Source organism: Anomaloglossus baeobatrachus, chromosome 4, assembly GCF_048569485.1.
Source record: "Anomaloglossus baeobatrachus isolate aAnoBae1 chromosome 4, aAnoBae1.hap1, whole genome shotgun sequence".
NCBI lineage: Eukaryota > Metazoa > Chordata > Amphibia > Anura > Aromobatidae > Anomaloglossus > Anomaloglossus baeobatrachus.
Genome location: NC_134356.1, coordinates 282,449,343 through 282,593,521, shown reverse-complemented (window position 1 = coordinate 282,593,521; position 144,179 = coordinate 282,449,343). Strand labels below are relative to the sequence as shown.

The window sequence follows — 144,179 nt, the reverse complement described above, 5'->3', positions numbered from 1 at the left end:
CACAGCTAGATTTGCATCAAGCACATTCAAAAATACGCCATAATTTACCGTCCCCAGGATGACACCGGGGTAGGTAGCAAAGTCTTTCCTGATCCCAGCTCTGTTCATCTTGGCTCCTTTTAAAAAACACAGCAAGCAAGGGTTACTCCAAGCGGAGTCTCCCTTTTTTCCAAAAATTGGGCCCCACACACACCAACCCCTTCAGTGGCAGCAGTTGTGCCCCAGTTGTACACTTCACAGCTAGATTTGCATCAAGCACATTCAAAAATACGCCATAATTAACCGTCCCCAGGATGACACCAGGGTAGGTAGCAAAGTCTTTCCTGATCCCAGCTCTGTTCATCTTGGCTCCTTTTAAAAAACACAGCAAGCAAGGGTTACTCCAAGCGGAGTCTCCCTTTTTTCCAAAAATTGGGCCCCACACACACCCACCCCTTCAGTGGCAGCAGTTGTGCCCCAGTTGTACACTTCACAGCTAGATTTGCATCAAGCACATTCAAAAATACGCCATAATTAACCGTCCCCAGGATGACACCGGGGTAGGTAGCAAAGTCTTTCCTGATCCCAGCTCTGTTCATCTTGGCTCCTTTTAAAAAACACAGCAAGCAAGGGTTACTCCAAGTGGAGTCTCCCTTTTTTCCAAAAATTGGGCCCCACACACACCCACCCCTTCAGTGGCAGCAGTTGTGCCCCAGTTGTACACTTCACAGCTAGATTTGCATCAAGCACATTCAAAAATACGCCATAATTAACCGTCCCCAGGATGACACCGGGGTAGGTAGCAAAGTCTTTCCTGATCCCAGCTCTGTTCATCTTGGCTCCTTTTAAAAAACACAGCAAGCAAGGGTTACTCCAAGCGGAGTCTCCCTTTTTTCCAAAAATTGGGCCCCACACACACCCACCCCTTCAGTGGCAGCAGTTGTGCCCCAGTTGTACACTTCACAGCTAGATTTGCATCAAGCACATTCAAAAATACGCCATAATTAACCGTCTCCAGGATGACACCAGGGTAGGTAGCAAAGTCTTTCCTGATCCCAGCTCTGTTCATCTTGGCTCCTTTTAAAAAACACAGCAAGCAAGGGTTACTCCAAGCGGAGTCTCCCTTTTTTCCAAAAATTGGGCCCCACACACACCCACCCCTTCAGTGGCAGCAGTTGTGCCCCAGTTGTACACTTCACAGCTAGATTTGCATCAAGCACATTCAAAAATACGCCATAATTAACCGTCCCCAGGATGACACCGGGGTAGGTAGCAAAGTCTTTCCTGATCCCAGCTCTGTTCATCTTGGCTCCTTTTAAAAAACACAGCAAGCAAGGGTTACTCCAAGTGGAGTCTCCCTTTTTTCCAAAAATTGGGCCCCACACACACCCACCCCTTCAGTGGCAGCAGTTGTGCCCCAGTTGTACACTTCACAGCTAGATTTGCATCAAGCACATTCAAAAATACGCCATAATTAACCGTCCCCAGGATGACACCGGGGTAGGTAGCAAAGTCTTTCCTGATCCCAGCTCTGTTCATCTTGGCTCCTTTTAAAAAACACAGCAAGCAAGGGTTACTCCAAGCGGAGTCTCCCTTTTTTCCAAAAATTGGGCCCCACACACACCCACCCCTTCAGTGGCAGCAGTTGTGCCCCAGTTGTACACTTCACAGCTAGATTTGCATCAAGCACATTCAAAAATATGCCATAATTAACCGTCCCCAGGATGACACCAGGGTAGGTAGCAAAGTCTTTCCTGATCCCAGCTCTGTTCATCTTGGCTCCTTTTAAAAAACACAGCAAGCAAGGGTTACTCCAAGCGGAGTCTCCCTTTTTTCCAAAAATTGGGCCCCACACACACCCACCCCTTCAGTGGCAGCAGTTGTGCCCCAGTTGTACACTTCACAGCTAGATTTGCATCAAGCACATTCAAAAATACGCCATAATTAACCGTCCCCAGGATGACACCAGGGTAGGTAGCAAAGTCTTTCCTGATCCCAGCTCTGTTCATCTTGGCTCCTTTTAAAAAACACAGCAAGCAAGGGTTACTCCAAGCGGAGTCTCCCTTTTTTCCAAAAATTGGGCCCCACACACACCCACCCCTTCAGTGGCAGCAGTTGTGCCGTAGTTGCAAACAGGATGTTTTGATTTGCATCAAGCACATTCCAAATCCACAAGCATTTACTCTCCCCAGGATGACACAGGGGTAGTAAATTCCTTCTGGATCCATGACTTGTTCATTTTGATGAACGTCAGTCTGTCCACATTGCCACTGGACAGACGCGTGCGCTTATCTGTCAGCACACACCCAGCAGCACTGAAGACACGTTCAGAGACAACGCTGGCAGCTGGACACGACAAAATCTCCAAGGCGTAACTGGAGAGCTCTGGCCATTTTTCTAGATTTGAAGCCCAAAAGGAGCAAGGCTCCTATTGCAAAGTCATGGCATCGATGTTCATTTGGAGATACTCCTGTATCATCCTCTCCAGCCGTTGACTATGTGTCAGACTTGTTGTCTCTGGTGGACTTGCAAAAAAGGGTCTAAAAAAATTATGAAAAGATTCCATAAAATTGCTGTTACCAGCACCAGATACGGTCCTACTGGTACGGTTAGACTGATGAAGATGACGAGACCGTCCCATGTTTGGCAAGTAACAACTGGGAGAATCACTCCCTGCACCTGCACAGTTGTTTGGTGGAAAAGCCGAGCTAAGATCGAGGAACAGCTTCTGCTGATACTCCTGCATACGTGCGTCCCTTTCTATGGCTGGAATTATGTCACAAAATTTGGACTTGTACCGGGGATCTAATAGTGTGGCAAGCCAGTAGTCATCATCACTTCTAATTTTGACAATACGAGGGTCATGTTGGAGGTAGTGCAACAAGAAGGCACTCATGTGTCTTGCGCAGCTATGCGGACCAAGTCCACGCTGTGTTTGTGGCATAGAGGTGCTAACCGTTCTTTCTTCCTCTGACATCTCCCCCCAACCTCTTTCAACTGAAATTTGACCAAGGTCTCCCTCATCTGCTGAGTCTTCCATGTCCATGGACAGTTCGTCCTCCATTTCTTCATGTTCTCCTGCACCTTCCTCAACATTTAGCCTGCTACTATGCGCCCTTGTTGATCCCTGTCCCCCATGGTCCCATGCCTGGCTCCTTGTTGATGATGAACGTCTGGACCTTGGTGATGTTGTTGTGTCTTGCGCATATGAATCCTCCTGTAGTTCATCCCCTTCCTGTTGTCCCACCCCCTGACTCCGAATAGTGTTTAGCGTGTGCTCCAGCATGTAAATGACTGGAATCGTCATGCTGATAATGGCATTGTCAGCGCTAAACATATTCGTCGCCATGTCGAAACTGTGCAGAAGGGTGCATAGGTCCTTGATCTGAGACCACTCCATCAGGGTGATCTGACCCACCTCTGCATCTCGTTGGCACAGGCTATACGTCATGACGTATTGCACCAGGGCTCGGCGGTGCTGCCACAGTCGCTGTAACATGTGGAGAGTTGAATTCCAGCGTGTCGCCACATCGCATTTCAGGCGATGAACCGGCAGGCCGAAAGACTTCTGGAGCGATGCAAGTTGCTCAGCTGTGGCGCTTGAACGGCGGAAGTGAGCAGACAGTTTTCGTGCCCTGTTCAGAAGGCCATCTAGGCCGGGATAGTGTGTTAAAAATTGCTGGACGACAAGGTTCAACACGTGAGCCATACAAGGTACATGTGTCACCTTGCCCAGGCGAAGGGCCGCACCCAGGTTTGCAGCATTGTTGCACACGGCCTTACCAGGCTGCAGGTTGAGTGGAGTGGTTGAGTGGAGTGGAGTGCATTTATTAAACTCGGACCGCAGAGCTGACCACAACTCCTCAGCTGTGTGACTCTTATTCCCAAGACATGTCAAGCTATAGACCGCCTGATGCCGTTGCGCTCTGCTGCCAGCATAGTAATGAGGGGTGCGTGATTCCTTCTGTGCAGTGAGAATGCTGGTGGCCTCACCAGGCAGGCTTGGGGCGGAGGTGGAGGACCCAGATGAGGTGGAGGATGCAGAAGCAGTGGCGGAACTTGGACAGACAGAGTATTGACACACAAGTCGTGGGGACGGCAAGACTTGTGCAGCAGACCCTTCACCATCTATCACCATAGTTACCCAGTGCCCAGTCAGCGACATGTAACGTCCCTGTCCATGCTTACTGGTCCAAGTATCGGTGGTGAAATGCACCCGTTCACACACAGAGTTTCTCAAGGAAGCGGTGATGTTGTGTGTGACATGCTGGTGTAGCGCGGGCACACCTTTCTTAGAGAAGTAGTGGCGACTAGGCATCTGGTACTGGGGCACAGCGACAGACATAAGTTCTCTAAAATCCTGTGTGTCCACTAGGAGGAAAGGCAGCATTTCGGTAGCCAACAGCTTACAGAGGGATGGAGTCAACCTCTTAGCTTTGTCATGGGTCGCAGGAAGTGGCCTTTTATTTGACCACATCTGAGGGACAGAGATCTGGCTGCTGTGTGTAGACAGTGCTGAGTAGGGTGTCCCTGGAAAAATGCAGGTTTGTGAGGAAAGTGCAGGCGGAGACATGATGTTGCCTTCATCCAACGTTGGTGCTATCGATGTCTGAGAGAGCTGTACACACTCACTTGTTTCCCCTTCCGAACCAACTGACGACCTACCAAGCAAACTGCCTGTTGCGGTTACAGTGGTGGAAGTTGTGGGTGGAAAAACAGGTGTGACAGCTGTCCCCACAGTCCTAGAAGATGACGAGCACGCGGATGCACTGGAAGGGGCAGGCGGTGGATGGTTCGCTCCGCTAGGCCGCATTGCAGCACGGTGAGCTTCCCACCGGGCCATATGATATTTATTCATGTGACGATTCATGGAAGAAGTTGTCAAACTGCTGAGGTTTTGACCTCTACTAAGAGAACCATGACAAATTTTACAGATCACATAATTGGGGCGATCTTTTTCTATGTCAAAAAAGGACCAGGCTAGGCAAGGCTTAGAGGCCATGCGACCTGTTGATCCACCCCGAATAATGCTCAGAGGCACAGTGGTGGCTGAGGATGCAGTTGTAGACGTGCTACCAGTACTCCGACTGTGTCCAGGAAGGCGCAAGGTAACTTCGTCATCAGTTGCATCCTCCTCCACCACCTCTGTTGACCTCCTCGAGTGCCTGACTGTGGGTTGACAGTAGGTGGAATCTAGAACTTCATCATCAATTGTTGTGTTTGCACTCCCCTCCCCCTCAGACCGAGCCTCTTCTTGCCCTGACCGAATATTTAAGTTGTCATCCCAATCGGGTATCTGCGTCTCATCTTCGTCAGTATGTTCCTCATTGTCTATAACCACAGGTGTTACAGTTTGTGACAAAGGGTCAACATTATGCTCAGAAACTTGGTCCTCACGGCCTGAATCAGAGTCACAAAGGTTCTGGGCATCACTGCAGACCATTTCCTGTTCTGTACTCACTGTAGCTTGGGAGCAGACCTCTGATTCCCAGGCTATAGTGTGACTGAACAGCTCTGCAGACTCAGCCATCTCAGTTCCACCATACTGTGCAGGGCTGATGGAGACTTCAGAGCTGGGAGAAAGCAAGTTTGATTGGGATGACAACTCAGAGGACTGGTGTTTTTTGGATGCAGTACTTGAAGTGGCTGAGAGGGCACTTGTTGGACCACTTGAGATCCATTCAAGCATTTTCCTTTTTTGGCCATCATCTACCTTTGTTCCTGTTGTTCGTGTCCGTAAAAAAGGGAGCACATCGGATTGTCCACGGTAAGTAGTAGACATCTTACTTTTGCTGGTAGATGGTATATCTTCAGCAGATGATAATGGAGCTTTGCCACCTTCCCCACGGACAAACCTTTTTTTTCCTTTTCCACCACGCCTCTTCCCCTTTCCACCAGCATCTGTCATTTTGCCACTCATGTTGATTGCGACAAGATTGTGCACTGAAAATGTGGTAGTAAAAATTGAGAGGTGGTGTAGCTTGCAGCGGTGGTCTAGCTTTATTAACAGCAGAATAATAAAGAATAAATATCCCTGTCAATGCAACTACGGCCCTTAAACTGGCAGCATCAATTGCTAGTATAATGGCTTAGTTATAATGAGTTGGAGTGTGCAATGCAGGTAGAGGTGCTGCAAATGTCTTTGCACTAGTGTGACTAGACAAAAGTCCAATAGCCACGTTTAGGTTGCCACTAGGTACACTGAGTGTTTGCTAGTATAATGGCTTAGTTATAATGAGTTGGAGTGTGCAATGCAGGCAGAGGTGCTGCAAATATCTTTGCACTAGTGGGACTATAGCAAAGTCCAATAGCCACGTTTAGGATGCCACTAGGTACACTGAGTGTTTGCTAGTATAATGGCTTAGTTATAATGAGTTGGAGTGTGCAATGCAGGTAGAGGTGCTGCAAATGTCTTTGCACTAGTGTGACTAGACAAAAGTCCAATAGCCACGTTTAAAATGCCACTAGGTACACTGAGTGTTTGCTAGCATAATGGCTTAGTTATAATGAGTTGGAGTGTGCAATTCAGGCAGAGGTGCTGCAAATATCTTTGCACTAGTGGAACTATAGCAAAGTCCAATAGCCACGTTTAGGATGCCACTAGGTACACTGAGTGTTTGCTAGTATAATGGCTTAGTTATAATGAGTTGGAGTGTGCAATGCAGGCAGAGGTGCTGCAAATATCTTTGCACTAGTGGGACTATAGCAAAGTCCAATAGCCACGTTTAGGATGCCACTAGGTACACTGAGTGTTTGCTAGTATAATGGCTTAAGCCTGCTTTACACGGTACGACCGATTGTGCGATTTCACAATCGATCGTACCCGCCCCCGTCCTTTTTGCGTCACGGGCAAATCGCTGCCCGTGTCGCACAAAGTTACTAAACCCCGTCACACATACTTACCTCTCGTGCGACCTCGCTGTGGGCGGCGAACGTCCACTTCCTGGAGTGGGAGGGACGTTCGGCGTCACAGCGACGTCACACGGGCGCCGGCCAATAGAAGCGGAGGGGCGGAGATGAGCGGGACGTAAACATCCCGCCCACCTCCTTCCTTCCACATAGAGACGGCGGCGGCCGCGGGAGGCAGGTGAGCTGCTCATCGTTCCCGTGGTGTCACACGGAGCGACGTGTGCTACCACGGAAACGATGGGCGACTAAAGTAAACGATATTATGGAACCTAACGAGCAGTACCCGACTCACGATTTGTGAGCGATACTGCGTCGCTAGGAGGTGTCACACAGGCCGGCATCGCCAGCGATGCCGGATGTGCGTCACAAAAACCGTGACCCCGACGATCTATCGCACGATAGATTGCCTGGTGTAAAGCAGGCTTTAGTTATAATGAGTTGGAGTGTGCAATGCAGGTAGAGGTGCTGCAAATGTCTTTGCACTAGTGTGACTAGACAAAAGTCCAATAGCCACGTTTAGGATGCCACTAGGTACACTGAGTGTTTGCTAGTATAATGGCTTAGTTATAATGAGTTGGAGTGTGCAATGCAGGCAGAGGTGCTGCAAATATCTTTGCACTAGTGGGACTATAGCAAAGTCCAATAGCCACGTTTAGGATGCCACTAGGTACACTGAGTGTTTGCTAGTATAATGGCTTAGTTATAATGAGTTGGAGTGTGCAATGCAGGTAGAGGTGCTGCAAATGTCTTTGCACTAGTGTGACTAGACAAAAGTCCAATAGCCACGTTTAGGATGCCACTAGGTACACTGAGTGTTTGCTAGTATAATGGCTTAGTTATAATGAGTTGGAGTGTGCAATGCAGGCAGAGGTGCTGCAAATATCTTTGCACTAGTGGGACTATAGCAAAGTCCAATAGCCACGTTTAGGATGCCACTAGGTACACTGAGTGTTTGCTAGTATAATGGCTTAGTTATAATGAGTTGGAGTGTGCAATGCAGGTAGAGGTGCTGCAAATGTCTTTGCACTAGTGTGACTAGACAAAAGTCCAATAGCCACGTTTAGGATGCCACTAGGTACACTGAGTGTTTGCTAGTATAATGGCTTAGTTATAATGAGTTGGAGTGTGCAATGCAGGCAGAGGTGCTGCAAATATCTTTGCACTAGTGTGACTAGATAAAAGTCCAATAGCCACGTTTAGGATGCCACTAGGTACACTGAGTGTTTGCTAGTATAATGGCTTAGTTATAATGAGTTGGAGTGTGCAATGCAGGTAGAGGTGCTGCAAATGTCTTTGCACTAGTGTGACTAGACAACAGTCCAATAGCCACGTTTAGGATGCCACTAGGTACACTGAATGTTTGCTAGTATAATGGCTTAGTTATAATGAGTTGGAGTGTGCAATGCAGGTAGAGGTGCTGCAAATGTCTTTGCACTAGTGTGACTAGACAAAAGTCCAATGGCCACGTTTAGGATGCACTAGGTACACTGAGTGTTTGCTAGTCTAATGGCTTAGTTATAATGAGTTGGAGTGTGCAATGCAGGTAGAGGTGCTGCAAATGTCTTTGCACTAGTGGGACTAGACAAAAGTCCAATAGCCACGTTTAGGATGCCACTAGGTACACTGAGTGTTTGCTAGTATAATGGCTTAGTTATAATGAGTTGGAGTGTGCAATGCAGGTAGAGGTGCTGCAAATGTCTTTGCACTAGTGTGACTAGACAAAAGTCCAATAGCCACGTTTAGGATGCCACTAGGTACACTGAGTGTTTGCTAGTATAATGGCTTAGTTATAATGAGTTGGAGTGTGCAATGCAGGTAGAGGTGCTGCAAATGTCTTTGCACTAGTGTGACTAGACAAAAGTCCAATAGCCACGTTTAGGATGCCACTAGGTACACTGAGTGTTTGCTAGTATAATGGCTTAGTTATAATGAGTTGGAGTGTGCAATGCAGGCAGAGGTGCTGCAAATATCTTTGCACTAGTGGGACTATAGCAAAGTCCAATAGCCACGTTTAGGATGCCACTAGGTACACTGAGTGTTTGCTAGTATAATGGCTTAGTTATAATGAGTTGGAGTGTGCAATGCAGGCAGAGGTGCTGCAAATATCTTTGCACTAGTGGGACTATAGCAAAGTCCAATAGCCACGTTTAGGATGCCACTAGGTACACTGAGTGTTTGCTAGTATAATGGCTTAGTTATAATGTGTTGGAGTGTGCAATGCAGGCAGAGGTGCTGCAAATATCTTTGCACTAGTGGGACTATAGCAAAGTCCAATAGCCACGTTTATGATGCCACTAGGTACACTGAGTGTTTGCTAGTATAATGGCTTAGTTATAATGAGTTGGAGTGTGCAATGCAGGTAGAGGTGCTGCAAATGTCTTTGCACTAGTGTGACTAGACAAAAGTCCAATAGCCACGTTTAGGATGCCACTAGGTACACTGAGTGTTTGCTAGTATAATGGCTTAGTTATAATGAGTTGGAGTGTGCAATGCAGGCAGAGGTGCTGCAAATATCTTTGCACTAGTGTGACTAGATAAAAGTCCAATAGCCACGTTTAGGATGCCACTAGGTACACTGAGTGTTTGCTAGTATAATGGCTTAGTTATAATGAGTTGGAGTGTGCAATGCAGGTAGAGGTGCTGCAAATGTCTTTGCACTAGTGTGACTAGACAACAGTCCAATAGCCACGTTTAGGATGCCACTAGGTACACTGAATGTTTGCTAGTATAATGGCTTAGTTATAATGAGTTGGAGTGTGCAATGCAGGTAGAGGTGCTGCAAATGTCTTTGCACTAGTGTGACTAGACAAAAGTCCAATAGCCACGTTTAGGATGCACTAGGTACACTGAGTGTTTGCTAGTATAATGGCTTAGTTATAATGAGTTGGAGTGTGCAATGCAGGTAGAGGTGCTGCAAATGTCTTTGCACTAGTGTGACTAGACAAAAGTCCAATAGCCACGTTTAGGATGCCACTAGGTACACTGAGTGTTTGCTAGTATAATGGCTTAGTTATAATGAGTTGGAGTGTGCAATGCAGGTAGAGGTGCTGCAAATGTCTTTGCACTATTGTGACTAGACAAAAGTCCAATAGCCACGTTTAGGATGCCACTAGGTACACTGAGTGTTTGCTAGTATAATGGCTTAGTTATAATGAGTTGGAGTGTGCAATGCAGGCAGACGTGCTGCAAATGTCTTTGCACTAGTGTGACTAGACAAAAGTCCAATAGCCACGTTTAGGATGCCACTAGGTAAACTGAGTGTTTGCTAGTATAATGGCTTAGTTATAATGAGTTGGAGTGTGCAATGCAGGTAGAGGTGCTGCAAATGTCTTTGCACTAGTGTGACTAGACAAAAGTCCAATAGCCACGTTTAGGATGCCACTAGGTACACTGAGTGTTTGCTAGTATAATGGCTTAGTTATAATGAGTTGGGGTGTGCAATGCAGGTAGAGGTGCTGCAAATGTCTTTGCACTAGTGTGACTAGACAAAAGTCCAATAGCCACGTTTAGGATGCCACTAGGTACACTGAGTGTTTGCTAGTATAATGGCTTAGTTATAATGAGTTGGAGTGTGCAATGCAGGTAGAGGTGCTGCAAATGTCTTTGCACTAGTGTGACTAGACAAAAGTACAATAGCCACGTTTAGGATGCCACTAGGTACACTGAGTGTTTGCTAGTATAATGGCTTAGTTATAATGAGTTGGAGTGTGCAATGCAGGCAGAGTGCCAGGATTGTGGGGCTCTGGGTAGAGGAATGGAAGCCTGCCTTTCTATTCCCTCCTAATGGGTAAATGCAGCGACGAAATCCCTGACCTTAGCTACACAGACGCTGTCTCTGTTTTCAGGACCTGTCACCTATGGCTCTGACCCTGCCGGTACGAGCCCTTAAAAGGACTGATGGAAAGTGCTATCCCTAAGCTTTCCAGCGCTGTGTATGGAGCGCATACAGCTGTATCGGCGATAGGACAAAGGACGGAGCTGCGCCAGTGATGTCTGACACCAAGGACGCCGAAGGCAGATAATGGCGTCCTGGAGGAAAATGTCCGGTTTTATAATGCAGGGACATGTGACATGGACATCCTATCACACATGCCGTTGCTTCTCTGGCTAAAAGTCCACTTAGCTGTGTGTGTGTCTGGGATTGGCTGACATGCTGGCCCGCCCCACTACACGCGCGCGCTTAGGGAAGGAAGACAAGGAAAAAAAAAAAATGGCGATCGCCATTATACAAACAGGAGTGATCTGAAGGCGCTGTTCCCGCACACTATACACTGAAATTTCATAATAGTGTGAGTCACAGAGTGACTTACACTATTACAGCGGAAAGCCAGCTAGGAATTAGCTGTTTTTTTGCTGCTAGAACCGTTCTCGAACGTTTCTAGAACTATCGAGCTTTTGCAAAAAGCTCGAGTTCTAGTTCGATCTAGAACAGGCCCCAAAATCACTCGAGCCTAGAACTGGAGAACCTCGAACCGCGAATCGCGCTCAACTCTAGTCTTTAACAGAGTGAGCATTGGGAGGGACTGGAAAAATCATGGCAGAGCTGCTGCTGAAAGAGGAGGAGCTGGCTTGGGACAAGCCATCTGGTTGTGAAGACCCTGATCTGAAAGCCCAGGTACAATGGCTGCTGAGTGACTTAGCAGGCTGAAGCCTTGCAGAGGCGGAATACCAGTGAGCCCAGCAAGAGTGGGACTCAGGACAGTGGCAGTCACCCACAGCAAAGTATAAACAGCTGGCACCCATGGAAGAGGTGGCCTCCTACAATCAATGGCGAGGCAATGGATTCATCGTGGAGGCCAGGACGTAGGACTAGGTCTTTGCAGATAGGGCCGCAGTGGAGTGTAGCCATCTATTCTGGGCTGATAGTCCATTTGCAGAAGCGCTTTCGGGGGCATTCCTTAAAATACAAACCCCAGGGTGCATACACGGCCGACGTCCTATGAACTGAGTTTACGTTTAACGTCTAGGGTTACTGCTTTCAGCGTCCAAGAGATGGAGCTGAGTAGAAGGGCGGCCATAGAGTAACAGCTGCAAGTTCTGTGGCGTAAACAGAATGCTAGATCCCGATACCTCAATTGTGCTCAGTGTAAGACGAGACTATTTGGCATTCCGTGGGGACCGGTAGGGAGATACAGCCCCTGAAGTTGGCCCAGAGTAGCCAAAGGTATTGTTCTTGTTTATCCCCCCTCTCTAAGTTGTTTTGCACTCGTTGTGCTTCCCTTCCCCTCTGCTGGAAATGTCGAACTGTGGGCAGATGACAAACCCACACATGTCCTGCACCATGTACACTGGCATAGTCCAACATTGCACCGTGCTCTATGGACTTTACCCGTGAATCAAGGACATTGCTCTATTGTCCCAAGGACTTTGCCCTCGCCCCCAAAGACTTTGCCCAATGGGATTCTACCCATACTCTGTGCTTTAGGACAGTGCTTTTCATCAGGGACTTGTATATGCAGGGAGGGAAAGAGAAAGTAAGAACCTGTGGACCCAGTGGAGTGGGTTGAGGACTGTCATGCGCTCTGTTAAAAAAAAATGGGCAGGTGCATGGATGATACTGCCGACAACAGGAGGACTGTCGCCTAGGGGCGTTTTTTTGTTTTTTTTTAATTTTTTGTTTATTATGGTGATTCTAAATCTGGACGAGTGGACTCTAAAGTGAATTTTGTATATCTATGCTGCCTAGTAAAGTATGGTCGGGGACGACCATAAACAAGTGGGGAAGCACGTATGAGGTAGTCACATTAACCCCCACTCCTACTGAGTTTTATGCTATTCCATGTTTTATAAGCTGAATGTATTGTACTTGTGTTGAATCCTATATATAATGTGATAAGAAGAAGTGCTGCTGCTGCTAGATACAGTTCCTTGATGTAGCAGAGCCAAAACTTTGCAGTGGCCAGTGCCACCTAGCAGCTGAGAACCCATTGTAAAGTGTTTTGGCAATGTAATGTGTACTGTATTGTAAATGTATTAATTATATCTTAGCCAGATAAGCTAAAGGTATACGTTTTACAGATGTAGTAGTGTTAAACACCTTCCGGTTGTAAAGGAGTTTAGATTAAGATGTGAGGAGTGACAGATGGCCAGTGAGTTGGTTGGAATGATGGGCCTGGTGAGGGCAGTTCTGCTGGAGGCTTCCTGGAGAGAGGACATGGCCTTGTAACTTGGGCCAGTCGGGGAACCCGGAGGTATCCTCCAAGGGTACGTACGGCTCACCTCGGGACGGGCTTAGACGATTCCAGGGACAAGATGGCCATCGAGGCAGAGAACCTTGGACGGGGCAGAGAACCTTGGACAGGCCAAAGGAAGTTGAGTGACTAGTAGCCGTCATGGACAGAGGAGAGGACCACAGTTAGCTGAAGAGTAAAGAAGGGGGAAGAGAAGGCATAGGTCCAGTAGCTGATTGACTAGGTCCCATATAGTGAGCTAGGCTGGGATGTATTTCCCCAGGAGAAAGAGGCAGCAAGAGCGTAGAAGTGACTCGTATTGACCTGGGGAATCATATTACCTTGTCAGTTTTACCATATAGTGAACATAGTAAATAAAAAAACAAAACAACTATTGTGGAATCGCACTTTTTTGCATTTTCATTGTACTTAGAATTTTTTTTTTCTTTTTTTAATACAATATGTGGCAGAATTAATGGTGTAGTTCAAATGTACAACTGGACCTGCAAAAAACAAGCCCTCATATGGCTGTATTCACCACAGAAAACTAAAAAAGTTGAATCTTGAAAAAAGGGGAGAAAAAGATCAAAAAGGAAAAATCACCAGGTGGTCAAGGGGTTAAAACATAACATGCCGCAAAGAGACAAAATCTGCAGGGTCAAAAATGCAACATAAACCTGTAAAAAAGTGCAGTGGAAAAAATGCAAGTAACCTAAGGCTGCTTTCACACCTCCGGTTTTTGCTATGCGGCACAATCCGGCACTCTGCAGGAAAATCGCAACCGTTTTTTTTTGCTGCCGGTTGCGATTTTCCTGCATAGACTTTAATTAGTGCCGCATTGTGCCGCATGGCCTTGCGTTCCGTCCGGTTTTTGCCGCATGCGGCAGATTTAGCCGATGCGGCGGCCGGATGGAACGTTGCCTGGCACGTTTTTTCGTGCGGCAAAAAAAAACCGCATCGCGCCGCATTCGGCCGATGCGGCGCATTTTTCAATGCATGCCTATGGCGGCCGGATGCGGCGCGATGCGGCAATAACCGCATCCGGCCGCCGCATGCGATTTTTGCCACTGCGCATGCTCAGTAGCATGCCGCAAGCGGCAAAAACTGGACTGGCCGCAAAGGAAAAACTTATGCAAAGGATGCGGTGTTTTCACCGCATCCGTTGCATAGCTTGCACAGCCGGATTGAGCCGCAGAGCTCAAGCCGGATGTGTGAAAGTAGCCTAACTTAGCTAATAGGAGTATAATTAGATCCTGTGCATTTTTGGTGCACTTTATTATGCAGTTTGTTGCCAAATCTGGATGTCATCCTTATCCTAGTAAAGTCTATGAGAAATCAGAAATGTTTTTTGCTTCTTTATTCCTTGTAGTTTTTGCTGCATTTTTTAGCCCTTCCAGACATTGAATTTACTAAATAAATGCACGTAAAGTTTGTGAAATGCACTGTTAGCAGATGAGAGGTGCAACAGATTATCTAATAGGTGGGTCGGGTTTTAAAAGTTATTCCCACCCATGTCTGCCTGCCTGTCCTTCCTCCCCTCTGTCTTTTATTACAGGGGGAGGAAGAACAGGCGGAGGAAGGACAGGGAGGAAGGAAAGTCAGGCAGACAGAGGTGGGAATAACTAGCAAAATTCGACACCCCCCCTATTAGATAATCCGTTGCACCTATCATCAAATAACAGTGCATTTCACAAACTTTACTTGCCTATATTTCACAAAGTATACATCTGATCTCACAACTAAAGGTAGGTTTAGAATCAGTATGATAGTGTCAGTATAGCACTGGCTTTATTTTATATAGGAAAATCTTGGTGGTTGGTTCTCTTTAAGAATTACAGAGATTATGTCAAAATAGCATGTGTCTCTTAAGGAAAACTTAATCAAGAAGAATGATCGGGTGTGAGGAAGTGAGTAATAGTTAGTCATTTCATATTAGTAATCCAATTACACTCAGCACCATGGTCATGTAGTCATAGCTTCTGAGGAGCATTAGTAAGCAATGGTAAATAAAAAAAACCAATAATTCAATATGCAGGTACATAATTCTGAGGGGTCTATTTTATTAGGCAATTAAAAACTGTTGTAGTGGTGAGAACTAGTTGATCTAATATACAGTAACCTAGTATAATAAATTTACGCATATAGGAGATCTCAAGAATATTTGTCCCATGGCTGACTATCATGGGGCACAGTATAGAATTGTCCTGGGTGAAGACCTCTTTGTTGAGGGTGATGCAGCATTGCTATCAGAACTGGTCGCTCATCTGTACATGGAATCTTAGCAACTCTCAGGATCACAATAACGTTTGCTTGTAAAACTGCCCATCCTTGAATGTAATGGGTGAGCACAAAGTGTTTAGAGAATGCCCATTATTCGAGATGAGCGAATACATTTGAGTGGAATTGAATTCTAGTTGAATTCTACAGAAATATGCATTCACAAAAATTGAGATTTGTATAGTTTGCTTCTGCATGGATTCATCCTCTGGATGCCATTTTTCTGAGCCATAAAGGGTCATCTTAGGCTATGTGTCCACGTTGCTTTTTACCTGCTTTTTTGCTGCTTTTTCAATTGCAGCGTTTAATGCCAAAATGGATGTGTTTTGCTTTTCAAGCAAAGTCTATGGGAATTTGGGTTTCTGATCCGCACTATGCTGTTCAAAAAGGTGCCTTTTTGTACCAGAAATTTGGGCAAAAACTCTGCTTTTCAAAAAAGCAACATGTCAATTGTTTTTGCCATTTGCGTTTTGAACTGCAAAGCAGAGTTTTTGCCCAAAATTCTGCCACAAAAAGGCACCTTTTTGAACAGCATAGAGCGGATAAGAAACCCAAATTCCCATAGACTTTGCTTGAAAAGCAAAACACATCCATTTTGGCATTAAATGCTGCAGTTGAAAAAGCAGTTAAAAAGCAGGTAAAAAGCAACGTGCGGACATAGCCTAAAGGTTAAAAACAAATGTTAAAATCCTTATACTCGCCTTACCGCACATCTCTCTGTCCCCTACACTTCCTGCTGTCACCTTTCCAGTCCTCGTTGCATTTACTGATCCCTGCCGCTTGGGCTGAATTCCCAGTTCTGCGCATGACGTTGGGACTTTTAGGCCCTGTGCCCACGTTGCGTTTTTTCATGCGTTTCTGCAGCGTTTTGAACTGCACCGTTTTAGTGCCAAAATGCATGCATTTTGATTTCCCAGCAAAGTCAATGAGAAATAGTGAATTCCTGTGCCCACCATGCAGTTTAAAACGCTGCAGAAAATTTGCATATTTTGTGGCAAAAACCATGCGTTTATAAAAGCAGCATGTCAATTGTTTTTGCTATTTGAGGTGCGTTTCGATAACATAGAAGTCAATGAGAAACAGGGAGTGCCCAGTCTTTTAAGAATTTCTGCGTTTTGCTTGCATTTCATGTGCGTTCAAAACGCGTTTTGAAACGCAAAACGCAGTAATTTAAACATGGAAGTGACATCAATAGACATTACCAATGACATCACATCCTTTTAAAAAAACAAGGAAAGCATGTGTTTTGGATTTCTTGTGATTTTCAGACAGAAGATCCTTTCCCCAAATTTGCAATTTCCCAGGAATGTACACAATGGCTTGGTACAAAAGACTGAAACTGGATGTTACAAAACTGATACATCTGGTATGTATAATCATGTTTGTATTTTGCACCTCCATAAAAAAAAACTTTAATTAACGGTAGCCTTTCTGATCAAAATTTAAAAATGCTTGCCATGTATATATATATTACAGCAACCTCGCTAAAATAATCTATTGCTATATCTGACATCCAAAAAAACATATTAAGTTATTTGCCTAAAGAAGATATTATTAGAACTTAAACATTAGTTATGGAGTTGTCACTGCCGAAAATGTTTGAAAAAAGTAAAAATACATTATTTATATGATATAATAAAGTTAACGATCACATACAAAAATCATAAAATATTTGAAATGCCATGGATCTTTAAAATTGGCATTGTGATAATTTCACATCTATATAGGTGGAATAAATGCCCTGTATTTGGGACCCCACATGCCCCGAATATAAGGAGAAAATTCGTCGGTCAGATAATTGGGTAACTATTTGTAGAGAGCTATATCCTCAGTGGGACGAGGCAGATAAAGCTCTACAGAATCAGATTGGTAATGTATTTTTTTTGGTTATTATAAATTAGTTTAAATGTTACGTTTAATTTATCTATAAAGTACAAATTGAAACAAATTAAATTAAACATTTTTTTTTTTTTTTTTAAACTTTGAATTTTTATTGAGATTTTCAATTTACGTTTTTCATACATAAAATAAAACATAAAATTCACAATTCTTATCGAACCTAGACAAACAATGACAGGACAGGTGAGGAGGGTTAGGAGGGGAGAGGAGAAATAGGAGGGAAGAGGGAAGGGTTTCAAGAGTCCATGCTCCTTCCATAGGACCCATAGGCCTCAGTCTCACAGATCCTCCTGTCCCGCAAAGTAGTCCCATGGTGCCCACACGGCCTGGAAGCGGTCAACTGTGTCATGCAATAGTGCCGTGAGATGTTCCATGCGTCTAACGTCCAGTAATCTATACTTGAGGCTCTGGAGTGAGGGTGTCCCTGGCTGCCTCCAATTCTTTGCAATTAAGCATCTGGCCGCCGTAAGGATGTGGGACAAAAGCTTAGAGGCCGTTTTTCCCAATCCCCCATTCCCAAGACCCAGAACATAGATCAGGGGATCAAGATCAACCTCTATATATAGTACTTTATGGATCAACCCTCTAACCCGCTCCCAGAAGGGGACTATCCCTGGACAGGACCAGAATATGTGCAGAATGGTGCCCCTGCCTCCCCCGCATCTCCAGCAACAAGCCGGTATGGAGGGGTCTATGCCATGAAGGAAATCTGGAGTGTGGTACCAAAATAGCAAAATTTTATAGATATTTTCCTTATATAGTGTGCATATTGACGTCTTGGCGGCGTTTCCCCAGATTGCTGCCCATTCCTGAGGAAGTATCCGCCTTCCCAATAGAGACTCCCATTTCCGCATGTATGGAAAAGACCCCTCGGGCCCCTCCCGTGAATCAGAAAGCAAAATGTAAATTTCCGAAATCAGCCCCTTAGTATCAGTGCCCCTTCTGCAAATTTTCTCAAAATCTGTGGGAATCGAGGCCCCTGCCCTGCCAAACAAGGAGCCAGCCAAGTCTCTGATCTGCAGATATTGGAAAAACTCTCGATTAGAGAGAGAGAATTTATCTCTAAGGTACTCAAAGGAATGGATCTGCATTGTACTTCCATCTATAATGTCTGCAAATCTGAATAGACCTGCCTTGAGCCAGGGGTGCACCATGTCCGACTCCAGACTGCTTGGGAGCAAGGGTTGGTATATGAAGGACACCAGAAAGGAGCAGGGGGATGCCAAAGGAAATCTTCTAATGCAAAATGCCCAGAGGTCCCTAGTGAACTGCATCGGTCCAAGAAGAGGGGGGGGCGAATCACACTGGGCCGGGGGCCACAGGAGCGCGTTTGGATGTATAGGCGCCAGCCAAAGTTTTTCAATCTCAGTCCACCTGTTGTATGCCCAAAGGGACACCCAACAGGGGATCCTCCTAAGATGGGCCGCCCAATAGTATTTTAGGATGTCCGGGACAGAAAGCCCCCCCCTGTTTCTCCGAGCCATCAACACCTCCCTGGCCACCCTATGACGTTTGTTACACCAAATAAATCTAAGGATAGCCGCCTGAAGGGACTTCAGCTCCTTTATTGGTACCTTAACTGGGAGGGTTTCAAAGAAATATAATAATTTTGGGAGCAAGCTCATTTTAACCGCCGCAATGCGCCCCATCCACGAAAGAGGGAGGGGCAACCACTTGCTCAAAAGAGTTCTCAGCTCTCGGAAAAGGGGGGGGAAGTTAAGGTTATAGAGGGAATCATAAGTAGATGTGAGGTTAACCCCCAGGTACTTGACCGCATCTGTCTTCCAACGAAATTTAAAATTCAAACGCAGGTAATCCAGGGCCACCGGGTCGAGATTCAAGGGCATTGCCTCCGTTTTGCTAGAGTTGATCTTATACCCCGAAAGGCTCCCGTACCTACCCAAGGTGCACATTAAAATTGGAAGGGACACATGGATGTTAGTAAGTGTAATGAGCACATCGTCGGCAAAAAGTGAGATTTTAAACGGTTTATTCCTGACCAGGACCCCCGAGATGTCTGGGTTGCTCCTGACCGAGGCCGCGAGGGGCTCTATGCATAGTGCAAAAAGGAGGGGGGACAGGGGGCACCCCTGCCTGGTGCCATTGGAGATGAGAAAAGGCTTAGAGATGTGGAGGGGGAGTTTGATAGAGGCCGTAGGAGCGCTATACATGGACTTCAAGGCCCGCATAAAGCCACCCGAGATCCCAAAGACCTCCATTGTCTTGAAGAGAAAAGGCCACGCAAGGCGGTCAAAAGCCTTCTCTGCATCTAGACTCAACACCAACGCCTGTTGCTTCGTCCGATTTGCCACATCCACCAGGTCTATGACCTTCCTGGTGTTGTCCCCCCCCTGACGGCAAGGGACAAAACCCACCTGGTCTTTATACACGAGTTGGGGCAACCATCGATTAAGCCTGGCCGCCAAGAGCTTGGTGAACATCTTCAAATCGGAGTTCAAAAGGGCTATTGGTCTATAATTAGCACAGTCCAATGGGTCCCTGGGTGGCTTGGGCAGGAGGATTAAATGGGAGTGTAGCATGGATGGAGGGATAGGGTCACCCTGAAGGAAAGAGTTAAACAAGGCGGCCATGTGTGGGAGGAGCTCCGCCGCAAACACCTTGTAATAAAAATAAGTAAAGCCGTCCGGGCCCGGTGACTTCCCGCCAGGCAGGGCTTCCAGAACTTGCTCCAGTTCCTCTGTAGTAATCTCTTCATTCAAAGCCGCGGCTGCTCCGCAAGGCAGTGAAGGGAGCTCAAGGGCCGAAAAATAGTCCCCAAGTGCCCCAGCCCCGCGCGAAGCCATGCCCGGGGGAACCGGAAGGTTATAAAGCTTGTTGTAGTAATTGAAAAAAATGTCAGCTATTAAAGCGGGGTGATAGTGGATAGTGCCCTTTTCGTCGCGCAGAGCCTGAGGGCATGAGGATGTAGCGCGCTCCTTAAGCTGCCTGGCGAGTAAGGTATGAGCCTTATTACTCCTTTCATAGTATCTTTGTTTGGAAAAGGTTAGCAATTTTTCTGCTCTGCCAATTGCCAAGTCTCTCAACTTTTCCCTAAGGCTGATGACTCTCCTAAGAATAGTCAGTGATGGGGCAGCCGCCAGTCTCCCCTCCTGTAGCTTAAGATGGGCCGTTATAGAGTCCCGCTGGCTTGTGGCATTCTTTTTAGCCCTGGCGCCCTCTCTAATGCATAGTCCCCTCATCACTGCCTTGTGAGCTTCCCAGAGTGTTGCCGGCGACGTGACCGTGCCCGTGTTCAACTGAAAGAATTCGACCAGTTGCTTATTTAAAAAGGCCCTAGTGTCGGGATTTTTGATCAGAGATTCATTAAGGCGCCAATGCTGAGGCCTAGGTCGAGGACCATCTTTCTTGAAGTCCATTATGAGTGGGGAATGGTCTGACCACGTAATGGATCCCATTTCCACCCTCTCAAGACACCCCAGCAGCTGTGAGTCAATGAAAAAATAGTCTATTCTGGTGTGCGTCTGATGCGGATGCGAGTAGAAGGAAAAGGCCTTCTCTCCCGGGTGGTCCACCCTCCAAGCGTCGTATAAAGCCCCTGATCTAAAGAGCCTACGAAAGTCCCGGGACAAATTTTTCAAAGCACCCGATGGAGGGTGTCCACCAGCAGAGAGTCTGTCGGCCACCTCCGAAAAAGGGATGTTAAAGTCTCCCCCCAACACCGTAGAGGCCGGTGCCAGTCCGCCTATCAGATCGAGTATTTTCTTAAGAAAGCGTATCTGCCCTTCATTAGGTGCATAAATGTTGGCCATTATGTGCGGGGATCCCCCCAGTTGGCCCTCCAGAATCACATATCTACCCTCTGGATCGCAGTGAGAACCCGTAATTTGTAGAGGACAACTGGAGGATATTAAAATAGCAACTCCCCCCCTCTTGGAGCCCGAGTAAGCCGAGTAATGGATGGGAAAGCGGTGGGACGCAAATTTGAAAGTGTTTGATTCCACAAAATGTGTTTCTTGGATAAAGGCTATGTCTGCACCTGATGTTTTCAGTTCCTGTAGCAGCAATTTCCTCTTACGGGGTGAATTCAGACCTTTTACGTTAAGAGAGATAATGCGGGTCATATCTAAAACTTAGAAGTAAGAAAAAGCTAATGGCACACCTATACCGTCGGGGGCATGACTTCCCCTGTGAAGCCGGCCAGAGGAGATGGTCCATACGACAAAGGGCCGCAGCTCCCAGGGACTCTAGAAGGGGTGGTACCTGAAAGGACACATAAGGAAAAAACATCGGGGAGGGGGGAAGACAAGGACAAACATAGAAATGAACATGAATTAAGAACATTAACCAAAATGCATAAACCTTAGGCATAGATTCCCGGGGGGTCAACCCGGAAGGGAGAGACCTAGAGGGAGGTTCCCCAACCCGTCTGAGCTAAGAGAGCCACCCACCTCACTCCCCAGTAGCCCTCCCACGGGGGTCAGTCCAGTGGGCACGGGCCCGTGCCAAAAGGAAACAAGGGAAAAAAAAACAAAACAAAAAACCTCAACCACTAACTCCAAGTAAGGGGACCGGGCTCCCGCCAACCCCCCTACCACCCACGGCATCATTGTGGCTACAGCCCCCCCCCCCTTATGCAGCTCAACAGACCCAGAGGGCCGCAGATGACACAATGGACAGTCAGAGGCTTGCTGTAGAGAGAGTCACAGTATCACAAAGCATGCTCAGCCACTGGAACTCAGAGGGTATAAGAAATAGGCACCAACCAGGTTAAGAAGTGTCCTCAACGGTGAGCCGGGGAGGGGGGCGACCCGCGGCCCCTACCTCCTCTCCCCCCCAAAGCCCCACGCCCTCCACCCCTCACCTTGGACCACACGGGAGGGGGCGGCCCTTCCAACCTTTGCAAGTCCCAATCTGGGATACAGACTGCTGGAATGTCCAGTGCTTCACAGAACAGAGTGGTATCTGCTGGAGTGCGAAGGGTCGCCGATTTACCCCCTCTGCGCGCTGTTAGTGCAAACGGGTAACCCCAGCGGTATGGAACCTGGTGCTCCTTCAGGCTCGTGAGGAGGGGTTTGAGGTGCCGCCTTTTCTGGAGTGTGATGCGAGAAAGATCCGGGAAAAGCTGGATTTCCTTGCCATTGAACACAGGTGCCGTGCGCCTCATTCTAGCCTTAGCCATGATCAGTTCTTTGGTGGAGAAGTCGTGAATGCAACAAATGATGTCCCGGGGTTGGGTGGATAAATTCTTCGGCTGTAAAGCCCTGTGTGCCCTGTCCAGCTTGATGATGTTAGAAGGGGGAGCGTCCAACACTTCATTAAAGATGGATTGTAGTATGGAGTTTGTGTCCTCGGGCCCATCTGACTCTGGGACCCCCCTCACACGGACATTGCAACGGCGTCCTCTGTTGTCGAGATCCTCTATGTGAGACTGCATATCCTCCATTATTTTTTGTTGCGATGTTGCCAGTTTGTGTAATTCTGATACATGGGATCTGGTGATGTCATGCTCTTCCTCCAGGGATTCAATTCTGCTAGACAATTGCTGCAAATCTCTCCTCACTTCAGCTATTTCTGACCTGCAAGTTGCTTTAACCTCACGTATGAGGCATTGAAAGTCCTCTTTAGAAGGAAGTTTACTTATGAAATCATGCATGTCCTTATAGAAGGTGTCTGGCCCTTTAAGGTGAGCACCTGCAGTAATAGACACTGGAGTTTTAGTCTGGTGCTGGGGAAGCTGGGAAGGTTGATCTCCACACCGAGGCCCAGAGGGGGGAAGCAGGCTGCTCTGTTCCCTGATATTACCAGCTGTGGCTGCAGTCCCTTCTCCCGGCAGAGGGGAGGGCTGCCCCCCGACCTCCACCTTATCTCCCACAGCCACTATGTGCTCCTGGGCCTGCTGCTGCTGTGCCTGAGGATCCGATGCAGTGCAGGGCTGCTGAGCCAAGGCATTCCCTGTTGGAACTGCTGCAGAGATTCCTCCACTTTCCCCTGTGTCCCCGCTCACCCACTCCTCCTTCTCTTGCTGCTTAGCAGGCCGGGCCAGTGCCTCCATTTCCCCTCCATGCTCCTGGAAAGATGGCGTCCGGGCCTCCCCTGGACCCTGTTCCAGGCCCAAGAAAGTATCCAGCGCCGTGGTGTGCAGCGGGGGGGCCACCGATGCCTGCTGCGATGGTTTAATCCACCGTGGTCCCATCCTGAGAGCCGGTGAGTAGGTTTGTGCTTATGATAAGTGCTGATTTAGCTGAGGGTCAACAGGAGCTCCTCTTCCCCACGTCCACTCAGCTCAGCATCCTGGACACGCCCCCTAAATTAAACATTTTTATAGACCAAGATGTCCGTAAAAGGTGGCGGTCGCTAAAAGACCGATATAATAAAATTTGCATAAAGGCCACCAAAAGCGGCATGTCTCCGGAACGCCCCAACTTCGTGTATTATGACGATTTGAAATTTCTGACCACTGGACGTTATTTGAGACCGTAAGTTCTTTAATATTTGTAAAGGTAGAAATTTTTGTAACAGCCATCAACGCATAATATTTTAAATAATCTAAAAATATACTAAAAGATAAATAACCATGTAATTTCAGATAAGCAAAATGACTTTGATTGTGTAAATAAATTAACTAAAATATATTTATAATAACGCGGCATACACATAAACATTACATTAAATGATTCTAGGACACAGGGGAATCTCTCAGGTGAAACTGAACAAAATCAAGACCAACCAGGTGAAACTTCAGAACCAACTGCGATCGAAAATGAAGATTCTTCTCTGCAAACACAACTGTATGATGAACACAACGATGTAGAAATTTAAAACACCAGTGAGGCTACAGCAGCACCAAGTATCAATGATTTGCCAAAAAAAACAACCTATCAAAAGCCAAAAAAAAAAAAAATCCAAGTAATAAAAATAATTATGATTCTGATGAATTAACCTCCCAAACATTAAAATGAATACAAACATCATCAACCGCTGATGAATATGATAGTTTTGGAACGAGCATAGCATTAAGGATCAGAAGACTGAAGGATGGAAAAGCAAAATCAACATGCATGACTGGAATGTGTGCGTTGCTAGGATGCTTTGAAAATCAGGATACCGGTCCATCCTCTGGTGATTTAGTGAAACTTATAGAAACATCTTTTAATACAGTTAACAAACACAATGAGCAAATAACCCAGCCACCATCCATATCACAAAATAATAACAGAGAACAAACCCAATCACAAAATCCAACATCATATGCACCACCAGCAATGAAACATGTATATATGCCCCAAATTAGACAACATTATGTAATGTGCACATCCAACCTCATGGTAATATTCCTACACGCACAAATGAACAAATTAGGGGATACTACACAGAAGAATTGTATTCTCAGCCATGTTGTGATGGATTGTATTATCATTACTGAAGGATTTCTTATTTTTTTCTGATTTTTGGGTTTTTTTTGTGAGATATTTATGTTTTATGTTTTGGTTCTTTGGATATGCATGGTTTCTTTGTAGACGCAACTGTATTTGATAATTAAATATTGTTGTGTTTGTTATCAGCGTTTATTTAATAAGTTCTTTTTACAAATACAAAATTTACAAATATTGTATGCAGAATATAGTATGACTAGAATCAGAATTTATGATCTTGTCATGTGCCTTTTTTCGGTAATATTAAATAAATGTTAATTTAAAAATATACTATGGAGTTTATGATAAAAATGCATATTTGATAGTAAGAAATTGTGACATTCGAACAAATTTCTTTGTAACGTTCTGAATAAATTTCATTTAAAATATTATCAAAATAAAATATGACTCAAAATGGAAGAGGGTGGATTATAATGTTTATTGTGTAAAATGTCAGAAAAAATTATTTGTGCTGTGTGCTAAACATGTTTCGTTAAAAAAGACAAGTCTTTACATGAAAAGGATATGACATCAGCAGAAACCATCACTTTTTTATTTAAATAACCACGGACATTGAATATCTTTATTTACCACACACAAGCTGTGGAAACATACAACCAAATGATGCCAACAAAACGCAACGTTTCGACATAGATTCCGCTATTGAAACGCTATGGAAACGCAGCTAATACGCACATAAAATTTATGCGTTTCGAAGATTTAAGAAAGAAAGCGCACATTCTTGGCTACAACCAATTATGCAAATGGGTGCGTTTTGAACTGCAAGAGGCTCGACGCTACGTGGACACATAGTCTTAGTGCAGAACCCTCCTGGGCCTCGTCAGAGCTAGGAGAACTAATTCAGCATGAGCGGCTTTGGGATTTAATTACAAGTGGTGGGGATCAGAAGAAGCAACGAGGACCTGACAGGTGACGATGAGGAGAGCAGGGACTGGAGAAGTGATCATATAGTGAATATAAGACTATGCGCGCACAGAGCATTTTTCACGGTGTTTTTGCGCGCTTTTCAGCTGCATTTTTGGGCTCAAAACTGCATGACATTGCTTTCCCAGCAAAGTCTATGACTTTTCATTTTTGCTGTCCGCACACAACTTTTTTTTTTAGCTGCGTTTTTAAGCTTAAAAAAATGGACATGTCAATTCTTTCCTGCGTTTTTCTGCGTTTTCCCCCCATTTAATGCATTGGAAAAACGTAGCAAAACGCAGAGATAAAAAACGCTGCAAAACGCAGCCAAAAACGCACCAAACCGCGGTAAAAACGCATGCATTTTTACTGGTGAGTTTTTTGCCGCAGGTGCGTTTTTTTGCTTTTTTTGCAGCAAAAAAACGCAGTGTGTGCACATAGCCTAAGGATTTTATTTATTTCTATGTAATGTGTTAATTCAGAACATAATAAATGTAATAGTTACAAAAAATGGACCCAGCACTGAAAATCCGTATATAGAAAAATCAAACATTTTTATTGGACATCTTAAAATCTTTAAAGGGATCCATAAAGTGAGAGGACACACATAAGAGCACTTACGCGTTTCGGACGAAAAATAAAAACAAGTCCTCAATCATACAGAAGGTCACCTATGATTAAGGACTTGTTTTTATTTTTCGTCCGAAACGCGTAAGGTGCTTTTATGCATGTCTTCTCACCTTATGGATCCATTTGAAGATTTTAAGATGTCCAATAAAGTTTTTTGATTTTTATATATATGGATTTTCAGTGCTAGGTCCATTTCCCTCAATCCTTTTCAGCCTTGTACCAGTTTAGCCTGTCTGGAGGACTGCAAGCACTTCCAAAGTCCTGGAGCACAGTTGCCTAAGGTAAGCTAGAGCCTTCTTATTTTTATACCTTTCTCTGGTAGTCCCATCAACGATAAACAAAGTGGTGCACAGTCATAACTTCATCAAATGAGCCATGTTCTCAGGATCGGTGGGGGGAGACCCCCAGCCGTAAATCAGTTATGACCACTCCTAAAGCCAGGTGATATCCTGCTAAGTTGTGAATAACCTTTTAGTACAACCATTTTAGATATCAACAGCTCATATTTTAAATATCAAGATGCTTCTTGGTATTTAGATGAGTTTTGGGCTTTCACATCTATTAGTTCATTGATATCATCCACAGAAATGAAAGGGTTGTTCTAAGCTTTTATCTTCATGAGCGCACCACTCCTTTGCCTATTTTCTGAAGATTGAGATTGAACTATCAGCATGATTGCACTGCGCGTCTGAACCGTGCACGTTATGATACCGCAATAACATTGGAGGAATGCAGGAACACCAAAGCTGTCCAGATCATTCGCTCCAACAATCCGGTCAGCTTTTGATCAGTGCTTACAAGCTTTAACAAAAAGATAATGTAAGCACTGCACATGCTCAGCCATGCTGCTATGCTACAGCAGTGGCCAGTAACCTAGAAGATGAGCTTAAACAATAATATTAAAAAATCCCTACAGGATCATCACTGTCCTCAATGGGGCTCACAATCTAAATCGCTTATTAGTATGGCATTGAAGTGTGTGAGGAAACCCACACAACATGGAGAAAACATACAAACTCCTTGTAGATGTTGTTCTTGGTGGGATTTGAACCCAGGACCCCAGAGCTACAGGACTGCAATGCTAACCACTGAGCCACCATGCTGCCCATAAGAAAAAAATATATTAAAGCAAAGCAATAATTTGAAAACTTAAGACATACATAAATTATTATAGGTTTACACTTTCATTATAACAAAATATGATAAAAAATTATCCAAGTAATTCCATACAACGTTTTCTCTACATAGGACCAGAATTAATTTAGGTGCCTGGTGTATGATAAATGTAAGTTCTGTGGTTTGAATTCATGTAAATCTGGTCAGGGAACTAAATAAATATAGGAGTTTGATCTTGGGTCTGAATAATTTAGGAGACTGAGGCCTCATTAAATTAGGGGGTCTGGTGTGGGGACCGAATTAATTAGGGTGGGTGGTGGTCTCTGTTCTGGAGGTTAAATAATTTAGGGTTCTGGGGTCTAGGGTATGAATAGACAATTATATATACTAGAAGGTGGCCCGATTCTACGCATCGGGTATTCTAGAATTTACGTATTATGTAGTTAATGTATGATTTTTGTTATATATATAGATGTTGTTGTGTGTAGTTACCAAGTGTTTGTGTAGGGCGCTGTACATGTTCTGGGTGTTGTCTGGGTGTGGCGGGGGGTGAGAGCAGTCTTGTTTGTGTGTTGCGTTGTGTGTGTTGCGTTGTTTGTGGAGTGCTGTGTGTGTGTTGCGCGGTTTGTGTGGGTGTCGGGTGTGTGTGTGTGTTTTGGGGGGAGGTATGTTTTGTGCAATGTGTGTGTTGTGCGGTATGTGCGTATATTTGTGTGTGCCGCGCTGTTTGTGTGTTGGGTGTTGTGTGTGTGCGTCGTTGTCTGTGTGTGTGGGTGTCTGTGTAGGGCGGTGTTTGTGGTTCCCAGTGTGTGTGTGTGGTGTGTTGTGTGTGTGTGTTGGGGGGAGGTGTGCACCTCCCATCGTGCTCCATCCCCCATGCTGCGCACCCCCCATCGTGCCCCATCCCCCATGCTGCGCAACCCCATCGTGCTCCATCCCCCATGCTGCGCACCCCCCATCGTGCTCCATCCCCCATGCTGCGCACTCCCAAACGTGCTCCATCCCCCATGCTGCGCACTCCCCATCGTGCTCCATCCCCCATGCTGCGCACTCACCATCGTGCTCCATCCCCCATGCAGCGCACCCCCCATCGTGCTCCATCCCCCATGCTGCGCACCCCCCATCGTGCTCCATCCCCCATGCTGCGCACCCCCCATCGTGCTCCATCCCCCATGCTGTGCACCCCCCAACGTGCTCCCTCCCCCATGCTGCGCATCCCCTATCGTGCTCCATCCCCCATGCTGCGCACCCCCATCATGCTCCATCCCCCATGCTGCGCACCCCCATCGTGCTCCATCCCCCATGCTGCACAATCCCCATCGTGTTCCATCCCCCATGCTGCGCACCCCCATCGTGCTCCATCCCCCATGCTGCGCTATCCCCATCGTGCTCCATCCCCCATGCAGTGCACCCCCCATCGTGCTCCATTCCCCATGCTGCGCACCCCCCATCGTGCTCCATCCCCCATGCTGCACACTCCCCATCGTGCTCCATCCCCCATGCTGCGCACCCCCCATCGTGCTCCATCTCCCATGCTGCACATTCCCCATCATGCTCCATCCACCATGCTGCGCACTCCCAAATATGCTCCATCGCCCATGCTGCGCACTCCCCATCGTGCTCCATCCCCAATGCTGCGCACTCCCAAACGTGCTCCATCCCACATGCTGCACACTCCCCATCGTGCTCCATCCCCCGTGCTGCGCACTCCCCATCGTGCTCCATCCCCCATGCAGCGCACCCCCCATCGTGCTCCATCCCCCATGCTGCACACCCCCATCGTGCTCCATCCCCCATGCTGCACACTCCCCATCGTGCTCCATCCCCCATGCTGCGCACTCCCCATCATGCTCCATCCCCCATGCTGCGCACCCCCCATCGTGCTCCACAGTCACACATCAGACAGTATACACGCACACATGTGATCGCATACACTCACACCCCATTTCTGCCTGTGCCCTCCGGTGGGCGGTCCCAGCAGCTGTGCTGCACGCAGTGCTCCTTTGCCTTCTGCCGACACACACACGATCGCATACACGCACACACCCGATCGCATACACACACGCACCCGATCGCATACACGCACACACACAATCGCATACACGCACACACACAATCGCATACACGCACACACACATTGACGATATCGCACATACGTGCTCACCTCACAACATCCGGAGATACCACATGCTTCTGGCCATGTGATCTTCTGGCAGGTCCTGGAAGGTCACTGCACGCACAGTATCGCCGCCGAGAAGCAAGCGATATCACGGGATGTTGTGAGTGTGTGGATGCGATCTGATGTGTGTGTGAGAGTGAGTGTGATCTGATGTGTGTGTGTCTGTTCTTATGTGTGTGCGTATGTGTGTGTGTTCCGCCGCTGCAGGACCTTGATGCGCTCACCTCGGGGCGAGAGGCCATTCCGTGGGGGGGCGGAGCCTGGGCGAGTGGCCAATCCGTGCGGGGGGGCGGAGCCGAGGCGAGGCGAGCGGCCAATCCGTGAGGCCAAGCGGCCAATTCGTGCGGGGGGCGCGGCCATGGCGAGCCCAGCGGCCAATCCGCTGTTTGTCACCGTAAGGACATGGCCAATCCGTGCGGGGGGGGTGGAGCCAAGGCGAGGCGAGCGGCCAATCCGTGCGGGAGTCAGGGCCATGGCGAGCCCAGCGGCCAATCCGCCGTTTGGACACCGTAAGGACATGTCACCGTAAGGACACAATTTTGGAGCAGGACAGACAGACAGACAGACAGACAGAATAAGGCAATTATATATATACTAGAAGGTGGCCCGATTCTACGCATCGGGTATTCTAGAATTTACGTATTGTGTAGTTCATGTATGATTTTTGTTATATATATATATATAGATGTTGTTGTGTGTAGTTACCAAGTGTTTGTGTAGGGCGCTGTACATGTTCTGAGTGTCGCGGGGGGTGAGAGCGGTGTTGTATGTGTGTTGCGTGTGTTGCGTTGTTTGTGGAGCGCTGTGTGTCTGTAGCGTTGTGTGTGTGTGTGTGTGTTGTGCGGTTTGTGTGGGTGTGGTGTGTTTTGGGGGGAGGTATGTTTTGAGCAATGTGTGTGTTGTGCAGTATGAGCGTATATTTGTGTGTGCAGCGTTGTCTGTGTGTGTGGGTGTCTGTGTAGGGCGTTGTTTGTGATTCCTAGTGTGTGTGTGTTGTGCAGTGCGCGTGTGTGTGTGTGTTGGGGGGAGGTGTGCACCTCCCATCGTGCTCCATCCCCCATGCTGCGCACCCCCCATCGTGCTGCATCCCCCATGCTGCGCACTCCCAAATGTGCTCCATCCGCCATGCTGCGCACTCCCAAACGTGGTCCATCCGCCATGCTGCGCACTCCCAAACGTGCTCCATCCGCCATACTGCGCACTCCCCATCGTGCTGCATCCCCCATGCTGCGCACTCCCAAACGTGCTCCATCCGCCATGCTGCGCACTCCCCATCGTGCTCTATCCGCCATGCTGCACACTCCCAAACGTGCTCCATCCGCCATGCTGCGCACTCCCAAACGTGCTCCATCCGCCATGCTGCGCACCCCCTATCATGCTCCATCCGCCATGCTGCGCACTCCCAAACGTGCTCCACCCGCCATGCTGCGCACTCCCAAACGTGCTCCATCCGCCATGCTGCGCACTCCCAAACGTGCTCCATCCGCCATGCTGCGCACTCCCAAACGTGCTCCATCCGCCATACTGCGCACTCCCCATCGTGCACCATCCGGCATGCTGCGCACTCCCAAACGTGCTCCATCCGCCATGCTGCGCACTCCCAAACGTGCTCCATCCGCCATGCTGCGCACTCCCAAACGTGCTCCATCCGCCATGCTGCGCACTCCCAAACGTGCTCCATCCGCCATGCTGCGCACTCCCAAACGTGGTCCATCCGCCATGCTGCGCACTCCCAAACGTGCTCCATCCGCCATGCTGCGCACTCCCAAACGTGCTCCATCCGCCATACTGCGCACTCCCAAACGTGCTCCATCCGCCATACTGCGCACTCCCCATCGTGCACCATCCGGCATGCTGCGCACTCCCAAACGTGCTCCATCCGTCATGCTGCGCACTCCCAAACGTGCTCCATCCGTCATGCTGCGCACTCCCAAACGTGCTCCATCCGCCATGCTGCGCACTCCCAAACGTGCTCCATCCGCCATGCTGCGCACCCCCCATCATGCTCCATCCGCTTGGGAGTGCGCAGCATGCCGGATGGTGCACGATGGGGAGTGCGCAGTATGGCGGATGGAGCACGTTTGGGAGTGCGCAGTATGGCGGATGGAGCACGTTTGGGAGTGCGCAGCATGGCGGATGCTCCACGTTTGGGAGTGCGCAGCATGGCGGATGGACCACGTTTGGGAGTGCGCAGCATGGCGGATGGACCACGTTTGGGAGTGCGCAGCATGGGGGATGCAGCACGATGGGGAGTGCGCAGTATGGCGGATGGAGCACGTTTGCTCAGCCTCTCTCCTTCCAGCCTCCCTCAGCATCAGCCTCCCCCTCCCAGCCTTCCCCAAGATCAGCCTCTCTGCTCCCAGCCTCCTCCAGCACGCCGTGCTCCTCTGCCGACACTCACCCACACCCGATCGCATCCACTCACCCACACAACCGATCGCATCCACTCACCCACACAACCGATCGCATCCACTCACCCACACAACCGATCGCATCCACTCACACACACAACCGATCGCATCCACTCACACACACAACCGATCGCATCCACTCACACACACCCGATCGCATACACTCACACACACAGACACTGACGATATTGCACATACGCGCTGATACTCACAACGTCCGGGGATATCACATGCTTCTGGCCATGTGATCCTCCGTCAGGTCCTGGAAGCTCACAGCACAATATCGCCGCCGAGAAGCAAGCGATATCCCAGGATGTTGTGAGTATGTGGATGCGATGTGATGTGTGTGTGTGAGTGAGTGTGATCTGATTTGTGTGTGTGTGTGTGCTGTTATGTTATGTATGTTCCGCAGCTGCAGGACCTTGATGTGTGGATGCGATGTGATGTGTGTGTGAGGTGTGTGTGAGAGTGAGTGTGAGCCGGTGTACACTGGTAACTATGATACACATCGGGTAACTAAGGGACCTTAGTTACCCGATGTGTATAATGGTTACCAGCTTTCACGGCCTCCGTTAAGATCCCAGCATCGCAAGGTTATGTCTGGCGCTGCCGGGATCCTGACGGAGCCGGTGTAGAAGCAAGCGATATCCCAGGATGTTGTGATGTGTGGATGTGATGTGTGAGGTGTGTGTGAGAGTGAGTGTGATCTGATGTGTGTGTGTACTCACCTGGGAATCGGAGCCCCGTGTCAGTTGGGCCACAGCGAGCGTGCATTGCGTGAGGGGGGCGGGGCCTGCAGAGAGCCGGGGCGAGAGGCCAATCCGTGTGGGGGGGCGGGGCCATGGCGAGCCCAGCGGCCAATCAGCTTTGTGTCACCGTAAGGACACAATTTCGGAGCATGACAGACAGACAGACAGACAGACAGACAGACAGACAGAATAAGGCAATTATATATATAGATATATATATATATATATAATTATCTATATATTTTTTATATATATATATATATATATTATGTATATATATATATATATATATATATATATATATATATATGTATAGATAAAAATAAATATATATATATATATATATATATATATATATATATATTTGTAGCTCTCTTTTCTCCTATATCAACTTGTAAAACTAGTTAATTCATATGAAACCGGATAGATTGTGTCTGTGCTCTCAGTTTACCATTGATAAGATCTAAGATTTTCACATGTATATAGTGTGCAATGTGTCAGCAAAGGAGATAGGCGTCACATAATATTTTATTAGTGAGTAAGTTAGCTAAGGCAGGCAGAGACGGCACAGAGTGGTATGCTTTAAATAACGTGGTTAATATTTAGCTCGGTGCTATATCTGCATATCCACCTTATTATAGAGCACTAACACCGTCTCCCTGATCTCACTGTAAGGCACAGCTTCATAACAGACACTGAAAATGGCAGGAGTGAACAAATGTCTGAAGTACTCTATGTTCGTATTTAACTTTTTATTCTGGGTAAGTTACTATTTACCAAAGTACATGATTCTTTCTTTGCAGAAATGTCTACACAATATGGAGTTGTAGATCGGTGTCAGTCAATGTAGCTAATGTGGTGGTATTACTAAATGATGTGCGTGACACAGCTACCTCTTTACTATGCCCAAAGGAAACATTGAAATAATAACTGAGCTTTCTATATTTGTATTTTACTATTTACTTTGTAAATACATTGTGGCTATTATTGTTTTGTATTGTTCTATTTTGAATTATAACTGTTAGGTTAACTTTATACACCCGTAAATGTTAAATTGGTTTAATACACATAGATAAGACCATTTTAGACTATTGATGGAATTCTCCCACAGTAGACATATAAAGTTATTTGCCAGGGGTGTAATGATTGCAGTCACAGAGATCGCAACCACGACCGGGCCCGGCGAGGTTTGGGGCCCGGCACCCGCCCTGCAGAGAAGCAGCCGGCTCCTCTCAGTGAGAGAGGAGCTGAGCTGTGCTATATAGTCATCAGACTACCGTAAGTGGGAGTTCAAATTGATGAACCATGCTATTATTATGTGCACAGTTAAGCCAGCTTTACACGTTGCAATTTCGCCTACGATATCGTATGCGATTTGCAACGCCCCCATCGAATGTGTGGCACGTTCAATTTGTTGAACGTGCCACACAAATGATTAACCCCCGTCACACATACTTACCTTCCATACGACCTTGATGTGGGCGGCGAACGTCCACTTCCTGGAGTGGGAGGGACGTTCGGCATCACATCGACGTCACGCGGCAGCCAATAGAAGCGGAGGGGCGGAGCTGAGCGGGAAGTAAACATCCCGCCCACCTCCTTCCTTCCGCATTACCGGCTGGGAGCCGCAGGAGGCAGGTGAGATCTGTTCATCGTTCCCGGGGTGTCACACACTGCGATATGTGCTACCCCGGGTACGATGAACAATCTGACGTTCAATTCGTCAGGAATGAACGACGTGCGTGCGATGAACAGTTTTTCATTCAATCGCAATTGCACGTCGCTGTCACACGCTACAACATACCTTACGATGCCGGATGTGCTTCACTTACTACGTGACCCCGCCGACACATCATAAGATATCTTGTAGCGTGTAAAGCAGGCTTTAGTAGTATCTTGTAGCAAACAAGGGCATATATATTTAATACAGGGTATGTAATGTTTATGTGCCCCCTAGAGAGAGGGCAGAACCTATGTTAGCTCCTCCTTTCAACCTGTGCAATATCTCCATATTCTGTGCAGTATTAACATGCAAGGGTCCAGGGAATGACGCATTATGGAGAGGAGATGGAGATGGACTCAAGCACTAAGCTCTCCAGTTGTTGGGTTTTTTAGCAGTCATGATGTTAATCAGCACCAGAAGAATATTTTTGATTGTTTGTCCTCACTTCTTTGTATGTATCTGATTGTAGAGTGTTATTCTATTATATGGTTTGATATCTCCAGTTTTGGATTATGTTTTTAAGATCACTATATACTGTATATTTTCTTTTCTGGATACACATGAAACCTAGTTTTATACAATTCCCCAAGTTTATTGTCAATTGTGGCACGTAACTGAATATTGTAGGGTCAGGATCAGTAGCAATAAACTTGGCTTTCCCCCCAAAACCTTTTATTGCTGACAGCAAATTTAATGAAATTTTCAGATTTAGGAAATTTCCCAATTCGTAACAGAATCTCGAGTCTTTTGGGGAGGGGCTGTACAGGAACAATAGATTAATTCACAAAAGCTGTTTTAACTAATATTTAACAGACTAAAGAACTACACCCTGTATAAATCACGCAGTTACAACAGATAATTTCTTCATACTAGTAAAAAGAAGATAAGGGTGTCAGATATTCCTGGCAAACAAACTTTATCACAATCTCACCTGTCTACGCCATACTTCTAAAGATGGTCAATAAAAACATGGCCATTGTGTCATTTAATAGTCATGGTGCTGATTAAATTTCTACTTGTAATAAAATACTTTATTCTTTTTCCTTCACACATAGTAACATTAAGCGTATGGACTTCCAAGTCCACCCTAACAATGTTTCTCCATTACAAATTCATTTTCCATTATTGTATTTGACATAATACTCATGTACAAAGGATTTCCTATGGTTTCAATTTTCCAGATAAACTGTGATGCCACATGGGGTCCATTTGAGGGACCATATTCTTCTCTAGTAGGAATTCTATAATAATGTTGTATTGCCAGGCCTGAACATAAGTCATTGCATGTACAGTCCAATTATTTCAATGGACACTATGTAATTGTTGTGGTTGGGGTAACCATTCTCTCAGGGTCTGCCTGGCCCACCAGTGTGCCCACGTGCTGGCAGTGCCAACAGCTACAGGGAGAACCAACTGATCGGAATAGCTTTCCATTCAGTACACAACCTAAGCTGCAGTCTGCAGCAGAAGAGATTCAGAGACACGTGCACTACTCTCACATGTTCTTCAACACATGGAGCAGCAGTGAGGATGCAGCAGGATGGACCAGCGATCTATTCAGCTGAGGAGAGAGTCATTGAAGTGTGCCCTGCTCTCCCAACTTACTAATGCTAGGAGAAATGGTGAGCGGTAATCAGTGGCACTATCACATGAGCTACAGGCACAGCAGCTCACATGTACAAGCCAGAAGAGCGGGTTACGCTTCACTGACTCTCTCTATTCTGCTGAATAAATCACTTTTCCATCCTGCTGGTTCATTATGACTTCTTTTTCATATGTGGTGCATGCTTCACTGACTCTCTCTTCTTCTAAAAAAGATTGCTGATCCATCCTGCTGGATCCTTACTGCTGTTCTGTGTGTTGAACAGCTCACGAAAGCGATGACCACTTCACTGACTCTCTCTTCTCCTGAATAGAGTGCTGTTCTATCCTGCTGGATCCTTGCAACTGCTGTTCCGCGTGTTAAATAGCCCGGGAGAGCGGTGCACACTTCACTGAATCTCTTTTGCTGAATATTAGTGATGAGCGAGCATGCTTGTAACTACTCGGTACTCGCACGAGTATCGCTGTACTCGGGCTGCTCGGCGGGGACCGAGTAATCTCGCGATACTCGTGCTGTACTCGTGGTCTTCATTTCTGCATGTTGGCGCTCTTTTGAGAGCCAGCCCTCATGCAGGGATTGGCTGGCAGACCACTGCAATGCCACAGCCCTGTTAGTTGTGGAATTGCAGTGATTGGCCGGCCTGCACAGCGTGACCGAGCCTTTATACCGGCCGGCGCGCTGTGCTCTGCTCACAGCTATCCAGACAGTCAGTGCAGGGAGAGTGTCGCTGATTCAGGGAAAGCTTTGCGGCCCTTTATAGCTTTTTCAGTTGCAGGGCTGCAAACAGTGTGACCAAAAGTCCTTCTCAGGACTATTCTAGTTGTATACAGGCAGGCAGGGTATAGCCAGGTCGGAGTACAGTAGCAGAGTCCTTCTCAGGACTATTGTTGCTATATACAGGCAGGGTATAGCCAGGTCTGAATACAGGCTAGTGACCAGAAGAGTCCTTGTCAGGACTATTGTACCAGTATACAGGCAGGCAGGCAGGCAGGGTAGTGGTGACCGTATACCAGCCTTCATCATATCTGGGGCTGGTGTACACAGTGTAAAACAGTCCAGATAGTGTCTGACTTGTCTGTAATTGTCGCTCCCCAAAAAAACCTGTTAGGTTCTTATTGCGTCCGTACTTGGTTTTTAAAACCGCACGTGTGTGCCTGTTTGTGGCAGCGTACAGGTGCACTTGTGTGCAATTTCCACAAACTTTGATATAACGCACAAGTAGTGAATATACACGTCAGCAGTGCACAGCATTGCAAAATGCGCAAGGGCATTGGCAAGGAACAAGGAAGTGGATGTGATGGTGGTGCAGGCAGAGGCCGAGGTCGTGGGCAAGCTCTAATTTCGCCACAACAAAGGGCCACATCTAGTCGCTCGCACGTCCTGTCCCAAATTCTTGGGGACCGCAGCAGTACACCGCTCTTGAACCAAGACCAGTGTCAACAGGTTGTTAGTTGGATAGCAGATAATGCTTCCAGTCAGATTGGCACCACCACAAACACTCTGTCTTCCACACGGTCAAGTGTCAGTAGCCGTGATACTGCACCGCACATTTCTGAACCTGATCCTCCTTCCTACCACCAGGCTGAGTACACGTCCTCCTCGGACATTAATGATCCCACACTTGGACACTCGGAAGAGCTGTTCACGTTTCCATTCACACATTCTGGCCTCTCGCCAGCTCATATTGAAGTGGGTCATGAGGAGATCGTCTGTACAGATGGCCAAATATTTGAGCAGCCACGTTCTCACGAAGTTGGCAACGTGTCTCAACAAGTGGTGGACGATGATGAGACACAATTGTCAGGAAGTCAGGAGGAGGAGCAGGGTGCGGAAGAGGAAGACGACGTGGTGGATGATCCAGTAACTGACCCAACCTGGCAGGAGGATATGCAGAGCGAGGACAGCAGTGCACAGGGGGAGGGAGGCGTAGCATCACAACAGGCAGTAAGAAGCAGGGTGGTGGCCCCAGGCAGAAGTCAGGCAACCGTTCCCCGGAACAACACGACGACACAAGGTGCCTGTACAAATGTTAGGTCTTCCCGAGTCTGGCAGTTTTTTAAGTTGGATCCAGATGATTCAAAAAAGGCCATTTGCAACACCTGCCGTGCCAGCATCAGCAGGGGTACCAAAACTAGCAGCCTGACCACCACCAGCATGATCAGGCACATGTCAGCCAAGCACCCGACTTTGTGGGAAGTACAACAGAGTCGAGGAGCAGTGCTTGCTGATGTCACTGCTACGTCTTCGCTGGTTGTGCATGCGAGCCAATCCCCTGTCCATGCTGCCTGCGAACAAGCCTCCTCCACTCCTGCACCTGCAGTTGCCTACGCAGAAAGAACACCATCATCAAGCACGTCCTTGTCCCAGCGCAGCGTTCAGTTATCCATTCAGCAAACCTTTGAACGCAGGCGCAAATACACTGCCAACACCCCACATGCCACAGTTCTAAATGCTAACATTTCGCGACTGCTTGCGCTGGAAATGTTGCCTTTTAGGCTGGTGGAGACAGAAGCATTCCGTGACCTGATGGCGGCAGCTGTCCCACGTTACTCGGTCCCCAGCCGCCACTATTTCTCCCGGTGTGCCATCCCCGCGTTGCATAACCACGTGTCACAAAACATCACACGTGCCCTGAACAACGCTGTTTCACCCAAGGTCCACCTAACCACAGACACGTGGACAAGTGCTTGTGGGCAAGGCCGCTACATCTCGTTGACGGCACACTGGGTTAATATTGTGGAAGCTGGGACCCAGTCTGAGCAAGGGACGGAACACGTCCTTCCCACACCAAGGTTTGCAGGCCCTACCTCAGTCAGTGTTTCACCCACACTCTACAGCTCCGGAATGTCATGCTCTTCAGCCTCCTCCTCCTCCTGCGCATCCTCATCCACTGTACCCTCCACACCAGTCACAAGCTGGAAGCACTGCAGCACTGCCTCGGCGAAGCGGCAACAGGCTGTGCTGAAGCTAATCTGCATAGGTGACAAACCCCACAATGCAGAAGAGCTGTGGACAGCTCTGAAACAGCAGGCAGATCACTGGCTCACACCTCTGAACCTAAAGCCAGGAAAGGTCGTGTGTGACAATGGCCGGAACCTGGTGGCGGCTTTGAGGCGAGGCCAGCTGACACATGTTCCATGCGTGGCCCATGTGCTCAACCTCGTGGTTCAGCGGTTTCTAAAGTCATACCCAGAGCTGTCTGATCTGCTGGTAAAAGTTCGCCGCCTGTCTGCACATTTTCGAAAGTCACCTACTGCTTCAGCCGGCCTTGCCGGCTTTCAGCGCAGTTTGCATCTTCCGGCTCACAGACTGGTGTGTGATGTCCCCATGCGTTGGAATTCAACTCTGCACATGTTGGTCAGGATATGTGAGCAGAAGAGGGCAGTTGTTGAGTACCTGCATCACCTAAGCCGTCGGGAAATGGGTCAAACTCCACACATAACACCTGAGGAGTGGAGATGGATGTCAGACCTATGTACCATCCTCCAAAACTTTGAGGACTCCACCAAGATGGTGAGTGGTGATGACGCCATTATTAGCGTCACCATACCGCTACTCTGCCTTCTAAAACGGTCTCTGCTGAAAAACAAACATGATGCATTGCAGGCGGAGCGCGATGAGTTGCAGCAAGAAATAGTAGTGGGTGTGGGTGATGATAACACACAGCCCAGCCTCGTCTCATCACAACGTGCAGTGGAGGACTATGACGAGGAGGAGGATGAAGACATGGAGCAACTCTCCGGCCAAATTGAGGATATGACATGCACACCAGTCATATCCTCGGTTCAGCGTGGCTGGCCAGAGGACAGGGTAGATGAGGAGGAGGAGGAGGAGGAGGAGGACAGCATGTTCAGTCATCTTGTTGGTCAGGCTACTGAAGTCCTGGCTGTTAAGAGTCTGGCGCACATGGCTGACTTTATGGTAAGCTGCCTGTCTCGTGACCCTCGCGTTAAGAACATCTTGGCCGACAATCATTACTGGTTGGTAACACTGTTAGACCCACGCTACAAGGAGAACTTTTTGTCTCTTATTCCCGTGGAGGAGAGGTCAACCAAAATGCAGCAGTTCCGGAAGGCCATAGTCACGGAAGTAGGCAAAGCATTCCCCTCACAAAACGCTAGCGGCATAGGTCATGAATCAGTGGACAACCGAGGCGTACAGCCGAGAGAGGCACAACTCCAATCCGCCAGAGGTAGGGGAACAGTCTTTAAGATATGGGACAGTTTTCTCAGCCCCTCACGTACCACAGCCCCTGAGGTGCGGGGTAGTGCCACAAGAAATCCTAAGTTTGCCCAGATGCTCAAGGAGTACCTTGCAGATCGAACAACTGTACTCCGACATTCCTCTGTGCCTTACAATTATTGGGTATCCAAGCTGGACACGTGGCATGAATTGGCTCTCTACGCCTTGGAAGTCCTGGCCTGCCCTGCTGCTAGCGTTTTGTCAGAGCGTGTTTTTAGTGCCGCAGGTGGAATCATTACAGATAAACGCACCCGCCTGTCAACTGAAAATGCTGACAGGCTGACTCTGATCAAGATGAACAAGGGTTGGATTGGGCCAGACTTCACCACACCACCAGCAAATGAGAGCGGAATTTAAAGTTTGCCATGTACCTCCACTCGCCCATGGGTACACACTTCTGGACTTTGGATAATCGCTGGACTGCTCCTCCTTCTCCTCATGCGCCACCATGATGATGACCGTTACAAATTGCAATACTTAGGCCTTTGTTTCAGGTATACCCCCAGTGGTAAATTTTTTCGCCCATTCTTTGCAGAATGGACATTACAACGACAGGAGACCCGCTCCTTTGCAATGGGAACAATGTTTTGAGGCCCTCATGCACGTCTCTACCCAGGGACAACGTGGAGCCTCCCAATTTTTGGCTGCCCTGCCTAAGGGCTATACTATAATACACCCACTTCCTGACAATGGACACTTAATGTTTTGAGGCCCTCATGCACGTCTCTACCCAGGGACAACGTGGAGCCTCCCAATTTTTGGCTGCCCTGCCTAAGGGCTATACTACAATAGACCCACTTCCTTCCAATGGGCACTTCAGGTTTACAGGCCCTCATGCACGTCTCTATCCAGGGACAACGTGGAGCCTCCCAATTTTTGGATGCCCTGCCTAAGGGCTATACTACAATAGACCCACTTCCTTACAATGGGCACTTCAGGTTTACAGGCCATCATGCACGTCTCTATCCAGGGACAATGTGGAGCCTCCCAATTTTTGGCTGCCCTGCCTAAGGGCTATACTATAATACACCCACTTCCTGACAATGGACACTTAATGTTTTGAGGCCCTCATGCACGTCTCTACCCAGGGACAACGTGGAGCCTCCCAATTTTTGGCTGCCCTGCCTAAGGGCTATACTATAATACACCCACTTCCTGACAATGGACACTTAATGTTTTGAGGCCCTCATGCACGTCTCTACCCAGGGACAACGTGGAGCCTCCCAATTTTTGGCTGCCCTGCCTAAGGGCTATACTACAATAGACCCACTTCCTTCCAATGGGCACTTCAGGTTTACAGGCCCTCATGCACGTCTCTATCCAGGGACAACGTGGAGCCTCCCAATTTTTGGCTGCCCTGCCTAAGGGCTATACTACAATAGACCCACTTCCTTACAATGGGCACTTCAAGTTTACAGGCCATCATGCACGTCTCTATCCAGGGACAATGTGGAGCCTCCCAATTTTTGGCTGCCCTGCCTAAGGGCTATACTACAATAGACCCACTTCCTTACAATGGGCACTTCAGGTTTACAGGCCCTCATGCACGTCTGTATGCAGGGGCATTAGTGAACCTCACAATTTTGGACTGCCCTGGCAAAGGAAAATACTACAAAGACTCACTTCCTCAAAATGGGCACATTAGACTCAAGAGGCCTTCATGTACGTCTCTTCTCAGGGACATCGGAGTGCCACACAATGTTTTCACGTAAAATCTTTCATGTATTAATCTCAAAAAATAACATACACCAGCTCTATCTCACTATTGGGTATGTGCCCTTAACATTTCCGCCATGAAAAATCATTTTGGGGTCATTTTGGAAGGTTTTCTGGTGAGTCCGTAAAAATGGCGTAAAACGCGGACAAAATTGTTCACAGCTGTGACTTTTCAGTGATAAATGCTTCAAGGGGTCTTCCCCATGCTGTTGCCATGTCATTTGAGCACTCTTCTGAGACTTTTGTGACATTTTTAGGGTTTCTCCATGCTGCCGGGGGGTCATTTCACAAAAATACTCGGGTCTCCCATAGGATAACATTGGGCTCGTTGCTCGGGCCGAGTACACGAGTATCTTGGGAGGCTCGGCCCGAGCTTCGAGCACCCGAGCTTTTTAGTACTCGCTCATCACTACTGAATATATCACTGTTCCATACTGCTGGATCCTTCTCATTGCTGTTTCATGTGTTCAACAACCTGGGAGAGTGGCACATGCTTCACTGACTCTCCTTTCTGCTGATTTGATGGCTGTTCCATCTCGCTGAATCTATGTGTTGAACAGCTCGAAAGAGTGGTGCACACTTCACTGTGTCCTCTGCTGAATAAATTGCTGGTCCAGCCTGGATCTTTACTGCTATTCAATGTGTTGAACAGCTCAGGAGAGAGGTGCATGCTTCACTGACTCTTCTGCTGAATATATCACTGGTCAATTCTTCTGGATCCTTACTGCTGTTCCATGTGTTAATCAACTTGGGAGAGCAGTGCTGCTTCACTGGCTCTTATGCTGAATTGATCACTGTACTATCCGGCTGGATCTTTATCACTGCTGTTCCATGAGTTGAACAGCTCGGAAGAGCGGTGCATGCTTCACTGACTCTCTCTTTTGCTGGATAGATCACTGGTCCATCCTCCTGGTTCCTTACTGCTTTTCCATGTGTTGAACAGCTCATGAGAGCGGTGCCCACTTCACTGACTCTCTCTTCTGCTGAATAGATTGTTGGTCCATCCTGCTGGATCCTTAAGGGGGCTTTACACGGTAGCGATATCGCTAGCAATTTCTAGCGATATCGAGCGTGTAAGTACCCGCCCCCATCGCGCATGCGATTGTTTGTGATCGCTGCCGTAGCGAACATTATCGCTACGGCAGCGTCACACGTACTTACCTGGTCGGCGTCGGCGCTGTGACTGCCGAACAATCCCTCCTTCAAGGGGGAGGGACGTTCGGCATCACAGCGACATCACCGCAACGTCACTAAGCGGCCAGCCAATCAAAGCGGAGGGGTGGAGATGAGCAGGACGTAACATCCCGCCCACCTCCTTCCTTCCGCATTGGGGCCGGCGGCAGGTAAGGAGATGGTCCTCGCTCCTGCGGTGTCACACATAGCGATATGTGCTGCCGCATGAGCGATGAACAACATGGATAAACAACCCTTACCGATTTTTCAGTTTGGGACGACCTCTCCATGGTGAACGATTTTCACCATTTTTGAGGTCGCTAAAGGTCGCTGGTCAGTGTCACACGCTGCGATATCGTTAATGACGCCGGATGTGCGTCACTAACAACGTGACCCCGACGATAAAACATTAACGATATCGTAGCATGTAAAGCCCCCTTTACTGTTGTTTCGTGTGTAGAACAGCTAGGGAGAGTGGTTCCCCCTTTACCTACTCTCTGTTCTGCTGAATAGATCACTGCTCTATCCTGTTGGATCCTTCCCTATCACTGCTGTTCCATGAGTTGAACAACGTGAGAGAGCAGTGCACACTTCAATTACTCTCTCTTCTGCTGAATAGATCACTGTTCCATCCTGCTGAATCCTTACTGCAGTTCCATGTGTTGAACAGCCGGGGAGAGTGATGCATGCTTCACTGACTCTCTTCTATTGAATAGATCGCTATACTATCCTGCTGAATCATTATCACTGCTGTTCCATGGATTGAACAGCCCAGGAGAGTGGTGCACACTTCACTCAGTCTCTCTTTTGTTGTAATCTACACTAAAAAATTAACTCTTTGAAGAAATGGTGGCCAATTCATGCTATGCCTGTACTTGATAGGGTGAAGTTAGGATCAGTGTGCCACATGATCAGAGTGTGATCCAATTTTCTCAGCTGTGGAGAAAATTGAAACAATTTTTTTCTCCATCTTCTCTTTTCTGTCAGTCTGTGAAAATCAGACTGCACTCAGTTGTCATCCGAGTGCGGTCCAATGATTTTCACAGACCTATATGTGATGACATAGTATTTGGCCACGTGTGTGGGAGTAAACTGTTCCTAATTAGACTAGACATATGGGTCCTATTGTTACTTAAATCAAGAGAAGATAACCATTGTCTTTTCTGAGGCTGATTGGCACTTTATGGTCTGTAAATGTGTATTGCCTCAGCCCCTCTGACTGCAAGGCTCAGAGGAAAATTATGCTGTTGGATTGAACCTGCGACCAATGAGAGGGCAGCTAACCCTGCAAGACATATTACCTTGACTAAAGAACTGGGTGGTATAAAAGGGCTTTACTTCTGTCAAAAGTGTTTTATTCTACATGCCCCAGCCAAGGAACTTTAGCTCCAGCTGAAGAATCACAGAACTTCATCAACAGAATGACTCTAAATGCCCGCGGCCGAGGATCTTTGGCTTAAGCTGGGGAATCAAAGGATTGCTTCCTAAACTTGCTGTAATCTCTTCTCAGTGGGTGCTCGCTAAAAGCGGGATGCTGCTGGACTGAGTTAGTTGGCCTTGGAAGCCCCAAAGTCATGAAGACTCTATCCCTGGTGGGCCAACGGAAGGGTGAGACTCTGTGGCTTATACCATCTTATGTCTTGTTGGGAATGTACAATATGTTTTTGCCTGTTAGTGAACCAATAAAGTTTTACCAATATGTGGTTCACTCACCCTGTGTTGTCTGAGTAGTGTTTTGCACACGGGGAAGGAGAGCAAGCATTCAATGGGATGAGCCCTGGACCGTGCAGCCTTTATACCATGTTCCAAATTATTATGCAAATGATATTTTTCTCTGATTTTCCTAAATGGTCGGTGCAAATGAGTCAGTCTAATAAAAGTCATCACCCGTTACAGTATACATCAAATGTTAGTGAAGAACCCTCCCAATGATAATAGTACAATCTTCAAAATTAAAAAAACCCTCAAAATACACTGTTCCATATTATTAGGCACAATAGAGTTTCTAAACATTTCATATCTTTTAAAGAACTGAAAATGCTTATCTGTAGAATTTGCAGCATTAGGAGGTCACATTCACTGAAATAAAAAACTATTTGAATCCAAAACATCCTAACAGGCCAAGTTACATGTTAACATAGGAACCCTTCTTTGATATCACCTTCACAATTCTTGCATCCATTTAAGTTGTGACTTTTTGGAGAGTTTCTGCTTGAATTTCTTTGCATAATGTCAGAATAGCCTCCCAGAGCTGCTGTTTTGATGTGAACTGCCTCCCACCCTCATAGATCTTTTGCTTGATGATACTCCAAAGGTTCTCTATAGGGTTGAGGTCAGGGAAAGATGGTAGCCACACCTTGAGTTTATCTCCTTTTATGCCCATAGCAGCCAATAACACAGAGGTATTATTTGCAGCATGAGATGGTGCATTGTCATGTATGAAGATTATTTTGCTTCTGAAGGCACGCGTCTCCTTTTTGTACCATGGAAGAAAGTTATCAGTCAGAAACTCTATATACTTAGCAGAGGTCATTTTCACACCTTCAGGAACCATAAAGGGGCTTACCAGATGTCTCCCCATGATTCCGGCCCAAAACATGACTCCTCCACCTGTTTGCTGGACATTGCAGCCTTGTTGGGACATGGTGGCCATCCACCAATCATCCACTACTCCATCCTTTTGGACCATCCAGGCTTGCTTGACACTCATCAGTAAACAAGACTGTTTGAAAATTAGTCTTCATGTATGTCTGGGCCCACTGCAACCGTTTCTGCTTGTGAGCAATGGTTAGGGGTGGCCGCATAGTAGGTTTATGAACCACAGAAAGCCTTTGAAGGATCCTACACCTTGAAGTTCGAGGGACCCCAGAGGCACCAGCAGCTTCAAATATCTGTTTGCTGGTTTGTAATAGCTTTTTAGCAGCTGCTCTCTTAATCCGATGAACTTGCCTGGCAGAAACCTTCCTCATTCTTCCTTTATCAGCACGAACATGTATGTGCTCTGAATCAGTCACAAATCTCTTCACAGTAATAATAATAATAATAATTGTATTCATTTATTCAGTACGATGATCATGCTTATGTTTTCATGTTTTCGTGAAATATCTAATGTTTTCATCCCTTGTGCATGGCATTGCAGTATTTGATGCTTTTAGGCAGCAGAGATCCTTTTTCTTTCCCATGTTACTTGAAAACTATGGCCTGCTTAATATTTTGGAACATCCAGTTTTTCTTTTATTGGGCTCACCTGGTAAACTAATTATCACATGTATCTGAGATTTCAGTGATCCAAAGAACCCTGAGACACAATACTATCAATGAGTTTAATTGAAAAAAAAAAAATCACTATGACACTTAAATCCAATTTGCATAATAATTTGGAACATGGTGTATAAAGACAGGTGGACCAGTGGAGCATCCACTAACCCTCGTGTCTTCACAACTGGTGGCAGCAGTAAGATAGTACTCAGCCCTGCTTATCTGGGGGAGCTGCAGGGGACAGGTGTTCATAGACACCATCCAAGGGCTCCACAACCAGGGAGGCATATAGGCATACCCAGCAGGCCATAGGTGAGGCATACATGTTTCGAACACCACCATGTCCACCCCCCCCAGCTCGGCTTTGGGAAGAGGACCAGAGTGGTCATACAGCCTCAGCAGTAAATGGCCAGTACAGGAGCTGTGTCAGTGTCAACAGATTGAATACAGGGCCACGGACACCCTGTCACATTTAATCCTGCAATTGGTCTGTTGGGATGCCCATAATGTCGTGGAGGTTGACAAAGACCCTGACGAGGATGACATAGAGTAGGTAAACTACATGCCAAGACAAGGATCCCATGATAGTCTGCAATCAACAACTCAGTCTCGAGCAACCCAAATCTGGGAGTTGTTGGCCGCATGAACAGTCTCCCCACACCTGTTATTATGAGATAACCAAGAGAAGGACTCTACATGCCCCCAGCCGAGGAGCTTTGGCTTAAGCTGTGGAATCACAGAACTACTTCCAAAGCTTACTGCTATTTCTTCTCAGTGGGTGCCTGCAAAAAGTGTGGTGCTGTAGAACTGGGCTAGTTGGCTCTGGAAGCCCCAAAGTCATGAAGACTCTAATCCCTGGCTGTCCAGCAGAAGATTGAGACTCTGTTGCTTGTACCATGTTGAGTTTTGTAAGAAACTAAAGCATATCTAGTCCATAATAGATATATTCCCGAACATCAAAAGGAGTAGCCAGACAGTATAATAAGCCTCCTGATGTGTCCCCCTTATATTGGTGTGACGAAAAGCGTAGAGGCAAGCTGGTTGTAATATCAAATGCAGCTTAAAAACTGAGGCTGATAGTGCCACAATATAATAAGTGGCAAGGGTAATATAGTGGATATGCAGTGACTGTATCCTAGGCAATAAATCTAGCGGCACTGACAACATGTATGTATGTAACAGGCTGCAAATGCTAACATTCCTCTGTGAGACTCCTTGTGTGTGGAGAGAACTATGGTGGCTACAGGACCTGGGAAACTCCTCCCTGCTAAAGGTGGGGGCCTGCTTGTGAGGGAGGACAGTGGCTGTGCGGTGAGGAGAGAAGCACAGGAAACAGAGCAGAAGGATTTCCGGCAAGTGTGTTAAGAGCTGAGAGTTTTATGGAGGTCGGTGATTGAGGCTGCAGAGAGTGGACGCTCATTGGGCCAAGCTGCCGGGGCCTGATCACCCCCCAAGTGAATCGTTGCCTGGGAAGAAGGAGCTCGGAGCAGAGCATTTGTGACACCCTGAGCAGTGCGTTGAATCCTGCAGAGCTGTGAGTTGATAGTGATCGGGAATTTGCAGGGCCATGCTGCAGGCAAAGACATGGACTTTTTTGTGCGACTAATGGTTCTACCTCGCAGATTTTGGCGCTGAAGACCTCCCGGAGCGGCTGCAGCCGGGACATACCACAAGTCTGTGTTGGACTCCATCAGTAACATGGTACCAATAACGATATCCGAGTGTCAAAGCAGAAAAGCTTACGTAGGTTGCGCTTGCAGTTGTGACGTTTAGCTTTGATAAGTTCTAAGCCGGTGCGTTAATTCCAGAGATCTTCATTAAGTTACACCCATTGAATTTACACCCTGTTTGTTACAGCGTTAGGGATTCACTGTTTGTTTCACATAGGATCCTTAGGTAAATTTGTTCCAGCAGTTCATGATACACATTGGAAAAATCTCTGGAGCTAACATCCTGACCACGGCATATAGCCTGTCTATGTAAAGGAGAATAGTATTTACTAAGGAGAGATTGTAAACCCATTTCATTTTGAGCCTCTCCTCTATCCCTTCCAGTAGATACAGTGTTGAGGCATTTCTGCCTGGGCCTCAGTTTGTGACTTGCTGGATCTCATTCGGACCTCTTTTTACATGTAAATAGTAACAATATATATTAATACAATATATCCTTGTGCGAATTAATATGTTGACCAGTTAATATATGGTGTAAAATTGGGCATTAGCATTGTGTATATATATTCTAGTACTAGAAATCAAGAAGTAAATAACCACTCATAAAGATCTAAGAAGAGTCCATTACATTTGATGCTGCAGACAGAAATTGGGTCTGGACTTCAATGTAGTATTTGTGTATTGGACAAAACAATCACTCTGAAAGAAAGGAAGAAAAGCTCCAACAATATATAATACATTCCAAACAAGGACATGAGATGGTGCAAGTGACTGAGGCTCACCCTTCCACTATTAGAACCTCCGTGACTTCCGGGCATCCAGGGCCACTACCCCAGCCATCAGCACCCTGCTTTTAGTGGGCACTAACTGAAAAGAGATAGCGGCAAGGTTAGCAAGCCGATCGAGCACAGCAAGGTATGTGGCCAGTTGACTGGATAGTTCCAATCTGGGTTCTAAAAAAAAAATAAATTGTGGACTAAAGGGTACTTTACACGCTGCGATATCGGTACCGATATCGCTAGCGAGCGTACCCACCCCCGCCGGTTGTGCGTTACGGGCAAATCACTGCCCGTGGCGCACAACATTGCTAACACCCGTCACATTACTTACCTTCCCTGCGACGTTGCTCTGGCCAGCGAACCGCCTCCTTTCTAAGGGTGCGGTTCATGCGGCGTCACAGCGACGTCACACAGCCGCCATCCAATAGCAGAGGAGGGGTGGAGATGAGCGACCGGAACATGCCGCCCACCTCTTTCCTTCCTTCTTTGGTGGACGGAGATAAGGAGATGTTCGTCACTCCTGCGGTGTCACACATAGCGATGTGTGATGTGTGATGCGCAGGAACGAGGAACAACATCGCTACTCACCAGACACTGATATTTGGTGTTTGGACGAACTTTCCAACACCAACGATTTTAACCACTTATGCGATCGTTGAAGGCCGCTCGTATGTGTCACACGCTGCGATGTCGCTAACGACGCCGGATGTGCGTCACAAACACCGTGACCCCGACGATAAATCGTTAGCGATGTTGCAGCGTGTAAAGCACCCATTAGTGTTTGGTACTGGAGCATTTCTGTAATCCACCAGATGGAACCATGGTCCCTAAGCTGAAGTCTCATTGAATCACCAGTGATAGGAGTAGGCCCTGTTTTATATCCCTCCGCTCCCATTTCAGGGCATTGTTTCCCACAGGATTGGACAGAAGATATTCTTAGCTGTTTCCTCATTTTTCATTAGTTCAATTGTCCTCCAGACAATGCAGACTGTACACCACTGGGGGTTGATGCAATTCACAATCAGCAAGCATTCCACAAGTTAGCATATATGAAAAGGACACCCAATAATCCCACTTGAAACAACAGCCCATGTCCCTTGACTTACCAAACAAAGGAACAATAAGTCTGGCATATTTAAGAATAGTTCCCTCCCACACAAGTGGCCAGATATTGCTTCTTGACACAGAGTCATCACAGCTAGAGATGAGAAAATCCAAGGTTCAGTGTTTGGTTTTTGACCAATCACCGACTTTTTTTAAAAAAAAAAAAACAACAAAACAAAACAGAGTTCTTTACATATGAACTTCACTTGTGTGAGCATAGCTTTTGGCTCAGCCCTGTGTGAGCTTCTTGAAGTGCTTGAACGGCTTGCACTGGGGGTAACAACAGCATTATCAGATGTACTATGCAACCCCCAAAAAATGGAAAAACCTCGCTCAGCTGCCCTGGAAGTGATCTATTTATGGTGGGCTGCAATCAGTGACTTCTATTCTGGTTCAGGCCAAGTCTGAACCCATGGAGGTACGGTTTGGCTGCAAGCACCAAACTGAACTTCTATGGGTTCACTCATCTCTAGTCACAACTTATCCTATACTTTCAATGTTAAACATGTATAGATCATGGAAGGTACATGGATGCTTTCTGTTTGCTGTACGTGTTTACAGAGACTCAAATACTTGTATTTGACCTTGTCATCCGTGCTGCCGGAAAGAAATGGACATGTCTCCATGTGGTTCACGTGGACACATGGTTCATGTGAAAACATGGATATGTGAGCAGCACCTTAAGTTATAATGGGTACATGTGGCATCTGTGAAAAACAGTCAAACATACGGATGCACATGTACCAGAAACATGGATGTGTGATAGGGGGCCTTAGCCAAATTTTCTCCAGCAGAAATATGGGTAAGAAGGATCTCATTTATGAACAGATGTTGGTGTAAGATACCAGTAACATAATTTTGAGGGCAGTTTCCCAAATACCAGATTTCTTTATAGGGGTTATCCGGGAGTATTTATTTGTTTTACCATAGGCATAAAAACTAACAGGCAGGTAGTTGCTAACTACCTGAGTTTTCTACTCGGTGTTGCTTCAGAGCAGTCACCGATCACTCCTGCTGGCAATTCAGCTGCTCCACATCAAGAGAGCAGCTCTAAAGGGCAATTTACATGCTGCGATCTTGCTAACGAGCGTACCTGCCCCCGTCGGTTGTGCCTCACGGGCAAATCGCTGCCCGTGGCGCACAACATTGCTTACACCCGTCACACAGACTTACCTTCCATGCGATGTCGCTGTGGCCGGCAAACTGCCTCCTTTCTAAGGGGGCGGTTTGTGCGGCGTCACAGAGACGTCACATGGCAGCCGTCCAATAGAAGCGGAGGGGCGGAGATGAGCGGGTGGAATATCCCGCCCAGCTCCTTCCTTCCTCATTCCTCATTGCTGGTGGACCCAGGTAAGGAGATGTTCGTCGTTCCTGCGGTTTCACACATAGCGATGTGTGATGCCGCAGGAACGACGAACAACCAGCGGCATGCACCACCAACGATATTATGAAAAGGAGCGACGTGTCAACAATCAACGATTTTTGTCATTTTTGCGATTGTTAATTGTCGCTCCTAGATGTCACACGCTGCGATGTCGCCAAGAACGCCGGATGTGCATCACTAACGACGTGACCCTGACGATATATCGTTAGCGATGTCGCAGTGTGTAAAGCACCCTTTACTCTTCTGGGTTGTTCTTTCAATGGGGCATGACTGCCGACATCATGCTGATTGTCAGCTATCTCCCTACAGTTAGGCAGCCGATAGCCTACTGTCAATCACCATGACATCAGCAGTCCCACTCCGTCAACAGAGCAGAGCAGAAGAGATGCAGCTGCTCTATTAATGTAATGTCAGAGGAAGCCACTGAATTGCTAGAAGGAGCGGTCTGTGACCGCTCGATGCCGACAGAGATTGGCAGCGGGCACAACAGACAGGTAGTTAGCAACTACATGAGTATTAGTTCTTTGGACAATATGAGAAAAATTAATAGTCCCATATAACCCTTTTAAACCAGGAAATATTGTGTAAATGAAGGGAGATTAGCCACCTGTCATACACCAATAGAAATCAATAAAGCTAGCACACCGTGATCGGCCTCTGTCTATAGAAGCTTACAAATTCCTTGCTATTAATAAAACTATAGACATAGTAAAAGCTGAATTATATATTAAGTGAATGTAAGTTTATATATTAAAAGTAATCCATAGATGGAGATAGTGTCAAGTGTTACCATAATTCGAAGGCAATTAAATTGATACAATCAGAAATCTTTATTATAGTTATTAAAAAAAAACAACATAAAAAGATAAGATGTTCAAATAAAGTTCAAGATGGTTCTTGTCAACCACTGTCTGAGACTTCATAGCTTTACTATAGAGCCTTGTGTCTTAACTCTAGAATTGTTAAAAGGATTTTCCACTTGAGGAAAACTCCTGTCCCTTTTCTTTAATTTATTTAAAAAAAAAAAATCAGACTCCCTGGGTTCAGCGCTGAGTCTCCTCAAAGGTACCCTGTGGCTTCTACTGTCTTCAGCACTGCCATCCCTTTAACAGCACTGCAGCCAATCCGTGAGCTTGGCGGCTCTGTGCATCACTTGCTATCTAGTTGGATAAAAGTGCTGAGCCCAACTATTGGATACTGCTCTGTCACATGACATCAACAAAATAGACAATTACAGACAACAGGAGTAGCGACATTGACTCCACAATGGATAATGGGACGGTAAGAAAAGCACAGTTGTTTATTTCAAATCTGAAAATTTCTTTAACACTCATCAGAGCAGGATATACAATCCAGGGTTCATAATGCAAGGGTTAGGAAGGAAACAGAAAAGACAACTAATTAAGGTACACTATAACATAATGAACCAGAAAGTTCTGAACTGAAGATCATTACTCAATTCAAAAATCTCAAAATATTTCATGGAATATTCCAATCTTTCTAATAATGATTAGAACAAATCATCATTAATAAGTCATTGCACACATGACTTCTTACTCCACAATATATGGAGCAGACACAAGGAATGTCATTTCTGTTTGCATGTGAACCCTTATTGCAGTTAGTGTATCCCTTTGTGGTATTTTTAAATATTTCATTATCCTCCCCTATGTCAGAAGAATGATGCAAAGGAAAGGGACATACACCTTTGTTTTCTTAAAAGAGGTTGATCACTACTTTAACATTGATGGCCTATCATTAGGATAAGTCATAAATGTCTATACAGCCGGGGTCCAACATCCACCTCTCCCGCCAACCAGTTTTTGGCGGCGGCAGCAAGCGACCGTAAATGTTCAGTTCTGGAGATACCCCATCAATTGATAGAGGCTGTAGCAAGGTACTACACATCTACCTCCTATTGATTTAAATGGGAGTGTGACACTAGGTACAGGGAAGTACTAGGATATGGTGAAAGGGAAGGAAAGGGAACCCCTGTGTCTAGGGAAGGGGGAAATGGTGACCCCTGACCAAAGCTACCACTGGGCCTTGGGTTACCTCACCACCCTAGATAGGTTCCACAACTATGTATCAAGCAGGATACCTGACCCTAGGCTAACCCTGATCTGGGAAGGGAGTGGTTAGGATGAGCTCTTTATCAACCCCACTGAGTACTAAGAGACATACAGTGATTACAAAGAAGGGAAGGAAATAACAACTTATCTGCAGATGCAGATTAGGAAGAGGAACTGCAAACAACAACCAGGTTACACCAGAAGAATGCAAGCCAACTTCTTGCACTGAAGACTTATTAAGGGTACCTTCACACTTAGCGATGCAGCAGCGATCCGACCAGCGATCTGACCTGGTCAGGATCGCTGCTGCATCGCTACATGGTCGCTGGTGAGCTGTCAAACAGGCAGATCTCACCAGCGACCAGTGAACAGCCCCCAGCCAGCAGCGACGTGCAAGCGACGCTGCGCTTGCACGGAGCTGCCGTCTGGAAGCTGCGGAGACTGGTAACTAAGGTAAACATCGGGTATGGTTACCCGATGTTTACATTAGTTACCAGCGCACAGCTGTGTGTGCAGGGAGCAGGGAGCCGCGCACACTGAGCGCTGGCTCCTTGCTCTCCTACCATAGCTACAGTACACATCGGGTTAATTAACCCGATGTGTAATGCAGCTACATGTGCAGAGAGCAGGGAGCCGCGCACACTGCTTAGCGCTGGCTCCTTGCTCTCCTAGCTGCTGTACACATCGGGTTAATTAACCCGATGTGTACAGCAGCTACATGTGCAGAGAGCCGGAGCCGGCAGCACAGGCAGCGTGAGAGCTGCAGAGGCTGGTAACTAAGGTAAATATCGGGTAACCACCTTGGTTACCCGATGTTTATCTTGGATACAGCTTACCTCAGCTGTCAGACGCCGGCTCCTGCTCCCTGCTCGCTTCATTTGTCGCTCTCTCGCTGTCACACACAGCGATCTGTGTGTCACAGCAGGAGAGCGGCTTTGAAGAAAACGAACCAGGGCTGTGTGTAACGAGCAGCGATCTCGCAGCAGGGGCCAGATCGCTGCTCAGTGTCACACACAGCGAGATCGCTAATGAGGTCACTGCTGCGTCACAAAAAGCGTGACTCAGCAGCGATCTCGGCAGCGAGCTCGCTGTGTGTGAAGCACCCCTAAGGGTAGAGGACTTATCACCAACACTGAGTATAGGGAAATGAGGGTATATATAGACACCAAGGAAGTGCTGATGAAAAGCAGCTGAAAGGGTGAGGAACTCTGCAGGGTCCTAGAAGGAAAGGGATGAAAGCAGAAGAGATACACAGGATACCAAATATATCAAGCAGTAATTATAGAATGTCAGGGAGCAGTTTGTGAAGGCAAATGCTGGGACCTTCTATTGCCAAACAGCACATGACTGTCTGTCACTCGTGATACACCAGTGACAAGAAGGCAGATGTGCAGGACCCTGGCCACGGCTGCTATCAGAAGAGCCTTGCTCCAGAATTGAGCATTTCCGACTGCTGGCTGCCACCGCTGGAACAGAGAACAATTGATTGGCTGGAGGGCTAGGTGTCAGACCCTGGCCAATCAGACATTGATGACTTATCCTAAGGATAGCCCATCCATGTTAAAGTAGTGGACAACTTATTTAAGGACTCCGCAGAAAATAAAAAGACATGATTTTATAGAAGCACACAGACTTTCAACACAGGGTTATGAGGTCATTTGGGCTCTGTATGAAGAATCCATTAAATATAGATGCCATATAAAATTATGTATGTAAACCCGTAATCATGATGGTCATAAGTTGTCAAATTTTTTATTCTAGATATTATCATTGCAAGAAATTGTGCTAGATGACTTCAAAATGTCAGATGTACGAAGGGCTGCTGATAAGTTTTTGATCTTTTTTTGTTTCTATGGTAACAAATGCTACACCATATGAAAGCCTTATGTGTCTAATATATGTTTTAAAAATGTTGTGTTTGTTGCTCATGGCAACAGTTTTCTACGCACCCGGGAAAACAAAATGGCAGTGTCTAATGCGATATTCACAGCAACTAAGAGCAGAGGAGGGATAAAATTCTTGTTTCTGCAAGGAAAGTCCCTGAAGGATATTCATGGTGATATATCGCAGACATTGGGGAATCAATGCCCTTCATATTGTACAGTTAGGAACTGGGTTGTCAAATTTAAAACGGACGCCCTTCAGCACCAATGATGAGGAACATCCTGGACGACCGAGTTGTTGTTCTAGAGATTGTTGATGCTGTGCACAACCTCATACTGCAGAATCGACGAATTTCAGCTAAAGCCATAGCAGACATCATGAGGATTTCCCGTGAACGTGTTTGTGTCACTGTTTGTGTTCCATGCACATTTGGACATGAAGCTATCTGCAAAGTGGGTCCCCAAATGTTTGACAACAGATTAGAGAAGCATGCCAGTGAAAACTTCCCCGTCCCTTTTTTTCAGCGTTTCCGGACTGATAAGAACTTTCTGCATCGACTGGTCACTATGGATGAGACCTGGATTTATTTGTATGGCCCTGAAAACAAGGAGCAGTCAGAAGAGTGGAGGCGCAGTGATTCTTCTCCTCCAAAGATGTTCAGGGTACAAAAATCAGCCACTAAGGTGATGGCATCTGCATTCTGGGATAAGGAGGCCGTGCTGCTAGTGAACTACCTTTCCACCATCATGCAAGTTATTACATTAAACTTTTGGACCAATTGAAGGCAGCTCTGAAGGCCAAAAGGTGCGGCAAGCTGGCCAAAGGAATCTTGTTCCTGCAAGACAACACCTCCACTTACACTGCACAAGCGACCACGGCAAAACTGGCAGAGCTGGGCATCTGGTTGACCACCTACCTTATTCACCAGATCTAGCTCCCTTCGACTATCATCTGTTTCTAGTTTCTAAACCTGAAGAAACACCTCAAGGGAACCAAATTTCACACCATTTCTGATGCCATGGCTGCTACAGATGACTGGTTTGAGACACAACCAAAATCCTTCTTTTTGCTAGGCTTACAGAACTTGGAATACCGATGTAAGAAGTGTGTTAACATCAGTACAGAGCATGTGGAATAAATGTAAAGTTTCATCATCATATCTCATTTCTTTCTGGATCAAGCCAAAGACTTATCAGCAACCCCTCGTACAAGTGCATATTGTAAGTTGAACTTTGTGAAAGATATTGTCAACTTTGACATGCTATCTAATAGGAATGCCTGCCCTTATGTCCAGTAAACTGTTGGCCTTACAATAAAGGCTTCTGACAACCTCATAATCTAAGACAGTTACACTGAAAACAAGCTTACTCAACTTTTCCATCGTAAACTGTAGACATTTATGCCACAGCACTCACTTTGGTTTTGGCATGCTTTAGTATCATTTTTATTGGCAACAATTAAACAAGAAGCTTTGGTTACAGAAAAAAAACTAAAGTTTAACTTATTCTCCCTACATGATGTACTTTCCCAAAAATGTCATAATTTTTTTTTCCATTTCTTAAATAAGGATAATAAAAAAAGCCCTTAGAAGTTTGGTATCACTGTAGTCGGACTGAGCTGAAGAATCATATTAACAGTTTATTTTTACTCAACATTGACTGCCATAAAAATCCAAAAAGTTGTGGCCGAATGGTATTTTTTATTCACCATTTTTCTGCATTCAGATCTTTCTTCCTCATTGTGCATTACATTGTATGATAAAATTAATAATGTCAGTTTGAAACGATTACTCACCCAACAAAAAAACAAGCTATCATTCATTGATGTTGGTGGAAAAATACAAACTTTATGGGTCTTAGAAAAAGTAAAGGAAAGAACAAAAGTGTGGAAATGAAAATTGGCCTTGGTGGAAGGGGTTTAAGAAACTAGAAGATCAGACTTTGCAGAAACTTGCACACACCAATGTAATTAATAGAGTTGAGCCATGTTTGAGTCGAACAGTTCGCCAATTTCATGTTCGAGTGATTTTTGGGGGTGTTCGAGTCGTTCGACGAACTGGAACGATTTGCTTCAAGTTCGGCAGTTCGCGTTATGTTCGAGAATGGTTCGATCACCAAAAGCGTGGCTTTTCACAGTAAGTATGTGCGCACGTTGCGTATCTGCATGCATCCTGCGTCCCCAGCACAATCCCTCTCTCTTTCCTACTCACCGATCATGGGAACCTCGCTGCACGGCTGTCACAAATCTCTGGCGGCTTTTCCTCTTTTGAAAATGGCTGCCGCTTCAATATTCAATCAGGTATTCCGTGCCTTCCCCGTCCACCGGCGCCCATGATTGGTTGCAGTCAGACACGCCCCCACGATGAGTGACAGCTGTTTCACTGCAACCAATCACAGGCGCTGGTGGGCGTGTCTATATCGTGCAGTAAAATAAATAAATAAATAATTAAAAAAAGAAAAATGCGGTTCCCCCAATTTTGATATCAGCCAGGATAAAGCCACAAGGCTGGAGGCCGGTATTGTCAGGATGAAGAGCGCCACGTTATGGGGAGCCCACCACCCTAACAATATCATCCACCAGCCGCCCGGAATTGCCGCATCCATTGGATGCGGCAGTCCCGGGACTCTACCCAGCTCATCCCGAATTGCCCTGGTGCGGTGGCAATCGAGGTAATAACGGGGTTAATCATGACAAGCGTCTCCCTGAGACACCTTCCATGATTAACCTGTAAGTGAAAGTAAAGAAACACACACAGTGAAAAATCCTTTATTTGGAATAAAAGTAAAAAAAACCCTCATTTACCTCTTTATTAATCCCAATCAACAATCAAGGTCCGAAGTAATCCACACGACACTGTCAGCTCTGCTACATGAAGATGACAGGGAGCGCTCTGTGTTCTCTCCACGCAGCACCTGAAGTGAGCCGCGCTGTCACTGGAGACTTCACTCTGCAATGCAGAGGTCAAGATAAACAAGTCTTCCTATGTTTCTCATTAGAGCCAGTGGCTCAATGGTTAGAGCTCCTGCCGAAGGAGCATTACTTCACGAGTTCAAGTAACGACCGCCCCGGTAAAGAATTTAATTTATTTTAAATTATAATTATTATTTATTTATAATTACAATTTAATTCAATTTAATTATGCACTGAGGCGAGGAGCCGGATATCAGCTGTGAGCCGCAGGCCACACCTCTAAAATCAGAGCAGTTCACGGAATGAGGCTGCATTGCTCTCTCCTCTCTCTCTTCTCTCTCTTCTCTCTTTTGTTCTCTCTCTCTCTTGTTCTCTCTCTCTTGCTCTCTTTCTCTCTTACTACCTCTCTCTCCTCTCTCTTCTCTCTTCTCTCTCTCTTCTCTCTCTTATCTCTCAATCTCTTATCTCCGCTTCTCTCTCTCTCCTCTCTCTTCTCTCTCTTATCTCCTCTTCTCTCTCTCTTCTCTCCTCTTCTCTCTCTCTTCTCTCTCTCTTCTCTCTCTCCTCTCTCTCTCCTCTCTCTCTTCTCTCTCTTTTCTCTCTCTCCTCTCTCTCTCCTCTCTCCTCTCTCTTCTCTATCTCCTCTCTCTCTTCTCTCTCTCTTCTTTCTCTCTTCTCTCTCTTCTCTCTTATCTCTCAATCTCTTATCTCCGCTTCTCTCTCTCTTCTCTCTCTTCTCTCCTCTTCTCTCTCTCTTCTCTCTCTCTCCTCTCTCTTCTCTCTCTCCTCTCTCTCCTCTCTCCTCTCTCTTCCTCTCTTCTCTCTCTCTTCTCTCTCTCTCCTCTTTCTCTCTCCCTCTCTCTTCTCTTTTCTCTCTCTTTTCTCTCTCCTCTCTCTCTTCTCTTTTCTCTCTCTCAGACCTGGTAATGATCAGCTGATGTGGTCACCTGACGGAATCAGCTGACACTAAAAGTCAAGCGGTGAAGCCGGCTTTTTACCGAACGGCCGGCTAAACAATCAGCTGCTGTTGTCGGACAGGAGTCTGTACAGAAGTGTGTAGTTTTTAGTTGTTTTTTTTTGCACTGATGCATCAGCTGATTGTATAAAAGCCGTTTATACAATCAGCTGCTGTGTCATGTGATTCAGGCCCTTGAACCTGACACATCATCTGATCGCTTTGCCTTCCAGCAAACCAATCAGATGATATTGGATCCAAATTGGACGGCGTGGGACCCTTGACCCAGGATTACTGCGGAGGGGGGTTCTTTATTTAAATAAAGATGGAGTCACTAATTGTGTTGTGTTTTATTTCTAATAAAAATATTTTTCTGTGTTGTGTTTTTTTTTAATCTGTACTAGAAATTCATGGTGGCCATGTCTAATATTGTCGTGACACCATGAATTTCAGGCTTAGGGCCAGATGATAATATACAGCTATCCCTAACCCCATTATTACCCAGCGAGCCACTCGTCACCAGGGCAGCTGGAAGAGTTGGATACAGCGCCAGAAGATGGTGCTTCTATGAAAGCACTATTTTCTGGGGCGGCAGTGGACTGCAATTCACAGCACAGGGGCCCAGAAAGCTCCGGTTAACCTGTGCTGCGGATTACAATCCCCAGCTGCCTAGTTGTACCTGGCTGGACACAAAAATTGGGCTAAGCCCACGTCATTTTTTTTTAATTATTTCATGAAATAATGAAAAAAAAGGGCTTCCCTATATTTTTGGTTCCCAGCCGGATACAAATAGGCAGCTGGGGGTTGGGGGCAGCCCGTAGCTGCCTGCTGTACCTGGCTAGCATACAAAACATGGCGAAGCCCACATAATTTTTTGGGGGGGCAAAAAACTCCTGCAAACAGTCCTGGATGGAGTATGCTGAGCCTTGTAGTTCTGCAGCTGCTGTCTGCTGTCCGTCTGTATGGAGGAGAGCAGACAGCAGCTGCAGAACTACAAGGCTCTGCATGCTCAATTCACTAGTGTATGTAGGAGAGCAGACAGTAGCTGCAGAACTACAAGGCTCAGCATGCTCCATTCACTAGTGTATGCAGGAGAGCAGACAGCAGCTGCAAAACTACAAGGCTCAGCATACTCCATCCAGGACTGTATGCAGGAGTTTTTAGCCCCCCAAAAATGACGTGGGCTTCGCCATGTTTTTGTATGCTAGCCAGGTACAGCAGAGAGGTACGGCTGCCCCCAACCCCCAGATGACTATTTGTACCTGTCTGGGAACTAAAAAAATAGGGAAGCCCTTTTTTAATTATTTCATGAATTTCATGAAATAATTAAAAAAAAAATCGACATGGGCTTCGCCCCATTTTTGTGTCCAGCCAGGTACAAGTAGGCAGCTGGGGATTGGAATTTTCAGCACAGGTTGGCCCGAGCTTTCTGGGCCCCTCTGCTGCAAATTGCAGTCCGCAGCCGCCCCAGAAAATGGCGCTTTCATAGAAGCGCCATCATCTGGTGCTGTATCGAACTCTTCCAGCAGCCCTGAAGCCGGGTGGCTTGCTGAGTAATAATGGGTTAATACTAGCTTTGTTTTACTAGCTAGTATTAAGCCAGAGATTCTTAATGTCAGGCAAGTTTGACTCAGCCATTAAGAATCTCCAATAAAGGGTTAAAAAAAAGACACCACACAGAGAAAAAATACTTTAATAGAAATAAATACACAGACACACTTAGAGACTTCACGTTTATTACTCCCTCTCATCCCTCCATGATCCTGGTCTTCTGTCTTTTTTCTCCTTCAACCCATGCAGCTCTGCTACATCAGACAGCACTGCATGGGAGGAAGATGCTGCTGCTCCCCGTGCAATCTCATCACTCAGTGAGAGTGAGCAGAGGCTGTGGGCTGTAAGCGGTGACGTCACTGCTACGATCGTTGTTAAAGTAATCTGACAGGTGGTTACTATAGCAACGGTGCTCCGATCACGTGATTCCCAGTGATGCAATTCACCGGCTGTGGCATTTAGTCCTTGCATGTGGGCTGACTCTGTAAAGAGCGCCGACATGCAGGAACGGGGAAGCCGACCATGTGCCAGAGCATCTCGCCAGTACACGGAGATGCACAAACGAGCCAAGCGTACCGGAGAGATGCACTGTCAGGACCTAGCATGACGTCTAGCCATGTGACCAGTCTGTAGCCAATGATATAATACACACGTGACTGCTCACATGCTATTTTGACATCACGGAAGGTTCTATCATCAGTGCTGGTTACCAGGAGGACGCAGCGATTATCGGAAGGAAAAGCAGCGGGAGACAGAGTGCAGGACGCGTTTTGGGGACCTGTAAGTGTAATGGCAATGTTTATTAACTGTATGTGTACATATATAATGTGTTTTTATGTGTTTGTGTTTGCATGCCATTGTTTTCAATGGGGTTCGAAGGGGTTCGTTGAACGTTCGACAAACGTTCGCCAAACGGAGCCTCCGTTCGACGAACCGAACTGAACTCGAACTCTAGGGGGGTGACTCATCTCTAGTAATTAACATAGCTCCCTTGCAGGGTATATGAAAAGGAAATGATAGGTACTTTCCTACTCCCTATTTGTTTTCCCAGTGATCTGGCTGTAATTTCTGACCTATGCTCCCCACACCCACACCCACTCATTCCTACGTATCCTCTACAGTCAACATTTACAATACAATATCAGTGGCATGCTAGAACACACAGATCAGTTGAGTTTTTATGACTTAGGTATTTTTATGAGTGAAGGTAGCCATGCAACAAGTACACATAAGCAAACACAATAATATCACAATTGGTATTCTACAGAAGTACACAGCAGTCAGTACAGTCAATGGCGATTCCAAAAATGTACAGATAGGATAAGTCTTCTGTTTGGCTTATGGAGTGGAGGAAAAATGTACAATGATTGTCCAAGGGGTAAAGTTCATTTGAAGGGTGGAATTAGTGATGGGCAAGCAGTACAATGCTTGGTTCTCAAAATTAAGAGTGAACACTATGATGCTTGAGTGCTCTTTACTTGAGTCAAGCAGGTCAGATGCTCAGACGGCTCCAGTAACAAGTATTAGAGAAGCCAATAATTGGGCCGTTCGGCTGTCCACCTACATACAGCCAGCCATAAACAGAGCATTTCCAGTGGAAGGGTTTTTTTGGGATACACTAAATTGGAAAACATTGTTTTTATCCCCAGTGAGAGCCATTCAGAAACTCCACGTGGCTCCCACTGGGGTGCCTGCTCGCATCATTCACTGAAGCAAGCCTGTTCTTTGTGATCCATTTTTCACTAACGACACATCTGAGCACCCACGATACTTGGCCGAGCATCCTGATGAGTATTGAGTAGTGGCGATCACTCTCAAACATCATTAGGGGGGAGATATAAACAATAGTGTATAATTGTGCCATGCTTATTTATTTAAAGTGTGTTCAAAAACATAAGAATGATCTATGCTTAACTTTGCAGGTATGTGGTTGTGTGATTCTGGGAATCTCTATATGGCTTCGTGTCAGTTCAGATGCTCAGCAAGTAAGTAGAACGTAATTAGATTGAATATGTGATGTAATAATTCTATTAAAAGCATTTGACACAAGAATGAAACCTAATAAACTTCTAAAATGACTGTTGTTTCCTCTGCTAAACACACCTAAAGTAGCAGCATAGTTTCTACAGGTGTAAATGGTGTCCTTTTTCTGCTGTAATGTCTGCCCGGGACCACAGTCTTAGGATGGCTTTTACGGACAGACTAGAGGCTAGCTGCCCACTAAGTAGGATCCTGAGAACCCCGAAACCCTTTAACCCCTGTACAGGGATATGTAATTACTACAGGACCAGGGACGTCGCTGCCTATTGAAGGAGTAGTAGGCAGGAGAGTCATCAGAGAGCATTAAGAGGTCAAAACACAGGGATCAAATATACAGAGCAGGGTGTGAACCAGAGACAAGCAGTTATAGCTAGACTATATCTGGCAAGGAGCAGCAGACCACTGAAGGTGTAAGAAGGGTGTGGTGCCTTCCAATAGGCTGGAGCAGGAAGGCACACACCACTACAGTCAGCCAGTGGTACTGCAAGTCCCAGGTCTACTAAGCTTGGTGGATGGGCAGAGACTGCTCTCACCAGAGCTACTGGCAATGACTCCGCCTCCATCATCGCCACCGCTCACCGTGGGAATGCGGTGGCGCCTGGTGGCTGGAGCAGAAATTACAGCCGCAGACTCTGGTGGAGACGTGACAGCAGATTCTCTGGCATTGCTGATTGCAGTGGCTTGTGCTCTAGCTCATGTATGTTCCAAGGGCCTTTCACTATGATGTTCATATGCCATAATGAAACAATCATTATTAGCGTGTATATTACATTTCATTTCATTCTTAATAACGGTTCTTCTAATATTTTTTTTTTCTAGAAATTCAATATACAAGGAAGTGGTGTGCTTACGGCAGTTGACGTCATGATAGCCGTGGGATCCATAATTATGGTGCTTGGGTTTTTTGGATGCTGCGGTGCTATAAAGGAAAGTCGTTGTCTCCTTCTTCTGGTATGCATTTCTGGTTAGCAGTTTACATATGTATCATCAGTAAGGAATACAAAATACAATTTAATCTATCGATCAGAACTAATATAATATCTGGTATCACTAAAACACAATAGGTTACACTTTTGGCATCTATTTATTCGACAGAAACCAAGAGAATTGTTCCATATATTTCTTTGGAAAACATATGTATAGAACCATTGTTTTAGCTGATTTTTTTCATATGAAACAATTAATTCCCATTCATTATTTGGAATTGCATAACTCAACACAGCAAATCAGAAATTTGGAGCTTGACCAACCAAGTTCTTTATTTTTGTCCCATGTCTAATGCCAAAACTTGTATTCATTTAGTGTTCAGTGAATTTTGGATCCTTTAACTGATTTTCCTGTGCTTTCAACGGCTTAGGTTTACCAGCTAAACATATGGAAAAATATTCAAAAGAGCATAAATACGTGCGTATTAAAATATTCTAGTATGACTCATGTAATATTGCTCCAACACTAGCTTAGCTAAATTAATATACATATAAATAAATCTGGAAAATGTCATATCGCAGGTTAATAAGACATAAAATATGTTGTAAAGTGCTGTTCTTAAAATGTTTATAGACTGGACATGAAAGTAATGTTTTTACTACGTCTACCTTGAACATTTCCAGCTGAAACCACATTCTAAGAAAAGCTCAGAGAAAAATAACAAAAGGGCCTTTCCAAAAGCCACAATGCACACATAAATGTATGTATGTATGTGCTAAGAAAATGAGTGTTTCTGCCAAAGTATGGTATCTAATCTAACTGCATCAGTCCAGGTCCAAAGAGATACACGCAAAAAATGTTCCCTTTTTAGCACCTATTTCAAGGAATAGTGCAGTCATCGGGTATGTTCACACGTAACGTTTTTTCAAGGGTTTTTGCAAAAAAATCAGTATTTTCCTTTCCCAGCCAAGTGAATGGGATTTCTGAAATCTCATGTACATGTTGCTTTTTCCTTGTAGATTTGTAGCAATTTCGATTCCTTCAGTGTTTTTGCAGTATTTTTCCCCAATTCTAATGAACAGGAAAAACATAAAAAAAATGAATAAAATGCACTTTTTTATGCATAAATATCTGCAGCAAATACTTAATATGTGCACATAGACATAATCTTATACTTATAGTTGGATGTATTCTTGAGAGAACCACAGTATTTAAAAAAAATTTGCCAGCTCGCCTCTACTGCTCCATCAACCAGTATGCACAGAACCGCGTCCTGACCAACCGCAGAATTCTTTCAAAAATAGAGAAGTTCCAGCTCCAAGATGATAAAGCCAAAATACTTTATTTCATTCTAATTGTTTAAAAAATCATAGAGACAAACAAAGGCTGAGAAAGAACATGGTCAGCGCTCGAAACGCTTTACCGATTTCCCCTATCCCCCACATTTGCCTCTATGATTTTTTAAACAATTGGAATGGAATATAGCATTTTGCCTTTTTATATCTTGGAGCTGGAACTTATTGTCACAGTCTTCTCTTTTGAGAATTTGTGATAGGCTCAGGTTTGGTTTCCCTCTCATTCCATCCTAGACCATACACTCATTAAATGGGTTTCATTTCTTTAGTCACAAGAGGGGTTACTGTTGCAGCAGCAGACTCTGCAAGGCAGATCAGCTGTTCCTGCTGATATCCACTTCCGGCCTAGATAAAAACTCTTTGCTTCCAGCAGGCGGTTATTCAGGATAATTTTGGAGCTTGGCCCGGAGGTCGACAGACGCATTCCTTGCTGCTGCAGTTGTCTGGTGTTTGGTTGTGTGGAAGTTATCCCTTGTGTTTGAACCTTCCCCTTACCTTTCTCGGTTCTGGTTCCAGGACAAGAGATAGGGAGAGGCTGGGGGATCAGACATCGCTACTTTGAAGCGTAATTCTGGATTGTAGGCCAGTCTAGGGTACCTCCCTAGCTTGAGGGTAAGCAAAGGGGCCCCCCAGTCACTCTCCACTTGTCTTTTCTTGATAGAATTCTTGAGGAAGCCTCTTCCACCCCGTGCTTGCCTAAGGTGTCTCCATTAGATCATTCCTCCTTGGTTCCCTGCCTGGGAGAGCTCACAGACTCCATTTACACATGTAGGACAATCTGAATACATACTAATAGGTTTCCCACTTAACCATGAAATTGGACCTAAGTGCAAGTGTTATCCCTCCCTGGGGCTGATTTCAATGACTGCAGTTTGGAAAATGCTTCTGTAATGTCTAAAATACATGAATAGGTCACAATACAAGTAAAAATAATGAGGTTATATTGTGAGCCAATTGGGCATGCATCCAGTCATTATTTATTTCGCTATTGCTGTTTTTTTCATCAGCACATTTTCCTTTTTGTTTTTCCATTTAGTTCTTCATCGGGCTGTTTTTGATCCTGGCACTTCAGTTAACAGCAGGGATTTTGGGGGTTGTTTATAAACCACAGGTAGGATGAACACAGAGATATAATTGTCTGCTGCCAGTCTTAAAGTAAAGCAACATTATTTTCATGGAATAATTTCTTTGTTTTCCTTGCTAGTTGGAACAAAAAGTGAATCAGACGTTGCATGATCTTCTACCATTAAATCAACAAAGCGAAGAGTTGAAGAAAGCATTGCACACCATCCAAGAAGAGGTAAGGCTTTCTTTGTATGCACAGGTACTGACTATTGGTAAAGGTATAATAGAATGATACCAGAATCATATTGTTATATGATGGTGGCTATAATGAAGAAGCAGCACTACAAAGGATAAAGCAAAGTCAATGTATTTACTCATGATCATGAATATGAATGATACAGAACTTCAAATTACAATGTTGCTCCATTTTGTTACAATGTTAGAATCTAAAGCCTGCTTTACACCTTACAATTAGGTGTGCGATCTCGTATGCGATGTGACACGCCCAGGTCGCATATACGATTTACTGAGATTGCACGTAGGTCGTTCATTTGCTGTCACACGTGCGTTAGTAGTCTATGTTAAATTGATCAATTTTGTGTGCGATCCTTTAGATCATGTGTTCTGTGACGTATGCATTGGGCACCTTTTTTTTTTATTTATTTATTGACTTGACAAGCGTGTGTAGGGATGCGTTTTTACTATGTCATCTGCCATTCAGCTCTGCTACATGGCCGCTGACAGCAGCCACAGACAGCCATGTAGCAGCGGTGAATGGTAGTTGACAGCAGACACAGACAGAGAGAGCCGCACTGTCAGAATGAACTCGGGTGAACTTCACCCGACTTCATTGTCATGCTGCGGCTCTGTCTGTGTCGCGCCCTGATTAGCGGTCACCTGTGAAGGATTCACCGGTGACCGCTAAACTCCTGAGTAACTGAATTGAGCAGCCCTCTCTCATACTCACCGATCCCCGGCGCTGCAGAGCTTGCACGCTGTCACTGGATGCAGCGGTGGATGCAGCAGCGGTGGCCGCGGGTAACCTCAGTGACAGCTCAGCTGATCGCGTGGCTGTCTTCAGTTGCTGTGTGGAGGTGACCGGAGCGGCTGTGTCTGCTGCAGCTCCGGTCACCTCCATGCAGCAGCGCTGGATGCGACGCTGGAGCATCCTGGATTCCGCCGGACATGGAGGGCTTTTTGGGGCTGATTAAAGTGGTTAACCAGGGTATATGTTTGTGTTTTTTATTTCTAATAAATGATTTAGTCGACGCTTTTGCGCTCGTTAATCGTATCATCTAGGCTTTACACACTACGATGTCGAGAGCGACGCAGGAAGTGCGTCACTTTCGACATGACCCCACCGACATTGCACCTGCGATGTCGTAGTGTGCAAAGTACCCCTAAGTGTGACAGTTGTCCAGCTGAAAATGGCCTTGGTATTAGTACGCCTCACTCCTCCACAGGTTATGTGGCAGTTGCACCCTCCACTACTGCAATCGCTCTGTTACATGTGAGGCAGTGAGTTTGGAAGAGATAAGCCCTGTATTTCTCATTTTGGACAAGTCATTTCAATAAATTGTTAGAATTCTGTATTTTCTCATTTTTTGGCCCAGATCTGTTTAGAAATTCAGAGATTTATTGATATGTGTCGGTGAAATATTTCCATGTTTTTATTTCTTAGAACAAGTGCTGTGGTGTTATTAATGGTCGTAATGACTGGGGAAATACCGTTCCACCATCATGTATTTGTAATCCAGTAACTGATACAGACAAATGTAAGGCGGGTTTCTATAAGCAGGTAAGATTGTTTCTTTTGATCTCAATGATTGATATTGCTTGTCATACAAATGCCTCATGAACTGTGGCCTAGCTGCATAAGAGTTTAGAGAGTTGCACCTCAATATATATATACGTAGATAAACCTCAATTAGCTATTCTCCCAGCTCCACCCACATCAGCTTTATTTGTGGATTAAGTTGTAGAGTTTAGGCTAAACGATTTTTAGGACCCTGGTCCTGGGCTCTTTGTCGGTGCTCTATAGCAGCTGGACCAAAGCTGGTAATATTCCCATCTCCTTTGATCTGCAATAGGAGCGGACATATCGTTGGTGCAACCTGTGCAGGGCCCCAAGGGTTAAGGGGAGCCTACTAATGAGAAGTAGTGCAGGGAATGCCGCAGATAGCAGAAGGTTTTACTGATGTGAAATATTGCTCAACCCAAATAATCGGGTAAATTGTTGGTATAAATCTGAAACAGGACTGCTGTTGGGAAAAGGATATTATGATTTCTGTATGCCATCAAAATAAAAACAAATTGAAACTGAAGTTCTGCAAATTAAAAACTTGAAAAAGGCTAATATACTCTATATATACCAACAATGACACCCATGTAAACTGCAACTATGTTTCTTTCATTACTTTTAATATAAATGTACATTGGTTCCCACCTTAGTAATTGTTGCCATGGTTATTTATATATCTCAAATCTTCTGGACAACTCCTTTTAGTGGCAATATGTGTTAGGGAAAAAATGGTTAATGGTAGCTACAAAATAATATATACAAAATAGCAACTACAGGCATCTTAAAGAGATTATTAGTACTACCAGTACAGTAAGTCAGCAACACTGGGTGACTAGATGGTGTATGGTGACTATGTGTGTATAGTGACTATATGGTGTATGGTGGCTATATGGTGTACAGTTAGGTCCAGAAATATTTGGACAGTGACACAATTTTCGCGAGTTGGGCTCTGCATGCCACCACATTGGATTTGAAATGAAACCTCTACAACAGAATTCAAGTGCAGATTGTAACGTTTAATTTGAAGGTTTGAACAAAAATATCTGATAGAAATTGTAGGAATTGTACACATTTCTTTACAAACACTCCACATTTTAGGAGGTCAAAAGTAATTGGACAAATAAACCAAACCCAAACAAAATATTTTTATTTTCAATATTTTGTTGCGAATCCTTTGGAGGCAATCACTGCCTTAAGTCTGGAACCCATGGACATCACCAAACGCTGGGTTTCCTCCTTCTTAATGCTTTGCCAGGCCTTTACAGCCGCAGCCTTCAGGTCTTGCTTGTTTGTGGGTCTTTCAGTCTTAAGTCTGGATTTGAGCAAGTGAAATGCATGCTCAATTGGGTTAAGATCTGGTGATTCACTTGGCCATTGCAGAATGTTCCACTTTTTTGCACTCATGAACTCCTGGGTAGCTTTGGCTGTATGCTTGGGGTCATTGTCCATCTGTACTATGAAGCGCCGTCCGATCAACTTTGCGGCATTTGGCTGAATCTGGGCCGAAAGTATATCCCGGTACACTTCAGAATTCATCCGGCTACTCTTGTCTGCTGTTATGTCATCAATAAACACAAGTGACCCAGTGCCATTGAAAGCCATGCATGCCCATGCCATCACGTTGCCTCCACCATGTTTTACAGAGGATGTGGTGTGCCTTGGATCATGTGCCGTTCCCTTTCTTCTCCAAACTTTTTTCTTCCCATCATTCTGGTACAGGTTGATCTTTGTCTCATCTGTCCATAGAATACTTTTCCAGAACTGAGCTGGCTTCATGAGGTGTTTTTCAGCAAATTTAACTCTGGCCTGTCTATTTTTGGAATTTATGAATGGTTTGCATCTAGATGTGAACCCTTTGTATTTACTTTCATGGAGTCTTCTCTTTCCTGTTGACTTAGAGACAGATACACCTTCTTCACTGAGAGTGTTCTGGACTTCAGTTGATGTTGTGAACGGGTTCTTCTTCACCAAAGAAAGTATGCGGCAATCATCCACCACTGTTGTCATCCGTGGACGCCCAGGCCTTTTTGAGTTCCCAAGCTCACCAATCAATTCCTTTTTTCTCAGAATGTACCCGACTGTTGATTTTGCTACTCCAAGCATGTCTGCTATCTCTCTGATGGATTTTTTCTTTTTTTTCAGCCTCAGGAGGTTCTGCTTCACCTCAATTGAGAGTTCCTTAGACCGCATGTTGTCTGGTCACAGTAACAACTTCCAAATGCAAAACCACACACCTGTAATCAACCCCAGACCTTTTAACTACTTCATTGATTACAGGTTAACAAGGGAGACGCCTTCAGAGTTAATTGCAGCCCTTAGAGTCCCTTGTCCAATTACTTTTGGTCCCTTGAAAAAGAGGTGGCTATGCATTACAGAGCTATGATTCCTAAACCCTTTCTTCGATTTGGATGTGAAAACTCTCATATTGCAGCTGGCAGTGTGCACTTTCAGCCCATATTATATATATAATTGTATTTCTGAACATGTTTTTGTAAACAGCTAAAATAACAAAACTTGTGTCACTGTCCAAATATTTCTGGACCTAACTGTATGTCTCCTATTTGTATTTTCCATAGAATCGTATTATTGCTTGCCTTTAATGGACAGTTACTATTCATTTGTTCTACTGCTTTTCTCACACAGACATGTGCTTCAGTATTTGTTGACTACTACAAGAGCCATCTGATCATCATAATTGGAATTGCGTTTGGACTGGCAGCTGTAGAGGTATTGTATGAGGATCGGAAAATCTTACAAATCATCGCTATATTAAAGCCTATAAAGGAAAAACTGAAACACATATTGTAAAGCAATAATTTTTATTATTGTAGAAAATAGTTTTTTAAAAGAAAAACATGAAAATAGGAAGGCTAGAGAGAATGCACAGTAAATGAATAACCCTGAATTGGTCACCTGTCAGAAATAAGGCAAGTAAGCATGGAATGTGCCAATAATCAATACTTAAGATACAGTCAAAAAATGTAAATAATGGAGAAATCAAGTGGAGTAGGTCAGGTTCATGTGGTATAAACTATCTATTCCTAACAAATCAGTCTTGAAGACATGCATAAAGTGCCAAGTGCTTAAGAGGAATGAATAAATAAAGAATTAATTAATAATTATGTACAAAATGGAACCTGGACTTGTCCACATTGATCCTCTCCATGCACAAAAGAATACACTATATGGTGATAGGAAAATATAATAATACGCTCAGTATAGTAAATTCATCAAGAAGAGCATATATGGCATACATTAACATATCAGATGAAAGGCTAAAATAGTAATAGATAAATATAAGGTGCACAGTGCACTGTATACTATATAGAGCTAAATTCAATTATAAGCCTTTTTTGCATACTGCAGCATATTATATGGCATACTGTATATGCTGAGCGCATTACATATGAAGAAACCATATAGAGAAGGCACCACATAAGAAGTATTTAAACGGCACCTATAGTATTATAGTATGCATTGATATATCACTATATGTTCAATATGAAAGATTACATACCAGGGACCACAGGGAAGCTCCCCAACATGCGTTTCGCCGTCTTTTTCAAGGGAAACATACTTGTTTCAGTTTTTTCTTTATAGGCTTTAATGTATATGTATACTGGAACCATTAATATGTTTCCTCGCATATTGAAATCATCACTATAGTAGAGTTGTGCTATTTGGCACAGTTCAACATTGCACATTGTTTTCCATGAAGACTCAATATTTCATTAGAGAAACAGTTAAAGGGTTTGATAATTATTGAAACCTGGGCTACAAAGTGTAACCTTACGACCTGAAAGGTCTAGCAAATTCTTTGAAGTGGTCCTAATTGTTGTTAGGTTCTGAGCTAATGCAAGAGACTGCTGATAAGTCTTTGGCTTTACCCAGAAAGAAACGAGATGGGTTGATGAAACTTTACATTCATTCCACATTCTCTCCACTGATGTCAACACACTACTTACATCGGTATTCCAAGTTCTGTAACCTAGCAAAAAGAAGGATTTCAGTTGTGCCTCAAACCAGGCCTCCGTAGCAGCTATGGCATCAGAAATGGTGTGAATTTTCGTACCCTTGAGTTGTTTCTTCAGGTTTGGAAAAGATGATAGTCAGAGGGAGCTGAATTTGGTGAATAAGGTTGGTGATTTACCAGCTCTGACAGTTTTGCCGTGGTCGCTTGTGCAGTGTGAGCGGGGGCTTTGTCTTGCAAGAACAAGATTCCTTTGGACAACTTGCCATGCCTGTTAGCCTTCAGAGCTGCCTTCAATTGGTCCCAAGTTCAGTGTACTACCTTGCATAAATGGTAGAATACTTTTGAAGGTAGTCCACTAGCAGTACGCCCTTTTTATCCCAGAATACAGATGCCATCCCCTTAGTGGCTGATTTTTGCACCCTGAACTTCTTTGGTTGAGGAGAACCACTGTGCCTCCACTCTTTTGACTGCTCCTTGTCATTCAAATAAATCCAGGTCTCATCCATAGCGACCAGTCGATCCAGTAAGTTTTTATCAGTCCGGAAACTCTAACAAATGGACCGGGAAGTTTTCACTCGCATGCTCCTCTAATCTGTTGGCAAACATTTGAGGATCCACTTTGCAGATAGCTTCGTCATGTCCAAATGTTCATGGATAGTAACACAAACATGTTCTCGGGAAATCCCAATGATGTCTGCTATTGCTTTAGCTGAAATTCGTCAATTCTCTAGTATGAGCCTGTGTACAGCATCGACGATCTCTGGAACAACAACAACTCTCGGTCGTCCAGGATGTTCCTCATCATTGGTGCTGAAGTGGCCCGTTTTAAATTTGGCAACCCAGTTCTTAACAGTGGATTATGAAGGACATTGATCTCCCAATGTCTGCGACATATCACCATGAATATCCTTCACGGATTTTCCTTGCAGAAACAAGAATTTTATCACTCCTCTGCTCTCAGGTGTTGTGAATATCACATTAGACTCTGCCACTTTGGTTTCTCACATGCATAGAAAACTGCTGTCATCATAAGCAACAAACACAACATTTTGAAAAGCTATATTACACACATAATTTCATGTGATGTAATATTTGTTACCATAGAAACAAAAAAAGATCACAAAGCCAAAGACTTATCTGCAGCCCCTCGTATAAATAACAAAAAAAAAAAGAACATGATACAGAATAATTTTGCTTGCACTAAGAGTTAAATATTACAGGGGTATTAAGGGTCCACTCCTCATCTCTGATCATTCTAAAGAGTCACTACAGCTGTAAAAGCACATACAAGCCCGGTTATAGACAAAGCGGGGCCCTAAATGCTCAAATATTTCACCATCACACTCAAACATTTAGGTTACATTTAAAACGCGCTGAGTTCCGACCATTAAACAAGTGCGATCGGCAATATTCAAGCCCTGCGGTGCTTGTTTCTTTACACAGGCTGAGGAAGAATGATGGGCACACAACAATCACTAGTAGATCAATCTGTCCTAATACAGTATCATGTTATCAGCAGCACATCCCTCAGTTTTCACCATGTGATGTGCTGCTGAGAACAATGATTTTTGTTTCCCCATAAACAATCCAATTACCCGATGGATGGACAGAATTTTGCTATTTCGTTAGGCGATTGATGACCGGTTTACACCTATGAACTCTTATCTGTGCATCCGGGATTATAAATGGATACTACATACACTCAGTATGTGACACAAACACTGTGAATTACATATACAATACATATTTGTACACACACACACAGCACACATCCATGTATACAGAGTACATACAAATATGTCTTCTTCACACACACAAATATATATATATATCCAGGGAGAGACACTTTGTGTAACCACTTTTACTCTGACCAAAAGATGGGGATTCTGAACACAGGACTCGTTATATTACCTAAGAATTACTAAAAATGTTTAATAAAATAATTTTTCCAAACTGGAATATCAGTAAGAAGAATGTGTTAAAAGAATCATCTACTTAGAATTACATTTAACAGAGTTCCTATATACGTCTTACTAAGGTGTATTTATACACAAAAAAGTTACATTTGAATTATTAAAGAGGACCAACCATTAGGATTTTGCTACATGAGGTACCGTATTTTTCGCTTTATAAGACGCACTTTTTTCCCCCAAAATTGTGGGGAAAATAGGGGTGCGTCTTACAAAGTGACTGTAACTTACCGGGCAGTAATGCGGCGGTGGACTGAGTCACAGGAGGCTGGTGCGGCCGCCATGGATCCCCGGCAATCGGCTGCGGAGGCGGCCGCCATGGATTCCGCGGCAATCGGTTGCGGTGGCGGCAGCCATGGATCCCCCGGCAATCGGCTGCAGTGACAGCCGCCATGGATCCCCCGGCAATCGGCTGCGGTGGCGACCGCCATTGATCCCCCGGCAATCGGCTGCGGTGGCGGCAGCCATGGATCGCCCGGCAATCGGCTGCGGTGGCGGCCGCCATGGATCCCCCGGCAATCGGCTGCGGTGGCGGTCACCATAGCCGAAATCTTTATCTGCGCCTGCGCTGCCTCCAACGCGACTTCCGGAAAATGGCTGCGGAGGTGACGCAGGCGCAGATGGAGATCTTGGAGAAGCGAGATCTCCATCTGCGCATGCGCTGCCTTCCGTAGCCATTTTCCTGAAGTCCATCGCGTCGGAGGCTACGCAGGCGCAGATAGAGATCGCGGCTCTCAAAGATCGCGATCTGCGCATGCGCGGGCTCCATTTTAGATCTCCGCAGCAGCCGGAGACTATCATAAGAAGGAGGAGAGAGAAGAACGATTCTCCCTCTCCTCGCTAGGGCTGGATGCTGATTGGTGGAGACAACTTCTGCAGAGCTGCCTCCACCAATCAGTGATCTGAGCCTGACAAATGTTATCAGTTGAACGAAGGGTCCTAATAGGTGAGCAAAAAACACTGAAGGGGAACACAACCCCCATCATCAGCCTTCAGAATATACTGTATCAATCGGTGTATTCAGAAGGATGATGGGGGCTGTAGTCCTTTAGTGTAAACACTCCAGGGAGGGACTAATGTAGTGGCCAAAGTGTTAATGTGACTACCACCCCCCTCATCTTTAAGAATACAGCCATGTATGGTATACAGTACATGGGTGTATTCCTAAGGATGAGGGGGGTGGTAGTCCCAGATCCCCATAAAAGTGCATCATGCAGGTCCCCCATAGCCATGTCATCCACGGATCCCACATAACAGTGCATCATCCACAGGTACCCCATAATAGTGCGTCATCCACAGGTCCCCCATAATAGTGCGTCATCCACAGGTCCCCATAATAGTGCGTCATTCACAGGTCCCCCATAATAGTGTGTCATCCACAGGTCCCCCATAGCAGTGCGTCATCCACAGGTCCCCCATAGCAGTGCGTCATCCACAGGTCCCCCATAGCAGTGCGTTATCCACAGATCCCCCACAGCAGTGTCATCCACAGGTCCCCAATAATAGTGCATCATCCTCAGGTCCCCCATAACAGTGCGTCATCCACAGGTCCCCCATAGCAATGCATCATCCACATTTCCCCCATAATAGTGCATCATCCACAGGTCCCCCATAGCAGTGTGTCATCCACAGGTCCCCCATAGCAGTGCGTTATCCACAGATCCTCCACAGCAGTGTCATCCACAGGTCCCCAATAATAGTGCATCATCCTCAGGTCCCCCATAACAGTGCGCCATCCACAGGTTCCCCATAGCAGTGTGATCCACAGGTCCCCCATAGAAGTGCGTTATCCACAGGTCCCCCACAGCAGTGCATCATCCACAGATCCCCCCATAACAGACCCTCCTGTTGAGTCTAAATTGTTAAAATAATGTTTTTTTTAATTTTATTAAAATGTTTTAGCACACTATTTGGCTCAATTCTTTTTTTTTTTAATTTTCCTCCTCTAAAACCTAGGTGCGTCTTATAATCAGGCGCGTCTTATAAAGCGAAAAATACGGTAAATGCAGTGCAATACAGGCACTAATATGCTGAATCCAGGCATACTTCTTATAGAAAGATCAAATGCTTGGTTGATTAAATATGTTTAATCAAAGTTGTAAAAAAAGCATTGCACTTTGATTAACTGCTGCAACATGGCTGGGTCTTTGTGTGTCGGGTCCTAGGCGTTTATTCCTCCTCCAGTGTCCTAGTGGCTTTCCTCCTTTTATTTATTTGAATATTGCACAGCACCACCATTGCTGTTGTTGGTGGTGCGTGTGCATTGCTACAGTAAACAAGCAAACAAGGAAGAAAAAAGAGTGCTAAAAATTTGGGATCACCACTGATTAATAATCAAAAATCCTTTATTTGCAAAAATAGCCAATTGACAAAAAACATTTAAAAACACTAACAAAAAAGACATATACCAATACATAGAACATATAATAAAGTACTCATGATATCAAAAGCCCCAAAAGTTTGCAGTTGAAAAATAACAACGAATGAACAAGGATACTTAACATTGCAAAGCATGGTAGCTGAGGAGCAAGGGGGATGGGGATGTCTGTGTTGCAGGCGGCGGGGCGCTGCGCTCGCTAACACTCGGGTCCGGCGCTGCTGCTGCTGCTCGGTGGCTCGAGCGGTGGGCCGGATCCGGGGACTAGAGCGGCGCTTCTCGCCCGTGAGTGAAAAGGGGATGGTTTGGTTTGGGGATTTTGTCCGTGACGCCACCCACGGTTGTGGTGAGGTTATGACACCACCGCTGCTCTGGACGGGGATCCTGGGTACGATGACAGGGAGCAGCCGAGATGTTTTTCTCTCCCCTCCGTGGGTAGGGGGGATTGGTGGTCCCGGTGATGGTGACTGTAAGATGGATGGCGGGGTTTGGGGAGGTGCAGGGTCGTGGGAGGGCAGCGCAGTGCCAGGCGGCACGGTAGTACTCACTCAGCCAATGACACAGACAGAGTCTCTGATAAAACAAACGGCTGGATGGACGGGTCCCGCAGCCGGCTGCGATGGTCACTCCCGGTAGGTTGGCGGTGACTGTCTCTCCCTGCACCTGTAATATGTCTTCGGCTCCGATGGCTTCCCACCGGTAACCCGCTCCCCAGCGGTGTAGTTGCCAGAGGAGCCCCTTTTTGCCCACAGGCTCTGGCCCTGGGAACTCTAGCTGTGGCGGTAGCTGTATTTCCCTTCACGGTTGAGCGGTTGCCTTCAGTCGGGTCTTTGCTGCTGGGAAACCCCGGAGGTTCCCGTCGCTGACGGATTTGACCGGTTTAACGGCGACTCCAAGCCTGGTCGGGGTCCGTAGGCCCTGCCATATGGTGCTGGCTTCTCTTCGCTCCCCGGTCCGGTACCGGCGGGCCACTGCCCGTCCCCGGTCCTTACGGTTGTGCGTCAATCGGCCTCACCTGCAGACGGTCACCACCGTCTGCCAACCTTGCTGTTTGTGCCCGGGCCACGTACCCGGACACGGTCCGTCTGCTCCACTACCACTTCCCTCAACTCTCTAACTGTTCTCTCCCTCAACTACTGTCCTTTCCGGCCTCCAGGACTGTGTACTCCTCGGTGGGTGGGGCCAACCGCCTGGCTCCACCCCACCTGGTGTGGACATCAGCCCCTGGAGGGAGGCAACAAGGATTTGCGTATGTGACTGATGTGCCTAACCGGGGTGTGGGGTGTGTTGTTGTAGTACCTGTGACTTCCTGGCTTGTCCAGGGCGCCACATCTGCCTCACTCATATCGCCACAGGCCGTGTGGCTTTACATTGCCACATTTTGCATTGCCACAGTACTCAGGTCTTCATTAAAATAGTGCCAGAGTTCGCACATGCGCGTACCGCATTCTCCGGCGCCATTTTATTAAACACACTGCGGTGAAGACTATAAGAAGTATGGGCATATGTAGAAAAAAATCTCAGCACCTGCAAATGCTTCTCAATCTTTACCGCACAGTCCAAATAACTAAAACATGTCTTAACACATTTGCGAATTATAAACATTTCTAGAATTTGCACCCCAAAATTTGGTCCTCATTCTGTTACAAATATTTTTTGCTTGTCTCTTCTGTATTCCTACATCGGATCTGTTACGGGGGGACCGGCAGATTAGGACCAGGGGGTATATATCCTAATCGCCAGTCGGGGCCCACCGTGCTCCAGATGACAAAGGAGCTGCTGGCACCTGAGGGTTAGGCGGAGACTATAGAGCTGGATGGCTCTGAGATAACCCAGGAACTCTGGGAACCGGTCACGTGTGTTGGGACACGTCAGACCGGACGACAACCCGATTAGCGTTTTGGTGCACCTAGCGCTACACCAACCACGTGTGCAGGAAACACGTCAGGCCGGGTGGTAACCAGGTAGCGTTGACCGGAAGACCGCCACAAAAGCACCCTGTCGGCCACGTGTGTAGGACACGTCAGGCCGAGCGGTCCTCCAATTAGCGTTTCTGGCCACCTCTCGACTGGTCACGTGTGTGTAGGACACGTCAGGCCAGATGGGTACACCAGTAGCATTGACCGGGAAGCCGAGGAGGATAAGGAACACCCTGTTAACTCCACAGGGGTCCTGGGGTACGCTGTCCGTGCGCATAGGAGGCACAACCGGACAGGTGGTGCAGCAGGTGCGTTGTCCGTGTGCGTAGGGGGCACAATCGGACAGGTGGCGCAGCAGGTGCATTGTCCGTGTGCGTAGGAGGCACAATCGGACAGGTGGCGCAGCAGGTGCGTTGTCCGTGTGCGTAGGGGGCACAATCGGACAGGAAGCACAGCAGCCGCAGCCCAGTTAACGCCACTGGGCTACTATAGCAAGACTGGAACGGCAGGAGGGAAGCACGGCGCCTGACCCTGATGTGCCGAGCCACGAATCTTGGCGTGACAGGCACCGTTCGCCTAACCCTACCTACCGTTTCCCAACATAGGCTTATGCCGCAATGAGGCTCTAACATGGAGGTGTGCTCTGACTGAGCAAAAGTGAAGACTGCACACCTCCATGTTGTCTCCAGCCCCTTTTATAACCTGGGTCCGCCCCAAACCCAGGGTGGAATCACCAAGGTCCAATAGCAGAGTGCTATGTCATCAGTGACGTCACGTGCGACCTATCCGGAACCGCCACGTCATTGATGACCTCATGGCAGCCACGCCCCAAACACTTAACCAGTCATCGTCTGACGACCAATACCGGAGGTGCCAGATCATAGGGGCGGGCCTCTGCGAGCCAGTCCGGAGTTGCCACGTCATCAGGACACCTGACACCCTCTGCCCTATCATGGCCTGCCACCTCACGGACATGCTCAGTGAGGTCCTTACCGGACCTAGCCTCTGGTGCACTAAGTGCCTGAGCATGCCCAGTAGCCTGAGCAACAGGCTCAGAAAGCAGACTATCAGTTTGAGCATGCTCAGTAGGCACATCCCAGCACTTAGACACAGCACAAAGTCCAAGTACCTGTGCAAAGAGGCTGTTAGGGTTAATTGTGGGAGCATGCTCAGTAGCCTGAACTGAGGACTTAGTCTCAGACATAACACAATCAGGCTGAGCATGCTCACTAGGCAAAACACCGGGCTTAAACTCTGGCTGGGGTAAATCGGTGCACGCATGCGCACTAGCCGCCTCTCCACACTTAGACATAGTGGAAGGAACAGCCAACTGGACGACCCGAGGCACGGCCAAGAACGGCAGCCGGCGCCTGGGCGCAACAGGAAGCTAATTACTAGCTGTCTTTCCGCTGTAATAGTGTAAGTCACTCTGTGACTCACACAATTATGAAATTTCACCGTATAGTGTGCGGGAAAAGCGCATTCAGATCACTGCTGTATGGATAATGGCGATTGCCATATTTTTTTTTTTTCCTTGTCTTCCTTCCCTAAGCGTGCGCGTGTAGTGGGGCGGGCCAGCATGTCAGCCAATCCCAGACACACACACAGCTAAGTGGACTTTTAGCCAGAGAAGCAACGGCATGTGTGATAGGATGTCCATGTCACATGTCCCTGCATTATAAAAATGGACATTTTCCTCCAGCACGCCATTATCTGTCTTCTGCGTCCTTGGTGTCAGTCACCGCTGGCGCAGCTCCTATCGCCGATACTGCTGTGTACGCTCTATACACAGCGCTGTACAGAATAGGGATAGAAGTTTCTAGCAGTCCTTTTAAGGGCTAATACCGGCAGGGTCAGAGCCATAGGTGATAGTCAGGGCCGTGAAAACAGAGTTTAACAGCTACACAAGATGACAGCGTCTGTGTAGCTAAGGTCAGGGATTTCCTCGCTGCATTTCCCCATTAGGAGGGATAGAAAGGCAGGCTTCCTTTCCTCTACCCAGAGACCCACAACCCTGGTACTGTACCCTCCTGCCCTTTGCACACTCAAACTCATTGTTACTAAGCCATTATACTAGCAAACACTGAGTGAACTTAGTGGCATCCTAAACGTGGCTGTTGGACTTCTGTATTGTCCCACTAGTGCAAAGATATTTGCAGCACATCTGCCTGCATTGCACACTCAAACTCATTGTTACTAAGCCATTATACTAGCAAACACTGAGTGAACTTAGTGGCATCCTAAACGTGGCTGTTGGACTTCTGTATTGTCCCACTAGTGCAAAGATATTTGCAGCACGTCTGCATTGAACATCCAAGCTCATTGTTACAAAGCTATTATACTAGCAATTTATGCTGCCAGTTTAAGGGCCGTAGTTGCATTGTCAGGGATAATTATTGATGTTTATTCTGCTGTTAATAAAGATAGACCACCGCTGCAATCTACACTACCTCTCAATTTTTACTACCACATTTTAAGTGCACAATCTTGTCGCAATCAACATGAGTGGCAAAATGACAGATGCTGGTGGAAAGGGGAAGAGGCGGGTTGGAAAAGGAAAAAAAGGGTTTGTCTGTGGGGAAGGTGGCAAAGCTCCATTAACATCTGCTGAAGATAGACTATCTTCCAGCAAAAGTAAGATGTCTACTACTTACCGTGGATAATCCGATGTGCTCCCTTTTTTACAGACACGAACAACTGGAACAAAGGTAGATGATGGCCAAAAAAGGAAAATCCTTGAATGGATCTCAAGTGGTCCAACAAGTGCCCTCTCCGCCACCTCAACTACCGCATCCAAAAAACACCAGTCCTCTGAGTTGTCATCCCAATCAAACTTGCTTTCTCCCAGCTCCGAAGTCTCCATCCGCCCTGCACAGTATGGTGGAACTGAGATGGGTGAGTCTGCAGAGCTGTTCAGTCACACTATAGCCTGGGAATCAGAGGTCTGCTCCCAAGCTACAGTGAGTACAGACCAGGAAATGGTCTGCAATGATGCCCAGAACCTTTGTGACTCTGATTCAGGCCGTGAGGACCAAATTTCTGAGCATAATGTTGACCCTTTTTCACAAACTGTAACACCTGTTGTTATAGACAATGAGGAACATACTGATGACGATGAGACGCAGATACCAGATTGGGATGACAACTTAAATATTCGGTCAGGGCAAGAAGAGGCTCGGTCTGAGGGTGAGGGGAGTGCAAACTCAACAATTGATGAGGAACTTCTAGATCCCACCTACTGTCAACCCACAGTCAGGCACTCGAGGAGGTCAGCAGAGGCGGTGGAGGAGGATGCAACTGACGACGAAGTTACCTTGCGCCTTCCTGGACAGAGTCGGAGCACTGGTAGCACATCTACAACTGCATCCTCATCCACCACTCTGCCTCTGAGCACTAGTCGGGGGGGCTCAGTAGGTCGCATGCCCTCTAAGCCTTGCCTAGCTGGTCCTTTTTTGACATAGCAAAAAATCGCCCAAATTATGTGATCTGTAAAATTTGTCGTGATTCTGTTAATAGAGGGCAAAACCTCAGCAGTTTGACAACTTCTTCCATGAATCGTCACATGAATTAATATCATATGTCCCAGTGGGAAGCTCACCGTGCTGCAATGCGACCTAGCGGAGCGAACCATCCACTGCCTGGCCCTTCCAGTGCATCCGCGCGCTCTTCATCTTCTAGGACTGTGGGGACAGCTGTCACACCTGGTTTTCCACGCACAACTTCCACCACTGTAACCGCAACAGGCAGTTTGCTTGGTAGGTCGTCAGTTGGTTTGGAAGGGGAAACAAGTGCGTGTGTACAGCTCTCTCAGACATCGATAGCACCAACGTTGGATGAAGGCAACATAATGTCTCCGCCTGCACTTTCCTCACAAACCTGCATTTTTCCAGGGACACCCTACTCAACACCGTCTACACACAGCAGCCAGATCTCTGTCCCTCAGATGTGGACAAATAAAAGGCCATTTCCTGCGACCCATGACAAAGCTGAGAGGTTGACTTTATTCCTCTGTAAGCTCTTGGCTACCAAAATGCTGCCTTTCCGCCTGGTGGACACACAGGATTTTAGAGACCTTATGTCTGTCGCTGTGCCCCAGTACCAGATGCCCAGTCGCCACTACTTCTCTAAGAAAGGTGTGCCCGCGCTACACCAGCATGTCGCACACAACATCACCGCTTCCTTGAGAAACTCTGTGTGTGAACGGGTGCATTTCACCACCGATACTTGGACCAGTAAGCATGGACAGGGACATTACATGTCGCTGACTGGGCACTGGGTAACTATGGTGATAGATGGTGAAGGGTCTGCTGCACAAGTCTTGCCGTCCCCACGACTTGTGTGTCAATCCTCTGTCTGTCCAAGTTCCGCCACTGGTTCTGCCTCCTCCACCTCATCTGGGTCCTCAACCTCCGCCCCAAGCCTGCCTGGTTAGGCCACCAGCGTTCTCACTGCGCAGAAGGAATCACGCACCCCTCATTACTATGCTGGCAGCAGAGCGCAACGGCATCAGGCGGTCTTTAGCTTGACATGTCTTGGGAATAGGAGTCACACAGCTGGGGAGTTGTGGTCAGCTCTGCGGTCCAAGTTTAATAAATGATTGTCTCCACTCAACCTGCAGCCTGGTAAGGCCGTGCGCGACAATGCTGCAAACCTGGGTGCGGCCATTCGCCTGGGCAAGGTGACACACGTGCCTTGTATGGCTCACATGTTGAACCTTGTTGTCCAGCAATTCTTAACACACTATCCCGGCCTAGATGGCCTTCTGACCAGGGCACGAAAACTGTCTGCTCACTTCCGCCATTCAACCGCCGCAGCTGAGCGACTTGCATCGCTCCAGAAGTCTTTCGGCCTGCCGGTTCATCGCCTGAAATGCAATGTGGTGACACGCTGGAATTCGACTCTCCACATGTTACAGCGACTGTGGCAGCACCGCCGAGCCCTGGTGCAATACGTCATGACGTATAGCCTGGGCCAACAAGATGCAGAGGTGGGGCAGATCACCCTGATGGAGTGGTCTCAGATCAAGGACCTATGCACCCTTCTGCACAGTTTCAACATGGCGACGAATATGTTTAGCGCTGACAATGCCATTATCAGCATGACAATTCCAGTCATTTACATGCTGGAGCACATGCTAAACAATATTCGGAGTCAGGGGGTGGGACAACAGGAAGGGGAGGAACGACAGGAGGATTCATATGCGCAAGACACAACAACATCACCAAGGTCCAGACGTTCATTATCACCAACGCGGCAGGCATGGGACCATGGGGGACAGGGATCAACAAGGGCGCATGGTAGCAGGCGAAATGTTGAGGAAGGTGCAGGAGAACATGAAGAAAAGGAGGACGAACTGTCCATGGACATGGAAGACTAAGCGGATGAGGGAGGCCTTGGTCAAATTTCAGTTGAAAGAGGTTGGGGGGAGATGTCAGAGGAAGAAAGAACGGTTAGCACCTCTATGCCACAAACACAGCGTGGACTTGGTCCGCATGGCTGCGCAAGACACATGAGTGCCTTCTTGCTGCACTACCTCCAACATGACCCTCGTATTGTCAAAATTAGAAGTGATGATGACTACTGGCTTGTCACACTATTAGATCCCCGGTACAAGCCCAAATTTTGTGACATAATTCCAGCCATAGAAAGGGACGCACGTATGCAGGAGTATCAGCAGAAGCTGTTACTCGATCTTAGCTCGTCTTTTCCACCAAACAACCGTGCAGGTGCAGGAAGTGAATCTCCCAGTTGTAACTTGACAAACATGGGACGGTCTCGTCATCTCCAACAGTCTACCCGTACCAGTAGCACCGTATCTGGTGCTGGTAACAGCAATTTTATTGAATCTTTTCATAATTTTTTTAGACCCTCCTTTGCAAGGCCACCAGAGACAACAAGTCTGACACATAGTCAACGACTGGAGAGGATGATACAGGAGTATCTCCAAATGAACATCGATGCCATGACTTTGCAAATGGAGCCTTGCTCATTTTGGGCTTCAAATCTTGAAAAATGGCCAGAGCTCTCAGCTTACGCCTTGGAGATTTTGTCGTGTCCAGCTGCCAGCGTTGTCTCTGAACGTGTCTTCAGTGCTGCTGGGTGTGTGCTGACAGATAAGCGCACGCGTCTGTCTAGTGACAATGTGGACAGACTAGCGTTCATCAAAATGAACAAGTCATGGATCCACAAGGAATTTACTACCCCTGTGTCATCCTGGGGAGAGTAAATGCTTGTGGATTTGGAATGTGCTTGATACAAATCAAAACATCCTGTTTGCAACTAGGGCACAAGTGCTGCCACTGAATGGGTGGGTGTGTGTGGGGCACAATTTTTGGAAAAAAAGGGAGACTCCGCTTGGAGTAACCCTTGCTTGCTGTGTTTTTTAAAAGGAGCCAAGATGAACAAGTCATGGTTCAGCAAAGACTTTGCTACCTACCACGGTGTCATCCTGGGGACGGTTAAGTATGGTGTATTTTTGAATGTGCTTGATGCAAATCTAGATGTGAAGTGTACAACTAGGGCACAAGTGCTGCCACTGAATGGGTGGGTGTGTGTGGGGCACAATTTTTGGAAAAAAAGGGAGACTCCGCTTGGAGTAACCCTTGCTTGCTGTGTTTTTTTAAAAATGATCCAAGATGAACAGAGCTGGGATCAGGAAAGACTTTGCTACCTACCCCGGAGTCATCCTGGGGACGGTTAAGTATGACGTATTTTTGAATGTGCTTGATGCAAATCTAGCTGTGAAGTGTACAATTAGGGCACAAGTGCTGCCACTGAAGGGGTGTGTTACGAGGGAGACCACTGTGCGGTATAAGGGACCACTGCTATGGTCAGGAAAGAGTGAGCGGGTTGCTACTAGTGATCGTCTGGAATGTCACAGACGATCTATGTACACCGGTCCGCCCGGTCCGCCCTAACCCGTGAGGGTTGTATGGCTCGGGGCTTCTCGATCGGTGTACGTGTTGCACGGGGACGCACAGAGGTGCCTACGCACGTGTGCCAGCGTGAGTCACAGGATATGGAACGAGGGTAGCACAGAGGTGCCCACGCACGTGTGCTTTCAATAACCAGGTGAGTCTGGTGGAGACTCGAGGAGCTCACCTGGGACAGGGACACGGCCTGTCGAAGGAGATACTGCTGGAGCAGCAAGGCAGGAACACGGCCTGCTGAAGGAGATACTGCCGGAGCAGCAAGGCAGGAACACGGCCTGTTGAAGGAGATACTGCCGGAGCAGCAAGGCAGGAACACGGCCTGCAAACCAGGTGCTGCCTAAGCAGCAAGGGCCAAGCCCACAAAAGACAATAATGCCTGAGCAGTGGCGTGGCAGCACGCTGCCAGACATCCAAACATAGAAGGACGGTCGCGCACCGCCAAGATGGCAGGGGGAGCTTTTAAGGAGGTGTAGCTCCACCCAAGGGCGGGCGTGAGACGGGCGTGACCCAATCAGGGTTCGTGACGTCCTGGCCCAGCCAGTCAGGATTCAGCACATCACCAGCCTCGTCATGGGGCCGTGTGATTTCAGTGAGCGAATCAGAAGACGTCACGTGGAGCACATGCTCATCCTCCTGCCTCTGGGTCATAAAGGCGGGATCCTCGGTTTCACAATGTGCAGAGACATGGGAAGTCTTGCTGCTTCCCTGAGCATCTATTCTTTGCACACTGCGCAACCTCCCAGGGCCTCCGTGATACTGAGCAGGAGAGCTCGTGGCAGGCAAGGCATGGGAGACCGCTTCATTCCTTGCAAGGGGAGAACTACTAGGTGTCACCCTTCTGCTGTGTCTCTGAGGAGGCAACTCCTGCAGACTGCGCAGTCTCCCAGACCCTTGGCGCTGCTGAGCAGGAGGGCTTGTGTCAGACAAGGAATGGGGGACCACCTCATTCCTTGCAAAAAGAGAGCCACGACGTGTAACAGGGTGGGTGTGTGTGGGGCACAATTTTTGGAAAAAAAGGGAGACTCCGCTTGGAGTAACCCTTGCTTGCTGTGTTTTTTAAAAGGAGCCAAGATGAACAAGTCATGGGTCAGCAAAGACTTTGCTACCTACCCCGGTGTCATTCTGGGGACGGTTAAGTATGGCGTATTTTTGAATGTGCTTGATGCAAATCTAGCTGTGAAGTGTACAACTAGGGCACAAGTGCTGCCACTGAATGGGTGGGTGTGTGTGGGGCACAATTTTTGGAAAAAAAGGGAGACTCCGCTTGGAGTAACCCTTGCTTGCTGTGTTTTTAAAAAGGAGCCAAGATGAACAAGTCATGGTTCAGCAAAGACTTTGCTACCTACCCCGGTGTCATCCTGGGGACGGTTAAGTATGGCGTATTTTTGAATGTGCTTGATGCAAATCTAGCTGTGAAGTGTACAACTAGGGCACAAGTGCTGCCACTGAATGGGTGGGTGTGTGTGGGGCACAATTTTTGGAAAAAAAGGGAGACTCCGCTTGGAGTAACCCTTGCTTGCTGTGTTTTTAAAAAGGAGCCAAGATGAACAAGTCATGGTTCAGCAAAGACTTTGCTACCTACCCCGGTGTCATCCTGGGGACGGTTAAGTATGGCGTATTTTTGAATGTGCTTTATGCAAATCTAGCTGTGAAGTGTACAACTAGGGCACAAGTGCTGCCACTGAATGGGTGGGTGTGTGTGGGGCACAATTTTTGGAAAAAAAGGGAGACTCCGCTTGGAGTAACCCTTGCTTGCTGTGTTTTTTAAAAGGAGCCAAGATGAACAAGTCATGGGTCAGCAAAGACTTTGCTACCTACCCCGGTGTCATCCTGGGGACGGTTAAGTATGGCGTATTTTTGAATGTGCTTCATGCAAATCTAGCTGTGAAGTGTACAACTAGGGCACAAGTGCTGCCACTGAATGGGTGGGTGTGTGTGGGGCACAATTTTTGGAAAAAAAGGGAGACTCCGCTTGGAGTAACCCTTGCTTGCTGTGTTTTTTAAAAATGATCCAAGATGAACAGAGCTGGGATCAGGAAAGACTTTGCTACCTATCCCGGAGTCATCCTGGGGACGGTTAAGTATGGCGTATTTTTGAATGTGCTTGATGCAAATCTAGCTGTGAAGTGTACAACTAGGGCACAAGTGCTGCCACTGAATGGGTGGGTGTGTGTGGGCCCCAATTTTTGGAAAAAAGGGATACTCCGCTTGGAGTCACCTTGCGGTGTTTTACATGATTTTAAAAGGGCGTGCCATGCCTGTTACGGTTGCTGCGAGCACTGGAGACTATGTCCAGATTTCTTGCTACTGCACATGTGCGAGCGCTGGAGACTAAGTCCAGATTTCTTGCTACTGCACATGTGCGAGCGCTGGAGACTAAGTCCAGATTTCTTGCTACTGCACATGTGCGAGCGCCGGAGACTAAGTCCTATCTTGGAGCCATTGCACATGTGCGGGTGACATCATCGCTGACACGAGGTCACATGTCTCTGACACCTTCTATGCCGATTGGTCGCTGGTCATGTGCTTGTGATGCCTTGCTCCGTGATAGGCCAGCATGACGTCACTCCTGTTGTTCTGGCAGTGGATTGGCTCTTGTGTCCTCCATCTTGGATGAGGCACAGAGTCTATATAAGACCCTGACACACGCCGCATGGCGCTCAGTCCTCTTGGTTCATGCATAAGAGTAGACGCTCTGTGCGCGTTCCTCTAGGCATTCCTTTGTCTATGCTAGGTGAGCGCTGCCGGCAGGGTAGCGTTCTTATACCTTACAGCTTCGGCTGCTGTCCGTATCCTTACCTCTTAGGGGAGCGGACATAGGCAGGTGCCTGAGGCACATGGTCTGGCTGGGCCTTGTGGTTCGACTCGTAGGTGGACATTGCCGCTAGGGTAACGTTCCTTATACTGCGTCTGGCAGTTGTTCGTATCCTCGCACACTAGGGGAGCGAACAGAGGTAGGAGCTTTGTGCGGCTTACGCTGCTGTTCGTCTCTTTTGCACCACTAGAAGAGCGGACCTAGGCAGGTGCCATATCTAGTGGTTCGTGTCCTCGCACACTAGTGGAGCGAACGCAGGTAGGAGCTTTGTGCGGCTTACGCTGCTGTTCGTCTCTTTTGCACCACTAGAAGAGCGGACCTAGGTAGGTGCCATTTCGCACACATTGCCTTTGTCTCTGTGATTATTAACAGAGATCATTCCACACACCCTCCAAGTAAGGGAGGAATTGCTTTCCTTACTTATTATATCCTTCTGTGAGTTAACAGAGGTATTGCACTCTGCCATAGTCTGCAGCAGAGTCTTTGCACGGTGGACCCTGACTGTCTGATACTCCTTTAAGTTATTATCAGACAGCCCCCCGTAACATTAGGACTGAGCCAAGGGTCTGGCAGTTATGGCAGAATATCAGCAGTTACACCGTTACATACAAGTACTTGAGTCACGGCTCAAGAGTATAGAGGATAAACCTCAGACCATGGTGACATCTGCACATGATCCTCGACTTGCTCTGCCAAACAGATATTCTGGCGATGCCAGATCATGTCGTGGTTTCATTAGTCAGTGTCAGATACACCTAGAGGTCAACTCTTCTCGCTTCTCTACGGAGAGGTCCAGAGTAGGCTTTATCATCTCCTTACTTCAGGACAAAGCCTTAGAATGGGCGACTCCCCTATGGGAGCGCTCTGGTGTGGTTACTCTGAGACATCAAGACTTTCTTGATGCTCTTAAGGCGGTATTCATGGGTCCGCAGGTTACCCATGATGCGGCCCTGAGACTGTTAGATCTATCTCAGGGTTCGTTATCCACTAGTTCTTATGCCATTGCTTTTAGAACTCTGGTGGCAGAACTAGATTGGCCAGAGAAGGTGTTGATTCCTATCTTCTGGAGAGGGTTGGCAGGCTATGTCAAGGATGCTCTTGCTACTCGTGAGGTCCCTGCTTCTCTGAAGGACTTGATCACAGTAGCAACGAGGATCGATGTACGCCATAAGGAACGTAGACTCGAGGTCTCTTCCTCACGCCCTAAGCATCGGGCTATTCCAGTTGTTGAGGGTCCACTACCATCTTCCTCAGCATCTGAAACATCTCCCACTCCTATGGAGTTAGGTCATACGTCTTCCAGACTACGCAAGTCTGGTCCTCCTATATGTTACGTATGTCGTCAGGCTGGGCACTATGCCAACAAGTGTCCTAGTCGTCAGGGAAACTCCCTAGTCTAGTAACCATTAGAGGGGGGTTACTAGAGACGTCTTCTGCACCCTCTAAGTGTTGTATCCCAGGTCAGCTCTCGTTATCTGAGAATAGATGGCCTATTATGGCTTTTGTGGATTCCGGAGCTGACGGGACTTTTGTGTCCTCAGGATTTGTAAAGGGACACAATATTCCCTCTATCATGTTAGAGGCGCCTATTCCTGTCCGTGTTGTTAATGGAACTATGTTGTCTGACTCCATTACATTGAGGACAGTTCCCTTGCGCCTTTCCCTGTCTCAGGGTCACATAGAGGAGATTTCTTTTCTTGTTTTGCCTGAGGGTATAGACGACATCCTTCTGGGTCTCCCATGGCTTCGGACTCATGCTCCTCACATTGACTGGGAGTCTGACAGCATTATTAGTTGGGGTTCGAAATGTCAGTCCCGATGTCTTCCCTTACCACCTAAGGTCATTGCGGTTGCATCTACTGATCTCTCTCCCATACCTACACCCTATCTGGATTTCGCTGACGTGTTCTCCAAACAGGGTGCTGAGGTTCTTCCACCCCATAGGCCGTATGACTGTGCCATAGACCTTATCCCAGGTTCAGTTCCACCTAAAGGCAGGGTTTACCCCCTGTCGATACCTGAGTCGGAGGCCATGTCGACCTATATAAGAGAGAGTTTAGAGAAGGGGTTCATTCGTAAGTCTGTCTCTCCTGCGGGAGCTGGGTTTTTCTTTGTTCGGAAGAAAGAGGGTGATTTGCGTCCCTGCATAGATTACAGGGGTCTCAACGCAATCACAATAAAGAACAAATACCCATTACCTTTAATTTCGGAGCTCTTTGACAGACTGAGAGGAGCTCAAGTTTTTACGAAGTTGGATCTGCGGGGTGCGTATAACTTGGTACGAATTCGAAAGGGTGACGAATGGAAGACCGCTTTTAACACCCGAGACGGTCACTATGAATACCTCGTCATGCCTTTTGGGTTATGTAATGCACCCGCAGTATTTCAGGACTTCGTAAACGATGTGTTCAGGGATTTACTGTTATCCTCAGTAGTGGTGTATCTGGACGACATCCTGATTTTTTCTCCTGATCTGGAGACTCATCGTCAGGATGTCGTTTGTGTCCTTTCCCGTTTAAGGGAGCACTCATTGTTTGCTAAACTCGAGAAATGTGTATTCGAGCAGTCCTCATTGCCTTTTTTGGGTTACATTATCTCACAAGAGGGCCTGGCTATGGATCCTGCGAAGCTCTCTGCTGTCCTGCAATGGTCCGAACCTCATTCCTTGAAGGCGGTGCAACGCTTCTTAGGATTCATAAATGATTACAGGCAGTTCATACCCCATTTTTCTACTTTGGTGGCCCCTTTGGTGGCCTTGACTAAGAAAGGTGCTAATCCCAAAGCCTGGTCTACTGAGACATCTCAGGCTGTTGAGGCAGTAAAAAGACACTTTTCAACTGCACCCGTTCTTCAAAGACCCGATGAGAGTAAGCCCTTCCTCTTAGAGGTTGATGCCTCTTCAGTGGGTGCTGGTGCGGTCTTGTATCAAAAGAACGGTGCAGGTAGAAAAAGGCCGTGTTTCTTCTTTGCGAAAACCTTTTCACCGGCAGAGAGAAACTATACCATTGGGGATAGGGAACTGCTCGCCTTGAGATTAGCCTTGGAGGAGTGGCGTCACTTGCTGGAAGGAGTGAAACATCCTTTCCAGGTCTATACAGACCATAAGAATCTGACGTACTTACAAACCGCTCAGCGTCTGAATCCTCGCCAAGCCCGCTGGTCCTTGTTTTTCTCCCGCTTTAACTTCTCGATCAACTATCTGTCTGGGAGTAAGAATAACAAGGCAGATGCCCTGTCTCGCTCTATGCTTTCTACCCAGGAAGAGATTGACGAACCTCGTCTTATCCTTCCCTCCAGGGTTTTTCATACGCTCTCCCCTGTGACGTTAGACCAAATCCCACCGGGCAAGACCTTTGTTCCGCCCGATCGACAGAATGATATACTGTCATGGGCCCACACCTCAAAGGTGGGTGGGCATTTTGGTATTAGGCGGACACGAGAGTTACTGGAGAGGTGGTATTGGTGGCCACACTTAGCCAGCCACGTCAAGAGATATGTCGGTTCCTGCTACTCGTGTGCTCGCAACCGTCCATTACGGCAGAGACCGGCTGGGCTCTTGCATCCTTTACCAGTGCCAGATAGACCATGGGAGGTGGTAGGCATGGACTTTGTGGGTGATCTTCCATGTTCACAGGGACATAGATTTGTGTGGGTCATTACGGACCATTTCTCCCGGATGGTTCATCTCGTACCGTTATCGAGAATCCCATCTTCCAGGGTACTAGCCAAACTATTCCTCAAGCATGTCTTTAGGCTTCACGGGATGCCAGATCGTATCATTTGTGATAGAGGCCCGCAATTTACTTCCCGTTTCTGGCGAGATCTTTGTAGCCTTCTGCAAATTGAGTTGAATCTCTCTTCGGCATACCATCCGGAGACCAATGGTTTGGTTGAACGTACCAATCAATCTATGATTATATACCTTCGACACTTTGTTGCTGAGAACCACGATAACTGGTCCTCCCTCCTACCCTGGGCAGAATTTGCCCTTAACAATTCGCTGGCTGAGGCCACTGGGCAGACACCGTTCGTACTCAATAATGGGCAACACCCTAGGGTACCGGTACCGTTTCCCGCTGCTGCACCTCCTCCTCTTGTGGCCGACTGGGCAACTAATGCCAGAGAGGTTTGGGATCGGACTCAAGAGTCGATCCAAGCAGCTAAGGACCGTATGAAGACGGTGTCCGATCGGTTTCGTCGCCCGGCTCCTGTCTTTTCTCCAGGGGACTTTGTGTGGCTCTCTGCAAAACACGTGAGACTTAGAGTGAGCTCTGTCAAATTTGCTCCTCGCTTCCTGGGTCCTTATGAGGTTCTTCGACAGGTAAATCCTGTAGTCTACCAATTGAAGTTACCTGTCCATCTTAGGATTCATGACAAATTCCATGTCTCACTGCTAAAGCCGGCTATTTTACCTCACGCTCGTGAAGTGCACTCTCCTGCCTCTGATTCCTCTCGCTCTAGCTATGAGGTACGAGCCATAGTTGGTTCTAAGATGGTTAGAGGGCGCAGGTTCTTCTTGATAGATTGGGAGGGTTACGGCCCGGAACATCGCTCTTGGGAGCCTGAGGAGGCTGTCCATGCTCCCGACTTAGTTGCCGATTACCTGCGTCGCCGGGAGGGGGGCCTTTGAGGGGGAGGTACTGTTACGGTTGCTGCGAGCACTGGAGACTATGTCCAGATTTCTTGCTACTGCACATGTGCGAGCGCTGGAGACTAAGTCCAGATTTCTTGCTACTGCACATGTGCGAGCGCTGGAGACTAAGTCCAGATTTCTTGCTACTGCACATGTGCGAGCGCCGGAGACTAAGTCCTATCTTGGAGCCATTGCACATGTGCGGGTGACATCATCGCTGACACGAGGTCACATGTCTCTGACACCTTCTATGCCGATTGGTCGCTGGTCATGTGCTTGTGATGCCTTGCTCCGTGATAGGCCAGCATGACGTCACTCCTGTCGTTCTGGCAGCGGATTGGCTCTTGTGTCCTCCATCTTGGATGAGGCACAGAGTCTATATAAGACCCTGACACACGCCGCATGGCGCTCAGTCCTCTTGGTTCATGCATAAGAGTAGACGCTCTGTGCGCGTTCCTCTAGGCATTCCTCTGTCTATGCTAGGTGAGCGCTGCCGGCAGGGTAGCGTTCTTATACCTTACAGCTTCGGCTGCTGTCCGTATCCTTACCTCTTAGGGGAGCGGACATAGGCAGGTGCCTGAGGCACATGGTCTGGCTGGGCCTTGTGGTTCGACTCGTAGGTGGACGTTGCCGCTAGGGTAACGTTCCTTATACTGCGTCTGGCAGTTGTTCGTATCCTCGCACACTAGGGGAGCGAACAGAGGTAGGAGCTTTGTGCGGCTTACGCTGCTGTTCGTCTCTTTTGCACCACTAGAAGAGCGGACCTAGGCAGGTGCCATATCTAGTGGTTCGTGTCCTCGCACACTAGTGGAGCGAACGCAGGTAGGAGCTTTGTGCGGCTTACGCTGCTGTTCGTCTCTTTTGCACCACTAGAAGAGCGGACCTAGGTAGGTGCCATTTCGCACACATTGCCTTTGTCTCTGTGATTATTAACAGAGATCATTCCACACACCCTCCAAGTAAGGGAGGAATTGCTTTCCTTACTTATTATATCCTTCTGTGAGTTAACAGAGGTATTGCACTCTGCCATAGTCTGCAGCAGAGTCTTTGCACGGTGGACCCTGACTGTCTGATACTCCTTTAAGTTATTATCAGACAGCCCCCCGTAACAATGCCTATATCTGTGTCTCCTCCTTTTTTTCCTTGTCCAGCTCTTTTGTTTTCACATGAGTGTATGTCCTTGTCACTTTCCCATGTGTTTGTGTTGTGTTGTGAGTTGTTTGTCACCTTTTGGACACCTTTGAGGGTGTTTTCTAGGTGTTTTTATGTGTTTGTGATTGCCTGCCATTGTTTCCTATGCAGTTCGAGTTCTGTTCGTCGAACGTTCGACGAACCGAACTTGAACGAGACCTCCGTTCGGCGAACCGAACTCGAGCCGAACCGGGACCGGTTCGCTCATCTCTAGTGTTGTCATGATGTCACAACAGCGTGGGGTCAGCTGATGACCCCTGTCAGTGTCATGACTTGCTTTCTGTAAATGCCAGCAGAGTGTCGGCATTCATAGGAGAGCATAGGAATGTTCAGAGGGATGCTGAAGCACTGCTTTGAGCAGCAGAAGTGATTGGATAGTGCAGGCTTCAAGGCTCCTAGGGGGACTAATTTAATCAATAAAAAATATAAAATAAAAAAGACCTCATATGGCTATAATGATGGAAAAACAAATGAAACTTATGGCTCTTGGAAGTAGGGGACAAACAACGGAAAATCACCCAGGGTGAAGGGGTTAATATACTAAAAATTAAGCTAAAAAATCCTGAAACTGTATACCTTACACAGAGAGCATTTATACAAGTAGGTGAAGCAACTGTAAGTAGGATTACGTCATCAAAGCTGAGTTGCTAATATGCTAGAATACTACTAACAATGCAATATTGATGATGAAATAATAAAGACGCAATCTTTCTATAAGACTGCATGAAAGATGTCATAAGTAATTACAAACTCCTCTGGGTCATGAAAATTTAAGCCAATCAGCAAATTTAAGCATCAAATTTGTTTTCAGCACCATCACGTTTTCAGTTTCACGTTTTCACAATTAGTTAAGTTCAACTGTTTTCATCTATGACCAATTTAGCTGTAGAACAATTCTTTGTTAATAATCACACCCATGTTATTCACCTGATTTTTTTGGCTCTTTTTTGTCTTATTTAGATCATGCTGGCCTAGGTGCTTTGCAATTACTTTTTTGTATTTGAGGAAGAGGGATATTTCCTCAAAACTAGTCAAGTTTAAGATTTCAAAAATTATTTACATTATTCATAATTTTGTGCTAGTGACCACTTTTTTTACTTTTTTTTTTTATCAGAAAATCAGCAGCCAGATTTTGAGGAACATTACAAAACACAATTCACATGTGCATTCTTTGTAATCCAATTCAAGATCCAAATAGGCTAGTTTCACACATCCTTCTTTTCGCCGATTTGGCAGATTCGGCGCATTCCAGTACAGTGTATACAATACACTGGCAGCATGACAAGCTCCGGTCACATGCTGTCATGTGACCGGAGCATGTGACCCGGAAATTGCAGCGCTGACATTGTATTGTATACACTGTACTGGAGTGCGTCAGATGTGTGAAACTAGCCTTACACACATTTAATATATTGTTATTTCAACTTCTAGTGGATTTTATATTTTAACGATAAGGGTAAATGCATCCATCAGATGTCAGTCTTCTCCTGTAAATGCATCGTTACTTTATGATTTTCAACCTAACACCGTACTAGTGTGCCTCTTTTTCTAAAGGCTTATTCAAACATCAGTTTTTCTCATACAAGTTCTATCCATGTTTTTCAGGGGCTGTTCACTTGTCCATATATTTTTGTAGACTCAGAGGTCCACACAAAGTCTTAAGGTACCGTCACACTAAGCAACTTACCAGCGATCCCAACAACGATAGGGATCGCTGGTAAGTTGCTAGGAGGTTGCTGGTGAGATGTCACACTGCGACACTCCAGCGATCCCACCAGCAACCTGACCTGGCAGGGATCGCTGGAGCGTGGCTACACGAGTTGCTGGTGAGCTCACCAGCAACCAGTGACAAGCCCCCGGCGCCGCATGGAAGATGCTGCGCTTGGTAACTAAGGTAAATATCGGTAACCAACCCGATATTTACCTTGGTTACCACCGCACGGAGCTACACGTGCAGAGAGCAGGGAGCAGCGCACACTGAGCGCTGGCTCCTTGCTCTCCTAGCTACAGCACACATCGGGTTAATTACCCGATGTGTGCTGCAGCTAAATGTGCACAGAGCAGGGAGCAGCGCACAATGCTTAGCGCTGGCTCCCTGCTCTCCTAGTTACAGCACACATCGGGTTAATTACCCGATGTATGCTGCAGCTAAATGTGCACAGAGCAGGGAGCAGTGCACACTGCTTAGCGCTGGCTCCCTGCTCTCCTAGCTACAGCACACATCGGGTTAATTAACCCGATGTGTCCTGCAGCTAGCTACATGTGCACAGAGCAGGAGCCGGCACTGACAGTGAGAGCGGCGGAGGCTGGTATCGAAGGTAAATATCGGGTAACCAAGGACAGGGCTTCTTGGTTACCCGATGTTTACATTGGTTACCAGCCTCCGCAGAAGCCGGCTCCTGCTGCCTGCACATTTAGTTGTTGCTGTCTCGCTGTCACACACAGCGATCTGTGCTTCACAGCGGGACAGCAACAACTAAAAAATGGCCCATGACATTCAGCAACAACCAACGACCTCACAGCAGGGGCCAGGTTGTTGCTGGATGTCACGCACAGCAACATCGCTAGCAACGTCACAAAAGTTGTTCGTTAGCAGCGATGTTGCTAGCGATGTTGCTTAGTGTGACGGGGCCTTTAGTGACATGTCTAATTTTGATACAAGTCTCAAGTCAATCTCACCAAATGCTAATCTATGGGTCATTGAAAAAAATTAGTTTGATATGAAAATGTCAACAAACTTTTTTCACCCAAAAAACTAATTACTGTATTTTTCGGACTTTAGACGCACCGGACCATAAGACGCACCCTGGTTTTAGAGGAGGAAAATAGGAAAATAAAATTTTAAGCAAAAAATGTGGTTATGACACACTGTTATGGGGCGAGAATCTACTGCTGACACTGTTATGGGGGTAATGTCCCCAAATTCCTTACTAAGGTACCCCATTCTGGTAATGATCCTCGTCCCTTGTATATGATCCGCTTCCTTGTATATATGTACCCCATACTGGTATATATTTCCATCCTGCTATATACCGCCATCATGGTATATATTCCAATCCTGCTATATACCGCAATCATGGTATAGCCCCCATCCTGCTACATAGCACCATCCTGGTATATGCCCTTATCCTGCTATATACCCCCATCCTGCTATATACTGCCATCCTACTATATACCCCATTCTGCTATATAACCCATCCATCCTGCTATATAGCCCCATCCATCCTGCTATAGACCCCCATCCATCCTGCTATAGACCCCCATCCATCCTGCTATATACCCCCATCCATCCTGCTATATACCCCCATCTATCCTGATATATACCCCCATCCATCCTGATATATACCCCCATCCATCCTGATATATACCCCCATTCATCCTGATATATACCCCCATCCATCCTGATATATACCCCCATCCATCCTGATATATACACCCATCCATCCTGATATATACCCCATCCATCCTGGTATATGGTCGCATCCTACTATATACCCCCATCCTGCAATATGGCCTGTATCCTGTGGCATACAAAAATAATAAATGTTTATACTCACCTTTACTCGCTCCATGCAGCATTGCTCCTCCTCCTGTCAGTGCCGGCAGCAGCGCCACTGGAGTGTGGACCCGTCACCGTTGTCTGCAGCATCGCTCGTCCTCCTGTCTGCCTGTCAGCTGACCTGTGTGGAGACTAGCGGTGCGCACAGCGATGACGTCATCGCTGTGCTCACCGTTCTCTACACAGATCAGCTGGCCGGCAGACAGGAGAAGATCGTGATGCTGCAGGAAATGGTGACAGGTGAGTATACTTATTCACTGCGCCCCACACTGATGGTGATGCGCAGGGAGCAGTGAATACAGCCGCACGTGATCACTCCAGGCTGTAGTTGCCAGGAGTGATCACGCGGGCCGGCTGTTAATTATGCACGCAGCCCCCGCCTATCATCCCACCCACCTGTCAGCGTCGGCTTCAGCGCTGAGGGATGATGGGCGGGAGGATGGGCGTGCATATAAAATGAGCAGGCCCACGTGGTCACAGCAGGTTGCTACAGCCTGCTCATGCCACCGATGACCTACTCCACCGCAGCACCCTCATTCCATGCAGCCACATTCAGACTATAAGATGCACCCCCCCACTTCCCCCCAACATTTGGGGGGAAAAAAGTGCGTCTTATAGTCCGAAAAATATAGTAATCTCTGACCAAAACAGAACAAACTGCTGGTGAAGCTGATAGAAAAAACACCCTGAAATACATATAGCGCATGGCCTTAGAAAACATTGTTTCATCATTTGGAAGGAGTGGGATTCCTATGCTAGTAAAGCAAATGTGCAAAGGCTTCCAAAAATGATGAGGAGGAACTCCAATACACCCTGGAACACATTAAGAGTAGTACCTCAGAAAACATTTACATTTAGAAGATGTGGGACTTCTTTGGCCAACAACAAGGTGCACCAGAAACCACTACTCAGAGTACAAGTGGCACAAGAAGGACTCTAAGGCGGGCTTTGCACACTACGACATCGCAGGCCGATGCTGCGATGCCGAGTGCGATAGTGCCCGCCCCCGTCGCAGCAGCGATATGTGGTGATAGCTGGCGTAGCGAAAGTTATCGCTACGCCAGCTTTACACACACACTCACCTGCCGTGCGACGTCCCTGTGGCCGGCGACCCGCCTCCTTGTTAAGGGGGCGGGTCGTGCGGCGTCACTGCGACGTCACACGGCAGGCGGCCAATCAGAGCGGAGGGGCGGAGATGAGCAGGATGTAAACATCCTGCCCACCTCCTTCCTTCCGCATATCCTACGGAAGCCGCAGTGAGGCCGGTAGGAGACGTTCCTCGCTCCTGCGGCTTCACACACAGCGATGTGTGCGGCCGCAGGAGCGAGGAACAACATCTGACCATTGCGTCAGCGTAATTATGAATTACGCCGACGCTGTACCGATGATACGATTACGACGCTTTTGCGCTCGTTAATCGTATCATCCAGCCTTTACACACTGCGATGTCGCATGCGATGCCGGAAGTGCGTCATTTTCAATTTGACCCCACCGACATCGCACCTGCGATGTCGCAGTGTGCAAAGTGCCCCTAAGACTTCCGACTCAGATTTTTACACGTAGCTGAGGAAAATCTGAGACTCACAGGCCGCAGTCACTGCTTCCTCCTTGCTTATGTTGATTCCAGGTGTTTTTAGTCCTGAAGGGGGCATAATAACGACTAGTCACAACCTCTTGTCAACTGAAAATGCTGACTGCCTGACTGTTCTCAAAATAAACAAGGCCTGGATGGGCCCCGAATTCTCAACTCCTGCGGATGACAGCAAAGGAATATAAAGCTAATTGAAATGTTCTTTTTTTTTCTAGTGTATTCCCGTGCACTGATTGCCACTCAAAAAAGGGTGTATGGTTCATGGTTTCTTCTTTTTCTTGTCCTCATTCTTCTCATCCACCATATCCAGAGAGTCATCATGCAGAACTCACTCATAATTTTAGATGGCCATAATTTTAGAGGACCATTCATAATTTTCCCTAGCCCAGGCCTTGGAATACAAATGTCAATACCCCTTCAAAGGTTCAAACACTAAATGGGCACATTTCCAGATTGCTTAACCTGGAAATTTGGTTTTAGGCTTGTGGACACTAAAGGGTACTTTACGCACTGTGATCTCGCTAGCAAGATCGCTAGCGAGCGTACCCACCTCCGTCGGTTGTGCGACACGGGCAATTCGCTGCCCGTGGCGCAAAACATTGCTTACACCCATCACATGGACTTACCTTCCCTACGACGTCGCTCTTGCCGGCAAACCGCCTCCTTTCAAAGCGACATCACACGGCAGCCGTCCAATAGAAGCGGAGGGGCGGAGATGAGCGGGACGTAGCATCCCGCCCACCTCCTTCCTTTTGCATTGCCGGTGGACGCAGGTAAGGAGATGTTCATCGTTCCTGCAGTGTCACACATAGTGATGTGTGGTGCCGCAGGAACGACGAACAACATTGTACCTGCAGCAGCAACGATATTTTGAAAAGGAACGACGTGTCAACGATCAACGATTTTGAATGTTTTTGCGATCGTTGATCATCGCTCCTTGGTATCACACGCTTCGATGTCACTAATGGCGCCGGATGTGCGTCACTAATGACGTGACCCCGACGATATATCGTTAGCGATGTCGCAGCGTTTAAAGCACCCTTAAGACTTTCTGCAACCACATGGCGGAAGTTGTCCCTCAGTACTCATTCCGCAGTTGCCACTATTTTTCCAGGTGTGCACTATGAAGAAACACACCTATCCAGGACTAGCGTGGCAGGGCGTAGAGAACGAGTACCTTGTCCATGACTGCCGTCCCTGGCCACGTTATACTGACCTGACCAATTGTGCGAAGTATCATGATCGATCTGCTCATCTCTACTCTTATCTGCATTAAGTTATGCACATTATACATTCCTCTGGCTGCAGCCATCACATGACATTACATCCAAAGCTATCAAATTGACCTTTTTATAATAAATTACTCCATTAGTTACATGTATTTTAACAAACCGAAATGCCTACATTAATATGCAGATGCTTTTCACTACTTGTGAGCACTTTAGTAATGACTATGTTGGTAAAGTCTTTATTCTTTTCTCTACAGCTCTTTGGCCTTGGTTTTTCCATGACTTTGTATTGTCAAATAAAAAAGAAATAAAGAGACCTGGATTACATCAAGCAAAACAAAGCCATTCACTTCAATATGCCAGCAATTGCACTGGGGAAAACACTTCTGTTTTGTCTGTTTTGTCCTATATCTCTTTATTGTATTATACTGGAGGACACATACACCCACACATTATATATATATATATATATATATATATATATATATATATATATAAAATGCTATAATCCAACATATATTCATCTTGTCTGTGCAGATTCTCCAATATCTAGATTTCACACATCCATGTATTAGAAATGAGTGTTAGAAAATGTTGTATTCTTAGATAAAACACAATATTGGATTTAGAATATCCAGTTACCTATGCCAAAATTCAGGTCCCTTTTGTTTTTTGTGTTTTTTTTCATAGAATTATTCTTACAGATTAATGATGTCAGTAAACCAATTCTATTGATAACAGATTTAGAAATTAAGGACTACTTTAAGAACGTTTGCATAAAATATAATGCTTTGTATACAATATGTTATAATAAAAGTTATGTTTATACTTCCTTAAATGTATGCAGACATCATTTATTATTGAAATGTTTCATGCAGTTTTATGAAAAGTTATAACTAAACAAATAAATGAACGGTGAAAATTATGATGTTTACATAAAACTATAAACTGAGCTTTCTACATTTGCATCCAGTCTAATGAGCAGTGGCATACTATCTAAATGATGCATGTGATGTACCGTAGGGGTAGAGCCAAATTTCAGATACAAGCACATTAAAAGAACATAATAACTTGTAAACAACAATATTGTATGGCTTCACTAAATTCAACTCGCTATATACTTCTAAAGGCCTGTTCACATCAAGTTATTGCCCTATGTTCAAAATGCACCCACTGTATAAGCTAAATGTATATATAGCTACCCATTCATCATGTGTATGCTCAAAGAGTGCCATTCTGTCATTTGTAGGGTTGGTATGTTTTACGGTATGGTATAAAAAGTCATAAAAAAATGTATACTATCATGTAGTATACACTTATGTTTGCCAAATAAATATAAACATAAAATCAGAATAAACCTTTCCCGTTTTAGGTCAATTAGGAACTAAAATTATTTATATTTGCCAATTGCCAGAATAATGAGAATAATGTTTTACGGCATTTTTATTACTTTCTGCAAAGTATGCAAAGTTTACATACACTAAAGGCCCATTTACACGCTACGACATCGCTAGCGATATCGCTAGCGAGCGTACCCGCCCCCGTAGTTTGTGCGGCACGGGCAAATCGCTGACCGTGGCATACAATATCGCTAACACCCATCACACATACTTACCTTCCTAGCGACATCGCTGTGGGCGGCGAACAACCTCTTTGTTAAGGGGGAGGTTCGTGCGCCGTCACAGCGACGTCACACAGCGGCCGACCAATAGAAGTGAAGGGGCGGAGACCAGCCACATTAACGACACGCCCACCTCTTGCCGGAGGACGCAGGTAAGCTGTTGTTCGTCGTTCCCGGGGTGTCACACGTAGCGATGTGTAATGCCTAAGGAACGACGAACAACTTACGTCCACAACGACCAACGAGATTTTGAAAATGAGCAACGTGTCAATGATCAATGATTAGGTGAGTATTTTTGATCGTTAACACTCGCTCGGAGCTGCTACACGCAACGACGTCGCTGACGACGCCGGATGTGCGTCACAAATTTTGTGACCCCAACGACATATCGTTAGCGATATCGTTGTGTGTAAATGGGCCTTAAGAGTAGTTGCCTTTAAACAATATGGGACAGCCCACATGATGATGTCATGTCTTTGGAAGCTTCTGATAAGTTTATTGGGAACATCTGAGAAAATAAGAAACACACCTGTGGATGTATTTTAATGCACACCTGAAATACATTGCTTCTTTGTGAAGCATCATGGGAAAGTAAAAAAAAAAAAATCAGCCAAGATCTCAGGAAGAGAATTATGGACTTGCACAAGTCTGATTCATCCTTGGGTGAAATTTCCAGATACCTGAAGATGCCTCGTTCATCTGCACAAACAATTATATGCAAGTACAAACAAGATGGAAATGTCCAGCCCATCATACCATTCAGGAAGGAGACAGGTTTTGTGTACCAGAGATGAACATGCTTTGGTCAGACATGTGTATATCAAGGGTAAAGTGGAGTATAGCCAGCTTACCTGTACCTTTGCTTACCCTCCATGGAGCACAGAAACACCCTGTCCAGTGTAAGAATCAGCAATAAGAAGAAAAAATACAGCTCCAATGCATTTGAAATAAAATCTTTCCAGGCTTTATTACAAACTTACTGTTAAAATCCAAAAGCAGCATATAGCAAAGGTAAAATGACATTACATGACCCCAAGGGGCTAGAAAATGATTATAAAAAACAAACAGCAATGCGTTTCAGACACATGGTCCTTTTGTCAGAGCTAGATTCATTCAGTCTCTGGGTGTCTTTTATAGGATATTCATGATTAGAAACAGGTGGAAATAAAGGCTGTCCCATAAGACAGTTTTTCAGTAGGTCCGGGTATATGCTGTCTTGTATGTTCCACTCCAACGCCCAAAAAGACAAACACACATTGCCAATGAATAATTTAGATGTCCATGCATATACAGTATATCAACAAATAAAAATATATCCTACAAATTACAAAGGAATACATGCAGTGACATACAAGAAAAAAATCCCCAGAGTAGATTTAACCATATAATGATCACATAAGACCCCAAGTAAATAATATATACACAAATCTAATTTTAGGATCACAAGATAATAATGGAGAGAATGTATATACAGACTCTATACATAGACATAAAAAATGTCTTGCCAAATATAAACAGATAAATGTAAACAAAATTTATTCAGTAAGGCAAAAAAAAGGAGAAAGAAAGAGAAAATGAATAAAATATGTTATGTTTTTTGTATGATAACAAACAAAATTGGATAATAATTGCGTAAATCCTTCCAAGAGGAAGAATCCACTGAAAACGGCAAAATGATCAAATACAAGAGGGCATCATAGATACACGCAATTTTATACCGTAGTACTCAATAGCTGAAGAAACCACACTAAAAGTGAAATAGAATCTCCCTTCTAGAATTCCATTCATTCGGGGAGCACATACTAAGATGAAAAATCCAATATGCCTCTCTTGTAAGTAGGGTACTCCTATGATCTCCCCCTCGTTTGGGTAAAACAACCCTTTCAATGCCACATACTCTCAAAAAGGCAATTGAACGATTATGGTTTGAAATAAAATGTTTGGCTGCTTGTGAGATGTTGCCCACATTATTCACCGAAATAATATCTGTGATATGGTCTGATATACGCTGTTTCAAAGGCCATATCGTATAGCCCACATATTTCAACCTGCAGTGTGTACACTCCAGGAGGTACACCACATATTTAGGGCCAATTTATACAGCGTGTGTTCCTTACTATTATTGTGATTAGTAAACGTTTTTTGTGACATATGAATGATTGCATGTTCGGGCAATTATTCGAGCCGCACTTGAAAAAACCTTCTCATGTAACCAAGTATGAGGAAATGATGCAGCTGAATAAAAGCTTGGGGAAACCAAATCCCTATCGTTGGGGCTCTCCTCACTGCAACTGAGCAGCCCTGACTCAATATTTTGGAAAGGATCTCGTCCCCATACAGTAGAGGTAATGCTTTCTGTATCAGAAATATGATTTCATCTGTTTAAATTGGTTACTTTTTGTAAAACAATTGTAGATTTCAAATCCTTTTTTATAGAGTTTGTACCTGTAGTTAACATATCCTTGCGTTTTTTTGTGGCCACAATACCCACTGCTCTAGAGAGCATCCAGGGAGGATAACGCCTTTTTCTGAATTTGTCCACCGATTTATCAATCTCTGCATTAACGTTAGATGGCATACTACAATTTCGTTTGATATGGGTAAATTCCCGAACAGGTATCGCAAGTATGGTGTGTTTGCGGTGATTTCTTCAAGCATGCAGGAGTGTTTTACCAGACCTAGGCTTCATTAGTGCAAGATTTAATGTATTCATCTTAAATGGCAAGCAAGGATAAATCTTAAAAAAAAAAAAATGAACAGCATAAAAATTATATGTAAACTTCAATTTGAGAGAATTAGAATTCAAATAGTTAATAAAAATCTGGTATGGCAGATTCAGACCCCCCTCCAAATAAACCTGAGGTCGTCGATGAATCTGCTATACCAGAAAATGCTTGCAGAAAAAGGATTATTAATGGAAAAAATGAAATTATGTTAAAAGAAGGCCATTACCAAGATAGCAAGGGAGGGGTAGTATTTGGCCCCGATCGACACTTTCTTGCATTGTAAATAGTACTTAGAATTAAACATGAGACATGAGACATGAGAAACTGAGTTACTTGGATAACATAAGCTGATAAATCCTGAGATTATGAACTATTTTTCACATGAAATTCCAAAGCTAATATAGCAATATTTGGAGGAATGGATGTGTATAATGACATAACATCCCATTCTAACCACACAAAATCTTTCTTCCATTTGATCATAAGAAAATTCTCCAACACGTCCCTAGAGTCTTTAAGGAAACCTGTTGTTTTTTGTGCAAGAGTATCAACCCAAGAATAAAAGCAAAAGAAGTGTGAAGATGCAGGTGGAAGGTGGTAAGATTGTGTCAGTATCCACATTGAAACGAGTACTGTATCAACATAGGCTGTAAGGCTACTCTCCCAGGAAGAAGCCATTACTTCAAAACAAACACAAAAGAGCCAGATTAATGTTTGCAAATGCACACAGGAACAAAGACCTTAATTTTTGGAGACATTTTCTGTGATGTGACAAAACTAAAATTGAATTGTTAGGTCATAATGGCCATCATTAAATTTGGAGGAAAGAAGGAGATGCTTTGAAGCCTAAGGACACCATCCCAACTGTGAAACATGGGGGTAGCAGCATCATGTTGTGGGGTAGTTTTGCTCGAAAGGGACTGGTGGGAACATCACAAAATAGATGGCATCATGAGGAAAGTAGATTATGTGGCAATACTGAAGCAACAGCTCTAGACATTAGCCAGGAAACTTACAGCTTGGACGGAAATGGGTCTTCCAAATAAAGAATAACTCAAAGCCTACTGCCAAACTGGTTACAAAGTGGCTTAAGGAAAACAAAGTCGATATTTTGGAATGGCTATCACAAAACCCTGATCTCAATCCTATTGAAAATTTATGGGCAAAGCTGAAAAGGCCGGTGTGACCAAGGCAACCTACAAACATGGCTCAGTTACACCAGTTCTGTCAGGAGGAATGGGCCCAAATTCCTACCAACTATTGTGAAAAGCTTGTGGAAGGATATCCAAAATGTTTGACCCAAGTCATACAGTTTAAGGCCAATGATACCAAATACTAATGAAATGTATTCGACAATATTTTTCAGGACAAAAGACACTCACCGAGCTTGCTTGTTCAAAGAGACTTTATTTCCATGTCGGGTTTACATGTGAAGGCGATGGGGGAGGGGGGGACACAAGGCACGTCGGACAACAGCCGTTTCGTGTCCACACCCATGGAAGTGTTGTGTACAGACACGAAACGGCCGTTGTCCGACGTGCCTTGTGTTCCCCCATCGCCTTCACATGTAAACCCAACATGGAAATAAAGTCTCTTTGAAAAGCAAGCCCGGTGAGTGCCTTTCGTCCTGAAAAATATTGTCGATTACTTGATGTGTTTACCCTGTGAAAAGAGCACCACGAACCACTGCACATATACTGCCTGAAACGCGGTACCTTTAATGTTTTTTGCAAGCAGCGGAGCTGGATGGATTTTTTACTTAGATCATAAACGTGTATTAGCAAAAAACCTTTAAATTGTGAACAGTGCCCAGCGCTTTCCTCCTACTTACTGAATACTAATGAAATGTATGTAAACTTTTGAGTTTGCAGAAAGTAATAAAATGCCTTAAAACATTCTCCCTGTCTCATTATTCTGGCTTATGGCAAACATAAATAATTTTGATAATCCTAATTGACCTAAAACAGGAAAGGTTTATTCTGATTACATATCAGATAGTGAGAAAAACATGCAGATGTGTCTTTTTAGATAGTAAATGTAAACGTTTGGTTTTAACTGTATATACATCTCCAGGCATATATATGTGATGCCCTGGCCTATCAGGTCATCACAGGGTGCCATGCAATCTGCCCTTCTGCATGGTCCTCCTTGGTTACGGGTCCTGTCCCTTTGGTGTATACAGGTATACACAAATCCTGAGGAACACACTGCACCACAACCACCAAACACCCATGGGGCGGCCTGAGGGGAATAGGGCCACACAGATGGGGGGATGGTAGAAGGGGGGCCAGAAGTGTCAGAGTAGTCGGAGAGTGTCAGTGAGCCGTGACAAGACAAGGTCATGCTACGGAGCTGGGCTCCTGTACCCGTCCGAGGTGTCAGACGTTGGCCTGGCCTAGAAGGAGAGGGAACCTTGGTCGCAGGGGGTAGTGACAGGGGGCACGGTACTGCCACGGAGGGCAGACTGGCGGCCTTGTGCTACAACCGGGCAGTGGCCAGGGCACGGCGGGGTACGCGGACCCTAGGCTGGGAAGGAGCTTTATGCAGCCCAGTAATTCACCTGACGAGGACAGAATCTTCACAAACTGTTCTCTACCCACTCCAAAATCGGGGTACTAGCACAACGAGGGGGATAGGACTTCCGAAATCCGTCCAGAAAATCCCAAGCGTGAAACCTGAGAGCAAGCTCACCCTGTAAGCCACGCAGGTGAGTGGAACCCGAGTAGTTCCAGGCGAAAGGGATCCACACAGAGTAAACACAGTGCCAAGGGACAAAGCTTCAGACCAGCCAGCAACGCCAAAAGGGCACGGACCCTGCGTGCTCACCCAAAGGTTGCAAGGCATTCAGGACTTTGTTTTACCCGGTGTCAGTGTCAGCATCTCTGGACTGTGTGAGTACATTGTGCCCCTCTACTCTCGACAGGTCCCCAGCCAACCACCACCGAGCCCCGTGACATCATTTCCCGGCCCATGGAGGGGTTAACATCACAAGCTGCCATCTACGATGAATGTCGCCCAGCACCTCCTCCATCTTACCCAATCAATTTCCTCCTTCTCTGCTACGTGAGGATGATGCATTCTACGTCATCTACACAGAGGCCTCCTTTGCGCTCCTGAGCATGCACACTTTGAGCTGCCTGGCTGACAGCCTTTGATCTTTCCTCGCACCTGCGCAAACAGTACTTTATACGGTCCTCAGTATAGTTTTTGACTGAAAACAGGTAATGGATCCAAGACGACAAATAGTTTTGACCTCTTAACAACCAATGATGGGCATAGCACATCATAAGCAGGTGTCAGTTCCCGCATCATGACGTGCTATGTCCTTCATGGATTTGAACTGTTACTGTGTGAATATGTACCGCCCCTGCAGCAGTCGGACTGCTTGGATCATCAGAGTTCATTGGGAAATGTGATGAGTCCCCGATGCTGTCCCCGCGATGTTCCAGCTTCCAGGTGCTCACTACACAAACACACACACTCTGCTGTATACTCACCCAGCGATGCGGTCCTTGGCACTGAAGTCCCTGCAATGCTCCTGCCTCCAGCTCCTCAGGGCACTCAATATTCAGTGGGTATAATGAGCGGGGGTGAGGAGCGGGAGGCAGCAGAGCCAGAGACAGCATCACTGGATAAAAGTAAATATAGAAAAACTTTTTATTAAAAAGACCTGTCTTTTCTCTGGTACGTGTCACACTGATGTCACACGGATCACATCAGTGTGCGATCCGTGTGACACCCGTGCTGCCGGTGAAAAAACGGACATGCCTGCGTGTGTGTGTGTGGGGTCATGAGAGGTCACACGGTCCATGTGAAAACACGGACGTGTGAGTGACAGCAAATAATAACATGGGTACGTGTGGCATCCGTGTTAAAAACGGATGTCACACGTACCTGAAACACGGACATCTGAAACCAGCTTTAGGCAGGGTCTACCAAGCATTCTGTCATTGTAATCTGTTAGTTGTTACAATCAATAAGACCAGGGATCAAAATATTACAAATTAAGGTCCCATAGAGGGACTAAGTAAAAAATGTTAAAAAAAAGTTATAAATTCCCCACCCACAAAATAAATAAGAAAAAAATTACACCGATAAATACAAATATTTATGTAAAAACAAAAGTAAGCTAATAAAGTAAATATGTTTGGTATCGCTGCATGCAGAATGACCTGATCAATAAAAGTGTCACACTATTTAACTCCTTCAGTGAACATCTTAATATTCGCTTTCCAATACTTACCATTACTCTTGTTTTTAATTAACCGTATTTTCCAGATTATAACACGCACTTTTCCTCACAAAATCCGCATCTTAAAATTCAAATATAGCTTACCGGGAGGTGGAGAATTGACATGTGGCCTGTTCTGTGTGAGTGACTCTCTGTGCAGGTGGCCAGCCACCTCTCTGTGTGGTCAGCTGTGCGGCCAGCTGCCTCTATGTGCGGGCGGCTCTCTGTGCGGCTGGCTGCCTCTCTGTGCAGGCAGTCAGTTGCTTCTCTGTGCGGGCAACCGGCTGGTTGTCTCTCTGTGCGGGCGGCTAGCTGGCTGGCTGTCTGTGTGGGCGGGCAAGTGGCTGGCCGGCTGTGCCGGCTGCGGTGGCTGTGTGGAGCAGGGCAGTGCGGCTGGTGTCCCAGATTCTCTGGCTTAAAATTATGGCACTCAGAGTCGGCGCATGCGTAGATGGAGCTCTCGGCTCAAGATCTGGTCATTGAGCTGAGAGCTAAATCGGCGCATGCGCTGCTCCAGGCACCATTTCTTTAAATCCTGCATCGTCGACAGAGCATCTGGGACACCCGCCACATTGGCCTGCTCCACACAGCCAGCACAGCTTCTGCTGCCAGTACAGTCCCCACTGCTGCCAGCACAGCCCCCACCAGCACCTCCCCTGCCTCAGGTGATTCCGCTCCACCACTGTTGCCGCACCCCCTCCGGTAAGACAACACTGGAGTATAAGACAGACTCCTTTTTTTACCTTTTTTATCTCTAAATTTGGGGTGCGTCTTATAATCCGGTGCGTTTTATAAAATGAAACCTACGGTAACTAACCTATCTATTGGATTCTAGCATTATATACTTACCTGATGGGAATACTTACTAATATGTTATAATTAACCCAGTTTGCATTCATTGTGCATTTTCTGTAGCTGTTTAAATTTATCGTTGTGCTGATATTTATTTATCCACCTGGCACACAGATTTTCTTTAGAATTGAGTGGTTCTCTTGTAAAAATTTCACAGTCAATTTACCTGGATTACTGTATATCATAATCATTTCATGCAGCACATCTTTTTGATCTTTTCTGAACACCCCCTTTCTTTATACTGTACATGTTTTTAAACATATTTATTTACTTAGTGTCAATTACATAGTTACATAGATACATAGGTTGAAAAAAGATCTAGGTCCATCTAGTTCAACCTTCCTCCACCAATTATATATTTTGTCACTGAATCATTGTGTCTGAATTAATGTGTATCATGAGAAAAGCATTCAGCCATTTTTCAAAAACTGTTATAGTATCTGCCATTACTACCTCTTGTGGTAGGGCACGCCACAATCTCACTGCTCGACTGTTAAGATCCCCTTGAATTAATGAATTAATAATAAACACAATGAATTAATAAACTTAACTTACTGTTATAATGGTGTTGCTTTCATTCTTATTAGGTGGTCCTATTCTATTTAGGATTATATTCAATTAAAGACTCGATTTATTCTTGGGTCACAATTGGTTAATTTACAATGTATAGAATCTATGAAATTATGTACAGTGGAACCTTGGTTAACGAGAACAATCCGTACTGGGAGTGTGCTTGTTAACCAAGTTACTCGTTCAGCAAAGTAAGATTTCCCATAGGAAATCATTGCAATGCAGACAATTGGTTCCACAACTTGTTAAATGTCCCATCCTGGTCCCCTGTTGTGCCATTCCACACATGCACAAACACACACAAACTCGCACAAACACACACAAACACACACAAAATTCACACGCACATATATGCTCACCTTACCTTCCGTTCCATCGCCGGCCTGCTTGGACTTGCTGTTCTCTAGCACGGGCTGTGTATCGGGTAACCATGACGACGAGGGAGGAACTTCCGCACCCAGAGTGCTGACGTCAAAGGCAGGAGCCTATGATTGGTCTGTGCGCTGCCTTTGAGTAGCATCTGACAGCGGAAGTTCCTGCCTTGTCGCCGATGTTTACCGATACACAGCCTGGAGCGGCGAACTACAGGACCCAGTAGGCCGGCGATGAAATAGAAGGTACACATATTATGCTCACCTTAACTTCCATTCCATCGCCGGCCTCCTGGGTCTCGTAGTTCGCCGCGAGGATTTCTCCCTCGCCGCGATGCACCGGCGAACTACAAGACCCAGGAGGCCGGCGATGGAACGGAAAGTAAGGTGAGCATAATACTGTATGTGAGTGTGTGCATGTTTGTTTGTGTGTGTTTTGTGCGTGCTTGTGTGTGTTTGTGTGGACTGCAAGTGCGAGTCAGAGCGCGGTGGATGTACGGAACCGGAAGTGTGTGCGGTGAGGATTTTGCTCGTACAGCAAAGCTTTCTCATAAACCGAGTTACAAATTTACAGAAAGCTTTGCTTTTTAAGCGAAATTCTTGTTAAGTGGGTTACTCGTTAAGCGAGGTTCCACTGTCCTTTTTGTTATTCTTATTTTACACAGATCGAATATGACTTGATTCTTTTTATTATTCCTATTGTACATAAATGGTACATGATGACTATGGAAAAATTTGGGCTTATAACATTTTTTTTTATAAAAGTGGTTGTCCAATAGTTAGATATTGATGACATATATTTAGGATCATTCATTAATATCAATCCAGAGGGGTCCAACTCCCAACACCAACAATCAGCTCTTAGCAAATCCAAGAGTGGCTTAACACAGTAAGAAATGTCCGGCACCACTAAATCACATATGGAACTCCACGATATATAGAAGTAACCCGACCATATAAAAAGAGTACAACCACACACCGTAAGGTCACATAAGTGTGGTGCTCAGCATGGAAGCCAGGAGAGAGCTAAACCTTCAAATTGCATCACCTCCTGAGTGTTACATGTTTTAATTAATAAAGAAGAAATTTTCACTGGGTAAGTGCCACTATTTTTCTTTCTACCATTTTTGAAAATCCAAGAGTGGCCAGAAATTAACAGTGTACACCAGTTGGACACTACAGCTCCTTAAGGTATGTGCACAAGGAGACTTTTGAGGAGTATTTTAGAGCTGGTCTGCTCCAAAAACTGCCTGAAAAAAAAGAAGACTTCTTATTTTTTCCATTAACAAATGACTTTTCATCGTTCAGTCTTTTAATTAGCTTCAGGTTCTCAAAAATTCCAAACTTTTAAAAGAAGTGACTGGGCAACTCTTCAGGCATTTTCTGCAATGAAGCTGCTTCATACTTTACAATAGAAGTCAATGGGAAGGTTACAAAGTTACAAAAAATATCAAACAAAGACATTTTTATGAGCATTTTCTAAGCTAAAGTTTTATTCATTATTTAACGACCTACAAAAAAGTGACAAAATCGCCAAATAAAAGATTTTTTTAATGTTTTTCTTTTTTCTAAGTCTTTTGTAGATATTTTCCTGGAAAATTTTCTGTAAACATTTTGTAGATGTTTACAGAATAATTTACAAGAAAATATCTACAAAAGGCTTAGAAAAAAGAAAAACATTAAAAAACAATACCTTCAGGACAATAAATCACAGAAAAGATCACATAGAAGTATTAACTAAAGTGGTTATAAAAACTGGGCATAAACCCTATTACCGTGTCGTGGCACATCTGCGTGGAAATGCAGAACAATTCTCATTAAAGTGAAAGGGAGCTCAACCCCTTTAAAATATTTTAAATATGAAACAATATACTAAGTCAAAACCATTTCAATTATCTTTTATGAAAAGTTATGAGATAACAGCCATGATTGCGCAAACTATCACTAAACAACTCTTTAAATCAGCAGTAAAAATAGAAAATTCACTCACCAAAAAATTGGAGCAATTAGTTTTTTAACATCGTCATTTAAAATAGGTATTTTTGGGATAAATGAGCACCGGTCAGTCATCAGCATCACGGTGACGTAAGTATCAATTAGATAATGCGGAGATACAAAATTTGTATAGAAGAATGTTTAGAAATGCTATGCCCTGCACTAGAAAGTCCTAGCGGGGTAATATACAGTATAATGTCAGGTTCTCTTTGCTTATCCTTAAGCGGGCTTTACATGCTGCAGCATCGCTAGTGAGGTCGTCAGCGATAGCACCCGCCCCGTCGTTGTGCGTCACCGGCAAATCACTGCGCGTGGCGCACAATATCGTTAGTCCCCGTCACACGGACTTACCTGCCTAGCAATGTCGCTGTGGTCGGCGAACCGCCTCCTTTCTAAGGGGGCGGTTCATGCGGCGTCACAGTGACATCACACGGCAGCCGTCCAATTGAAGTGGAGGGGCAGAGAGCAGCCGAAAGAAAGTGACGCCCACCTCGTTGCCGGCAGGACACAGGTACGATGTTGTTCCTCATTGCTGCGGTATCACACGTAGCGATGTGTGCTGCCTCATGAACGACGAACAACCTGCGTCCTGCAACAGCAACGATATTTGTGATTAGAACGACGTGTCAACGATCAACGATAAGGTGAGTATTTTTGATAGTTAGTGGTCGTTCGTACGTTTCACATGCAACAATGTCCCTAACGAGGCCGGATGTGCGTCACGAATTCTGTGACCCCAACGATATCTCGTTAGCGATCTCGTTGCGTGTAAAGCCCGCCTTAATGTCTGTCTGTAGCTGCCTCCGAAAGGCAAATTCTACAAATTCCCACTCCACCCCGTAAAAAAAAAAAGATGGAAAATAAAGTCAATACCAAATTTCGTTTAAAAGATTTTCTTCTTTTTCAGTAGGTCTATTAATAGAATTTATAAAGTCTGTTTCTTTATGGTAGCCCATTAGAATAGTGAGTGACAATTACATTCTCCAGGCAATACCAATAACTTAAATGATATGGGTCACATGAGGTTTAACAAGAATTATTAAATTACATGAAAGACAATGCCCATATGTTCAGAGAAAGCACATTTCCAACAGATGAGTAAAATACAGAATAATGAGATGAGTTGGATTTGGCAAGTTAACCTGCATAAAGAAGATTTATTAATAAAGCTCAAAAGCTATTTAAATGTGTAATTATATGTTCCTTTATGGAAACAAATAGTAAATTTGTTTTAATATTAACCCCTTCACATGCATGAAGGGTTCCCTTCCTGCACCCCAATGCACATGTATGTGATGGTGAACAAGTAGTGAGTGTAAGTAGGTGGAAGAGGGTCTTGTTTTCCCCCTAAAGACACAAATCACATCAATGCTGTCTAATGCAATGCATGATAGAAATAAGTGTTAGTAATATAGGATAGGAATGTATAATGTGAAAAATGTAGCAGTGTTAATAATTAGTGTTGAGCGAGTATGCTTGTCACTACTCGGTACTCGCACGAGTATCACTGTACTCGGGCTACTCGGCGGGGACCGAGTAATCTCGCAATACTCGTGCTGTACTCGTGGTCTTCAACCCAGCATGTTGGCGCTCTTTTGAGAGCCAGCCCTCATGCAGGGATTGGCTGGCAGACCACTGCAATGCCACAGCCCTGTTAGTTGTGGAATTGCAGTGATTGGCCGGCCTGCACAGCGTGACCGAGCCTTTATACCGGCGGGCGCGCTGTGCTCTGCACACAGCCATCCAGACAGTCAGTGCAGGGAGAGTGTTGCTGCTTCAGGGAAAGGCTTGCGGCCCTTTATAGTTATTTCCGTAGCAGGGCTGCAAACAGTGTAACCAGAAGTCCTTCTCAGGACTATTGTAGTTGTATACAGGCAGGGTATAGCCAGGTCGGAGTACAGAAGCAGAGTCCTTCTCAGGACTATTGTTGCTGTATACAGGCAGGGCAGGCAGGGTATAGCCAGGTCGGAATACAGGCTAGTGACCAGAAGAGTCCTTCTCAGGACTATTGTAGCTGTATACAGGCAGGCAGGCAGGGTATATAGCCATTCCTAGTGGTGACCGTATACCAGCCTTCATCACCAAATCTGGGGCTGGTGTACACAGTCTAAAACAGTCCTGATAGTGTCAGACTTCTCAGTAATTGTCGCTCCTAAAAAGCTGTTAGGTTCTTAGTGCGTCCGTGCTTGCATTTAAAAACCGCACGTGTGTGCCTGTCGGTGGCAGCATACAGGTGCACTTGTGTGCGTTTTGCACAAACTTGGAAATAACGCACAAGTCTAGTGAATATAATACACGTCAGTCAGCAGTGTCTGATAGTGTCAAACTTCACAGTAATTGTCGCTCCTAAAAACCTGTTAGGTTCTTAGTGCATCCGTGCTTGCATTTAAAAACCGCACGTGTGTGCCTGTCAGTGGCAGCGTACAGGTACACGTTTTGCACAAACTAGTATATAACGCACAAGTCTAGTGAATAATACACGTCAGTCAGCAGTGTCTGATAGTGTCAAACTTCTCAGTAATTGTCGCTCCTAAAAACCTGTTAGGTTCTTAGTGCGTCCGTGCTTGCATTTAAAAACCGCACGTGTGTGCCTGTCGGTGGCAGAGTACAGGTGCACTTGTGTGCGTTTTGCACAAACTTGGATATAACGCACAAGTCTAGTGAATATAATACACGTCAGTCAGCAGTGTCTGATAGTGTCAAACTTCTCAGTAATTGTCGCTCCTAAAAACCTGTTAGGTTCTTAGTGCGTCCGTGCTTGCATTTAAAAACCGCACGTGTGTGCCTGTCGGTGGCAGAGTACAGGTGCACTTGTGTGCGTTTTGCACAAACTTGGATATAACACACAAGTCTAGTGAATACACGTCAGCACAGCATTGCAAAATGCGCAAGGGCGTTGGCAACGAACAAGGAAGTGGACGTGATGGTGGTGCAGGCAGAGGCCGAGGTCGTGGGCAAGCTCTAATTTCGCCACAACAAAGGGCCACATATACTTGCTCGCACGTCCTGTCCCAAATTCTTGGGGACTGCAGCAGTACACCGCTCTTGAACCAAGACCAGTGTCAACAGGTTGTTAGTTGGATAGCGGATAATGCTTCCAGTCAGATTGGCACCACCACAAACACTCTGTCTTCCACACGGTCAAGTGTCAGTAGCCGTGATACTGCACCGCACATTTCAGAACCTGATCCTCCTTCCTACCACAAGGCTGAGTACACGTCCACGGACATTACTGATCCCACACTTGGACACTCAGAAGAGCTGTTCACGTTTCCATTCGCACATTCTGGCCTCTCGCCAGCTCCTGTTGAAGTGGGTCATGAGGAGATCGTATGTACAGATGCCCAAATATTTGAGCAGCCACGTTCTCACAAAGTTGGCAATGTGTCTCAACAAGGGGTGGACGATGATGAGACACAATTGTCAGGAAGTCAGGAGGAGGAGCAGGGTGCGGAAGAGGAAGACGACGTGGTGGATGATCCAGTAACTGACCCAACCTGGCAGGAGGATATGCAGAGCGAGGACAGCAGTGCACAGGGGGAGGGAGGCGTAGCATCCCAACCGGCAGTAAGAAGCAGGGTGGTGGCCCCAGGCAGAAGTCAGGCAACCGTTCCCCGGAACAACAACACGACACAAGGTGCCTGTACAAATGTTAGGTCTTCCCGAGTCTGGCAGATTTTTAAGTTGGCTCCAGATGATTCTAAAAAGGCCATTTGCAACACCTGCCATGCCAGCATCAGCAGGGGTACCAAAACTAGCAGCCTGACCACCACCAGCATGATCAGGCACATGTCAGCCAAGCACCCGACTTTGTGGGAGGTACAACAGAGTCGAGGAGCAGTGCTTGCTGATGTCACTGCTACGTCTTCGCTTGTTGTGCATGCGAGCCAATCCCCTGTTCATGCTGCCTGCGAACAAGCCTCCTCCGGCCCTGCACCTGCAGTTGCCTACGCAGAAATAACACCATCATCAAGCACGTCCTTGTCCCAGCGTAGCGTTCAGTTATCCATTCAGCAAACCTTTGACCGCAGGCGCAAATACACTGCCAACGCCCCACATGCCACAGTTCTAAATGCTAACATTTCGCGACTGCTTGCGCTGGAAATGTTGCCTTTTAGGCTGGTGGAGACAGAAGCATTCCGCGACCTGATGGTGGCAGCTGTCCCACGTTAGTCAGTCCCCAGCCACCACTATTTCTCCCGGTGTGCCATCCCCGCATTGCATAACCACGTGTCACAAAACATCACACGTGCCCTGAACAATGCTGTTTCAGCCAAAGTCCACCTAACCACAGACACGTGGACAAGTGCTTGTGGGCAAGGCCGCTACATCTCGTTGACGGCACACTGGGTTAATATTTTGGAAGCTGGGACCCAGTCTGAGCGAGGGACGGAACACGTCCTTCCCACACCAAGGTTTGCAGGCCCTACCTCAGTCAGGGTTTCACCCACACTCTACAGCTCTGGAATGTCATGCTCCTCAGCCTCATCCTCCTCCTGCGCATCCTCATCCACTTTACCCTCCACACCAGTCCCAAGCTGGAAGCACTGCAGCACTGCCTCGGCAAAGCGGCAACAGGCTGTGCTGAAACTAATCTGCATAGGTGACAAACCCCACAATGCAGAAGAGGTGTGGACAGCTCTGAAACAGCAGGCAGATCACTGGCTCACACCTCTGAACCTAAAGCCAGGAAAGGTCGTGTGTGACAATGGCCGGAACCTGGTGGCGGCTTTGAGGCGAGACCAGCTGACACATGTTCCATGCGTGGCCCATGTGCTCAACCTCGTGGTTCAGCGGTTTCTAAAGTCATACCCAGAGCTGTCTGATCTTCTGGTAAAAGTTCGCTGCCTGTCTGCACATTTTCGAAAGTCACCTACTGCTTCAGCCGGCCTTGCCGGCTTTCAGCGCCGTTTGCATCTTCCAGCTCACAGACTGGTGTGTGATGTCTCCACGCGTTGGAATTCAACTCTGCACATGTCGGTCAGGATATGTGAGCAGAAGAGTGCAGTTGTTGAGTACCTGCATCACCTAAGCCGTCGGGAAATGGGTCAAACTCCACACAACACCTGAAGAGTGGAGATGGATGTCCGACCTATGTACCATCCTCCAAAACTTTGAGGACTCCACCAAGATGGTGAGTGGGGATGATGTCATTATTAGCGTCACCATACCGCTTCTCTGCCTTCTAAAACGGTCTCTGCTCAAAAACAAACATGATGCATTGCAGGCGGAGCGCGATGAGTTGGAGCAAGAAACAGTAGTGGGTGTGGGTGATAACACACAGCCGAGCCTCGTCTCATCATAACATGCAGTGGAAGACTATGACGAGGAGGAGGATGAAGACATGGAGCAACTCTCCGGCCAAATTGAGGATATGACATGCACACCAGTCATATCCTCGGTTCAGCGTGGCTGGCCAGAGGACAGGATAGATGAGGAGGAGGAGGACAGCATGTTCAGTCATCGTGTTGGTCAGGATACTGAAGTACTGGCTGTTAAGAGTCTGGCGCACATGGCTGACTTTATGGTAAGCTGCCTGTCTCGTGACCCTCGCGTTAAGAACATCTTGGCCGACAATCATTACTGTTTGGTAACACTGTTAGACCCACGCTACAAGGAGAACTTTATGTCTCTTATTCCCGAGGCGGAGAGGTCAGCCAAAATGCAGCAGTTCCATAGAAGGCCATAGTCACGGAAGTAGGCAAAGCATTCCCCTCACAAAACGCTAGCGGCATAGGTCAGGAATCAGTGGACAACCAAGGCGTACAGCCGAGAGGGGCACAAGTCCAATCTGCCAGAGGTAGGGGAACAGTCTTTAAGATGTGGGACAGTTTTCTCAGCCCCTCACGTACCACAGCCCCTGAGGTGCGGGGTATTGCCACAAGAAATCCTAAGTTTGCCCAGATGCTCAAGGAGTACCTTGCAGATCGAACAACTGTACTCCGACATTCCTCTGTGCCTTACAATTATTGGGTATCCAAGCTGGACACGTGGCATGAATTGGCTCTCTACGCCTTGGAAGTCCTGGCCTGACCTGCCGCTAGCGTTTTGTCAGAGCGTGTTTTTAGTGCCGCAGGTGGAATCATTACAGATAAACGCACCTGCCTGTCATCTGAAAATGCTGACAGGCTGACTCTGATCAAGATGAACAAGGGTTGGATTGGGCCAGACTTCACCACACCACCAGCAAATGAGAGCGGAATTTAAAGTTTGTAACGGGAATTTGCCATGTACCTCCACTCACCCATGGGTACACACTTCTGGACTTTGGATAATCGCTGGACTGCTCCTCCTTCTCCTCATGCGCCACCATGATGACCGTTACAATAGTTAGGCCGTTGTTTCAGGTATACCCCCAGTGGTAAATTTTTTCGCCCATTCTTTCAGAATGGACATTACAACGACAGGTGACCCGCTCCTTTGCAATGGGAACAATGTTTTGAGGCCCTCATGCACATCACTATCCAGGGACAATGTGGAGCCTCCCAATTTTTAGCTGCCCTGCCAAAGGGCTATACTACAATAGACCCACTTCCTTACAATGGGCACTTCTGGTTTACAGGCCCTCATGCACGTCTCTATCCAGGGACAATGTGGAGCCTCCCAATTTTTGGCTGTCCTGCCAAAGGGCTATACTACAATAGACCCACTTCCTTACAATGGTCACTTCAGGTTTACAGGCCCTCATGCACGTCTCTATCCAGGGACAATGTGGAGCCTCCCAATTTTTGGCTGTCCTGCCAAAGGGCTATACTACAATAGACCCACTTCCTTACAATGGGCACTTCAGGTTTACAGGCCCTCATGCACGTCTCTATCCAGGGACAATGTGGAGTCTCCCAATTTTTGGCTGCCCTGCCTAAGGGCTATACTACAATAGACCCACTTCCTTACAATGGGCACTTCAGGTTTACAGGCCCTCATGCACGTCTCTATTCAGGGACAATGTGGAGCCTCCCAATTTTTGGCTGCCCTGCCAAAGGGCTATACTACAAAAGACCCACTTCCTTACAATGGGCACTTCTGGTTTACAGGCCATCATGCACGTCTCTATCCAGGGACAATGTGGAGCCTCCCAATTTTTGGCTGCCCTGCCTAAGGGCTATACTACAACAGACCCACTTCCTTACAATGGGCACTTCAGGTTTACAGGCCCTCATGCACGTCTGTATGCAGGGGCATTGGTGAACCTCACAATTTTGGACTGCCCTGGCAAAGGAAAATACTACAAAGACTCACATCCTCAAAATGGGCACATTAGACTCAAGAGGCCTTCATGTACGTCTCTTCTCAGGGACATCGGAGTGCCACACAATGTTTTCACGTAAAATCTTTCATGTAATCTCCAAAAGTAACATACACCAGCTCTATCTCACTATTGGGTATGTGCCCTTAACATTTCCGCCATGAAAATTCATTTTGGTGTCATTTTTGAAGGTTTTCTGGTGAGTCCGTAAAAATGGCGTAAAACGCGGACAAAATTGTTCACAGCTGTGACTTTTGAGTGATAAATGCTTCAAGGGGTCTTCCCCATGCTGTTGCCATGTCATTTGAGCACTCTTCTGAGACTTTTGTGACATTTTTAGGGTTTCTACATGCTGCCGGGGGTCATTTCATAAAAATACTCGGGTCTCCCATAGGATAACATTGGGCTTGGTGCTCGGGCCGAGTACACGAGTATCTTGGGATGCTCGGCCCGAGCCTCGAGCACCCGAGCTTTTTAGTACTCGCTCATCACTATTAATAATGCAATGTGAAATGTTTTTGTATAATGTAAGGCATAGCAGGAATATGTAGTGTTACGATGTTACTGGCATCACCACACTGTCTTGTCCATTCCTCCCGGCGGGGACGTAGTCACACTCACCCTCCCGACCACCCAGTGGTGACTTCCTGAGTTGGCTGAGTGGCGCTGCGTATTTAAGGCATCTTTCCCCTGTGTGAGGTTCCTGGGCAATGGGATCTATCCTAAGGGAAGTGTTTCTAGTTGTCAGATGCCTTCCCATGTGCTGTACCTTTAGCTGTGTTCACTAACATGTATCTGTGACTTGGAATCCGCTGTGCCTGCTGCACCTGTCTTTACGAATCATGCCCGCTATGTCTGCCATATCTGCCATAACTACTGTACCTGCTGCACCCGGATACGCCAGACTCCGGCAGGACACTAGACTTAGGCAGGGCACCAGACTAAGACAGGGCACCGCATTTTAGGTAGTACAACAGACTTCAGGTACAGGACATTGGAAGCTACGTACAGGACATCAGACTTCAGATACAGGACTTACAGTACAGACCAAAAGTTTGGAGACACCTTCTCATTCAAAGAGTTTTCTTTATTTTCATGACTCTGAAAATTGTAGATTCCCATTGAAGGCATCAAAACTATGAATTAGCACATGTGCAATGAAATACTTAACAAAAAAGTGTGAAACAACTGAAAATATGTCTTAAGCCTGCTTTACACCTTACGATATCACATACGATATCGTATGCGATCGTACCCGCCCCCATCGTATGTACGGCACGTTCAATTTATTTGCCGTCACACGTACTTACCCTTCCATACGACCTCGATGTGGGCGGCGAACATCCACTTCCTGGAGTGGGAGGAACGTTCGGCGTCACAGCGACGTCATGCAGCCGGCCAATAGAAGCGGAGGGGTGGAGATGAGCAGGATGTAAACATCCCGCCCACCTCTTTCCTCCGGTATTGCCGGCGGGAGCCGCTGATCGCAGGTAAGATCTGTTCATCGTTCCCAGGGTGTCACACACTGCGATGTGTGGTACATCGGGAACATTGAACAACCCGACGTGCAATTTTAAGGAAATGAACGACGTGTATGCGATGAACGGTTTTACGTTCAATCACAATCGCACGTAGCTGTCACACGCTACAACAACACTAACGATGCCGGATGTGCGTCACTTACGACTTGACCCCGCCGACACATCGTTAGATTTGTTGTAGTGTGTAAAGCCCGCTTTATACTCTAGGTTCTTCAAAGTAGCCACCTTTTGCTTTGATTGCTGCTTTGCAATCTACCGGCCTCTTTGAACACCAAGAACTTGTCTCGAGCCCTGCAAACTTGTCTGGTAGAGCAATCTTGGGCTCTGAGTGGGCCTGCCTACCCACAGAATTTCCAAAATCAGGAACCTGCGACCACTGCAGCTAAGTTAAGTTCTACTTCCTTCTAGGACAGACCCTGAGCTGCTCAGCCAGAACAGTGATGGGATCCATGAAAATCAACAACAAAGAAGAAAAAAAACAACATCTCCCCCCCCCCCAAAAAAAAAAGAACCAAGAGAATTTTTCTTTGTGTGTAGCTGGTGATAATGTCATGCTAGGTATGGGGAAGTACCAAGCGAACAGCGAAAGGGAAGGAAAAGCCTGTGACTAGGGAAGGGGGAGAAGGCAACCACTGACCAAGCCTACCGCTGTTCCCTGGCTTCCCTTAACACCATAGATAGGTTCTGCACCTATGTGAGGAGTCAGATACGTGTCTCTGGCTGAGCCTGAACTAGGCCCTAGGTAGGGAGCATATGGCATGAGCACTTAGTCAGCCCCACTAAGCTCTAAAGAAGACAGAGGGATGCAAACAGGTGGAAAGTAAACAAATAACATCTCTAGATGACTCAGAAAGAAGAACAGCAACAACAACAAAATTTCTCCAGATGTATAATGCTTGCACTGAAGACTTGTTAACGGTATTAGACCTATCACCAGCACAAAGTAAAGGGAAATTAACGTATATAAAGACACCAAGGGAAGTGCTGATGAAAAATAGCTGAAAGGATGAGGAACTCTGAGGGGTCCTAAAGGGAAAGGGATGAAAACCAAGCAGAGGAGATACATAGGATAACAAATACACCAAGCTGGAATAATAGAAGGTCAGGGAGCAGTTTGTGCAGCCAATTGCTGTGACCTTCTATAGCCGAACACCTCAGGACTGTTTGTCACAGCTACAAACTGATTGCCCAGGTCAAGAAGTTGCCCTTTGACCTTTAGGACTCTAGTTATGCTTTTGGTTCTAGGGTAGTTTAATCTTAATCCTTCAGCTTACAATACCAAGCAATTTTGGACAATTGTCTGCTTCCAACTTTATAGGAATAGTTTGGGGAAAGCTTTTTTTTTTTTTCCTGTCTTACTCTGCCCCAGTGCATAAAGAAAGGTTTAAAAATGCATGGTTGGGTGAGTTTGCTATAGAACAATGTAACTGACTAGCAGAGAGTCTTCATTTCAACCTCTATAAAATCCTTTGGGATGGATTAAAATGAAGTCTGTCATCCAACATTAGAATCTAACCTCATAAATTATACTCTGGATTATTGGGAATACAATCCGACAGAAAATCTTCAATATATGGAAGAAATCCAGTCCAGATTTGGGATTTTATCCAGTGACCTTTTGCTTTGTGGTCAGTTTGCCTTCCATTCTGAGCCACAGCCTGGTCAGTCTATCTAAATGCTGTTAGTTATTTTACTTTTACTTCCATTAGTTTGTGGTTAGCCAGGTGTTTTCCCTTGCTAAGTTTGTCTCTGTCCTATCACATCCCGGGTGGGGCTATTTATTCTCTCCTTTCACCAGCCTTCTTCACTGGCTATATTCCATGAAAAATGAAAGTTTAAAGTCCCAGCTCTTCAACTAAGGTTATTTTGCTGATTTATCTTTATTGATTTTCCCTGCAGTTTGTTTATGAATTCCCTCTCAGCATTCTTCAAATTCTGTTATGATTCTTATTTAGGGGCTTATCATGTACTCAGTAAGTCAGATTTAGGGCTTCTTCTAGTCTGAATAGGGAACTGTGGATTGCAGGGTCACATATCTCCTTGTTTGTCCATTCCCATGGGCGTGGTAGGGCTCAGTCTTAACAGTATAGAAAGCCCATTTTAGTGTGCTGGGGCATCATTATGGATCCTGTTGCCGTCTTGGCAACGCCATTACGAGCTTTGTCCCTGAAAGTGGTGGATATCAAGTTCCATCAGCACATATTATCTGCCTCCACAGAAGATTCAGTCCATCTGGATGCCACATTTGAGCCCAAGGTAAAATTGCTGGACTGATTTGATGGAGGCAGAAGTAAGTTTTTAATTTGTTTCTGCCTTATGTAAATTGTTCTTTCGCATCAATCCTGTCTCTCCTGTGTGTGAGAGTCAACGAGTGGGCATTGTTTTGTCTTTGCTTGTGGGGATCTCCATGCCTGGAATGACTCTGCTCTTCGGAGTAAGTTTTGTCAGGGACTTTCGGGTCAGATTATGAACATTATTGCTTACAGTTCCTGCCTGCAGTCCCTGGAGGAAATTTTGACACTGACTTTTTGTTTAGATAGCAGTACCGTAACTATAAACTTCGGGGCCCCGGGGCAAAACTTCATAGTGGGGCCCCCAACATTTCAATTACTAGAGGTTGTGCGGAACATGGTGAAGCTTGCTACTCATTGTTGTATAAAACACACAGGCTTCACCACGTTCTGCAAGACCTTTAATAGATTTTGTTTATGATGCAAGTTTTAGAAGTTAAATATTCAGTGAATATGTTTGGAAAATTAATAAGGTGAATAATTCCAAATATTGCACAATTTTCAAATAACTGTATATTTTTATTAAATATGAAGTATTTTTAAACAGTATTTAATTAAACTTTGTTCACTTAAACATAACATTACTTAAACATTACCAATATGTTCAGTTTTAAACATTTGTTTCCTAACTTTCAGAGAAAAAACAAACATCATGCAAATGTAACCAATCAAATCATACATACCTTTCTTATCATCATTCCCTGTCGAGTTCTTCAAACTTTTTTCAGCCTCCAAGTTTCTCCTTTTTCGCAGTCTGTCTTTTTTTATTTCTACTTGGCTGGTGCCGAATTCGTTTCATAATAAACAGTTTTATTAACACACACAATCACAGTACCGTATTTTCCAGCGACGGCGTATAAATAAGACTACTTTAACCCCTGAAAATCTTCTCAGAAGTCAGGGGTCGTCTTATACGCCAGGTGCAGGGCGCCACGGCCACCTACTGGCAAACAGACAGTGCGGCTGCCCAGGATATGTGCACTGTGTCCAGCCACTCTCTCCAGGAGGAGAGAGACTGGAGCTGACATTTCTGCCTCCCCCAGCAGGTGCCAGACATCAAATACAACCCCCGACCACAGGTACAGCAGCAGTCACTATTGCTCTCTCCAGGTTATGAGGAGAGTGGGGGTTGTACACGGCTCTGATTATTGAAAACAAGAGGCAGATGACTGAGAAGATAGATTATGATACTGCATGACCCGGAGCCGGGAGGAATGTGTGATTATGAAGACTTCACCCTCCTCCCCTCCCTCCCCGTCGCAGCAGTATAGACCTGCAGACTGGAGAGGGGTAGGGCTTCTCACAATTTGTCACAGATATATTTGTGTCTGCTGAGACTGTCTGGCTCCTCCCAAAACAAGACCTCAGTGTCAGTGCACGTCGCGTCGCGGCCGCTGCCTGAACTATTGGCTGAGTCACCACCTGGCGCGACAGCACACGATCAGCTAACAGTCTACTGTCTGCCATAGAGCTCCTGTTACTAAGCGAAATAGCGTTTCCCCGTTTAAAGTAAACGAACAAAAAATATTTACGCTTGCACTTTCATGGATCTTTTTGTTATTTTTATTAACTTTAATTTCGAATAATATAGGAGCTCGGTATTTTATGAGAAATTAAAGTATTAAAATACAATTTTTTACCATCAGTTTGGGGCCCCTTGGGTGGTTGGGGCCCCGGCTGCCACGGTTGTAGTTACGGCCCTGTTAGATATGAGAGATAAAGACAAATTTAAAATGTTGCAGTGCATTTTCCTCCCTACCAGTTGACACTGGTGATCCTACGCATAGTGGTGTTTGCAGAGACACCAAAGGGGAACTGAACTAGAAGCATTTGCATGGTTTTCTTTACATTACATTGGTTCTGGTCATGTCATGATTCAATGTTTCAAATTAATTTTTAAAAAAGTAAAAAAAGAGAATTTTCGCAGAGATGCAGGTTCCAAACGTCTGAAATTGTATCTGGCTCAGATGTCGGGTCTTTTCTTACAGGTATCCCTTGAGACAAGGTCTGGTGTTCTTTGCTCTCCTGCATTTCTTGATTCAGGTTCAACCATGAATCTTATTGATAATAATTTTGTCATAGATTGTGGTTATGATTTCTCCTCTCATCTACCCATTTATGTCTCTGCTCTTGATAACTCTCCTTTTTCACAAAGTCATATTACTATGAAGGTTGAGAATGTACAGTACGTATGAAGATAGGAATTATTACCAAAATTTTTGTCACATAGGGGGATATGGAACGCAGTGCCCAATGGTGTCAATGCACCACCGCATTCCCCATATCAATAAATGGATAGGGCTATAAGAACAAACGTGTATATCCCTACAAACCAAGAAATGGCCCATATAAAATATATTGTAATAAAATGTATTGATAAATAAATAAATGACAAGATAAAAAGCAATGAAAGAGGTGCAAATTGCACCACAAGATGATACGGCAAGGGACAGTAGATAAATATCTCAAAAAAGTATTACAAACTCCAATAAATTAATAAATATGTAGTATCAAAAATATATAATTTTTACAGAAAGGAGTCCAATAAAAGCCAATGATTACAATATATAAGATATAAATCAAAAATAATAACTATAATAAAAATAATAATAATAATACTTACCCAAAGGATACCATATATCAGTTATCAATAAAGTAACAATTGCAACAACTGCAATACACGATGTATGCACAAAATACAAATGATACAAAAGATAATAATAAATAGCCTTAGTAGAAAAATATTACTCTCAATGTAAGAAAAATGTCTGATATATAGAAGAGATTGTGTATACAAATTAGCCTCAAAATTGGGTTTATGTAAATGATAAGTAAAGAGCAAATTTGAATAAAATGCAAATTTAGATGAATATTAATAGTACCCGCAAAGTGCAAATAGATGGACCAAAAGTTAAGTACCAGTAGTGGTAATAACGTGCACAGTAATGCTGGACAAAAATACCAGCTAATAAATAGCTATCTGGGTATTGTTGTAAAAAAGGGTGATAACAGAAAGAGCACAATAGAGTGTAAAAATGGTACGTACCTGAATGGATAAGTCTTTACCTGAGGACATGTACCGCTAATTGCCGCGCTGACGCCAGGACCCTACAAGTGTTTCGGCATGTAGCCTTCGTCAGGGGGGTCTGAAGAAGAGTCTCTGAAGTCCAGTACCGATGAGCTCATACGTAATGGCACAGAGGTGGTAACACAGACATGGCGGCACGGAGGTGGTAACTCAGACATGGCAGTATGGAAGTGGTAACTCAGACATGGCAGTATGGAAGTGGTAACTCAGACGTGGCAGCACTGAGGTGGTAACTGAGATGTGGCAGCATGGGGGTGGTGGCAGCAGGCTCTAGAAAGAAACAGATTAGCGGGTATAGGTAACTGTTACTAGGACGCATGACGCAGAAATAGACACAGTAACGGGTACGGGACCTGAGAACAAGCAACGAACTATGGCTAGGCAACGTTGCTCAGGCACCTCCTCTAAGACGGGAGTGCCTTAAATACCTTCAGGGGGATTGATGATCTCAAGGGTCACTACCGGATAATTTAAGAAAGGGGGGCGTTGCCGCGCGCACACCCTTTGAGTACTGCCAGAAGGCCTGCGTGTGGCCTGAAGGACGCTGCGGCAGGCTCTGAGGCAGGAACAGGGCACATGGGCCTGCTGGGCAGGTGAGGAGAACGGCACTGCTGCTGAGGCATGAGAGCGGTTGCGTGCGGGGGCACCGCGCCGGGACTGGGCGCTACACTGGGTGCTCTAAGGGCAAATCTTAGACAGCGTATTCAGAGTTTTCATGACAGTGTGCTGAATGAGTTACGTATAAACAAACTCTATGTACCACTGTCTTTGTGAGTAGATCTGCTTAAAGAGATATATGGTTCTTTCTTAGCGGAGCATCCAGATTTTTGTGTCATATGGAGGTCTATTTCAAGAGCTCTTGGTGGCAGAATACTCGTAAGTCTACTGAACAGTATGTCCTTAATTGCACATCTATCTGTGATAGAGCTAAAGGGTGCTTTACACTAGCGATGTCGTTAGTGCGCATAAGTGATCATACAATCCCACGTCGCTGGAGCGATAATCTAAGATTGCTCTGTGATCGTTCATTAGTGGTCACACCAAACGACTGCACAAGCAACAGTAACGACCGCACAAGCGACGCAGCATCGTGCAGCGATGTGATGTGTGTCTGAGGCGGTCGTTTGTATGCCGTCACACCACGCAGTCACGAACGATATAGACAGCGACAGAGGTGTTGTCTGCAGTAAAAGCAAACACCCTGGCGCCTTTGAGCCTCGCCCTCCTTCCGCCCCTACTTCCATATCATTGTACGCACCAACACAATCCACGAACGTGATTGGTCATCACTTAATTGAAAAGGCGCAGATGAGTGTAGTTCTTCTGATGCGGAAAAACTCATCATTTACTCCTACGCACGTGCGTTAGCTGTGGAGTTTTGCGTCACAAGATTGTAATTGTGAAAAGCAAGGTTTGTGTAAACATAGTTTCACATGTGTTTACATTTATTGACATGATCTGGGTCTCTCTCTGTTGTTTAATTAAATGCCTATGTTACTTATGTTGTAATGCCTGATTCACATCAAGGCATGACACCTTTGACCTAGTATATATAATCATTGTGCCGATACAATCATAGGCTTAAAGGCTTGAATGTTTTTAAGGCTTGTTAAAAAAAATAACTTAACAGTTACAAATACTGCACAAGAAATATGTTTTATTTTTCATGTGTTAATTTTGATTAAATTTTATAAACATTTCAATAATACATTTTTTGGGGGTTTTTTTCCCAACTACATTCAAAAAACAGATGACTACTCAAAGTGAAGCATTCTTAAGGGATTTCATAGATGAATATCGTAATAATCCCTGTTTGTGGCGGATAACATCAAACGAGTATAGTAATAAGCATCTCAAAAAAGAGGCCTATGAGAAGCTAGTAGCTGTTTATAACCGCCATCATCCTTCAGAAAAAGGCACCGAATTACTAGTGCGCAAGAAGCTGCAGGCCTTGCGCACAGTGTTCACGAAGTAATTGAATAAAGTGGAACAGTCAAAGAGGTCCGGGACAGGCACGGGGGATGTTTATATGCCAAAACTGTGGTATTTTGACCTACTAATGTTCACAAGAGACCAAGAACTACCCCGTGCCTCTACCAGTATGATGCCCCCACTGGAGACGGACCTAGGTGCCACTCACAGCGAACCATTAGTGGAGGATGTAAGTATAGTTTTTGGTGATATGTTATTTTTTTTTGTTTAGAAAAGTATTTTATTTCTCAAAATTTAAAAATAATATTTGTTTATAAACTTATGTATTCAAAAACTCATGTGCATGTATATAGTATTTTGCTGATAACATCTTCAAAAATTATCAACAATTGTTTTAGTCACATATGCTTGTAACAACTTGTAAAAGCGATTTTTAAAATGTAGATTCCAGTGTTTTTGATGTATGTAAAACAATGTAAGAAATGTAAAACATAAAGTTGTTAAAAAAATATGAAATTTCAATATCCATACTTCATCATCAACTATTTAAATTTGATTTGTGTAATAATTATGCCTTTTGATAATGTGTTAATTGTTCCAATCTTGGTTTTAAAACAGTGTTCAACCCAAGAGACCGTCTGTGAGAACCCTGAAAACACCAGCTGTGAGGGAGGCCAAACTCCACCCCTGTCCAACATAGAAATGGAGGTGGCAGAGGAAGTAGCGGGTCCATCTTCGGCCCCGTGTAGAGTCTTCATGCCTAGGAGAACTACTCTCTCTCCTTTATCTGGAGTCAGCCAGCTTGTTTCCATTGCAAAAACCCTGCTTGAGCACAACAACAGGCCAACAGTGAGTCATTTTGCCCTACTAGTGACTGAAAAAATGGAGAGTTTGAATGAAGACCAAAAATTCTTGGCTGAGTGGTGTATTCTAGAAGTTATTCAGGCGGCCAAAGATGGACGGCTAAAAAAACATAATTTCTCCTTCTTTGGTGAATTACAGAAGCCAATTCTGGTAACATCCCATCTATAGAACCACCACCGTTGCCTAATAATGTTGTGAGCCAACACCTGTAGGGGACGGGAGGCCATTGAGGAGGCGTTTGAGGCATACAAACAAGCATTATGGTTCCAAAAAACAAATGGATGAGCCTAATACATCAAAATAAAAATAAATGTCTATGTAACATTTGTGTAAATTCATATCTCAAAACAAACACATAATTGTGATTATATAAGAGAAAATACCTTGTTTCATCACATATTGTTTGTTTTTTGGTTTAATTTTGTAATGTAATAAAACTAATATACTTTAGTTAATATTTTGCAGGATTTGAAATGCTAAATTGTTTGTCAAAAACAATAACATCAATTATTCAATTAAATTGTTTAAAAATATACACTTGTTTCAATGTATTATTAAGCACCATGGCTAATTGTTTAAATTTTTTGGAAAAAAAAATTGTAATTGGTGTGTACTTACAAAGCAGGAAGTTATTATTAGAGATGAGCGAACCGGTCGCGGTTCGGCTCGAGTTCGGTTCGTCGAACGGAGGTCTCGTTCGAGTTCGGTTCGGTGAACCGGTTCGGCGAACCACTCGAACCGCATAGGAAACTATGGGAGGCAATCACAAACACCTAAAAACACCTAGAAAACACCCTCAAAAGGTGTCCAAAAGGTGACAAACAACTCACAACACAACACAAACACATGGGAAAGGGACAAGGACATATACTCATGCGAAAACAAAAGAGCTGGACAAGGAAAAAGAGGAGGAGACACAGATATAGGCATGGCATGCCATTCTAAAATCATGTAAAACACCGCAAGGTTACTCCAAGCGGAGCCTCCCTTTTTTCCAAAAATTGGGCCCCACACACACCCACCCCTTCAGTGGCAACACTTGTGCCCCAGTTTTACACTTCACAGGTAGATTTGTATCAAGCACATTCAAAAATACGCCATCCTTAACCGTCCCCAGGATGACACCGGGGTAGGTAGCAAAGTCTTTGCTGAACCATGACTTGTTCATCTTGGCTCCTTTTAAAAAACACAGCAAGCAAGGGTTACTCCAAGTGGAGTCTCCCTTTTTTTCAAAAATTGGGCCACACACACACCCACCCCTTCAGTAGAAGCACTTGTGCTCCAGATGTACAATTCTCAGGTAGATTTGCATCAAGCACATTCAAAAATACGCCATCCTTAACCGTTCCCAGGATGACACCGGGGTAGGTAGCTAAGTCTTTCCTGATCCCAGCTCTGTTCATCTTGGATCATTTTTAAAAACACTGTAAGCAATGGTTACTCCAAGTGGAGTCTCCCTTTTTTCCAAAAATTGGGCCACACACACACCCACCCCTTCAGTGGAAGCACTTGTGCCTCAGTTATACACTTCACAGGTAGATTTGCATCAAGCACATTTAAAAAATACGCCATCCTTAACCGTCCCCAGGATGACACCGGGGTAGGTGTTACGTCCGGGTGGTGGAAACACTGGACCGTACACCGGTTTCCCCTGAGGAGGCAGCCAGGCCGGTCACCCCGCCAGAGGGTCTTGATGCACGGCAGCCGAAGCACTATTTGGTAGCCAGACAGTCCGTAGGGGAGCTGGAAAGGTGGATGTTGCTGAACACACGGAGTTCTGGACGGTAGTCCGGGTGACGAGGCTCAGGGTCCAAGGCCGGGTTGAAGGGTCAGGCGGGATCCGGAACCTGCTGAGCGATGGGACGGGTCACCCAACGGAGCCAGGGACTGGAGACTGGCGGAGCTGCAGAGGTGGTGGAACATCCGCCGAAGTCACCGTCAGGGTACTGGAATGGACGTGGTTCGGAGCGGCTGGCGTGGCAGGACAGGCTCTGCGAGACAGACAGGGTTAATACAGGGCAAAGCAATATGGGGACCTGAACTCCTAGCTTACTAAACACGTAGAACAGGCCCCGCCCACCAGGAAAGAGAATCCTGATATACCCTGTACCTGTCTATGCAATTTCCTGTTTGAAGGTGCTGGCCCTTTAAGAAAGGGTCAATGACCGCGCGCACGCCCTAATGCGCATGCGCGAGGCCCGTGTGCCAGAAGCCAGTCCAGGGAGCGGTGCAGAGGAAGCAGGGGTGCCCGGCAGGGTGTCCCACGTCGCTGAAGGGCGCCGGGAGCGGGGAGCTGGATGCATGGAGGGCGCAGGTGAGGAAGAGGAGGCCGGGACTGGAGTGGTGAGTCGGGGACGCCGCCGGGAAGCGGGGAGCGGGCCACGGGGACCGGAGAGCGGGGCACGGGGACCGGGAAGCGTGACAGTACCCCCTCCCCCACGCCCCCCTCCCCGCAACCGGGACAGGAAAGCACGAATCAGGGGAGTGCCAACATTCTCCCGGGGCTCCCAGGACCTATCCTCGGGACCATAACCCGCCCAGTCCACCAGGAAGTATTGCCGACCTCGTACGGTCTTCATGGCCACGATATCCCTTACCGCAAAGATGTCATCGTCAGCGATAGGAGGAGGAGCAGGACTGGCAGCAGCGGAGAAGGGACCAAGGATGACAGGCTTGAGCAAGGAGACATGGAAGGAGTTGGGTATCCGCATCGTGGCCGGGAGCTGCAGTTTGTAGGAGACTGCATTGATCTTGCTGATGACTTTAAATGGCCCGAGGTAACGAGGACCCAACTTGTACGATGGTAACTTCAATCGGACATATCTGGATGCAAGCCAGACCAGATCGCCTGGGGAGAAACACGGGGGATCCAGGCGCCTCTTGTCCGCATGTCTCTTCATCCGCAAAGAAGCACGTTCTAGGGAAGACTTGACAAAGTTCCATATAGCTGAGAAGTCCCGAACCAGAGCATCTGCTGCGGGGACATCGGAAGCCGAGGATACTGGCAACGGGACAGAAGGCTGAAGTCCATAAACGACCTGGAATGGAGAGCTGGAGGTGGACTCGCTGATGTGTTGGTTGTGGGAGAATTCAGCCCAAGGTAGGAGCGTGGACCAATCGTCATGATGGATGTTGACGTAGTGGCGCAGGAAGGAGGTCAGGATCTGATTGACCTGTTCCACTTGGCCATTCGACTGAGGATGGTAGGCCGAAGAAAAGTCCAAGGATACTCCCAGATGTTTGCAGAGAGACCTCCAGAAGCGCGAGGTAAACTGAGTTCCTCTGTCGGACACAATGTGTGCGGGGAAGCCATGCAATCGGAATATGTGTTGTATGAAGGAGTCAGCTAGCTCCTGGTCAGAGGGTAGCCCGGCCATGGGAACGAAGTGAGCCATCTTTGAGAAGCGATCCACCACAACCCATATGACTGTGTGTCCGGAGGATAAGGGTAAGTCCGTAATGAAGTCCATTGCAATATGTTGCCACGGAACGGAAGGAATGGGCAGAGGCAGAAGACGTCCATATGGTAGGTGCTTGGGTGTCTTGTTCCGGGCACAGGATGGACAGGCTGAGACGAAGGTTGCGACGTCTTTACGGAGGGACAGCCACCAGTAGTGACGGACAATCGTACTCCAAGTCTTCTTCTGACCAGCATGGCCGGCGATCTTCGAGGCATGGCCCCAGAGCAGGACTCTCTGTCTGTCAGTATCTGAGACATAGGTTTTCCCAGGGGGTATCTGAGTTAGAGCGACAGGAGCCACCGGAATGACTTTACTGGGGTTGATGATGGGCTGGAACGTCTCCTCCTCCAACTCCACGGGCACGAAGGACCTGGATAAAGCATCTGCCCGCACGTTCTTATCCGCAGGCCGAAAATGGAGTTGGAAATCAAATCGAGCAAAAAACAAGGACCAGCGGGCTTGTCGCGGGTTCAGTCTTTGGGCTGACCGCAGGTACTCCAGATTCTTGTGGTCCGTGTAGATGATCACGGGGTACACTGCTCCGTCCAAGAGGTAGCGCCATTCCTCCAAGGCTAGCTTAACGGCCAGTAGCTCCCGATCCCCGATGGTGTAGTTGCGTTCGGGTGCCGAGAAGCTCTTGGAGAAGAATCCGCAAGTGACCATCTTTCCGGAGGAGGAGTTCTGCATCAACACTGCCCCAGCTCCTGAGGAGGAGGCATCCACCTCTAAGGTGAACTGTCGGTTCAATTCAGGGCGATGGAGAACCGGGGAAGAAGCAAACGCCTGTTTCAAGGAGCAGAACGCGGCATCGGCCGCTGGTGGCCAGTCCTTAGGATTAGCTCCTTTCTTAGTCAAGGCAGAGAGAGGCGCAGTCAAGGCAGAGAAGTGCGGGATGAATTGACGATAATAGTTCGCAAAGCCGAGAAAGCGTTGGATAGCCTTCAGTCCGGAAGGAGGAGGCCAGTTGATGATGGCAGACACTTTCTCTGGGTCCATCTGCAGGCCAGTGTCCGAGATTACATAACCCAGGAAGGGAAGAGACGAATTTTCAAAGATGCACTTCTCGTACTTGGCGTACAGACGGTTCTCTCTAAGCCTCTGGAGAACTAGCTGCACGTTCTCTCTCTGGGTCTGTAGGTCCGGAGAGAAGACCAGGATGTCATCCAGATATACCACGACACAGACATAGAGGAAATCTCTGAACACGTCGTTCACCAATTCTTGGAAGACTGCCGGAGCATTACACAGACCAAAGGGCATGACACAATACTCGTAGTGCCCATCCCGAGTGTTGAATGCGGTCTTCCATTCGTCTCCAGAGCGAATGCGAACCAGGTTATAGGCCCCACGGAGGTCCAACTTGGTGAATACACGAGCTCCTCGGAGCCGTTCGAATAGTTCGGGGATAAGTGGCAGAGGGTATTTGTTTTTTACGGTGATCTGGTTTAATCTCCGGTAGTCAATGCAAGGGCGCAGATCACCTTCCTTCTTCTTGACGAAGAAAAAACCTGCTCCGGCAGGGGACGAAGATCTCCGAATGAACCTCTTAGCCAGTCTCTCGGTGATATAGGCAGACATAGCCCGTGTTTCAGCAGGGGACAAGGGTTATATCCTTCCTCTAGGAGGCGTAGTTCCTGGCAGTAACTCGATGGCACAGTCGTAGGGACGATGAGGCGGTAGCACCTCCGACTCCTTTTTATCAAAAACGTCCGAGAAGGACCAGTAGGCAGAAGGCAGTCCTGGTAGAGACTCCGGAACCGGAGGTCGTCGAATGGGCTGGATGGATTTCAGACATCTCTCGTGACACGAGGAGCCCCATCGGGTAATTTCACCTGTACTCCAGCTGACCGACGGTTCGTGTGCCCGTAACCATGGGAGTTCCAGCAGGATCTGATGAGACATGCGCGGGAGGACGTAGAAGGTGATCTTCTCGGTGTGCAGAGCACCGATCCGTACTTCCACAGGCTTGGTGATCAGTGAGACGGTGTCAGAGAGGGGTCTCCCATCTACAGAGGAGATCACCAGCGGTTTTTCTAGTGGGAGGACAGGCACCTGGTACTTATCCACCGTGGCCTGCTGGATGAAGTTGCCTGCTGCTCCGGAATCGAGATACGCCTCTGCGTGAACCGGGTCTCTTCTGTAGTGACTTGAATAGTCCATGTAACGGAGTCTGAGAGAGTCCCAGCACCTAGGGTGGCCTCTCCTACCAAGCCTAGGCTTTGGAGTTTCCCGGCTTCTCGGGACAAGAGCGTAGCAGGTGTGTGCCATCACCGCAGTAGAAGCAGAGACCCTTTGCTAGTCGTTCTGCTCTGTGTTGCTCAGACTGCCTCAGGCGGTCAATCTGCATGGGCTCGTAGGTAGACGCGCCAGGTGACGCCAACTGGGGAGCGATGGACTTCTGGGGTGGGGAGGAGTGCCTTATCGGACGCCTCTCGCGGGACACCTCTTTGGATCGTTCCTGAAAGCGAAGATCCACTCGAGTCGCTAGAGCAATCAGGGCATCCAGGGTGGAAGGCACGTCACAACCAGCCAGCTCATCTTTAATACGACCCGAGAGTCCCTCCCAGAAGGCGGCGGTTAGGGCCTCATTGTTCCACCCTAGTTCCGAGGCCAAGGTGCGAAAACGAATAGCATATTGGCCGACCGTCTGAGTCCCCTGACGTAGCCGGAGGAGGGATGAGGCAGACGCGGAGGCGCGTCCGAGCTCGTCAAAGGTGCTACGAAAAGCCTGCAGGAACTCCTGGATGTCGGTGGTTACCGGATCCTCCTTCTCCCACAAAGGGTTCTTCCAGGCCAGTGCCTCTCCCTCTAGATGGGACATCATGAACGCGACCTTGGCTTGGTCAGAGGCAAAAAGGTGTGGCAGCAGCTTGAAATGGAGGGAGCATTGATTTATGAATCCCCTGCAGGTCTTGGGATCTCCGGCGTACCGGGGTGGTGAGGCCAAACGAAGTTTGGAAGCATCCGAGGAGGCTGCCACGGGAGCTGCGGCCGTGGATTGTGCAGTGGAAACCTGAGATGCCAAGGACGTGGCCGTTGTTTGTAACGTGTTCAGGCGGGTATCCACAGAAGACATGAAGGCCAGCATGCGGGTCTGGGTCTCGCGCTGTCGTACGAGTTCCTGCTGCAAGGCCGCTAGTGCTTCGGCGGGATCCATGGCCTGTTCTAGCTGTTACGTCCGGGTGGTGGAAACACTGGACCGTACACCGGTTTCCCCTGAGGAGGCAGCCAGGCCGGAGGGTCTTGATGCACAGCAGCCGAAGCACTATTTGGTAGCCAGACAGTCCGTAGGGGAGCTGGAAAGGTGGATGTTGCTGAACACACGGAGTTCTGGACGGTAGTCCGGGTGACGAGGCTCAGGGTCCAAGGCCGGGTTGAAGGGTCAAGCGGGATCCAGAACCTGCTGAGCGATGGGACGGGTCACCCAACGGAGCCAGAGACTGGAGACTGGCGGAGCTGCAGAGGTGGTGGAACATCCGCCGAAGTCACCGTCAGGGTACTGGAATGGACGTGGTTCGGAGCGGCTGGCGTGGCAGGACAGGCTCTGCGAGACAGACAGGGTTAATACAGGGCAAAGCAATATGGGGACCTGAACTCCTAGCTTACTAAACACGTAGAACAGGCCCCGCCCACCAGGAAAGAGAATCCTAATATACCCTGTACCTGTCTATGCAATTTCCTGTTTGAAGGTGCTGGCCCTTTAAGAAAGGGTCAATGACCGCGCGCGCGCCCTAATGCGCATGCGCGAGGCCCGTGTGCCAGAAGCCAGTCCAGGGAGCGGTGCAGAGGAAGCAGGGGTGCCCGGCAGGGTGTCCCACGTCGCTGAGGGGCGCGGGGATCGGGGAGCTGGACGCATGGAGGGCGCAGGCGAGGAAGAGGAGGCCGGGACCGGAGTGGTGAGTCGGGGACGCCGCCGGGAAGTGGGGAGCAGGCCACGGGGACCGGAGAGCGGGGCACGGGGACCGGGAAGCGTGACAGTAGGTAGCAAAGTCTTTGCTGAACCATGACTTGTTCATCTTGGCTCCTTTTAAAAAACACAGCAAGCAAGGGTTACTCCAAGCGGAGTCTCCCTTTTTTCCAAAAATTGGGCCCCACACACACCCACCCCTTCAGTGGCAGCACTTGTGCCCCGATTGTACACTTCACAGGTAGATTTGCATCAAGCACATTCAAAATCCACAAGCATTTACTCTCCCCAGGATGACACAGGGGTAGTAAATTCCTTGTGGATCCATGACTTGTTCATTTTGATGAACGTTAGTCTGTCCACATTGTCACTGGACAGACGCGTGCTCTTATCTGTCAGCACACACCCAGCATCACTGAAAACACGTTCAGAGACAACGCTGGCAGCTGGACATGACAAAATCTCCAAGGCGTAAGTGGAGAGCTCTGGCCATTTTTCAAGATTTGAAGCCCAAAATGAGCAAGGCTCCATTTGCAAAGTCATGGCATCGATGTTCATTTGGAGATACTCCTGTATGATCCTCTCCAGCCATTGACTATGTGTCAGACTTGTTGTCTCTGATGGCTTTGCAAAGGATGGTCTTTAAAAATTATGAAAAGATTCAATAAAATTGCTGTTACCAGCACCAGATACGGTGCTACTGGTACGGGTAGACTGTTGAAGATGACGAGACCGTCCCATGTTTGTCAAGTTACAACTGGGAGATTCACTCCCTGCACCACGGTTGTTTGGTGGAAAAGCCGAGCTAAGATCGAGTAATAACTTCTGCTGATACTCCTGCATACGTGCGTCCCTTTCTATGGCTGGAATTATGTCACAAAATTTGGGCTTGTACCGGGGATCTAATAGTGTGGCAAGCCAGTAGTCATCATCACTTCTAATTTTGACAATACGAGGGTCATGTTGGAGGTTGTGCAGCAAGAAGGTGCTCATGTGTCTTGCGCAGCCATGCGGACCAAGTCCACGCTGTGTTTGTGGCATAGAGGTGCTAACCGTTCTTTCTTCCTCTGACATCTCCCCCCAAACTCTTTCAACTGAAATTTGACCAAGGTCTCCCTCATCTGCTGAGTCTTCCATGTCCATGGACAGATCGTCCTCCATTTCTTCATGTTCTCCTGCACCTTCCTCAACATTTCGCCTGCTACTATGCACCCTTGTTGATCCCTGTCCCCCATGGTCCCATGCCTGCCGCGTTGGTAATGATGAACATCTGGACCTTGGTGATGTTGTTGTGTCTTGCACATATGAATCCTCCTGTAGTTCCTCCCCTTCCTGTTGTCCCACCCCCTGACTCCGAATAGTGTTTAGCGTGTGCTCCAGCATGTAATGACTGGAATTATCTTGCTGATAATGGCATTGTCAGCGCTAAACATATTCGTTGCCATGTCGAAACTGTACAGAAGGGTGCATAGGTCCTTGATCTGAGACCACTCCATCAGGGAGACCTGCCCCACCTCTGCATCTCATTGGCCCAGGCTATACGTCATGACGTATTGCACCAGGGCTCGACGGTGCTGCCACAGTCGCTGTAACATGTGGAGAGTCGAATTCCAGCGTGTCGGCACATCGCATTTCAGGCGATGAACCGGCAGGCCGAAAGACTTCTGGAGCGATGCAAGTCGCTCAGCAGCGGTGTTTGAACGGCGGAAGTGAGCAGACAGTTTTCGTGCCCTGTTCAGAAGGCTATATAGGCTGGGATAGTGTGTTAAAAATTGCTGGACAACAAGGGTCAACACGTGAGCCATACAAGGCACGTGTATCACCTTGCCCAGGCGAAGGGCCGCACCCAGGTTTGCAGCATTGTCGCACACGGCCTTAGCAGGCGGCAGGTTGAGTGGAGACAACAATTTATTAAACTCAGTCTCCAGAGCTGCCCACAACTCAGCCGCTGTGTGACTCTTATTTCCAAGACATTTCAAGCTAAAGACCGCCTGATGCCGTTGCGCTCTGTTGCCAGCATAGTAATGAGGGGTGCGTGATTCCTTTTGCGCAGTTACAATGCTGGTGGCCTGACCAGGCAGGCTTGGGGCGGAGGTGAAGGACCCAGACGAGGTGGAGGAGGCAGAAGCAGTGGCGAAACTTGGACAGACAGAGGATTGACACACAAGTCGTGGGGACGGCAAGACTTGTGCAGCAGACCCTTCACCATCTATCACCATAGTTACCCAGTGCCCAGTCAGCGACATGTAACGTCCCTGTCCATGCTTACTGGTCCAAGTATCGGTGGTGATATGCACCCGTTCACACACAGAGTTTCTCAAGGAAGCGGTGATGTTGTGTGCGACATGCTGGTGTAGCGCAGGCATACCTTTCTTAGAGAAGTAGTGGCGACTGGGCATCTGGTACTGGGGCACAGCGACAGACATCAGGTCTCTAAAATCCTGTGTGTCCACCAGGCGGAAAGGCAGCATTTCGGTAGCCAAGAGCTTACAGAGGGATAAAGGCAACCTCTTAGCTTTGTCATGGGTCACAGGAAATGGCCTTTTATTTGTCCATATCTGAGGGACAGAGATCTGGCTGCTGTGTGTAGACGGTGGTGAGTAGGGTGTCCGTGAAAAAATGCAGGCTTGTGAAGAAAGTGCAGGCGTAGACATGATGTTGCCTTCATCCAACGTTGATGCTATCGATGTCTGAGAGAGCTGTACACACGCACTTGTTTCCCCTTCCAAACCAAATGATGACCTACCAAGCAAACTGCCTGTTGCGGTTACAGTGGTGGAAGTTGTGCGTGGAAAACCAGGTGTGACAGCTGTCCCCACAGTCCTAGAAGATGAAGAGCACGCGGATGCACTTGAAGGGGCAGGCGGTGGATGGTTCGCTCCGCTAGACCGCATTGCAGCATGGTGAGCTTCCCACTGGGACATATGATATTTATTCATGTGACGATTAATGGAAGAAGTTGTCAAACTCCTGAGGTTTTGCCCTCTATTAACAGAATCACGACAAATTTTACAGATCACATAATTTGGGCGATCTTTTGCTATGTCAAAAAAGGACCAGGCTAGGCAAGGCTTAGAGGGCATGCGACCTGCTGAGCCCCCCCGACTAGTGCTCAGAGGCAGAGTGGTGGCTGAGGATGCAGTTGTAGACGTGCTACCAGTGCTCCGACTCTGTCCAGGAAGGCGCAAGGTAACTTCGTCGTCAGTTGCATCCTCCTCCACCGCCTCTGCTGACCTCCTCGAGTGCCTGACTGTGGGTTGACAGTAGGTGGGATCTAGGACTTCCTCATCAAGCGTTGTGATTGCACTCCCCTCACCCTCAGACTGAGCCTCTTCCTGACGTGAACCAATATTTAAGCTGTCATCCCAATCTGGTATCTGCATCTCATCGTCATCAGTATGTTCCTCATTGTCTATTACAACAGGTGTTACAGTTTGTGAATAAGGGTCAACATTATGCTCAGAAACTTGGTCCTCACGGCCCGAATCAGAGTCACAAAGGTTCTGGGCATCACTGCAGACCATTTCCTGGTCTGTACTCACTGTAGCTTGGGAGCAGACCTCTGATTCCCAGGCTATAGTGTGACTGAACAGCTCTGCAGACTCAGCCATCTCAGTTCCACCATACTGTGCAGGGCGGATGGAGACTTGAGAGCTGGGAGAAAGCAAGTGTGATTGGGATGACAACTTAGAGGACTGGTGTTTTTTGGATGCGGTAGTTGAGGTGGCGGAGAGGGCACTTGTTGGACCACTTGAGATCCATTCAAGCATTTTCTTTTTTTGGCCATCATCTACCTTTGTTCCAGTTGTTCGTGTCCGTAAAAAAGGGAGCACATCGGATTGTCCACGGTAAGTAGTAGACATCTTACTTTTGCTGGAAGATGGTCTATCTTCAGCAGATGTTAATGGAGCTTTGCCACCTTCCCCATGGACAAACCCTTTTTTTCCTTTTCCAACACGCTTCTTCCCCTTTCCACCAGCATCTGTCATTTTGCCACTCATTTGATTGCGACAAGATTGTGCACTTAAAATGTGGTAGTAAAAATTGAGAGGTGGTGTGGATTGCAGCGATGGTCTATCTTTATTAACAGCAGAATAAACAACAATAACTATCCCTGACAATGCAACTACGGCCCTTAAACTGGTAGCATAGTTTGCTAGTATAATGGCTTAGTAACAATGAGTTTGAGTGTGCAATGCAGTGGTGCTGCAAATATCTTTGCACTAGTGGGACACTAATGGAAGTCCAACAGCCACTTTTAGGATGCCACTAAGTTTACTCAGTGTTTGCTAGTATAATGGCTTAGTAACAATGAGTTTGAGTGTGCAATGCAGAGGTGCTGCAAATAGATTTGTACTAGTGGGACACTAATGGAAGTCCAAGAGCCACTTTTAGGATGCCACTAAGTTTACTCAGTGTTTGCTAGTATAATGGCTTAGTAACAATGAGCTTGAGTGTGCAAAGGGCAGGAGGGTACAGTGGCAGGGTTATGGATCAGTGTACAGGAAAGGAAGCCTCACTTTCTATCCCTCCTGATGGGGAAATGCAGCGAGGAAGTCCCTGACCTTAGCTACACAGACTCTGTTATCTGTAGCTGTTAAAATCTGTTTCCACGGATCTGACTGTCACCTATGGCTCTGAGCCTGCTGTTATTAGCCCTTTCAAGGGCTAATAGAAACTTCTATCCCTATTCTGTATAGCGCTGTGTGTAGAGCGTACACAGCAGTATCGGAGACAGGAGCTATGCCAGCGGTGACTGACACCCAGACGCAGAAGGCAGATAATGGCGTCCAGACGGGCAGATACCCGTTTTTATAATGCAGGGACATGTGACATGGACATCCTATCACTCAAGCCGTTGTTTCTCTGGCTAAAAGTCCACTTAGCTGTGTGTGTGTCTGGGATTGGCTGACATGCTGGCCCGCCCCACTACACGCGGGCGCTTAGGAAAGGAAGACAAGAAAAAAAAAAAAATGGCGATCGACATTATCCCAGCAGCAGTGATCTGAATGCGCTGTTCCCACACACTATACGCTGAAATTTCATAATAGTGTGAGTCACATAGTGACTTACACTATTACAGCGGAAAGCCAGCTAGTAATTAGCTTGGCTTTTTGCTGCTAGAACCATTCTCGAACGTAACTAGAACTATCGAGCTTTAGCAAAAAGCTCGAGTTCTAGTTCGATCTAGAACAGCCCCCAAAATCACTCGAACCTCGATCTGGAGAACCACGAACCGCGAACCGCGCTCAACTCTAGTTATTATAGCATTCCAAAAAGCTCATAGAAAGTTTTTTTGTTTTTTTTTAAACACATAATTGTTTTCATATTTAGAATTTTTTAACAAATACACATACATGTTCCATATTTTACAAAAAAAGTTTCACACAGAAAAAAAAGTTATTTTTTGAAAATGTCTTATTGTTGTAATATGTATAACCATACATTTTTAAAAATACCAACATTTTTGTTAATTAAAGATTTTTGACAAAACAACTTATTTAAACAGGATTGAAATATTTTAGGTTCTAAAAACTAAAAAAAATCTGTACAATTCAAATATAATAATTTTTGTAATTTACAACATTTGACGGCTAGCAATGACACCCTCCAGATATTTGTGTATCAAGGCATCATGTGCCATTGCAGCCGACCTGACCCTCCTTGCTGAGGCCCTTAAATCTCTGATTGTGGGGTACTCTGTTAAAACCAGAAAATAAAATTAGCATAATCCTAAATAATCAAAATTGCATTTTAATTTAAATTTAATCATCTTTGAACAACATTACAGACTGATCATGAGTTTGTTGGGCCGTTTCCTCCTCATCATTGGATGAAGAACGTATCTCCAACCCTACAGCCTGTGCTCCAAAAGCTAGTGAAAAAAATGATAATGGTTATGTTATCAAACCTTACCTAAGTTTAATTAATTTAATCAACACCTTTGTTTAGTAAACACATGTTACAAAAGCATAACATTACCATGTGGTGATCCTGCTCCAATATCTGCTATAGACCCTTCAGAACTTGGTGGTGACATCTCTCCTAAAATTTCTTGATCCATGGTGTCATCCAAATTATTATGAGACAATGGAGGGGTCACAGCAAGTGGGGATGTATTTATGGGAGAAGGGATGGTTGGTGAAGGAGATGTGTGTGAAATAGGTGGAGTTCTTGTTGGTGATTCATCCACATTATAAGATGGCCTATCTTCAGCCTCTGCTGATCTTAATGGTGATGGTGAGGCCGCAGCCCGCTGATTTTCATCCTGTTGTTCATCTGAAATTTAAACACATATTTTATAAAAATTTTATTTTTCAAATTTTTTTTGGAAAAGTTTATCTACAACAGTATGTATGCATGTTATATATGTTGCAACCTTAAATTAGTCTAATATTTTTTTAAATAAGTAAACTATATAATTACCCATATATATTTTTTTTAATATAATTATTTATTATATTAAAAAAAAAATGTTAGTATCATTAAAAAAAAAAATTGGAAAAAAAAAACCTATAAGGTGCAATGCCTGTCTTTGTCCAACATGTGTGTATCCTAGTTTGAGAAAAACACGTTTAATATTGCAAATATGTTACACACTACTATGTATGTGAAGTAATAATTACAAGAAAAACTTACCACACAGTCTGTGAATACTAGCACGTATGGCTGTGACTCGTCCTGCAGACCTGTATTGGAGGTCAGCCCATTTTTTCCATATTTGTTTTAGGGACCGGACAATTGCGAAATTTCTGGCCAGGCCCCTGCGGCTGTAACGCAGCACCACCCTTTTTATGCGCCATTGGGCATTCATAGACCATGCTGCACACATAATCAAGTGCATCTATGCGCTTAATGAAGTAAATAACCTCAGCCTCACCCCAAACAGCTGCACGCTTGATAGATGCCATGTTCAGTGTGTTGATGTCGGTAATCTACTTGTCTAGTCTGGCCTTGATAAACAAGCCCATGATTCATAGCATTTTTTCGTAACGTCGTGCACTGTATACAAATTACAGTAATGCGTTATTTTTGAGACGCATCTGCGTTTTGTTTTTTTTTAATTATTTTGTTTTAAATTGTGTATTTACTTCATTTCATTTAGTAAACAGACTATTTTAAAAAAAAAAATCACAGTTCATCAATAAACTATTTTAACATTTTACTTAATGATTTTTTAAGACAAAATTTTTTTATAAAATTTAAAAAAAAAAAAAAAAAAGCATACATACTGAACTTCCAAAGAAAAGTCCCTATACCAGTTGGACAGGCCATAAACAAGTGACGACATCAAATACTTGCCACAAGTATGGGATACAATGTCCAGCACAATGCTAAGTCACAACGGAGCATAAACACAACACAACACACCAGTGATCTGTTATGAACCGCTAACACAAGCACTGGGAGCCACAGCGGACAAAACTGATTTTTCCAGACAGCCTTTTCAACAGTGAAGGGCTAAT

The 144,179-nt window shown here is 46.2% G+C and overlaps 1 protein-coding gene across 1 annotated transcript; it reads left to right on the top strand.

The window, feature by feature from the left end:
• Positions 1 to 33,264: 33,264 nt before the first annotated feature.
• Positions 33,265 to 100,855, top strand: TSPAN8 (tetraspanin 8). Its single transcript, XM_075342476.1, has 8 exons — positions 33,265 to 33,377; positions 62,563 to 62,625; positions 63,500 to 63,631; positions 65,999 to 66,073; positions 66,167 to 66,262; positions 67,709 to 67,825; positions 70,472 to 70,555; positions 100,275 to 100,855. The coding sequence occupies exons 1-8, from the start codon at positions 33,318 to 33,320 to the stop codon at positions 100,326 to 100,328; spliced, it is 681 nt and encodes a 226-aa protein (XP_075198591.1). The 5' UTR covers positions 33,265 to 33,317; the 3' UTR covers positions 100,329 to 100,855.
• The last annotated feature ends 43,324 nt before the right edge of the window (positions 100,856 to 144,179 follow it).

Coding starts and splice junctions, on each gene's coding strand:
- TSPAN8 (XM_075342476.1), top strand. CDS start 33,318: ATGGCAGGAGTGAACAAATGTCTGAAGTACTCTATGTTCGTATTTAAC. Junction 62,626..63,499: donor TCAGTTCAGATGCTCAGCAA/GTAAGTAGAACG, acceptor TTTTTTTTCTAG/AAATTCAATATACAAGGAAG. Junction 66,074..66,166: donor GGGTTGTTTATAAACCACAG/GTAGGATGAACA, acceptor TTTCCTTGCTAG/TTGGAACAAAAAGTGAATCA.